General features: G+C 34.8%; 9 protein-coding genes and 3 long non-coding RNA genes across 16 annotated transcripts; 6 read left to right on the forward strand and 6 right to left on the reverse strand.

Annotated features, from left to right (window-relative positions):
• Positions 1-1,067: 1,067 nt before the first annotated feature.
• On the reverse strand, positions 1,068-5,567 carry LOC136811851 (ras-related protein Rab-20-like). Its single transcript, XM_067068482.1, has 3 exons — positions 5,433-5,567; positions 2,980-3,060; positions 1,068-2,493 (listed from the first exon to the last, which is right to left on the reverse strand). The coding sequence occupies exons 2-3, from the start codon at positions 3,057-3,059 to the stop codon at positions 1,890-1,892; spliced, it is 684 nt and encodes a 227-aa protein (XP_066924583.1). The 5' UTR covers position 3,060; positions 5,433-5,567; the 3' UTR covers positions 1,068-1,889.
• A 145-nt stretch (positions 5,568-5,712) lies between these two features.
• LOC136811850 (thioredoxin-like protein 1) lies at positions 5,713-6,964 on the forward strand. The gene has a single exon (XM_067068481.1). It carries the CDS (start codon positions 5,882-5,884, stop codon positions 6,752-6,754), a length of 873 nt encoding a protein of 290 aa, XP_066924582.1. The 5' UTR covers positions 5,713-5,881; the 3' UTR covers positions 6,755-6,964.
• A 1,034-nt stretch (positions 6,965-7,998) lies between these two features.
• LOC136811852 (uncharacterized) lies at positions 7,999-64,778 on the forward strand. 2 transcript variants are annotated; one of them, XR_010847282.1, is made up of 4 exons: positions 7,999-8,127; positions 24,328-24,423; positions 58,601-58,743; positions 64,686-64,778. It is a non-coding gene; the product is annotated as an uncharacterized lncRNA (long non-coding RNA). The 2 variants fall into 2 exon arrangements; XR_010847281.1 differs by having other exon boundaries at positions 24,328-24,408.
• LOC136811848 (death-associated protein kinase 3-like) lies at positions 15,020-48,036 on the reverse strand. Of its 4 annotated transcripts, none has more exons than XM_067068477.1 (9): positions 47,723-48,036; positions 28,699-28,813; positions 26,192-26,400; positions 25,740-25,870; positions 23,886-24,018; positions 19,342-19,576; positions 18,716-18,761; positions 18,313-18,381; positions 15,020-17,666 (listed from the first exon to the last, which is right to left on the reverse strand). In XM_067068477.1, exons 1-9 carry the CDS (start codon positions 47,766-47,768, stop codon positions 16,263-16,265), a joined length of 2,388 nt encoding a protein of 795 aa, XP_066924578.1. In that variant the 5' UTR covers positions 47,769-48,036; the 3' UTR covers positions 15,020-16,262. The 4 variants fall into 4 exon arrangements, with proteins under 4 accessions (XP_066924578.1, XP_066924581.1, XP_066924580.1 ...); XM_067068480.1 differs by lacking the exon at positions 47,723-48,036 and adding an exon at positions 40,698-40,795; XM_067068479.1 differs by lacking the exon at positions 47,723-48,036 and adding an exon at positions 39,521-39,649.
• Positions 64,779-66,822: 2,044 nt separating the features above from the next.
• On the forward strand, positions 66,823-85,466 carry LOC136811853 (uncharacterized). The gene is made up of 3 exons (XR_010847283.1): positions 66,823-66,912; positions 67,655-67,735; positions 85,204-85,466. It is a non-coding gene; the product is annotated as an uncharacterized lncRNA (long non-coding RNA).
• On the reverse strand, positions 77,803-80,638 carry LOC136811843 (alpha-1B adrenergic receptor-like). The gene is made up of 2 exons (XM_067068473.1): positions 80,393-80,638; positions 77,803-79,992 (listed from the first exon to the last, which is right to left on the reverse strand). The coding sequence occupies exon 2, from the start codon at positions 79,985-79,987 to the stop codon at positions 77,891-77,893; it is 2,097 nt and encodes a 698-aa protein (XP_066924574.1). The 5' UTR covers positions 79,988-79,992; positions 80,393-80,638; the 3' UTR covers positions 77,803-77,890.
• Positions 81,523-83,840, reverse strand: LOC136811837 (uncharacterized). Its single transcript, XM_067068465.1, has 3 exons — positions 83,704-83,840; positions 82,856-83,455; positions 81,523-81,851 (listed from the first exon to the last, which is right to left on the reverse strand). Exons 1-3 carry the CDS (start codon positions 83,741-83,743, stop codon positions 81,634-81,636), a joined length of 858 nt encoding a protein of 285 aa, XP_066924566.1. The 5' UTR covers positions 83,744-83,840; the 3' UTR covers positions 81,523-81,633.
• A 3,927-nt stretch (positions 85,467-89,393) lies between the features above and the next one.
• On the reverse strand, positions 89,394-93,944 carry LOC136811844 (thioredoxin-related transmembrane protein 1-like). The gene is made up of 8 exons (XM_067068474.1): positions 93,800-93,944; positions 93,425-93,546; positions 93,261-93,306; positions 92,447-92,575; positions 92,188-92,233; positions 91,853-91,954; positions 90,894-91,100; positions 89,394-90,053 (listed from the first exon to the last, which is right to left on the reverse strand). The coding sequence occupies exons 1-8, from the start codon at positions 93,913-93,915 to the stop codon at positions 90,036-90,038; spliced, it is 786 nt and encodes a 261-aa protein (XP_066924575.1). The 5' UTR covers positions 93,916-93,944; the 3' UTR covers positions 89,394-90,035.
• Positions 93,945-104,733: 10,789 nt separating this feature from the next.
• Positions 104,734-119,641, forward strand: LOC136811846 (uncharacterized). Its single transcript, XR_010847280.1, has 3 exons — positions 104,734-105,143; positions 117,051-117,154; positions 118,104-119,641. It is a non-coding gene; the product is annotated as an uncharacterized lncRNA (long non-coding RNA).
• LOC136811839 (uncharacterized) lies at positions 107,003-109,187 on the forward strand. The gene is made up of 6 exons (XM_067068467.1): positions 107,003-107,566; positions 107,671-107,942; positions 108,062-108,359; positions 108,496-108,616; positions 108,742-108,949; positions 109,097-109,187. Exons 1-6 carry the CDS (start codon positions 107,153-107,155, stop codon positions 109,185-109,187), a joined length of 1,404 nt encoding a protein of 467 aa, XP_066924568.1. The 5' UTR covers positions 107,003-107,152.
• On the reverse strand, positions 110,921-113,544 carry LOC136811845 (probable ATP-dependent DNA helicase RecS). Its single transcript, XM_067068475.1, has 2 exons — positions 112,920-113,544; positions 110,921-112,494 (listed from the first exon to the last, which is right to left on the reverse strand). The coding sequence occupies exons 1-2, from the start codon at positions 113,432-113,434 to the stop codon at positions 111,396-111,398; spliced, it is 1,614 nt and encodes a 537-aa protein (XP_066924576.1). The 5' UTR covers positions 113,435-113,544; the 3' UTR covers positions 110,921-111,395.
• A 239-nt stretch (positions 119,642-119,880) lies between the features above and the next one.
• On the forward strand, positions 119,881-130,461 carry LOC136811847 (uncharacterized). The gene is made up of 5 exons (XM_067068476.1): positions 119,881-120,086; positions 121,393-121,611; positions 122,049-122,532; positions 129,697-129,852; positions 130,065-130,461. The coding sequence occupies exons 2-5, from the start codon at positions 121,577-121,579 to the stop codon at positions 130,203-130,205; spliced, it is 816 nt and encodes a 271-aa protein (XP_066924577.1). The 5' UTR covers positions 119,881-120,086; positions 121,393-121,576; the 3' UTR covers positions 130,206-130,461.
• The last annotated feature ends 13,718 nt before the right edge of the window (positions 130,462-144,179 follow it).

Consider the following 144,179-nt stretch of genomic DNA (forward strand, 5'->3'; position numbering starts at 1 on the left):
AGTGGGCAGCGGTTTTCATACTCTGAGAAAATTATCGATACAAGGTTCCTAATCGTAACACGTAATTCTTTTTTAAATCTATCGATGGCTTTATGGGCAGCTTCCCCTAGAAGTTTGGAGTATTGTGCTTATGATGTGAAGTTTTTTTCAATTTTTCATGACAAGGCTATTTATTATATTTCAATATACTTGTTAAAAATGTAATGTCCTTTCATTCATCTTAATATTCTCACGAGTATACCCAAAATTAATCATCTTATTCCCAAAGCAACCTAACAGCTGCTTACTTCTGATGATAAATCAGAATAGGACAAAAGGCATTGACTCTCCATCTATCTTTATTACCTCCATGGTTGGACGTAGAACTTTTCTGGACGCACGTATAATAGTTTGGTTTTTCATTTGCAAATTTGATAATTTGTGTTTAAATATTCTTCTCTCTAAAATATAAAAATTAAATCGGTAGAAAAAAATATTTTAAATGCTATATAATATTGTGTCCAATATACAAATTAATAATTGCATAATTATCCAAACTAAAAGATTCTTTAAAAAATTAACGTTAGCTGTATATTTAGAAAATCGAAATAGTTATCTAAATTTTAAGTATCTAGTCGTATTCATAGTGTAATAGTTTTCACACTTATTTGGTGAAGAGTTCCGGCTATGTTTGTTGAAAAAGATTTCCATTATTCAAGCTTTTAAGATTTTGATAGCTTCGGAATGGTAAGCATCAATGAGAAAAACAGGTATTAATTCCAAAATATTTAAAAAGTTCACTGGGAAAAAGATTGTCAAATATGGGGAGTTTCTAAACGTCGACCAGAAATGACGACCACGACCAGCGACCAGATAAATTTGGGTTATCGAGTTTTTCTCTTTCTCCACCGTAGTGTCTTTCTTAATCATTTGAATATATATTGAAGAGTAAGCCCACCCCTGTCTCATCTATTTAGAGCCACGTGCCAAATACGTAAAACAACCATTTCGACGCTCTTGGAGCTTGATTATGGTGTCAATTTCTATCCTTTTGTATTATCAGCATCAAAATAATTAATGTACAAAACATTTTGAAAATGGTTTAAGAAGCTTTGTATTTCATCATCATATTGTTATCTCTGTCGAAATTAGTCATTTTGTCAGCATAAAGACAATAGAATAATTGATTAGATTCATATCTCTAAAACTGGCCTTCCCAATTTTTTCCTACTGACAACTTCTATATCTATTCATACTAAAGGCATCTCATTCTGCATAATTAAAATATTTGGTGTAACAAAGCTTACAGACATCATATTTAATGACCCTGTCAATATTTTTGTCAAATAGTGTCACTTTGTCAAGAAAATGACTGGTTACTTCAAAAGTCACTTTTTAGTATTCTGAGGACTTGATTTAAATATTTTCTATGGTGGAGAGAGCAGATAAACTCGATAATCCAAATTTATCTGGTCGCCGGTCGTGGTCGCTGGTCGTGGTCAACATTTCTGGTCGATGTTTAGAAACTCCCTCAAAAATGGGATGTCCCACAAGTTATATTCTATAATGGTACAATGAATGTGCGTAAAAACCCTGTTGTGAAAAATTCTTTAATTTAACTTTTTCTTTGTCAATAACAGCAAAACTCAAATGCAATGATAAACCATAGAACAACATCTTCTAATTGCTAGCAAGGTTTAAGTCCGCTATCCTTCACAAAAAAGGTCCTGTGTTATAGAACACGACTTTATACAATACAAGTATAAAATTTTTATTTGTGTATGGGAAAACTACTTGTAGCCGTGTTCTGACACACCCTGTATTTCTCAAATTCTCTACAAGAGAACATGGCAAAAAACTTCCTCTACAATAACTGAAGGATTCGCCTTTTTTACTGAAATAATCCCCTATTAACCAGAACGACAACATTTACTTTTCGTCTGCTCATGACATCCACTATCCTCTTTACTGTTTGGATCAAGACGTATCAATCCTGATGGTGAAGGAGTCCTTTGTGCAGCCCTGGCAGATGAAGGTAATATGGTCTCAAATATATATTCAAACACATCGTTCACGTTTTGATTTTGTTTGGAGCTCGTTTCAAATGAAGGTAACATACCCAAAGGGTGTCTCTTAGAGCTCCAGCGGTCACTAAATTCCAAAGCTTGTTGTGTACTCTCTTCAAAAGTCACTTCACGTGTATATGTTTTTCCGTTTAGTTTCTTATTCAATAAATCTAGTTTAGTGCCAACAAAAACCATTACACATTGGTTAGATACAGTCTCTAACAATCTGGAATGTCTTTGATCTAATTGAAGAAAACTTTTCTTATCATACATGTCATAACAAAGAAGTACAGCATTCGCATTTCGACAATAAAAGTTCGTCAATCCAGAATATTCTTCTTGCCCAGCAGTATCCCACAATGCAATATTATAACCGTTCCATTGTTTTAGGAAAAATGCAGCTCCTATTGTGTTTGGTCCTCCCTCATTGTAAGTACCTTCAATATACCTGACAAAAAAATTCAAAACCTATAGTAAAGGTATCATTAAATCATTTCTTTCAGCTTTGCAAAAAAAATTATTGAAAGGTTAGTCCTGGTTAGTCCAGATTTTTGAAATTTTAAAATTATTTTTTATGACTCATAAGAAAAGCGCAAAGATATTCCAATCAACTGCAAATATTTTATAAGGACCTCTGTGTCAAATTTCAAATACCATCTTTTCTCTCTATGTTTTTCTTTTATTGTTGTTCATATTTTTCTTTCTAACAAAATGAATTTCGAATGAATTTAAAACGTTCAAAAAAAATTTGACTTGAATTTTTCAATTAGTGAACGATAAACCAAATTATATTCAAAGTGAAAAATCGGATATCAAAATTATTCAATCTTGCTTTAATGATATTCATAATATATCAAGCTTGACTGAATAATTTTCGATATCAGATTTTTCTTGCCAAATATCTGCTTATACCATACAGCATAATAATAAATACCTTCGTATAAGGGAAGTCTTTCCTACACCACTTTCACCCAATATAACAACTTTACGATCAGCTTTCTTCTTTGTTGTCATTCTAGAGAAAGAATTATAATAATGATACCTTTTGCCTGTTTTTTTTTTTTTACAAAAATGCCTCTTTTTGAAGATTCCGAAGCATAGCAAAAATAAGTTCTGTTAATATCATTTTTTTAATCATCTTACATGATCCTTTCTTGATATAATATTATTGATTTGTTTCAGTCTGTTTACAAAAATATGGAGGACAAATTTGCCCTGCCCAGCAGTTTCCTTTAGAAGGCTTAGAAAGTATGCTTGCTGTATATAATTAATATGGCAAATGACTTGAAAAATTAAATTTGGCAGATGAGGAGCATGTTTGTCAGAAAACGCAATTTAAATAAAAAAACTGTTTTAATGCCTGAAATAGCAAATATTTTGGGCAATAAATGCAGTAATATAATTTTGGCGGGAAATTAATTTGGCAAATGAGGAGAAAAAATAAATTTGGTAGGAACGTAAATTGGTAGATTTTGACTGAATCTGTCAAAGCAAATGCGCCAAATTTTCTTCCCACCAAAATTTCTTCATATAAAGGTGTTTCTTTAAAAATGAGAAAGGGTTTTGTTGTGTTTCTTTTTCTCAATAAAAATTTTTTATTTTTAACTATTCTGCTAACTTTCTTGAGTAAACTCAAAAATTTAGTTTTCTTATTTGGAAAATCTGTAATTTTAATATGTTGGATTTGGAAGGGTTAAGTAAGAATATATGGAGGTTTTAACTCCATGATGAACTACCATGGAAAGAATCTACTGGTGAAAAATCTGAAATTGTCTAATTTTTTTGTAAAATCTTTGGTTTCTTTGTTTATCAGCTAATTTGAAGATACTCTTAGTAATTAGGCTGGTCAGTAGAAATTTCAAACTCATTTGCAAAATGTCAAACCTCCTTGCGAGAAGTTTACTTACTTTTGGATACTTTTCACCATACCATTAACTTTCCCTTAGCGCTTTCCACCCGAATCTATTTGGTTAAAGATCTTTTCAGATTTGGAAAGAAAAAACATTTATCTTGTTAAAATAATAACGTTGGTTAAAAATATTGTAAGTTTAAAGGAAATATTTTCAGTTTAAGTGCTTAGGCGGTCATCGAAAAAATGCTCTGTTCGCGTCGCAACAGGTGTTAAAAATGTATGCGGGCGGACGCTGCGGTCAAAAACATTCCTGTTTTTTTTTAATCACGCCAGAAACTCAGGGGCGGGTGGTAACGCGAGCAAAACAATTTTTCGATGGTCCTCAGAGCAATTGAGAAAAAAGCCAACTTTAAAAGAACAAATTGCTTTTCCCAGATTTTTTTCCGCATCTCCGCACCGGAAATCAGCGGAAAATTTGATGCGGGCGGGTGCCACGAATAGAGCAATTTTTCGATGACCGCCTTATTTTAACATCCTGAAATAATAGTTTGGAGTATATTCTTGAAGGAAACTGCCAGCCAGCCAGCAGCCAAAAAACAACTGCGTGTTATGGGTGGTTTCAAATTATGACCTTTGAACACTGTGACATCTCCAACCCAAAATGGCGCATCTGTTAAACAAAGTCAAAAAGTAGAAATCGCTCGCAAAAAATTGGCAATAATAAAATTTTTAAACAAAGGAAACGTCATCGACAGAAAAAGTCCGACAAATTTACCGACTCACACCGACTCAATTCTTCTCAATTTTCGAGAGTCGGTCGGGCGACGCGAAACGAAGATATTTGTGATTGCATCCTTATGCCGCAGGTGCAAGCCTCAACCTCCCTACGTACTGTACTATACTGCCGTGAAAAAGGGTAACTTGCATCATTGGAGGCTAACTTGCATAGCCTTCAAATGAAAGACCCAGCTGGTCATTAAAATACAAAAATAAATCAAAACAAAAATGGTAGAGTAGAGCTGCGAGCGGAGCTGCGTAGTTGTATTTTAATGACCAGCCAGGTCATTCATTTGAGGGCTATGCATGTTAGCCTCCACTGATGCAAGTTACCCTTTTTCACGGTAGGTTGTTGCTTGTTAATTTTTCGAAAATTTCTCCCCCTGGACTTCCAGCAAGTCTCTGCTCTGCTAACTGAATAAGAACATAGTCATTGTCAATATTATTATATCATTGTGTTTCATTTGTCTTCGTACATTGAGACGTAAAATTGTACGCTTTTTATTATGATGATGATAAGACCAGACGATCTCAATCTAACGGAATCGACGATCGAACCAGTCGAGCAACAATCGAACTAATCGAATATTACCCAGAATTATGACGTTCGATTGAGATTCGATTGCGTTCGACAATCGAATTTCAATCGGTCGATTTGGTTCGATCGTCTGGATAAGAACAGCCAAAAATAATATTTTGACCATTGAAGCCTTATTTTCTTTAAAAAACCTGTATTTTATAGAAAAAGCTTATCTTACCTCTTTCCTATATGCTGATTATTTTTGCTTTGTGAGCGATCTTCTTCTTGTTGAATCTTCCACTCCACTTTTGGGTTTTGGAAGATTGAAGTTTGTTTTTGATTTGTTTGATTTCAGCTCAAAAGTTGAGAAAGAATTTTTTCATCCAATCAACTTCCGAGAATACTTAAGATTATGTCATTATTTGTAGCTCGTTTCTGGTAGCTCACGGAGCGGCTAAACTTTTTTAATTCGTAGTATCTGACAAAATATGCTCTCAACAAGGAAGTGACAATTTCTCTACATTCAGGTACAGGTTTCAAAAGGATAGACAAAGTTGTGGCGCCTAGCTGACGAGACAATTTTTCTTGAAGAAAGTCAAAAGAAGCTTGAAGATTTTCTCATAAAAGGAAGGAATACTTCTTTTATTCTTTGAATAACATCTGCTAAAGATTTTAAGATTTTCAACTATGGCTGGAACAATTAAGAATGTCGATGATCATTCAACCTTTGAAACAGAACTTCAAAATGCTGGGGCAAAATTGGTTGTTGTTGATTTTCATGCAACCTGGTGTGGACCTTGCAGGCGCATTGCTCCAGTATTTAAAAGTCTTGCCTTGAATCACCCTAATGTTGTCTTTCTAAAAGTTGATGTAGATAAGAATGAAGTTACTGCTGCAAAGTACACTGTCCAGTCTATGCCAACTTTCATCTTTATCCGAGCCAAAGTCAAAATTGACGAAATGAAGGGTGCTGATCAAAACACTCTTGTGGAGAAAGTAAAGCAACATGCAGGGCCAGATGCTGCCGCAAATGATGGAAATGAAGATGTTAAAGGTTATGCAGATTTGAAACCATTCTTTCTTTCAGCAGGATGCAATTGCTTGAATGAAAGTGATGATCATACTCATGCAAATATTTTTGATGATAATGATACATATTTAGAGAGTGATTGTGATGAGCAGTTGATCTTAACAATTGAATTCAATCAAGCTGTAAAAGTCCACTCCCTCAAAATCAATGCTCCTAATGATGGGAAAGGCCCTAAACTAATTAAACTCTTTGTTAACCAACCAAGCTCTGTAGATTTTGACCAGGCTGAACGTATGGAAGGAGTTCAAAAGATTGATTTGACAGAAGATGATATTTCTGGAAGCAAAGTCATTCCTTTGAGATTTGTCAAATTTCAAAATGTTACAAATTTTGTTATTTTTGTAGCAAATAATCAAGGAGATGAAGAAACAACTGTTTTGAAATACTTGAAAATTATCGGAGCTCCACTAGGAGCAACAAACATGACTGAATTTAAACGGGTTGCTGGTAAAGCTGGTGAAAGCCACTAAAGACAGTCACAGTGAGACATAATGTCATTGTTATATTTTGTATTTTATATATGTAAGCTTTAAACAACATTTTGTTATTATTTTAGGGTTTTTTCAATTTAAAAATGTTCAATATTTCTTTTAGCTACCCAACAACCATTATTTTTTATTTTGGTATTTTTAGCATATATCTAAAAGCATTTAAAAAAAGATTTCTGCTTGCAAAAATAATTCTATAAATCTGTATACTTTTAATTCAGTTGGGTACCCTAGTATATCTCTAAAGGTTGATTCTCAAAATAATGATGCTTAACTTAACACTTTATCTTGATTTTGGCTGGAATTTTAAAACAACACCTTGAAAAATATTATTTTATCAAACAATGCACCCCATTGAATCTCCATTAACCCCATTAGTACTAGGGTTTTTTTTTTCTGTTCGGTGGGGAAACTAATGAATAATTGGGCAATACTTTTTATATCCATACAGGGGAGGGGGGTGAACAAACATTTCCAGAGGGTAATTCAAGCAGAATTTCCAGGGGGTCTAAGGAATGTTTCTTCATTTTTCCAGGGCGTCAAAAACTGATTTTAGTTCGTCCACCATCACTTTTAAGGCATGAAAATAAATTTTTTTTTCAGGAACTAAATTAGAGCAACTATCAAGCAATCTAACATAGAACTAAGATTTGAAAATCTGTGAAATATCTGCCAGAGACATCATTTGAATTTAGAAAATTTTATTAAAGCCTGTAATTTTGGGTTTGATGTAAGAAAATGATCATTATATTATCAATACTTTTCTTATAAAAATCGAAAGCTGTTATGTGGTATAATCTTGTTCACGCTAGCTGACACTAGTTATATAAGTATACCCAATCTTGAAGAACTACAATTTTTTACTTTCTATGAAAAATTCAGCTTTTTTCTCTCAGATATTTACATTGTATAGAAAGAGTCACTGACCCTTAGTGATTTACTATTCGTCCTGTTCAGAGGCAATTTCCCAAAAGGAAAATATTCTTTTGTATTTAGTGAAAATTCAGTTCGTGTTACCCTATTTTTGAAGGAAAATAGGTTTTTATTATGATATACACGTTTTCTTTTTATAAGAAGCTTAACTTAGCTCAAAGCCTGGATATTTCTTACTTTTTCAGAGAATTTCAGCCTCGAAATTCCTTTTAGTGCAGTTTAGCAATGTCAATCTTATATGCCTGTTGTATCTTTTAGTGAAAACTTAAGTAAAATTTATATACAACAAAGTTATTGGAATATTGATAGAAATCATATGAAGAAATCATCTGGCCCAGAGGTGGTTGTTATTTCCAATGGTCACCTAGAAAAAGAGGAAAATGGAATTCAGTGGAAGTCGCTCAAAATTTAAGATAGAAAAGGTAGAAAATGTTTTATTTTGTAATCAATTTTTGTTTTTGTTCTTCTGATTCTCCGAGAGAATAATACTTGATTTATTAAAGTTTTTAGACAGAATATGTCATCAATACTTTATGACCAGTATGTAACAAAATTACTGTAGAGTGTCACATATTACCAGAATACATTTTTGATTTTTAAGGCCTAGTTCGAGGCTCTCTCTCAAAAACAGTCTCAAAATCTTTTGGTTCCTCACAAGTCGTTTATTAGATGATGGCTGGGCATTGGTTCACTTGTAACGCAATTTTGATTGACAAAGTTTTTTATAATTAAACAAACTATGTAAAAACATAAGGCTTGGATGGCCAAAAAATTAAGGACAAATTAAGAACATTTTAAGGCTCTGCGGGCTGTAAAACAACCGATTCAACAGGAAAATTGGCAAAAAAACATGTTGAGAACGTTTTTGGACTTAAAACTCAGAAAAGTTATCATCTTCCGAAGGCTTTAAAAATGTTGGATATATCAAAACTTATCAGAGGGGATGCGGGCAGCCTACGAAAATATATATCAACCAAAAAGAATATAGAAAAAAGTGTTTTAAAAAGCTTTTGAAATCTTCGATGCATGTGTCTAATACCAGCGATTTTTTTGATAATATCCTTCTTAGCATCTCGTCCAAAAATTAACTTCTTCAATCAGTACTAGAAGTACTGTCCGAGTCACTTTTATTTTCTTCAATCACTAAAATTTTGATTGTATTTTCGAATGTTTCATCTTTGGCAATCGTTTCTCCATTCACTGCAATGACGATATTTTCATGACTACACGATCGGCTCTTGCGTCGCTCCTCTTGGCGTCGTTTGCGTTCCTGGTCCCTGATTAGTTTTCGTTCTAAATAATGTCCCATCTTTGTCTCGTTATTCATCTGAACTCTCATAATGTCTCACAGAAACTAATCAAAAAATGTGTAGATTTTGAAATGTATTCGTCCTTATTATACCACAATACACTAAACCAGGTCTGTTTTTTCTTCTCAGTTGTTATTTTCTCTTTTTACGTCCTACCTGGATCTTTAAAGTGATTTTTCCCTTCACTTTTTTATATTGTCAACTAGGAAAGCACTTCCTATCCTGTCCTTCCTACAGTTAGTCTGTTTATAGTTTTCTCAAACCAGCGTTATTTAAGTCGATTAATTTTCTCTCCCGTAAGCCGCTTAATTAGCAGCTTAGTCGCCTTATCGACAATCTTTTCTCAGACGTAAATCTATGTTTTCTCTTTCAAAGAAGCCTTCTGTTTTTCGATCAAATCCGAATTATGATATTAATTTTCATAACCTTATTTGATATAATGCTACTTATTAAAAACCCTGTGGCTACGAAAGTATTATAAGAGGCTGGACCTGGAGGCGGGTCAGTTTTGATAAGTCATTTTCCTTTCAAACATTCACAATCACTAATGCCGTCAGTTGACCTAGAGGAAAATTGATTCGATTATATATCAATATAATGATAAAAACAACAGACGTTATCTTAAATTTTCCGCAGGCTAACAAACATACGTAATAGATTTGTCAAGGTGAAACTTTTTACCTCTTGTCTTGAAACTTTAGCTCTAAAACTCTACATTCCCGAAATCATTTTTCCAAAATTTGCAAAGAATTCCCTTTTTTATCAGATATTATGATTTTTATTGTTGCTCTTTCCATCTTAGAGTTATGATTGGAAAGTTTCCCCTGGGAATTATATCGTTTAGCGGTACTGCAGTACAAAATATAGTGACTCGGAGTTAAATCACGTTAGACTCCCCATGATCTTTTGAATTTCGCATCTTTTTGATTTAAAACTGTACATACATTTCAGAGTTAAATTATTACACAGTGGAGTCTCTTTTATTACTCGAATGTCTCCTTAACTCGGACAACTTGGTCCCTTCAGTTAACAATGCCTTATAAACCTTACTCCATAACTGGAAATTTTCATAACTCGAACAGATTTGTGTTTTTCGAATTATGGAGACTCAAAAATTAACAGCAAAGTGATAATTATTACCGACCTTTTCAGCATGGAAATGTAAATTAAAGGCTCAGAATTCCTTAAGGTATTATCGGGTATAACTTCTAATTTACTCTCAATTTCTCTCCAAAGTAACCGATAAATATCATCTCTAATCAAGACACGTACTTTTGAACAAGTCACTTTCGTTTCTTCATTTTGTAGAACTCCGGTCACAGGGACTTTTATTAAGCCCTCTCTCTTTTTGATAACTTTATATCACGAAAGAATATGGCTTAATTCGGCTATTGCTATTGTTGATTCAAAAAACCAACCCAAACGGGACCTTGACTTGGTTCATAGGGTTTGGTCCCCCTTAGAGGGTTACCCAAAATTTTGACCATTCTGCCAATCTGATGATTTATAAACATAAGAGTCACTTTTGGTGACTTGGTCGCCCTTTAATAGAATTTGCGCCACACTTCTGATGACAGATTTAATCTAGCACTTTGTTTTTGTGTTTTACAATTTTCGAATTCTGGTAGTAAATGTAATTTCCAATATACTATTTTCATGAAAACCACTCAGGCCGCGCAACTTATGTAGGAAATATGTGTCTTTAAATCCTACATAGGAGACTGGACTCTAGCCTTTGGCTAAACTTTATTGGTTCTCCTCTGAATCCCTACTTGAGATTCCTTCTGTCTGTTTTAAAATTTCAGTCTTTGATCCCACCATGGAAACTAACTGATATTATTGATAGCTTTATTGATTGTCAAGGTCAGAGTCTGTTTTATCTATTAATTATTCAATTAACGTACTTGATAAACAAACTGTTTATCGTTGAGAAATTTAGCAATACTCTTTTACTGCGTTTACTACCTAGGAAGTCATATCTATTACTGGAGTGATTCATTTTGACATTCAAAATACTCCCAACAAAGTTCAACATTAGACACCACAGGGTGGAAATCTAGCACCACTTGGTTTAATCAATGAACTCTTAAAAGCGTCATTAAGTGCCTCATAGAGAGGATATCCCTTGATTTTTACCGCTAAGGGAAAAGTGCCTAAGGCCGAATGATATCATAGAAATGACTTCTTTTGTTTTAGATTTCTAAGTGGATCAAACTTGAACTTGATTTTTATACTTTGATCTTTTATATTCATGATATTCATGACGTAATGTTTTCTACAGAAACACCCCGGTTTTTTGCCAGTAGTGGCAAATTTAAGTTAGAGAAAAATTTCTTAGGAACTGGCGGCGTCCTTTATATTTGACAGAAATAGTCCGTGCCCCTGTTGAGGATATCGGTCTTTTCAAGTAAAAAATACGATATCCAGGGGTAAGAATCTTTATAAGAGAGGATATTCAGGGTGTTGAGCATATTTTTATCCAGGGGACAAATCAATGTCTTCAACAGTGAGGGTAAAATTTTTTTCTGGAAAAGCCCATTTATATTTGACAGATTTTTTGTATATCCCTATGGAATTCTGCCACATATCAAACCTTACCCCTTTGTAACGGAGATAGACCTCCTCAACATTGGATATACAGGATATACGTTTTTTTTCAGGAAAAGGTCATTGGACTTACGAATACCCGGATTGAATGACCTGGATTGTCAGTATCTGTCAGCAATTCAATACAACGACTTCAACTCTAACCCAATCAAATCCAGTTAACGAATTAATAGTTTGAAACTACTTATTTAATGGGGTCTGCCAAGGTAAGGCGGTAAAGGATTAGAATATACGTCTACACGTTTTTTTTCTAAGAACATCCAGAATTTTTAAAACCTTCGAATGTTCCTAACTTTTTAAGTTTTAAGCCTAAAAATGTTCTTAACACAATATTTTCGCCTTTTTTTAAGTATTTTTGTCCATTCTCTTAAGAAATCCGCTGTTTTAGAGTCCGTGACGCCTTAAAATGTTCTTTAACATATTCTTAATATTTTGGCGATCGAAGCCTTCTGTTCTTATATAGCTTGTTCTTATAAAAAACGTGTAATAGGAAGATAAGAGATATAATTTGAATATTCATTGATTCCAGTCAGTCAAGTCAAACTTTCCCAGGCCTTTCCTTCCGTTCTTATGAAAGAAATTTGATGAAATGTTATGCTATGGAATATTCTTTTAAATTTTATAGTCAATTAAGTGTTCCTCTCTTCCAGTTTTTCCATATGACACCACTCCGTCATATACCAAGCCCAACTTGAAAAATTGACTAAAAAAACGTCATAGTCGAAAAAATACCCTCAAACTTGGAAATTTCCCTATGATTTAAAACGTTCCACAGGTGTTTTAAAACTGGAGATAATATTTTTGGACCTACCTGGAGTTGAAGGTCCTATAAATTAACCCGTGTTCGTTAGTTCGTTAGTTACCAGCTTTTTTTTACCAGCTACCTGATTTTTTGCTCAAAGATGCACGACTATAAACCCTCAAATGTGACGGAGCGAGCCCGATATGTTTGAAAAACTTATTGAAAAATTGGATTATTAAATTTTTCTCTTTTTTTTTTTGCACTTTCAAGTCCATCATCGCTAAAAGTTGGCTCGAGCAGATTTTCGTTCTTAATTAAGAAGTTATTGAGCAAAATTGTCATTTTGAAAATTTCTAAGTTTGCAGTTTGGACTTTGCATCATCGAAAATCTTGAAATATTTTATAAAAATCATGAATTTAACATCCATCAGATCGTAAATTTAAGGGAAGACAAAAATATGTTCATAGCCCCTCCCCCTATTACCACTGGGCTTAATAATTTGATTTTAACATCACCTACGTTTTGGGGGCCCGAAACCTGCGTTTTGACAACCAGGGGTATACTGTAAAAACTTTATCAAACAAATTTATGCCCAAAACTCTCTAAATCACATTTCCAAACTATGGTCAAAATTTTGTATTCATATCTTAAAGAGATCTCGAGAAATCGCTAAAATTGCAAATTTTGAGGGACATTAGAAAAAAGCTACCTATCAGTGGCGGTGGGAAAATTTCTCTGGGGTGGCACAAGCAAATATGGCGCCCTTTTTAAATATATTTTCTTTTTGGCGCCCCTCTCTATACGCTCATTATGAACACAAAAAAGGGAGTGTGCGAGCGAAGCGAGCCAGAAAATTTTGAGTTTTTGAGGTGATGAGGGGCGCCATTTTTGTTTTTTTATTTGTCAATCTTTCGATATGGGCGCCTGAAAAATCCTTCTTGGCGTCCCTTATTTTTGGGCGCCCCTTCTCAAAAGGGCTCCGCTGGGGGGGGGGCTGGCCCCCCTGCTACCACGCCACTGCTACCTATCTTTAAGCGATTAAAAAATATTGTTGAAATTGAAATCTTTGAAAAAGGGCTTTCGGGAAACGAAGTAGAGAGGTTAAGCTTTAAATTTTTGTAAAACCTCGAAAACCCTTAAAATTCTTTTAGATTTGATCGATGTTTTGGGTGCCGTATATTGTACGTTATTGTAGTTGTTTAGTATAGATAGTACCTTTGATTAGCCTCTGAGAACTTCCCAAGTCTCTAATGTCTAGACTAGGCTGAGAAAATCACTAAGAGGAAACGGTTCAACGGTAAGTATACTCTGGATTAATACTTTATGATTTTTCAATTGAGAAGGGATTAATTAAACTCTCACATCGTAAAATAAAATGGATTAACCCTATTAGCCCCAGGGGGGGTAGAATCTACCACGCTGGAGTTCTTCTGTGAATATCTCTGAGAAAAATTTTTTTTAAACAACTTGAAACTTTCTGACTTTTAACAAAATCTTATTAAGAGTACTTGTGCAAAATTTTAGGGTCGTAGGTTGTTCAGATCAGGTTTTATGACTTTATTGTGAAACATGACATAAAACACGGCTAAAATCGCTTAAAACTCAAAATTTAAAAGTGTTGATAACTTCTGAACTATTTATTCAATAATTTTCAAATTTTGACACGTGATAGGCATTGACAATATAAATTTGAAAAATGGAAGAAAAAAAATTTGAAAATGATGACGTCATCATTTATGACGTCATCATTTATGACGTCATCAAATTTTGAAAATTTTGCTCATCTTCAGCATAGATTTTAAGATAAAGTCCTTATGAAAAATTCAAAACCGGCAATTATGTTAAAGGACAACCTTTTATCTTTCTGAATCTTCAAACAGAATCTAATTATCTTTATTGGTTCGATTGTAATAGACATTTTTGTAAACCATATATTTGGGATTTTTTCCGACAGGTGGAAATTTTGTGATGACGTCATCGGTTTTTGATTGACGTCATCAATTTTTTTTTTCTTCCTGTAAATTTGTTTCATGATGGAGAACATCTGTACCAAATTTCATGACTATAGCTCTTCTAGATAAAAAATAATCGAGGGTGGTAGATTCTACCCCCCCCCCCTGGGGATACCAAAGTCAAAAAAGCTTGGGGCCAATAGGGTTAAATAGCTGAGGGAAATTCTCAGAGGCTAAGGAATAAGAAACCTCAATTTAGTGGAGCTCGAATTTCAGGCCTAGATTTTATTTTGGGCTGTACATACGGTGATTTTTAAACTGATTGCCCCCCTCCCGGCACAAAATCTTTTTAAATCAGCATTTACAAATTGAAATTTCGTTTTTTCCCATATTTTTTGTATAACCAAATTTCACCCTATTTTAAATCTTACCTCTTAAAGGTTTTGTTTTTAAATAAGAGTGATATTATTTGCTTACTCATCAATTTTAATTGACAAGCTTTTTGATATCGAATTGACATGATATTAGCACAATATAACAATAGGTAGACACTGTCCTGATATGAAACATGTGTCTGATATGAAACGGAAACACTTATGTAAAGATAAAACCTTTAATGGACCTCTTCACTTGTAGAACAGTAGAACCCCGCCCCTGGCTTCCGAGATTAGTACCCAGACTTTTATGAATAGAATTTCGAAATCATGTGAAACGGAACATTATATCGTCACAAAATATATAATAACAATAAAACTAATCTATACGACGAAAAAAATAACCAAAATTTAAAAAACAGAAAAATTGTAGCAAAAACATTGAAAAAATAAAACTATATACATCACAATATAATATTGGTCTACAAACTTGCTTTAAAGAAACATTGAAACTCTGGAAGTGGAACTTTTTCAGGCTCATTTTTATAGGAACAGTATAAACAGTAAGCTTATCGGAATACAATCAAACACCTCTCTGAAATATCTTGAAGATGAATTTAGAGGGACTGGGTTACTTCGTCAGAATATAATTGCAGTTTTGTAAAACCCATCAAAATTTAAAATATTATATACTTACAAATTTTTTCTTTAAACTAAATGGTAAACTCTATAATCAAATCACTCTTTGTGTGCTCTATAATTTTGTTTTCACGAATACAAAAATATTTTGTATTTTCTACAATCAGCGCCGAAATATATTGGCAATTTTGGGACTTTCCACCGTTTTTCAGAATTTAAAAGCTCAGGCGAGAATTGCAATTTTAGTACTTTCAATTTGTTTCATTGGATTTGTTTATTTGGGAGGGATTGAGTGGCTTCCAGGCTATATTCTCAGCCATATTAGATAATTTTTGAGCTTTTAGATCTTGAGATACTAAGTATTAATGCTAAAACTAAGAGTTAAAACTCTACTTTCCAACCGTACTTTCAAGCACTTAAAAACAATTTGCGGTTTTCAAATTTTGTGGGATTTCCCCATTGTGCCAAATATTATGGCGGTGATCGTAGCAAATATCATGAAATTTATGTCACGATTTGAAGTTTCTCTTCGTACTTTGCTGTAAAACAGCATTTAGTTTAAAACCAGTCTCCATTACGTAAAATATGCAATAGTTACATCTGCATAAATTATCATGAATTAATATGTTTTGGTCGGTTATCATGAAAGCACGAAACCATCGTTTGGGTTTATTTGTGAAACTTTACCGCATTATTCAAAAGAAGATATCTGAGAGAAATCAGTAAATCAATGTTCAGTTCTATAATAACCACATTTTTGAGGCTGCAAATACCCTTGATTTTAAAATTCAATCGTTAAGGATTCCCTATTGAACTTAAGACTGAACTAAATTTGAATCAATTTAACTCAGATCCCTTTTAAATTGCGTAAAAAATCACATTTTTCGTCTCCATTTAAAATCAACTAACTTTTTCAACGTGATTTCCATCTATTATTTCTTATCATTCGTAGCAACGCTTTGTCCCGAAGTCCCTTCATCCGTTTTTTTCTTCGGTTTAGGAGACGGGGATTTTTTGGATAGACCTGTATATCCGTTTATCTGAATCATCTTTCCCGGTTTCAGCACGATCTTACGCGGGGTTTTCTTGTCCGTTTTAGCTTCCACTTCGCCGTTAATAGCTACAGTTACTTGTTCCTCGTTATTATTACTCTCTTGATCGCTCTTTCGTTCCTCCTGCATTTTCTTACGTGCGTCATCTCGTAATTTTTTACGCTCCTCTTCGCTTAATTTCTTCATCTTTTTCTCTTCTTCTTTTTGACGTTTTTTCTCGGCTTTTTCTTCTTCTTCTTTTCGTTTTTTCTCTGCTTTCTCCTGCTCTTTCTTTTTCTTTTCCTCTTCCTCTCTCTTCTTCTTCTCGAGCTTATCTACATCCTTCTTCTTAGTGCTATCTTTTCGTTTGAGCTTGTTACGGATACTGTCCATGCGTTTTAACTTTTTCTCGCCTCCATCGGCACTGTCCTTTGAAGCAGCTTGACTTTGCTTCTTTTCTTCGTTTTCCTTAGCTTTCGCTTCCTCCACTACTTTTCTCTCCTCTTCTTCTTTCTGTTTCTTTTGCGCTTCCTCGGCTTCCTTCCGTTTTTTCTCGGCCACTTCGGCTTCCTCTTTCTTCTTTTTCTCGGCCACTTCATGTTCTTTTCGTTTTTTCTCTTCTTCCTCTCGTTGTTTTCTTTCGGCTTCCTCTTTCCATTTTTTCTCGGCAGCCTCGGTTTCTTTTCTCTTCTTTTCAGCCGCTTCCTCGTCTTTTCGTTTCTTTTCGGCGGCCTCTTGTTCTTTTCGTTTCTTCTCGGCTTCCTCTTGTCGTTTTTTCTCAGCGGCCTCGGCTTCCTTTTGTTTCTTCTCGGTGGCCTCGGCTTCCTTTCGTTTTTTCTCGGCAGCCTCGGCTTCGTTTTGTTTCTTCTCGGCGGCCTCGACTTCCTTTCGCTTTTTCTCGGCAGCTTCCTCTTCTAGTCGTTTTTTCTCGGCAGCGGCTTTTCGTTCCTCTTCCTCCTTACGTTTCTTTTCAGCGGCTTCAACCTCTTTTCTCTTTTTTTCTTCTTCTTCCTCCTTTCGTTTTTTCTCGGCGGCCTCCTGCTCTTTCCGTTTCTTCTCGGCCTCAACTTGTCGTTTTTTCTCGGCAGCTTCTTCCTCTTTCCGTTTTTTCTCGGCAGCTTTTCGCTCTTCTTCCTCTTTCTTTTTCTTCTCAGCCTCTTCAGCTTCTCGTTCTTTGGCTTCTTGAATCCGAACGGCTGATAAAAAGTTTCCACGGCCTGCACCATGTGCTCCCGTTCCTTTGTTCCCGAACAATGAGAGACCACCAGCCAAACGGCTGACAGCTTTGATTGTGTTCATCGTGCGCTAAAATAAATAAGAAAACGTAAGTGAAAGCTCTTTTAGAAATTTTCGAGAATAAGTGAGGCAAGAGTAAGTATACTGCTTAAGTTTTATCTTTTTTGTTATTTTTTACATCTACCAGTTAAAACTACTTACATTTTTCGTTATTAGATACTCAAAATTATTTGAAATTTCTTAATTTTAATTTTTTAATGCCAGAAATATTTCAGAAATCATAAAAATAAGTTAATATTTTTCCAAAAAATGAAATTCTAACATTGCATAAAATCTATTCTAAAGGGCCTCAAAGTCCTAGAGATGCTAACCATAATATTGATAAACAAAACGCTGAAAACAATTATCTACGTAACCTACAGTTTAATCTCGGTATTTTGGGAATTCTAGTATGCTTGAGTTATAGAAAAATTTCAATAATAGAATTAGCGAAAGGCCAATGTAAAAATTTCCTCCTGTTTATTAAGGAAGAGAAAGTTTCGTTTATCTACTACTACATAGATTCCTCCTATAAGAGGGTAATTGTATATATTGTTTGATCAGTTGATTTCAGTAAGTTAACGTCCCTCGGTTTCAATTCTTTTGACCTTGATTGTTCACTGCAAGTTTACTACACAGGGAGTCGGTTAATCACTTTGATAGAAACAAAGGTTACCTGCCAACGTCGCCTTGCGATGAATTTCTTCAAATTTGAAGTGTCAATTTTCCTCTCACTTCCTTCGTTCTGCGAGAGAAAAAATTCAAGAACATTTCATTCAAGGTGAATAGTTACCAGTTTTTTTTATTTACTTAGACTCGGCTGATTTATTTTGTCGTAATTTTCAGGCTTAAATACTCTTAGAATATTCTCAATATATTACTTTAAAAAAGTCAGCCTTTTCCAAGCCGTTTATGAAATGTGATACTGTCATAGTTCTCAATTTGTACTCAAAGTCCTATAAACAAACATCTAAAACATTTGGTTGGCTGATCTGATTCAGCAATTTCAGAGGTTTGTATGACAAGATAATGACGGACAGACGGCCAGCTTTTGTTTCCAAGAACTACGAAAGACTTACCCTCAGCCATGAATGTTCAAGACATTCTGCCACGGTTAAACGTTGCCTAAAAATTGAGAAACATGCTTATATTATAATCGGAATCGAACGCTTACAGGTAAAGGTAGTTTAGTTAAGCAACCTTTTCTAACTCGAAAACCTGTTTTTATCCAATCAAATAGTGTTTTTCTGGTTTTTAGAAGGCAAAAAGTGAACAATTTCTTTCATCTCGCAAACATAGGTGACATTTTTTTCCCAAAATGTTGGCCCCTTACCTCAAACGGCTGGGCCCACGTTCGTTGGCACAACATTAATTAGAATAGTCAAAATGTTTATGAAAAGCTCACCGTGCAAATGAAAATCTGTCACGTTAGAAAAATAAGTCACAAAGTTTGAAAATATATTCTGGTACTGCTTTGGAAAAAAATTCGTCGCAGTTTGTTATTAGTTTGTACTAAATTTGTTGAAAAGATGACGTGTTAAGAAAATAAATCGTCCGTTACCGTCCACTGTGATAGACTAAATGACGCGATTAAGTGGTAGTGATCATTTTTTATGTTTTTCTTTCAAAATGGCGACCTTGTCAAGTGCTTTTAATCTACCGTTTCAAGGCTAGCCTAGCATAGTTAGGTTATCAAAAAACTTACGTTGGATCAAGGATCAACAGATCTTGAATGAACAATTTGACTTCATCAGAAAGGTTCTCAAAGATCTCATCTTCATCTTCAAAGTCGTATTCACCCGAGGATACATTCTCCATTGTTTCATTATCATCATCTCCCATGAAGGGTGAAAGACCACTCAATAAAACATATGTAATCACTCCCAATGACCACATATCTGCTGCAACTGTCACCGGATCGTACTTCAACACTTCAGGTGCTGCAAAGAGAAAAAGAAGAAAGAAAATATTGTTAGTAGTGGCTTGGTTGGTCGACCAACATTGGGGCAAACTGAGAGACAGTTTTCTAAAGTTGGTATTTTGGTGCCCTATCTTTAGATTATTTACGCCGGCGAAGCGATCACTTAAAAATATTTGGATATCAATTTATCTCTTTTGACTGTAGACCTAAAAGCGAAGGGGCGTCGAAATTAGCAATCAGATGCACCTTTTGGCGCCCCTGTCGTTCTTTAACAATACGATGGTCACCAAATACAGAACATGTTTTTTTGTGATAATGACACGTGAAAGCGAAACTAGAATTTGCTCGAGTAGATGGATATATACATGTACACAAATGAGTAACTTGATACTCAACGAAAACAAAAATTGAATTTCTTGGACGCTGACACGATAACAAGAGAAAATTTTGCTCTTGTGTGTGCGTATGCAGTGTAGAAGGTAGTCTGGAATTCACTCAAAAGTAGGAACAGTAGACGTAACATTTTATTGCAAATTAAGATGGATTCTGCTCATGCTGACGAACGTAACTTAGCTCACTGTGCAGATGGAAGGAGCACGATGAGAACCGACAACCGTGAAATGACGAAAATCAAGGAAGACCATGCAAAAGAAATCGAAAAAATCCAGTTCGAAAATAAGATAAAATTTCTTGAATCGGAAAATAACAATCGAATGAAGATCATGCAGCTTGAAAAGGACAATCAGTCTTTGACTTATCAACTTCAAATGTTGAAGCTTCAAACCTCTCATGAAGTAGATTCAAAAAAAATGGTTGCTGATCATGAGTTGGAGAAAAAACTGGTGGAAAAGGATAAGGAGATTGCAGCTAAGGAGATGAAAATCAAGGATATGGAGAAGGCAGCTCTGGTTAAAGATCGCGAACACCAAAAGAAGTTGCTGGAAATCAGAAATGAGATGATGATTGTTAAGGAAAAGGAGCATGAATCGAAGATTAAAGACTTGGAGCATTCCAATGAGGAAAAACTAGCACAAATGGAGAAAGAGAAGAGCCTTGAGATTCAAGCGTTTCGCACTGAGAATCAAATGACAAAAGCCTTAGGAGGAGCATCTTCAAAAGAGAACGATGTACGGAATGCAGTTCCTATCAAAGAAGAACAACTGTTATGGGGCATTGATAGGTTTATCAAGGGTGTTAAATCGAATTTAAACCTCTTTTCTTCCTACACAGAATGGTATGAGCGTATGTCGTCTGACTTGCTTACCCATAAAATACCCGAGTATGTTTCTATGGAGAGATATTGCTTCATCAGAAAAGAATACTCTGAAAAGCATGATTTACTGTATTTTTACAGTATAAGGAATACGTGCGACTTGCCTAAAGAATTTAATAACATATCCCTGACAACAGAAATTGAAGAAGAGGGTACGAAAATCTTTTTGTTACATCCAAACGAATTATCAAATAATACTTACAGAAAAAAGTGGGGTCAAACACCATCTTTTGAACACATAGAAGATTTTTATTTTGGAGAGAAAAACTCGCTTATTTTCCTCGTTGAGTTTCCAAAGAACTGAAACTCTAATTGATAAATGATTTGCTATATATGAACGAACTATGAATGCACGAGCTGTGGAGGTCTGAGTTATGGAGTTTCTGTCCCTTGACTTTCCCATATTTCAAACGATGGATTAGTAAATTCCAGTTATCGCTGATTGACATCATCAAATCAGTGTCAAATTTTCTGATTAGGTTTTGCAGAATACAGTCTATTTGGAAGAGCTCTTTTTCTCTGTAAAGTTGGGCCTGTTTGAAGAGTCGAGGGGATTCTTTAGATTGTGAAATAAATGATTGATAATAATAGATTATGAAATAAATGATATTTTAAAGGTTTTGTGTTTAGATAAGAGTTATATTGTTTGCTTACTGCTTATTTAATTCACAAGCTTTTTGGACCTACCCCGGTGGAGGTCCTATAAATTAACCTGTGTTTGTTCGTTCGTTCGTCCGTTCGTTCGTTCGTCTGTTACCAACTTTTATCAGGATTGAATCATAGGAATCTTTTGATTTTTGGTATAAAGGTGCAAAATGGTAGTGGGCAAAATGTGACGAAGCCCGATTTTCGAAAAAAAAGTTTTTTGGGCAAATTTGGGCCAAAAAACTGCTAAAAAATGGGTTTTTTAGACTTTGTGAAAAATTGGATCATTAATTTCTTCTGATTTTTTGCATGAAAGTAGGGTACCATCATAGATAAAAGATGGCTCAAGCAGATTTTCGCAAAAAAAATTTTTGGGTCAAAGAAAGCATGTTTATCTATAAGAATCACTATTAATAAGCATACATCAATGTTCTTAGTCAAATTGCTCAATTTTTTTATGAGATAGATGTTTTATTTTGCTCATGAGGGCTTACTTTTGAAGAATATGTGTGTTTAGACAGGAAATTTTGGTTGCTTGGCATGTTTTTATAAAAAAACTGGCCAAATTCGATATTTTTTTACAAGCACATTATCAATTACTTAGTTATTAGCTTTTCTCGAGATTGGCTCTTTCATTCTTTTATGATTTTTTGCACAAAGATGCATAACTATAAACCCTCGAATGTAACGGAGCCCGATTTCGAAAAAAAATTTTTGGGCAAATTTGAGCCAAAAAACGGCTAAAAAAAGAGTTTTTTTGACTTTGTGAAAAATTGGATCAGACGATATCGAAGTTTTTTTGCATAAAAGTAGGGTACCATCATAGATAAAAGATGGCTCAAGCAGATTTTTGCAAAAAAGATTTGGCTCAAAAAACGCATGTTTATGTATAAGAATCACTATTGATAAGCATACATCAATGTTCTTAGTCAAATTACTTGATTTTTTTATGAGATATATGTTTTTTTTGCTCACGAAGTCTTGAATATGAAAGAATATTTCAAGAGCATGAAATTTTGGTTTCTAAACGTTTTTTTTATAAGAAACAAACGACTAATTTTAATAGATCGTCACTATTTGTGTTCTGAATGATTGGTTAATGGTCACGTCACGTAGATATCAATTATAAATGTGTTAAATGCATAACCAGGTAGGTCCATAAAAGTATCACTTGTTCACATTGGATTGACACGGATGTGGAGCAAGATTGGTCAAAAAGAGGAAGAGAAAAACATTTTCTTGCTTAAATCAGCATAACATAACAATAGGCAGACACTGTCCCAATATAAAATATGTGTCTGATATGAAACGGGAACAGTTATACAAAAACAAAACCTTTAAAATTACATTTAAAATTAATAATAACTTAAAATTGTTAGAAAATGATTTTTTTCAAAGTTCTATGAATTGTAAAAGTAAACGATTCGTTAAATTAAAGTGTTCCATAAAATTTTCATCGTTTTTTTGTAGCTGTAATATTTTCAATAATTTCGACATATGACTTACATGACTATTTCGATGTTTTGTGTTCGGAGAATTACTATACTCTCCTTGCTCTCATTAAATTCATTTAAAGTCCGTTGAAAGTTCATTTAAAAAGACCGCAGAGAAAAATTAGGGTATTTTAAGTACAGAGAATTCGTCCTCGCAGTAAGCAAAACTTTCTCTCTGTTAAATTCCACTTAAACAGTCGAATAACCATAAAATGATTAAAGTTCAATTAGTAATTTTGAAATCGCTAATATGAGGTTTCTGAAGCAAAAAATCTTCCCAGAAACCAAAAGTCCATAAAAAGTTCGAAAATTCCGGTTAAATACATGCTAGCTAAAACCACGAAGAAACCACCCAAAATTTAAGAAATCTTTCTTAATCCAGCCATATCGATACTTTAATGCTGTTAATTCAGTTTTGCCCCTTATTTGAATCGCAAAATGATATTTTTAGGATTGCCAAAAACATAAAAGCAATATATTTCCCCCAAAACAATGCTTAAATATTTTGATTAAATTACCTTTGATAATAGTGTCGATTTTTCATTCAAATGTTGATTACTGTTTTGATGAATTTGGTCATTTTAGGTAGGTCAATATTTTCAGTTTTTTAAACATGACTTTTGATTGACTTAACCGATGTTAAAGTTTTGTATACCAAAAGCAATCCTTTATTGAATAAAAATCAGCGAAAAAAACCGTAAGCTCGTATTATCTTGTCAAAACTGTGTTTTTGGTGCACCCGGTAGGAAATACCCGTTTTTCAAAAAAAAAAATTTGCAGTTCACTGTCTCTCATATCGATATTTACGGGAATCCTAGAAATATACCTCTGAGGGTCGCAACTAAGCTTGGTCGATACCTTTAATGGCCTCATCCACCCTCCCCCGCCCGCCCCCGATTAAACTCAAAGTAACCTACCGATGAATTCAGGAGTGCCGCCCATTACTCGTTCGTCTCCATCTTTGTCCAATACTCTGGTCATTCCAAAATCGATCAATTTGATCTCCTCATAGCCTGGTTTTCCTCCACCCAAACATAAAATATTCTCCGGCTAAAAACGAAAATGGAAAGAGAATTTATGTAACCTGACGACATTACCTTTTAAAAGTCGTCCCAACCATTTATATAGTGTGCTCGAAAAAGACGAAATTGATTAAAAAAATCCTCAAAACTTATTATTTTTTGCTTTTTTAAATTTATTCACACTGTAAACTTTATCTCAAATCTTTAGCTCAAATTCGTGTCCAACTTAAATATAAATTGTTTAAAACCTTTCTGAATTCTTTACCTCAAGACCATCGATTTTTTTTAGAATTTGTCGGCAATTTGGAATTTGGATTTTTTTCGTTTCCTTTTTTAGGATTGCGTCAACTTTTCCATACTACATACCATTATATCGCCGTGAATAACGTTACAGCTAACTTTTAACCGAAGGTCAAAGGTATGGAGTTTATTGGTATGTTTTGTTTTTCAAATTATTATCCACATACCTGGCGGAACAATCGTAAAAGGCTGAAGACTCAAATGGAATAAAATTCACTAGGAATTGGGGAAAAAAATTCTAATTTTCTCCGCTTCCGCTGGGCCTGATTCATACATACTAGTTATCATTTGAGTTTGAAAGAAATACGGGATATATTTTACGAGTTCCGTAGTATTTTCGCGAAAAATATCTGAAATATCCGGAACGAGTAAAATATTTGATTATTTCACGAGAATGTATGCAATTAGTATCAGCACATTTCGCAATATTTTAGCTGAGTGTGGAAAAATTTTAACCAAAGCACATTTTTGGCGTTTACGGTAAAAAAACTCGGTATTTTTTTCAGTCAAAATTCGTATGGGAATATAAACAGACTAACAATCCTTAAAAGTAAATTATCATTTCACAACAGCTTTATGCAACCTTCCCGCAGTGACATGCACTGAGAATTGAATTGAATTGATAGTAAATAGTCTATACTATGTATGCCACATTCAGTAGGTAGGTACATAGTATTCTGACAGCGAAAAGGCTAGCACGCGAAGTAAAAATGCGATTCACATATAACAGAATTTCCACCAATCTCGAAAAGCTACCATCATCAATAACTCCAATATTTTTTACTTTCAAAAAGTCAACTTTCAAATCTGTTTTTTTTTTTGGTTAAGAAACTACTCTTGTCTCCCGAATAGACGTCCCCCCCGCTAATTGTTAAATGAAAAAAAATCCATCCCCCCGCTCTTATTAAGACCCCCCCCCCACTAATTAAATTCGAATAATTTAATATTTTATTACAGTGTAGATAGACCTTAATCTTGTTAAAATTTTCCTTTTTGTTGGTATTGGTTCTTATTTTACGTGTTCATTTGTTAAAGTTTCTTTATGGTTGTTGAAATTGATATCAGTTTAAAAAAATTCTGCGTTCAAATTACCCCCCCTCTTATTCCATCCCCCCTGCTTATTAGAATTAGAAAATTCCCCCCCCCTTATTAGAATTTATTTTCAGACCCCCCCCCCTGTCTATTCGGGAGACAAGAGTACATTATTGCCAAAATAAAATACCATATTACTTGTAAAAAAATGCTGCCCTTCATTTCAACCTCGAAAAAAGCCCTCCATTTTTACCGAAAACTAGCGACCTTCATTTAAACATCGAATAAGGGTCCCTTCTTGAAGAAAAAAGTATAAGAAGCCGTCAGACTTATATTGCAGTGACTTGGTATGTCATTTGATCACTCAACCACACCATTAGAACAATTTTCAGAAATCCATAATAAATATTCCAATACCTTGAGATCCAGATGTACCATGTTCTTTCTATGCATATGTTGTACACCATAAATGACTTGTTTCATATATCGGATGACTTGTCGCTCCGTCAAGTTATCATCCTCGACCACCTTCTCGAACAGTTCACCACCTGAACAAAAAGTATAATTAAACGGTTTGGCTTGTTGCCTTGTGTCGCATTCATAGGGTGCAGAGGGGTCTGAACTTTATAGGGGGGATATGTGTATACACCCCCTATTTTAAAAATTTTTCGATCCTGCGCTATTTAGTCCACTAGTCATTCCAAACCAAAAACATTGAAATTTCTATTAGAAATTATATAAAAAAATAGTTAAACAATGGCGCCGCAGGGGAAAATTTAGCTATCCTACACTTGTTTTTTTTAGTTGTCCCACACCAAATATCTAAATCAATATAAAATATGTTCGCCCCAGACCTCCCTACTTCATACCTGTGACCAGTTCCATGATGACGATCATGTCTTGTGTTGTTTCGTATGCGTCATAAAGTTGAATTAATCGCTTGTGATGCAACAAGTTCATCATTTCAATCTCGCGTAAAACTTCTTTCTTTGACGATGCCGATTTTCGGACGAATTTTGCGGCGAATATTCCGCCATCTGGCTTTCGTTTCACTTTGTATACCACTCCGAATTTTCCTCTGGAAACAAAATAAGAGGTTATATTTTAGTATTTTATGCACAGGCCTGCAAAAACATCTACCAACTCTTGCACTTAAAGTTTTATAGGGGATTGAGTTCCAGGGTTTGTCATGGTTCAACTACGTTAACATTTCAAAGTCATTACTACGCTCATAGATCATGCAGACATTTGCAGGCTCTATCTAGTCTACTATAATTCAATCCTCTTAGCAAGTTGGACTGATATGGGTTTACTTGATGGCAGTACATTTCTTTCTGAAATATATATTAAAATGTTATCATAGAGTTGAAGTAATGAAAATTATTGTTTCAATACTGACAGTTTCATGTCTTATTCAAGCAATCCTCAGTTGAAAAATGTAAATATTAAATCTAAGAAAAGTTTGAAAATCTCTCATGGATCAAAACACTACCCTCAACATAATCTCAGCAAAAGCTGAAACATCATCACACCCCAATTGCTCGACCGACAATACCAACAAATATGATACAAAACAACAAAACATTCAAACAAACAATTATACAAAGAAAAAGAAAATGGCAAGATGAAGACAAAGCCTAGAGTCAGGTGTGGTACCAAGAGTAAGCACTCTCTGGCGCCCGCGAGCCACCCGTCATCTTTACCAAAGAAGAAATAGTGTTGATCAGACACTATTTCGTACATAAAAAAACAGAGAAGAGGGATTAAAATAAAACAAATTGTAAACAAAAAAGTTTAAAATTTCTGACCATACAGTGAAGTACAGCAGAAAGAAAGAGAAAAAGTTGAAAGGTTGACCGAGAGCCCGGTTCGGAACCCCGTAACCGAGTAACGTACACATTGGAAACGAATTAGGAAATGAGACAAACTCAACAAACTTAGACATAAACTACAAATATACTGGACAGAGAAAAAGATACAACACATTGAAATATAAAACGACTCTATCGATTAAAAAGAAATGAAAATTAGTAAATTAGTAAAAAGAAACAGTGACAAATTTAGTATTAAATTGTTAAATATCATAATTTTCTGCCAGTGCTCTCAGATAACTGGTGAATAGAAAGGCCAAAGAATCAAATTAATTTGCATTCTACAATTTTCAAATGACGGAGCACAACAAGGGTAAGCGAATTAAGAGTGAAAAACTTTCATTCAGTTGATTGGAATGTTAAACTAAATAAAACTCGAACTTGAACCCAGTGTTTACGATTGGTTGAGTGACGTCCATCAGATAAATCAAAATATACACCACTGTCTCACAGCCCTGATGGAGTTTTTTCCTCAGTGGGGATAAAAATTCCTATTGAAGCCCCAACGGGAATAGAAAATCTATTGTTCCGAGATTAAAAAATCCAGTGGGGATGAACGTTCGAACATTCGAATTGGGATGAACTCAAAGTCAATTTCCCTGGGGCTGAAATTCCAGGGTATTTTCTTATCAAATTTTCCAGTGGGGCTGGGGTCCCAGCGGGTCTGTAACACAAGGGTATATAGCTCTGGTTATGAGATTTTATGAAAACTGTATGAAGCAAGGATAAAAGTTTCCTGGGGCAAAAAGGAAAACACACAGCTGTATGACAGACAGACAGACCTACATTTTTTTCTTTTCGAAGAGTTTTAAGGTCATCAAATTTATTGTAGTACGTTATTATACTCATTTAAACTCTTTCAAAGTCCATCACAAAAGATGAGATCCTTTAATTAGATTAAGAATTTTAATTCATTGATTCATACTGTATCGTTAAGCTTTACTTAATGAGAATTGATGGTAGTAATTAACTCGATCGTTGCGAACATTTATAACTCGTTGTCTATCGCTACTCAGTCATATGTCATCTCACTGACACTACTATGTAGAGGGTTTGCAAATTTTAAGCAAGTTACTTTGCAACCGCAGTCGGGAGTCAACCAGAAGGATCCTCTTCTGATAGCTATGCACCCAAAGGTAATGGAGGGTGCAACTCTCTTTCCCCCTAGATTGCTCAACTTCCCCTTGATCCTTAACGTTAATTGATGAACATTAAGCAGAGAGGCATTGGCATCAAGTACCATTTTAGAATCTTCGGTATGACCCGGCCAGGGATTGAACCCACGGTCTTGCACAGCGTAGCCGAATAACCCACCTTTGCACTACGGTTACAGCATTATTGACTTGACCGAGATGTTGGAAGATACTGCAAAGACTCAAAAGACGGACTTGAATCTTTGCAATATTTCAACGGGAACTAACATTCAATTTTATTAGTATAATCTTTTATTCTTCTTCTTCAAGCTTTCACTATCCAAGTCTACATAGAAAGGTTTAAATACATACTTTCCGAGTTCTTCGAGGTTTTTGAAAACAGTTGCATATGAGTTATCTGTCTTTACGTTGACTGGTGGTCTAGCTTCAAGTTCCAAGCAATCTCCTTCTTCAAGCTCTGCTACACCTAGAAAGTGAAAGAATTTTAAGGTTTAACAATACTGAATAATGTTTGATACTATGCCAAACTTCCTAAATTTTTTATGCTTGTAAAAGGGTGGTCATTCACATTATTTTAAAAAGGGCGTCATGAACACCGCAATAACGACGCAATTTTCTTGGATCGCCGTCAACCCCGAAAAGGAAAATTGCTAAAATCCAAATTTTGCTGGTTTTTTTGACACCGAAATACCCAGAGGTGGTTTTAGTCCATGTCGAACTTATCAGAAGAAGAGATTTTCATTGTCTTTAACGAGCGTTACACTCCTTCGCATGTTTCCAACGTACTTGCTCTATTGTCTTAAATCTGCCAGTGATATCATCAACGAAACTCCGACGCAAAATAACTGCATGGTCCACCTATATACCTTTGTTCGTTGTTGAATTTTTACATTTTTCTGACCTCGGAAACTTTTAGAGACACACGTTTTAACCTTTCAAGGTCATGGCATTTTAGCGATACCTTTGTTAGGTTGATGATGAACTGTTTTAATTGATAATATATTGAATATTATATTTAGCAGTTTTTCTGCCCTTTTAGGTCACTCAAAACGTCAAAATCACGTTCATCTAATGTCCATAGCGTGTGCTAGCCACTGACCTTTATATATCCCTGGACCAGGTTACTCAATCCCGGCCAACCAAAAATCTATGATCGGAATTTTTTTGAAATTGGTATATACCCTAATGGCGGCACCACTCAATAGCGATGAAAATGCATCAAGTAGATCTTTTCCTCGAATACTTTTTGATGATGTAGCGCCGTTAGACGTTAGTTTTTAACATTGCAATGGCTTCTTCTCGGGTACCAATTCCGCCAAAAAAACTCCGCTTAAAGATGGCTGATATAGCTTGGTACAGGGGTATATAAAGGTCAGTGGTGGTAGCGCGTTCAAGAGGGTATCAATCTAAGTGCATGCCTAGATCTTGTGGTATGATGTTGTAAGTTTGAAGTTAAGTTTGATCTCTCTAAAAAAAAATTCATTATTCATGTATGATGATGTTTATGAGATCAATCTGATACATGATCAGATCATCCAACCCTAATCCAAAAACACAAAACATTCTCGAAACACAACATTGTATAATTTTATTTTTTGTATCATTTCCTTAAAGTGATGATCACTTGCACAATATTTGTTAAGTTGTCTGTTATGACTGTAAATTGATTTTTCGATTAAAGGTAAATGCAACACAACCTACTCATAACCTCAGTCTCTGAATTTTCATACTTTTTCTTCCTCTAGTTCGGAGAAAAAAACGATTAAAAATTTGTTTTAAAGAGCATCCAAAATTTTAGAAGCCTTCAGATGTTCTTAGCTTTCTGAAGTTAAGCCTAAAAATGTTCTGAAAGTGTCTTACTTTCACCATTTTGAAAGTATTTTTGTGTCGTTTCCTAAAAGATTGAGTGTTCACAAAGCCTTAATGTTCTTAATATTTTAGCCATTCAAGCCTCATGTTCTTATAAAGTTTGTTCTTATGATATCAAAAACGTGTAAGTGATATTATGAGAAAGTATTCTAAACAGACTTATAAATTATTGGAGTGCCAAATCAAGGAAAAATTGATACTGTGTTGTGTTTCTTGTCGGGTTCAAGTAATACCTACACGTTTTTTGTAAGAACATCCAAAATCTTTGAAGCCTTCTGATGTTCTTAACATGTTCTCGTTTTGACCATTTTGTGAGAATTTTTGACCATTTTCCTGAGAAAAGGTGTTTTTGAGTCCACAGAGCCTTAAGATGTTCTTAACTTGTTCTTAACATTTTGGCCATCGAAGGCTTATGTTCTTACGTTATATAGTTGTTCTTATAAAAAAGACGTGTAAAACCCCCTCATCATCAGCCTTAGGACATCTCAAAATAAGGGCATCGAGACAGGGGTGTCAAAATCTAACAATGAAAAAAAATGGTTGCTTTCAAACATGCTCAGAAATGTTTGCCCAAATCTATGGCTAACGATGAACTCTTATAAAATTGTCTAGTTCATCATTTTATTTTCACCTAGCTATTCCTTATCCACTTCTGAAATCTGAGGCTAGGTTAGGCTTCTGCTCATCCTCTACCAAGAAAAGTTTCTTATATAGGGAGTATATCTATAGAGGTCTGCGATTCAGACTAAGGCTAGGTCGATTCTTAATTTTTTCAAATTTCAGTCTCGTGTTCTTATAACACTGTAAGCTAAAAGAAACACAGATTGTTCGCGTATAATAGACCTTTTCATAAATCAAGTCACGAACACCACTTGCCTCGTTTTGAAATTATTGCCATAGTGATTAACTCCCAGCAGATTTAATTAAAACTACTTTTTATTTATAAAAAAATCATTCAGTGTCTCAAGGGACATTATCACAATGGTAATTGTTTGAATACGAGGCAAGTGATGTTCGTGACGTAATTTATGAAAAGACCTATTTTAAGAAATATTTATAGTTTACCAAATAACTCGTCATCTTCACAAATTGGTGCCATCTTTCTTTTGAAAAGTGTCAAGTTTAGAATCAGTCAGCTAGCTTTATATCCAGGTCAGGAGAAATCGATAAACAATATTGTTATGTTGCTGTTATTTGTTTTTGTTTTATCCTGTCTTATGAGTATTCATCTAAATCCTTATGTTGTTAATAAATTACCCTTTATCAACAATATTCATAACTATTTAAGTGGTGTGTCTGGAAATATAATTCTTAATATTCCAAAATTTTGATCTAAATCAAAGCAAAACAATGGATAAAGTATCGATATCAATGATAATCCAAAAAATCTTCTTGTGCTTACAACCTGCTATAAACTGGTTGTTATTCTCTAAAATTTTGATCATTGAATCAAAATTTACACTCCTAATACCATTGGAGGTGCATTCAAAACTCACCAATACAAATAACTCCAGTAACACTGAACTCCAGTAAATCAAAACAAAAACTAAAATTCTTTTTAAATCAACGAGACACACACTCATCAAAACAACATCAATTAGATAAATGGAATGCCATAAATGCTTTTTATCTTTAATCAATCAAACGCTCTGATGTCCGTAATTAACACAATATTTTCAAGAACATCAATTTTCCTCTCTAAGTGCTGGAAATTTAAAGAGTCAATTGATATTGACCTCTTGAGTTAATTTAAACCACTTCATTCTTTCCACTATATTCAACCAAGAGAAACTGAACCTCTATGGTGAAGATTTTCAAAGATATCCTCAACTTAAAAGCCACTCTACTATCACCATATCCTTCAGGATGGATGCTACAATTTTGGCCATTGAACCTATTTGAGTATTGATTGCATTTTCCCATTAAACATACCATCAAAATAGTAAATACATCTCATACAACCCTATCCAATACCTAACTAAAAGACTACATAATCCTCGCTGACAAACATAAGAGAGAAGGGAGAAATTGATCAAAAAGAGAAAAAAAAATTGTTCTAAATCGAATACAGAACATTCTACAAAAATGGACAAAATAATGATCAATCGCTGCTAAGGACGGATTTTGAAAATGCAATCTTTTTTTTATAAGAATCAATTAAATTTTGAGAATTGGTCTTGTATTTTCATGCTTTAGTTTAAAGAACTTTCAACATAATTTACTCTGACAAAGTTTGAACTTTTGGAACTTCCTAGTTGATGACTTTATGACTAAATTTATTGGTATGAAAGATTTCGATAAGAATTGGTTTTCCTAATCTAGACAAATTACCATCTCTTTATTAAACTATAAGACGAGGTATAAGACATAGAAGCGACTTAGTTCTATTAAAAAAATAGATAGTTCTGTTTTAAGAGCGATTGAATCCTACTATTAACAATTCTTCACAGCACGACGGTACAGCTTATCTCTATTTCGACGTAAGAGCAATTCTATTCCTCCTCGAAAAATCTTTATTTGAGATAAAAAACATTCTCTATAAAGTCCATATTCTTTAATGATGTCAGCTCGTAAGGACCATATGTATCATGATATGCATGTAAGCAACGAACTCTAAATTAACACCTGGAATGAAAATCTCTATAGAAATTTCTAAAAGAATGAAAGACAGCTTTTGTCTTAAAAAATAGCCAGAGCTGAGGGATGTGTTGGTAATTGTTACTTTTACAAAATTATTTGTATACTTTCATTGTGCTATAGCCTTAATCTTGAAAATTCGTGTTTTTTGCCAAGCGTCTTTCCCCCGGGCGTGGGGTACTTAGGCAAATGGAGGGTACGGCATGTGCTGCCGTGGTACCTTTTTTGGATTTCCAAAGTCCCGCTAAGGGTCGTAAAATTGACAAAATTTTCCTTTGTTTTCTCCTTTTTAGTCCCGATAAGGGTCCGAGGGTCGAAAGTCGGGCGGCACCCCCCCCCCCCGTCAGCTCGTAACCCTAGTACCCCCACCCCCTTTCCCCAAATTCGAGGACGTCACATGGTCTGTTGAGAACTAAAGAGTCAAAATAGATCTACCTGATTTTCCTTACACTTGTTTAAATAGAATAGCCAGGAGGTATCTACACATACACGTATACTCTTTCGGTCAAACGTTTCTTTATGACGAGAGGTCAATGATGTATTCTGATTATGAAAACTGTCAAATTATTATCTGTCCTAGTACTTAAACAATAGCGAGTTTATGTATTCGAGATAAATCGAAGGAGACGGTATAAAGCAAATTGATATGCCACCAAAATCACCGTCCATATTACTTGACGACGGTAAAAACACCAAAATACCGTCGTCTGTTTATTTAGCTGAGAATAGAAGATATAGAGCCGAACATCGACTGTCGACTTTTTTTTGCCTCACTTTCACTTTCCGTCACCCTCGATATTCTCCGACACATAAACTCGGTATATCACTCGGTAATCACGAGGCCAGGGGAATGTGAAAACTGTGGTGGAGATATACAGTTGACGCTCTCTAATTCGACGTTCTACTATTCGATGGTTCCCTTATTCCATAAAATTTAAAGTCCCCGTCAACAAGAAACTCTTATAAACGACTTTTCTGCTATTCGATACTCATTCAATGAAAGCCCAATTCACCTTGAAGATCGAATTAGAGAGCGTCAACTGTATGCACGAAAAGCTTGTCGAAATAATTAATCAATGGTCCATGCTTACGAGAATCTCTCATCAATACTGACTAAAAGAATATATGGCAAGAATCTCAAAAGCCAAAAACATGTCTTATAAGACTCCAACATATCAAAAAGCTCAACTTAACAAAATGATGGTGATGCTATATCGAAAAAAAACATCGAAAAAACTTTGAAGGTATTCACACTACTATGCTGCTCTTTTATGAAGGACGAAAGACAATCCCTTACGAAAATACTTTTTAAGGGGACTTCTCGTCGAGTTGTTGGTCCATTGGACTTTCTTGTATATTGTTGTTGTGAGAAAGAAGGAACTTAATCAATTATTAAGTCAAATCCTCCCATCTAGTTATAGATTCTTTTTACTTGGATTCCCTCCAAATTAATAACAAAGTATAAGTGTCTACATTCTTAGAAACTAGACTAATCCAATTTTTCTTCCGTTCTCTGAACCTTCTGTTCAAGGGATTCATAAGCCGTGTCAATTTTCCCATCTTTCCAAAATTGCATTTTTTTCTAACTCCCCCCTCCCCCACTGACCCTCTTCTAACTGGTCAGACTACCCCAAACATTTTTTTGTCTCATGCAATTATTAAAAAAGATTTGAAATGAATTCTCCCAAACATATGGATTTTTACTTCTCTTTAATAAATGCTTCTTTTCTCTAAAATGAGCGTCAGGTTTTATCTCCTTTTAAAAAAAAAAAGTTCCAGCAAGGAACCATGAAGGAGGAACTGAGGCAGGGTTGGCATTGCAAGACCATTGCAAAAACTAGATTTTGTGCTCATAGTGCTTAACGAAGTACAGCTATTCTATTGGTTCGATCCAGAACAACATCATTTCAACAAACAGAATCGTTTCAATATGAGGTTAAAGCGGTTCATATTTCGCGTCAACATCAAAACAAAAATCCAAAAAGACGCAGCAAACCAGCTTCAGACTTCCCTTCTTATCAGGCTATCAAAATCTCCTAAGAACTTCATCTACATCTCTTTCTTCAGCTCTGTTCATGGGAATCGTGAATTGTGTCAATTTATCCATCCCCTGAGCCCTTTCAATCACAGGAGTGAAGAACTTCATTTTCAACAAGTAAAATCGCTTCTATGTTTACGGTTCCTATCGTTTCAACATCAGAACAAAAATCCAAAAAGAAAGTGACAACGTCATTCCAAGCTTTTGACTTTTTCTTTCCTTCTCATCAAAGCTAGCAAAATCTCCTAAGAGCATCAATCTCCATCTCTTACTTGAGTGAGGATCCAAGTCTAACACTCCTCGATTGAAGTATCTCTTTATCACTTCTTTTATAACTCATTTTTTCATTGCTTGGTGACCACAAGACGAAGTGTTGATCACTTGACACACTCATACCCCTCTTATCACCTTATTTCCTCATTTATCACCATGTTGGAATATTATGTTTTGATATTTTACTTGAAAAGAGTCTCAATCAACGAGAGAAGTCCTTTTGACTTCATAACGAATACCTCAAAATAAAAAGCTTTTTCATAAAAGTTTTACATCTCTAAGGGTCGGTTATCGGAGGTCTGTTCCGCATACACCCGACATTTTCCAACCCCCTAGGTAAAAAGGTTGAACATATTTTTCAATCTAAATGTTGATCCGTCCTTTTAAAATAAAAATATTACTCCTTTAAATAGTCTGAAATCCCTGGTAATTACTGCCATGGGTATTACTACCAATCATTATGTAGCCATTCGATTCGTCCCCTCTTTCGTTTTTTATAGACGTAAAGTAACTTTGCTAAAGAAGAAACGAGACATTTTGTCCATACACGTCTTTTTTTTTTAAGAAACTAGTTTTACCAAGCAGCCTCGATGTTTCTTAAGAAATTTGGCCTTTTGAGCCTTAAATGTTTCTTACATGTTTCTATACTTTTTGACATAATTAGCCTTGATTGGAAGGTTCTTATAAAAAACCGAATCAAAAAATGTTATTTTCTCATTCTCAGCCTCAGCATGTTTCTTAGATGTTTCTTAGTTTTTAGGCATTCTGAGCCTCATGTTTCTTAAAAGTGTGTTTCTTAAAAAAAAAAAGACGTGTATACTAACTGAAGATAAGTGCAACCCAGAAAAAAGGTCAATTCAAAATTCCTAAACTTTCAAACTGAAAATAGAAGGCGTCGTAATTGATTTCAAATTGAAGGTTGGCAATATACACGCTTTTTTTTTTATAAGAATAGTGTACTTTGGTTGAGGGTGAGCATTATTCTTATTTTTCTATTGTTCTAAACAATAGGCCTATTGTTTTAAACCCGAAATCTCACCCTGATATTCTTATAGAAGTTACTCTTATAAAAGAAAAAGCGTGTAAAGCTTGATTGATTTTCCTTGTTACAATCTACATTGTAATTCTGCAATCAATAAAAAAGAAAGTTCTTTTCAGTAAGGACAAAAATGTACGTGGTTGGCAGCTCAATTAAAGTAGATTTCTTTCACGTGTGAACTTAAGTTAACACAATTATAATCGAACCGCTTAGATTTCGATTTCTTTAAAGTGGGATTTTCCCCTATCAAAACAGTCGACATTTCATAACACCACGTCTCGATCTGTGCAATGGTCGACCTCCCACAACAGAAATACATGTTTTTTTTTATAAGCAAGTTTATGCCCCTTGGTCAGACTCGTGTATGCTTAAGTTCTCAAAGCATCCAGGCATAGCTTATGCTTATTATATGCTTAAGAATCATGCTTATGATTCACCCCCGAGCCAAGTTTTTAATGAAATTTCAGAAATTTTGTAAAAACTTGTTCAGATTTTGGGAGCAGTGGAATGTAGCTAGCTGTGGGATGTCTTATTTTTTACTTAACCTCTACCAAACCTTTTTAAACAGATAAAAATGACCACTTGAAAAATATTTTAGGCTGACATATATGCTCATGTTATGCTTAGGAATTCTGCAAATCTGAGCCTTAATATGCTTTAAAAAAAACATGTAATCGGGACAAGCTGGAGTTTTTACAAGCTCTTATTTGATTTGGTTGATCGTTAACCAGTAATAAAACAATTTTGTTACTTTTTCTAAAGAACGCGTCATCGCTCTATCACTTCAAATGACCAATTAGTTAAGTATCTTATAAAAACTCCAGCTCATCCCAAAAAATCATGATGAATGAAATTTTATTTTTCCAGGAAAACTTCTGTTAACCTCATCAGGAGAAGGCTTGATTCGCTGCTAAGCTTTTTAAAACCTTTGAAATATCCCTGTCATCGTTTAAAGTAAGGTATTTTAACCTCATTCAATTCATTTTCATTGGTATTCGGACATAGAGCTCGTACGTCGCGAGAATTTACATAGCCTATATTTTGGGGCGCCGATGTAACAAAAAAAAAAAGTTTACCGGCAGGAAATTCTAGCGTCTGAGAAACAAATCGAGTTAAGCAGGTTGAAAGGAATTCCCAGCAGACCTTTATGCTAGCTATTCTAAGTACCGAGATCAACTCCAAGCTTCAAAATGAAGAGCGTCACAATTGAAATAACTTCTAGTCTACTTTGCTCCGACAATCTCACTTCCTGATTTCAAATTATTCCATATTCCAATAGTTTCAAAACAAATCGCAAATTTTATTCCAAAAGGTTGCAAACAACCTCTAGCATTCTACGGGGCCATGCATTTTTCATTTGTCAACTTCCCACAGTATTTATTAATTTTGTAACTTGATCGCTCTATTGACATTTTAGATTTTGTCAAAACTTAAACTCGGTTCCTTTTTGGACACTTAGTTATTATTTGTATGTCAAGATGATGAATGCAAGCCTCCTGTATTTCCCCCTTAACATTATGTATGACTAAAGGAGGTCAAATTCAGGTTATTTTTTAAAGCTATTGATGAAATTCAGGCTTAGTTATATCCCTAAGGTCCATGGTAATGGGCACGGATAGAGCGCATGGAGATTAAAAACAAATGCGCTTGACTGTCAACTATATGATTTCAAATTTGGTCTGAGAGTGTGTAGACCGAACCTCTAGAACCCCGGACGAAGCTTTTTAAGTCTAATTTTCTCCAAATTTCCCTCTGGAAATGAATATACTTTTAAGAGACTTCTCTAAAAGCTGAAAGGCTGTTGGAAAGCAGTTATCTAAACCAGTTTATATTCTAACTTGGTCAAAACTATTTTTTCATAAATAACATTTGGCTTTTCGTCCAACTTAGCCCGCACACTCTTCTTAAAGATGAGCCTTCAAGAGATAGGGAACAGGTCTGAAGCATGGGTTTTAAAACAAACGATATGATTTCGAGAGATTTATAGTCAGCGTGATTCTCTGCATCGTTTTTATATAAGATAGAAGTAAGTTATCTATAATTTTGAAATGCTGTCACATTATCTATGATTGTTTTAAGTGGATTATTGTATAAGGGATCAGTGACAAACAGCCTTCTAATATTTGTCTACATAGCGGCTGTATTACTGAGGTTAAGCATACCAGGATAATCACGACGACGGACGAAAAATGTAATAGGCTAGTGAAAATACGAAATTTGATTGGTTGAAACTCGCTAGCCTGTTAAAGTGTTCGTTCGTCGTCGTGATTTTACCGATTTGCTTAACTTCACTATTATGTCCTCATATAAAAATACTACAGATATATCAAGCGTCTGCCTTTTTCGAGACACAAGAGCGCGGGAATATTCTTATAAAGAGTTAATTTAAAATAATAAATTGCCGCGGGAGAGTGGTTTGGAAACATGATAAGCCCAATAGGTCAGCTGACACAAAATAAAAATTTACTAGTCTTACAAGTTTACTAGTCGTAGTTTTATCCTGTGCGCAGCTTTATGCGAACTTTCGTTCTTGGACATGTACACGTTTTTTAAACATACATCTTGAATTTTTGAAGCCTTTGGATGTTCTCAATTTTTTGAGTTTTAAGTTTGAAAGTATTTTTAAAAAAGTTCTTATTTTCACCATATTTTTCTGAAATTTTTTTATTTTAGAGTCTGTAAAGAAATATGGTATTTTAAAGTCTGTATTCTTAAGTTTGACTATTGTTGTCTTTCATTCATTTAATTTAATCCATCACTCACTTTCCAACAGCCATAACGGTTTTAACCTCTCTTTAGCCTGAATAACAAACCTCTTTAAAACCACAGGCAATAGAGGAGCATGAAACCGTTAATGGCTGTCAGCAGCCTAACTTCTCTAATTTTTTACACGTGCGCCAATCAATCTAAATCCTCATTCTCAATTTTTCTTGCTTTAAATTCCTCAATAGACCTCTTCGGATGTAAAGTCAATGCTCTCTTGTTATAATCATAAGCCGTAAAATTACAACCAGGCAACCTTATTTAAGTTTTTAAGAATTACGCGAAATCGATTTTCAAGTTTTAAAAGTATTTTTGGAAATTTGCCAACTTGATAGTGAACCAACCACTAAGAGATCAAATAGATTAGTCAGGTGATATCAACAAAACCTTCCTGCTGGTTCTGATTAAAAGAGTTCAAAATATTTCTAATCGGAAATAAAAAATTCCGCTGTTAACAACTTGAGGGACCCCGAAGTCAACCAGCGGACCCCTATCGGAGTCTAAAACTAAAATCAATGTTTTGTTTAAAAAAGGAATTAAAGTATTGAGCGTACCTTCATTCATTTTTGGTTTATTTTCCATCTCACAGAAAATTCAAATCTATCAGCCTATATATTACTATTAAATTTACAATATAGCTGTGTATCTATTTCTTGTTACATTGTTTCTCGAATTTCGTTGAATCTAAAACGCCTCTGCCTGCCTCTGCCTCTTTTGTATGTGGAGTTTCAATTGATCGTAAGCCTGTAAGATTGTTTCATTTTTTGGCTAGATTATCTTATTAAAACCATTCAAAAAATTTCAGATAAAGAAATCCAAAAAGTTAAAGCACTTTAAAAGGAGAAAATACTATCGGTTAACGAAACGATATCACTTTGTGAAAAAAGTTATCCATACAAGGTTTGACATGATGTTTTCAAATCAAAATACTGGTGTGGGGGTCCACCGGGTCTGTGACACAGGGGTGTCAGTTACAAATCACCATTGTTGTAGGGTTTTGCCGGTTTTCCTTTTTCTTCCCTGATGTGAAACAGATGGCTGTCTAGTGAGAAATTTTTCAACTAGCTTTATAATGATGTAATATGAATGTTGTTTGTGTAGAAAGTGAGAAAAATGAAGAAGAAGGCCAAGTTTTGGAAGATCTTCTATATATTAATACGCTGCTAATTCGTTTGTGTTTACAACATTTTTGTAAAAATGGCGTTGAACCTTCATCTTTCCGTATCTTAAGCAGATTCTCTACCATTAGACTAACTTTGGAATGCCCAGATACGATGTTCTATACAGGAACTTCGGAGCTGGGCGAGTTAAAATCAACCTTCTTCCCATACATTTTCACTTTTTAGCTTTATTTTTTCATTTTGAAGAATTCTTATTCAGATGCTTATTAAAACCTTTTTGTTACATTGGCAGCTCTTTGACACTTTTTACGACAGCTATATTTTCTGTTAGAGTTTTTTATATGAGTAGGAATTCACTGGATTAGAACACGCAGCGTGCGACGCTGCGCATACGGCTAGTTTACTTAAAATCTTTGAAATAGACATAAATTTTCATGTGAATACACCTTTCAGGGTCGTTTTCATTCGATTTTCTCAAATTTGGCTAAATTTTCTCATAGAGTCCAATTTTAAGACCCTAATTTTTTGTCGGCACATATGGTAGTTTTCAGGTCAAGTGCCCCTTCCTAGGGAATATTGGTAATAAAGGCATTGAAAGTCACATTCTTACCGTCCTTGTTTGCCATTGTGAACCAGATTTTAACACTTCTCACAAATTCCAACAAACTTCACTATATTATTTTTTTGTTTCTCTGCTTCTTCTACTTAAGAAATCAACGAGAAAACCATGAATAAAATTTACTCCAAAAAGCAGACCTTACAGTGGACAATTTCTTCAACAAATTATTCTGAAAAGAAAACCAACAAAAAGCCGCTGGATCCGCTTCATTAAAGTCTGTATCGATATAATCTGCAGCGAAGACAGAAGATGCTGTAACTATTGACAGAATTTGAATTGAATAGTGGTTTTGGGCTTGTTGAAAAGATAATCGGGAGTGGCCAATAATAGAAAATAGAAAAAAAAGAAAAGGTTTTTAATAGATTTTTCACCCCTTTGAGAGACTTTCGAGGGTGTCAAAAAGGGACCCTTATGGCTCGCACATACCCGGCACCAATTTTGGCTAAGTCACCCTCAGATGACGTTTCTTCATCGTCTTGATTTCTTTTTCTTCAATTTTTATTGTTTATTTTTTTCTATTTAGCGATACTCCACTCTTGATTAACTTTTCAACGAACACAAAACCGCTAATTAATTCAAAGCCTATCAAAAGTCATAGCCTCCGCCGCAGATTATATCGAGACACACATCAAATAAAAAGCACCAGTTGCAATAATATCCCACCAAATAATAAACAACAATCTGTCTCAAATTTTAAGATTTCCATACAAAATATGACGAGAAATTTTTCAACGATCGTCAAAATATTTTTTTCTCATCTCATCTCTAGTCGTCCAACAAAAAGGAAGGATTAGCTGGTTTGGAGCGCGTTTGACAGTGTATCTCTTTTTGTTTCATTGAATTTTTGTTTATTGTTGATGCGTCCAATTATCTGAACAATTTTAAACTACAGCAAAAGGCTGGCAAGCGAGTAAAAAAATCGATTTAAACAACACACTGTTTGAAGGTTTTATTGTCTTTTTTTTCTAATCTGTTATTTTTTATTTTTTGTTTATAAGCATCTTTTGCTTTAAGAAAACTTATTAATACTATCAGTATTGATGATTGCTAATTCCGGTATTCCTGGGATGTATGACCGTTGTGGTTATGTTAGACAAGAATTATCCCACCTTTTGGATATTATACGTATAATAACCAGATTTTAACAAGTCATGTTTGGTTAAATATTTTTCACATTGATGAGTTCTGTTCACTGACCTTTATATACCCTGGACACTGTTACTCGAGAATAGGCGTAGCGAGATACCCTGCAAAATTTATAAGGGAATGCAGACGTTTATGACATATTCATTATCTTTTGATTAAACAAAGGCTATAATTACAGTGTCGTAAAAACCGCTCTCATCCATAAATTTTGCAGGGTATCTCGCTACGCCTATGCCGATCTCGCCTAAAGCAAAACCTTGATCGGAGTATTTTAAAAGTGTCACCCTAATTATAACACTACTAAAATTTTTACAATGGAATACTGCATTGGATACATAAATTGACCCACATCCATTTGGGTACCACTTTTATAAAAGCTTTGATCGAAGATGACGGATATAGCTTGATTCAGGGTATATAAATATCAGTGGTACTGTCATCAATAGATTCGCCCTATTTTCAACCCCCATGACCATGCTAAAATCTGCATGAAAAGTTTTGATACGGAAATTCTCACAATTTCACAAAACAGCACCCGAAGATTCAGCATGATCGATTTATTATGCTTATAAAAATGTCTTAATCGATTTATTTTGTTATTGTGACACACAAAGGAAAATCCCTATGATTTCTGATTTAAAATTTTTTATACAAAAAAGGGGCTTAGCGCAAATTGATAGGCGGGATAGAGAGAAACTGTTGCATGGTGAGTATTAAAAAGAAATAATTGACAAAAAGACATTAGTGACAAATAAAAAGCTTTGCTCCATTGATCCTGTCATTAATTGATGACACAGTAAGCAACACAAATTTAAGGCTGGCTTTTCTGCTGTTTCTTCTCTCCTAAACTGAAAAACCAATTTTTTTTCTATTTTTTAGCATTATTGTGAAAATGAATACAATGTTCCCAGCTAACACCCAACGTTGTTTCAACGTTCATCTAACGTAATATGGACATTTTGAACGTTAGACAAACGTTAGAACAACGTTTTGTGCCAGCTGGGTTAGCACGCAATATCTTGCCTCGGAATAACAAAAAGATAAGTTCAGTGGAACTTTGAATTACCTTAAAGGAAGAAATTTTGGGGGAAAGAAAATTTGGCGGATTTGGCGGATTTGGCCAGAATCCGCCAAATCAAGTTCCCGCCAAATTAAACTTTTTGAAAATATGATGGTGGTTTTGCATTTTTTTTGCTGTTTTTACGCCATTTTAAGGATAAATTTTTCAGCAAACGCCAAATTAAATTCCCGCCAAATTTAGTTTTTTCGTCCATCCGCCAAATTAAATTCCCTCTATAAAACCTTTTTGGCCATCCGCCAAATTAAATTCCCGCCAAAATTTCTTCCTTTAAGGTACATGTTTTTTTTTATAAGCATAACGCTTATAAGCATATGAAGGCTCAGATTTGCAGAATTCCTAAGCATAACATGAGCTTATATGTCAGCCTAAAATATTTTTCAAGTGGTCATTTTTATCTGTTTAAAAAGGTTTGGTAGAGGTCAAGTAAAAAATAAGACATTCCACGGCTATTAAAAACTTGGCTCAGGGTGAATCATAAGCATGATTCTTAAGCATATAATAAGCATAAACTATGCCTGGATGCTTTGAACACTTAAACATACATGAGCCTGACCAAGGGGCATACACTTGCTTATAAAAAAAAACATGTAGTGGACATCAGTTGATTCATCAGTGTTCATAACGTTTGTAGAATGCTTTAAGGGGTTCAGATGTCCGCTATTTACAGAGAACTCCCCCCCCCAGGAATTATGAATGAAAAAAATACATATGTAAGGGATTCTTAAGAATCAACCGAATGAGCTTGGTGAACCAATTGAATGCTAGATATAAGGTGTGTCTATTACCAATTTATCACATTCTCTGATAAAGATGAAATACCTTTAGAAGGTGCCACGTAAAGAATCAATAGTAGATTATAAACTATTATTAATTATTAAGAGGGTTATTTATGGGACTCTCCGTATACTTGTGTAAGTTTAGGACAAGGCAATTTGAAATCCTCTTATTAATTTGTCGTTAGACTTGGACTAGTCGTTTATCTTTTTTCCTTTTTCCAGAAAAATCAAGGAAACCCTAATATCCGCCCCATGTATTTTGATGACAAAAACTCCAGGAAATCAAGAGGGGGAATTTTTTTAAATATAGAAAATCTTAGGATTTTAGATTCCCTCCCGGTTAGTCCGGAAGTTATAATTGAAATAGAACAGAAAAAATCTCCAACCAGCTTCAAAGTTTGCATAATTAGTCGATGACGATCGAATTTTTTCTTATTTTTGATTAAATTTTGCTCTTTAAGGTTGAACTCTTGGCAAATACCCTTCCTGGCTGACTAATGTAAAGTAAAATTCTATAAAGAGCTTCCAATAACTGTTCGTACATGGGAACCCATGATAACGCTGCACATTTGAACTTTACATTTTGTTTTTAAATATTCCATAAAATTGCCACGAAGTATAACCCTCATTATATGTTATGAAAACTCAATCTCAATCAAGAAGAAAAAGTGTTTAGAATTCTAGAATATCGAGGTTATAAAGTTTTATACGTTCATACTTTAATATTCTGTTTCTAACATCTCTTCATCAAGAAAAGATGACTATCACCTTGAAACTTTATTTTAGAATTATCTCATCTATCTCGATACAGAAAAGTATCTTCTTATGAAGTAGGAATGCTTAGGGTTGTCTAAATACTACTAGTTCTGTGCACGCGAGACACAATTACCTTATCGGGGAAAACTTCGTCGGGGAAAAGTGACGAAATTTTGGACAAGTGACGAATATTTTCCCCGACGAAGTTTTCCCCGATAAGGTACTGTATTGTATAGTGACGACACTAAACGCGGAGAGCACGTAGTTCTCGTCGCGAGCTTAAAACAAGTGAAATAAATGCTACTTTACACTATGATGCCTGGCATATCAAATCTAACTCCTATATCAGTGTTATGAACCTGATTCATTTCACTTTGGTGAACTAATTAAAATGAGAATCACTTTGAAACTTTTCCAGAATCAAAGTTGGGAATCTTAAGTCCCCTACCTATATTATACTTTGAGATATCATCGCATAGTGCGATAGAGGTGCAATAGCTCTAGTAGCTCGGGAACCACTCATAACGTTTTGGCCCGGCGTAATTTGGCAGGCTTCATATTTTGGCTTTGCTTGAGGTGGTAGCAAATACATGCCACTAGATCCAGTCCCTTTTTGGAGAAAAACAAACAGAAAACCATGTACTAGACCAATTTCTTTCAAATTTTGGAGGTATTTTCATGTTTTTTTTATAGTTTCATAAACTTCGATGGATTTTAGCATATATTTTATTGTTATGTTGTTTTTTTATAATTTTTGAAAACGATAGTGAAAAATTTCAAGATGGCGATATCCTCTAGTCTACTTCACTGAGTCAATCAAAATCATCAAAAAGTTCAGTCAGAAGTAGACTCTAGTCTATAGCTCTAGGGGCTTGAAAATTTAGGTCGCACGTTTCCGATGATGATCATGTGATAATCGAGTTAAATTCAAGATAGACCTTTTCATAAATTACGTCACGAACAGTCGGGAACACTATATGGAAAAGGCAACTATTGCCTTAACGGGAAATATTTTCCGAACGGGAAGGTGGAAAACTTCCCGAAATGGCTAGACTTTCCAAATCGGGAAGTTCACCAGTTTCCCGATCGGGAAAGTGGCCTCTGAGCACTCCGGGAATGCCTGTGGAAAGTTTAAAACTTATCCCTCTTGTAAAGGAGGGAAAATAAATAATATTCACCAGGTAGTTAAGAAATCCACCGGGTAATCGCTTCTTAATTCTACTTTCCCCATTCCCAATTAAAAGCTTCCCTATTTGGAAACTTTTTCTCGATCGGGAAACAAAAATCTGCTTTGTTTACAAAAATTCAACTTCCCGTTCGGGAAAAATGAAAAGTTCTTGATCAAAACGGGAAACTACAAAGTGATGAAATTTTCAATCTGGGAACAGTTTCCATTTTGGGTTATTTTCACCTTCCCGTTCGGGAAATACTTCCCGTTAAGGCAATAGTTGCCTTTTTCATGCAGTAGTACTGACTGACGAACATCATTTGGTGATTGTGTCCCTTGAGACATTAAATTATTTTTTAAGGATAGAAAGTAGTTTTAATAAAATCTTATGGGAGTTAACCACCATGACAATAATCTCAAAACGAGGCAAGTGATTAACATAATTTATAAAAAGGTCTATTGTTTCGACTCACCTTTAAATATCATCATGGGAAATCAGAGGTGATCATCTTATCGTGCTTAATTGAAGGTAATTGTAAACCTATTCTTTTCTATTCTCTGCATTCTCTGCACGCATTTCTTCATGAGAGCAAACTATATATAAGAACGTAACGCTTCGGTTGCCAAAATATTAAGAATAAGTCAGAACATTTTAAGGATTTACAGACTCTGAAACATCCAGTTTCTAAGGAAATTGCACAATACTCACAAAATAAGAAATACGAACATTTTAAGAACATCTGAAAGTTCTTAAAAAACGTGTTTTCTTTGATTCTAATAATCAGCTGTTTATGATACCTTGTTGAGGTATTTCACGAAAATTCTTTTAATCATAAAGTAATTGTAGGCGATACAATCTTTCCTCACTTGTAATTTGATTACGAAAAGATTGTACGTCAATTGACGGATGAAGTTTTTGTGAAACTTTAAAGCAAAAGAAGAGGGATGCAAAGTTAATATTTTAATTTTTTCTTAAAGTTTTAAAGGTTTGAATAAATCTACTCAAAATTATCTTTCCAACGAGATTTTACCTCAATAGTTTTTCCCCCTGAGAGCTGTGTTTTAAAAATATCAGATTTCTGATGTAGATAGCCAACAAGAAAATATTTGATTTTAATGCCAAATTTTACGTTCTTGGGTAAACAGATTAAACATAAATTAAGAACAATTTAATTTTAGACCTCAAAAAATGTTTATAAAAAAAAGAACAACCGATGATCCACCCAATATTTAGTAAGTTTCGTATATGTACTAACACTCTTTTTTTTCAAAAAAAAAAAAGTTTCATGAGAAGAAAATATTTCAAGTTAAGAATAATTTAAGAATAATGTCAAGCCTGGGGCGGCATGTAATCTTTAAGCAATGAAGGATCAAATTAGTACAAATAGGGTATAAAATCTGAGATACCCCCGTTTTAAGAACATCTATAAGTAAGAACAAAATTTTAGGCTCAAAGTACCAAAAGATAAGAACAGTCGAGCCTCATCAAAATTTACTAATTCTTATATTAAAAAAATTGCATTCAATTTTTGTTCCATGTTTTATGTATGTTATTCCTCCTGAATAACAGGGGTTTTTGAAAAGTAGAATTGAAAATTCCATAAAAGACCATTTCATAAATTACGACACGAGCAACGCTTACTCGTCTTTAAATTAATGCTATGGTAATTGATTCCCAGAGAAGTTTACTCTATTTACAAAAGTGACACTTGAAGACTCAAGGGATTTAATCATCTTATTGTGATGGTTTGAAAATAAGGCACCCGTCCCACTCAAAATAAATTATAAAAATTGCTTCGGAGAACAGCGATCCATGAAGAGGAACTCAGTGCTGTTCACCGTTTGAATAATAATACATGTCTTTGAATATCTAGATTTTCCTTAGTTTACATTGAAAGAGGATGAGTACAGAGTTTAAAACGATTACCTTCATCGAAAACCTTCTAAAGAGTGATCAGCAACTTATAATCATACCATGCATTGGGTTGTACAAATGAATACTTAAACCTCACACTTCAGGGGGTCGGTTGAAGACTCATTGTGTAAGAAAATCTTCAAAAGGGACCGCAGTGTATAAAAAGATACTTACTTAATTCTCGTGTTAATAGTCCACGCCTGCGTCTGGCTGAGTCCATAATTATCTGGAATTGTGTATCAATTGTTAATTGTAAACATAAACAATAAAGGCTAATTTAACTTAATGATAACCACGGTTGCGTCCACCAGTACTACTTCAAATCAACACACCCCTCCAACAAAAATTCAATTTTCACTTAACAGCGATCCATGATTTTCTCTTGCGTTTTTTGCATAAAAATGTCAGCTTCTGTTGATATTATACAAAACAGAAAGGAGTAGTTTTTTTTAATAATTTCGCTAAGTCGAAAAGCAGTTATCTCTCCACTATGAACAATCATACTTTTATTAAAAAACACAAATTGATCTACGAGTTAAGATGATTAAAACAAAAAGAAGAAAATTAAATATGCTAGCAATCTGGTAATTACAAAAAAATCGCCTCCATGAAACTGATAATAACTCGATGGAATCCCAAAGGGCAGAGTGTCGTCTAAGAGATAAACTTTTTACGTAATACTTTTTGTATTTTGAATTTCATCAAGTAGAAAATCTACGATTTTCTAGGTATCTGATTTATTTTGTGGAGCCAGAAGCTAATCTACTCCTCACTAGCAGAAGCTACCCTAGAAATTACTTTGTTTGAGCAGCATCATGTGGATCAAGGATCCCTAACTTTAACTATCAGATAAAGATAATCTTTGTATCTCTTGAGGGAAAATATTTTTTGTATTTCTGAAGGAAAATGATTCTAGGCATTTTTGAAGGAAAAGGTTCTTTGCATTTTAAAAGGAAAGCATTTTTATGATCTTGAAGGAAAACATTGTCCGTAATATTTAAGGAAAACATTGTCCGTATTATTGAAGGAAAACTTTTTTTTGTATTTTTGAAGGGGGAAAGGTTCTTCAAACGTTTTTGTTTATTTGTTTTGAGAGTGTCAGCAAGGATAGGGATGTACGCTTTTTTTTATGAAAATATTCATGATGAGATTTGCCAAAAAATTAAGAATATGCTAATAATAACACCACCATGGAATTAGGCAACAAAACCTAAGGATGTCATTTACATATTGTCATTACGCCATATTTTGGGCGCTATATACTATTCAAAGTACCACCATTGAATATTATCCTAGCTGATATGAAGATATCTACAATCAGTGACAAAATACTTGGCACAAAAGGGAAATTCACCGCGGTGTTTTGAAACCACAATCGATTTGTAAGTGCTCTAAAGTAGGTTCGAAAGGTAGAGTTTTAACTCTGAGTTTCAACGCTAGACTTAAGACTTAGAACCTCTTAGGATCCGAGGATCCAAAAGTTCAAAAATGGTCCAGTAGGGCTTGAAATATAGCCTAGAAACCAATAAATCCCTCCCAGATCGAAATAATCGATGAAATCAAGTTGAAGGCCCGAAATTGACATTCTCGCTCGAACTTCAATTTTCGAAAAATGGTAAATTAGCCAAAAGTGCCAATATGTTATGGCACTGATTGTAGAGTCCGTTTGTTAGTAATCTACAAAAATTCCATATCAAAACAATGAGACGGCTGCAATGCATCACTTATGTTTGAATACACCGAAGATAACAATGAAAATTATGCTTCAATCACCGTTAGCCTTTGTCTCAGATGCTGACGAAGGATATAGAAAAATGTCGTTATAGAATCAGTCAATGGATTGTCAATATTGTTTTTAAATGAACCTTCAAACTTTCATTATTTTTTGCCCGAGTTTTTTACACTTTTTGTTGTAGGATCAAAGCCGAGCGAGAATTTTTGTCTGCATTAAATCTAACTTCACCATTTGTAAACAACCCGAAAAAGAGGTGTAACCCATTTTAAAGTGTCCGTGATTTTTTCATCATTTTTCGTTTGACCTTGACATCCGCATAAGATGCATTTCTGTTGGATGAGGTACTCAAACTTCTTGTCAATTTCCTGATAAAGCAATTCACCAAAGCGCTATATTTTGTTTTCTTTTGACGCCTCCTCACTGGCTTTGATGCCGAGTTTCGTCCAGTTTTGCCAGAAATGCAATGATATTTATCATTAATCAAGTTCGGAATATTATCCTGGAAAACGACATTACTAAGTGACGAAGTCCTTGTCATTAACCTTGGTCTTGAACCTTGTATAGTAACTCGCTTCTTGTTGAGTTTGTTAACTGATTTCTTGAATTTCAGAAAAACTTGTCCGTTGCGTTCACCAGTTTTGTACACAATACCAATAATAAAAACCAAGAATGCAGTGACTACCAAGAGGTACCAGGTACTCCATAATGGTCCAAAAGTTGCCAGTAGATTAACGATTGATACAGCCTCTAATAATTCTTGACCGAAGTGAGATGTTTTCTTCTTCTTTTGGTTCTTTTCGGATCTTCTGCTTCTTTCAAACCTTAAAATTGAAAAAAACAGACTATCTTCAAAAACTAGCCATGAAAGTGCAAGAAAACATTCGACACATTTGTACCCTGAGAGAACCCGAATGGTCCTAAGAGAGTGCATACTCAGCACCTAATACCTGATTCCTTCAAGCACCCCCACCCCACAACTGGCTATAGATTTAAAACTTCTTATGAATTAATTAAAACAACAGTAACCTGGTAGATTTTCTCAGCTTCAATGGCATCAGTATGGAATCATTATTAGAAAAATATTTTCAACCAAAGCAACCAAAAAGAGTTTTTCATATTTTTTATTTTTTATGATCTCCAAACCAAAATGTTATTTTCATGAAAATCTCCTGAAAAGATTTGCTGGTGTCTAAAAAAAAACACCTCAATTTTTTTGTTTAAAAAATAAAACGGTACTCTAATGAAACTTTAAAGAGGCTTAAACATTTTCTTTTTGAAAAAAAAATTTGGAAATAGCTTTCGTATTTTAATATTTCATGAAATGTTGGTCAGGGTAAAAAAGTTTTTACATGAAGTATGAAATAATTCACTCCGGAAACTTTTAAATTTCTAATTTTCCTATTGACGGTTCAAATCAATACAATTGAATATCCTGAAATATTCCAGAAAAGGAGATCTCTTTAGCACGACATTTTAAATCATCGGTCGGTCGGTCGGTCGGTCGGTCGGTCGGTCGGTCGGTCGGTCGGTCGGTCGGTCGGTCGGTCGGTCGGTCGGTCGGTCGGTCGGTCGGTCGGTCGGTCGGTCGGTCGGTCGGGAAACGTTCATCGGAGAAGAATTCGTAGGGAACCATTCGGTTACCGTTTTAAGTGGCTCAAGCATAAATTTTGAACCCAACTGCCTCAACTTTGGCTGAAGAGTACTTTAGGCGTACAAACTTTCGCGAAAAATTCTCAAAAAAAGTTGAAATCTATAAAACCTCGAAATCGTAATAAATATCGAATTTTCGGCATATTTTTATCCTTTAATGCCTTTTTAAAGTCGAAGAGCAACCGCCTTTATCAGATTTAAGGAATATTTTTCATTTTTGAGGCAATTTTCATTCGAAAATTCCCATTTTTATCCAACGATTCGCGAAAGTTTATACTCGCGAAAAACATTTTTTCATCAAATTCGCGAAAGTTAATGTCGTGCATTTCGCGATTTTTCGTCCTCGCGAAAGTTTCTGCTCGCGAAAGTTTGTACGCCTAAAGTAGCTCTTGGCTCCTTAGGAAGGTCTTTGTAAAATTATTTTGATTTCTCTTTTTGATTCAGAATCGAAAATAACTGAAAGCCAGCGAAAAATCGCTCAAAACTGAACGAAAATAAAGTTTTTTTTCGGGCAATTGAATAGACGATATCGGCTTTCTGAATTCTCCCCGAATGATTACCCATGATGCATTGTTAGGGTTTGGGTTATCGTCCGTGAATTTTTTTGCGCAATGCATCACGGGTAATCATTCGGGGAGAATTCGGTAAAGTCGATATCGTCTATTATATAAAGAAGCCTTGGGTAGCCTTGGATCGGGGACAAGCTGGAGTTTTTACAAGCTCTTATTTGATTTGGTTGGTCGTTATAAAGATGTAATAAAAGAATCTTGTTACTTTTTCTAGAGAACGCGTCATCTCTATCACTTTAAATGACCAATTAGTGAAGTATCTTGTAAAAACTCCAAGGCATCTCTTGGATTGGATCACGTATAACTACTACTAATAGGTCATAACCTGCGTTGGATATGATTTTGTCTTTTTGGAAAGTAGGACGTCATTTTGCAACAGTCCCAACATTTTTAATTGTATACCATTACACCCCCTCTCGTTTCAGTTGCGCAATAATTAGCTGAGACCAGCTTTAATAGTTTGGCAATATGCTTCCCTACTGATACATTAATTTTCGATGCACGGAGGTCATTAAAGGTAATCTTTACACAATTAGTAATTATTGCGTTAATTTGGGCACATGATGCAGTGTATATGCCAGCAATCTGGTAATTACAAAAAAAATCGCCTCCATGAAACTGATAATAACTCGATGGAATCCCAAAGGGCAGAGTGTCGTCTAAGAGATAAACTTTTTACGTAATACTTTTTGTATTTTATATTTATATAAGGATGAATTTCATTAAGTGGAAAAACTACGATTTTCTAGGTATCTGATTTATTTTGTGGAGCCAGAAGCTAATCTACTCCTCACTAGCAGAAGCTACCCTAGAAATTACTTTGTTTGGGCAGCATCATGTGGATCAAGGATCCCTAACTTTAACTATCAGATAAAGATAATCTTTGTATCTCTTGAGGGAAAATATTTTTTGTATTTCTGAAGGAAAATGATTCTAGGCATTTTTGAAGGAAAAGGTTCTTTGCATTTTAAAAGGAAAGCATTTTTATGATCTTGAAGGAAAACATTGTCCGTAATATTTAAGGAAAACATTCTCCGTATTATTGAAGGAAAACTTTTTTTTGTATTTTTGAAGGGAAAAGGTTCTTCAAACGTTTTTGTTTATTTGTTTTGAGAGTGTCAGCAAGGATAGGGATGTACGCTTTTTTTATGAAAATATTCATGATGAGATTTGCCAAAAAATTAAGAATATGCTAATAATAACACCACCATGGAATTAGGCAACAAAACCTAAGGATGTCATTTACATATTGTCATTACGCCATATTTTGGGCGCTATATACTATTCAAAGTACCACCATTGAATATTATCCTAGCTGATATGAAGATATCTACAATCAGTGACAAAATACTTGGCACAAAAGGGAAATTCACCGGGGTGTTTTGAAACCACAATCGATTTGTAAGTGCTCTAAAGTAGGTTCGAAAGGTAGAGTTTTAACTCTGAGTTTTAACGCTAGACTTAAGACTTAGAACCTCTTAGGATCCGAGGATCCAAAAGTTCAAAAATGGTCCAGTAGGGCTTGAAATATAGCCTAGAAACCAATAAATCCCTCCAGATCGAAATAATCGATGAAATCAAGTTGAAGGCCCGAAATTGACATTCTCGCTCGAACTTCAATTTTCGAAAAATGGTAAATTAGCCAAAAGTGCCAATATGTTATGGCACTGATTGTAGAGTCCGTTTGTTAGTAATCTACAAAAATTCCATATCAATGAGCCGGCTGCAATGCATCACTTATGTTTGAATACACCGAAGATAACAATGAAAATTATGCTTCAATCACTGTTAGCCTTTGTCTCAGATGCTGAAGAAGGATAGAGAACAATGTCGTTATAGAATCAGTCAATGGATTGTCAATATTGTTTTTAAATGAACCTTCAAACTTTCATTATTTTTTGCCCGAGTTTTTTACACTTTTTGTTGTAGGATCAAAGCCGAGCGAGAATTTTTGTCTGCATTAAATCTAACTTCACCATTTGTAAACAACCCGAAAAAGAGGTGTAACCCATTTTAAAGTGTCCGTGATTTTTTCATCATTTTTCGTTTGACCTTGACATCCACATAAGATGCATTTCTTGTCAATTTCCTGATAAAGCAATTCACCAAAGCCCTACATTTTGTTTTCTTTGTACGCCTCCTCACTGGCTTTGATGCCGAGTTTCGTCCAGTTTTACCAGAAATGCAATGGTACTTGTCATTAATCAAGTTCGGAATATTATCCTGGAAAACGACATTACTAAGTGACGAAGCCCTGGTCATTAACCTTGGTCTTGAACCTTGTATAGTAACTCGCTTCTTGTTGAGTTTGTTAACTGATTTCTTGAATTTCAGAAAAACTTGTCCGTTGCGTTCACCAGTTTTGTACACAATACCAATAATAAAAACCAAGAATGCAGTGACTACCAAGAGGTACCAGGTACTCCATAATGGTCCAAAAGTTGCCAGTAGAGTAACGATTGATACAGCCTCTAATAATTCTTGACCGAAGTGAGATGTTTTCTTCTTCTTTTGGTTCTTTTCGGATCTTCTGCTTCTTTCAAACCTTAAAATTGAAAAAAACAGACTATCTTCAAAAACTAGCCATGAAAGTGCAAGAAAACATTCGACACATTTGTACCCTGAGAGAACCCGAATGGTCCTAAGAGAGTACATACTCAGCACCTAATACCTGATTCCTTCAAGCACCCCCACCCCACAACTGGCTATAGATTTAAAACTTCTTATGAATTAATTAAAACAACAGTAACCTGGTAGATTTTCTCAGCTTCAATGGCATCAGTATGGAATCATTATTAGAAAAATATTTTCAACCAAAGCAACCAAAAAGAGTTTTTCATATTTTTTATTTTTTATGATCTCCAAACCAAAATGTTATTTTCATGAAAATGTCCTGTAAAGATTAGCTGGTGTCTAAAAAAAACACCTCAATTTTTTTGTTTAAAAAATAAAACGGTACTCTAATGAAAATTTAAAGAGGCTTAAACATTTTCTTTTTGAAAAAAAAAATTGGAAATAGCTTTCGTATTTTAATATTTCATGAAATGTTGGTCAGGGTAAAAAAGGTTTTTACATGAAGTATGAAATAATTCACTCCGGAAACTTTTAAATTTCTAATTTCTAATCAATACAATTGAATATCCTGAAATATTCCAGAAAAGGAGATCTCTTTAGCACGACATTTTAATACATCGGTCGGTCGGTCGGTCGGTCGGTCGGTCGGTCGGTCGGTCGGTCGGTCGGTCGGTCGGTCGGGAAACGTTCATCGGAGAAGAATTCGTCGGGAACCATTCGGTTACCGTTTTAAGTGGCTCAAGCATAAATTTTGAACCCAACTGCCTCAACTTTGGCTGAAGAGTAGCTCTTGGCTCCTTAGGAAGGTCTTTGTAGAATTATCTTGATTTCTCTTTTTGATTCAGAATCGAAAATAACTGAAAGCCAGCGAAAAATCGCTCAAAACTGAACGAAAATAAAGTTTTTTTTCGGGCAATTGAATTATATAAAGAAGCCTTGGGTAGCCTTGGATCGGGGACAAGCTGGAGTTTTTACAAGCTCTTATTTGATTTGGTTGGTCGTTATAAAGATGTAATAAAAGAATCTTGTTACTTTTTCTAAAGAACGCGTCATCTCTATCACTTTAAATGACCAATTAGTGAAGTATCTTGTAAAAACTCCAAGGCATCTCTTGGATTGGATCACGTATAACTACTACTAATAGGTCATAACCTGCGTTGGATATGATTTTGTCTTTTTGGAAAGTAGGACGTCATTTTGCAACAGTCCAAACATTTTTAATTGTATACCATTACACCCCCTCTCGTTTCAGTTGCGCAATAATTAGCTGAGACCAGCTTTAATAGTTTGGCAATATGCTTCCCTACTGATACATTAATTTTCGATGCACGGAGGTCATTAAAGGTAATCTTTACACAATTAGTAATTATTGCGTTAATTTGTGCACATGATGCAGAACTATTGCTACATTATGTATATTGCATCACTTTGTATCAGTGAATGAGTCATAATTAGGACGCTTTTATGCAGAATCAGGGCTTCAAAGGTGTAAGTATTGCGATGGCTGTCGTTAGACGACCCGATTCTTCGACACCTTGTAAATTGTACTTACACCTAAACAAATGAAGATTTCAATCATGGTCGTAATATTTTAGAAAAAAGTGAAATTCTCACGATTTTTCAAAACCAAAAACGATTTAGAATTTCTCTAAGTTTTTTTTAACTCTGAGTTTTAACACTAGAACTTCAAAAAGTTCAAAAATGGTCCAATGAGGCTCAGAATATAGCCTATAAGTCTATAAACCCGTGCCAAATTGAAATATCCGATTAAATTCAAGAGATGGCCCAAAATCGACATTCTCGCCCGAACTCCAAATGTCGAAAAACGAGGAAATAAGCTAAATTCTCAATAGATTTTGACTATGATTGTACCTCCTTGACAGGTAGACTCGAGTCAATTCTGGCTGAAATTTACTTTCCAATGACTAGAGGATTCTGCCATCATAAGAATTTTTCACTTTCGTTTTTGAAAAATTATACAAAAAAATCAAAATACACTTCCAAACAGACTTGATTGAGCGTGGTATTTATTTGCCCCGAGCGCAGGCAAAGCCAAAAAAAAGTCTGCCGTATACTACCGGGCCACTTAGCAGGGCCATCCAGTCTATTAAAAAGCCCCGGGATATTCGAGAGGATGCACTTTTAATCTGTTAAGTATCAAATATAATTGGATCAATAGAAACGAACCAGCACGACTTGATGTCTACTCTGTTTATTCCTTCATGAGGTGAAGCAATGGCAAAGTGCTCGTTTCACTTCATATGATCGGATATGCCTGTCGGCAAATCGCTGAAATCATCAAGTGCTACTTTGAGACCCTAGTGCAGTCTCTGCTTGATGCTCAGCAATTACAAGAAGGATCAAGGCTAAGTGGAGCAATCCAGGGTGAAAGAGTGGCGCCATCCCCTACCTTAGGGTAGATAGCTATCAAAAGAGGGGGATGAGCCTTCGGGTCGCCTCCGACTGCGGTCGCAGACTTACTTACTTCCTTTCTAAATCTGAAGTCTTACTATGACCCGACCGGGAATTGAACCCAATTGAATTAGTCTTCCAAGTTTAAACGCTGTCAACTTTTGGAGTCCAAACAACATCTACCTAAAGATTAATGGCGTCCATATAACGTTAAGTACACGCCTAAAGAACCTTCTCTACACTGTTAAAATTAAATTTTCCAGGTACTGCATAGTGATATTGGTGAATTTGACTTTAACGTTGAAAACCTTAGCTTTGGCCTCAGTATCCCTTCATAATTACAAAAAAAAACTGTGATGATATAATTTCATGCCAAACTTATATCTACCGACTCACAATTACTTCTCAGCCGTCTGACTACATGATTGGTATCTACCCCTAATCTAGGTCATAGGCAAATGGAAAGTTAAATTTGGATTTAACACAGGTTAAATCGTGGTTTAACTTTTATTTGATAAGCGCCACAGTAATGGAATGGCTGGGTGGCCGCCCTCTGCCAACCGAGTCTACTTTGCTAATAACCACGTGACGTCATGTTCATAATGGCTATCGCAAGTCCCTGTTCAAGTCGACGCTCTAACTGAAATCTGACAGGATGAAATATTTTTACCTCCCTCCCTCCCTGCAGTTATGGTTGTAGGCGATCCTCACTTATTTATACTAATATTGTATTTATCGGGACAAATTTTCCCCAAAACTTATTATTCGAGGATTAGCCATAATTTCATGCCAAACTTATATCTACCGACTCACACTTACTTCTCAGCCGTCTGACTACATGATTGGTATCAAACCCTAATCTAGGTCATAGGCAAATGGAAAGTTAAATTTGGATTTAACACAGGTTAAATCGTGGTTTAACTTTTATTTGATAAGCGCCACAGTAATGGAATGGCTGGGTGGCCGCCCTCTGCCAACCGAGTCTACTTTGCTAATAACCACGTGACGTCATGTTCATAATGGCTATCGCAAGTCCCTGTTCAAGTCGACGCTCTAACTGAAATCTGACAGGATGAAATATTTTTACCTCCCTCCCTCCCTGCAGTTATGGTTGTAGGCGATCCTCACTTATTTATACTAATATTGTATTTATCGGGACAAATTTTCCCCAAAACTTATTATTCGAGGATTAGCCATAATTTTATGCCAAACTTATATCTACCGACTCACACTTACTTCTCAGCCGTCTGACTACTTGATTGGTATCTACCCCTAATCTAGGTCATAGGCAAATGGAAAGTTAAATGTAATATTTCTATAGACATTAGATATTTCCTAAAATTTGGAATTATAGAAAAGTCATATTTTTATATTTACAAATGTCTATAGAAAAATCATATTTTCAAGATATTTCCAGGATTGAAAACTTTCGGTTTTTTTTATCTATCAATAACTTAATTTCGTTTCCCTTTTGGTTCGTGTGGGTGTCGTTTTTCGGTTGCATTTGAAGCTCTCACAGGAAGATTTTCATCGTTGTCTTGCTCAATGATGCACGCATCCATCCATTTGACGAAATTAGTAAATAAGGGAAGAATTTCCAGTTTCGCATCAATTCAAAAAAAAAAAGATTTACATTTTTAGGAAGGGCGTTTGTGACTTCGGATTGGTTGCACAAATTATGTTTTCAATCTTTTTTTAAATTCTTTTTACCGTTATAACTAACGTGGGAAGTTTGCCTGCCCCTGCCACTGAAAGTAGAAATTGCTTCTCTCTTTCGATGACGTCCTTTAGTTATTTGATTGAGATTAAATCTCGATTGTTTTCGTAATTGAGTTACTTAGGCAAAACGGGTGTCGGGTATGTGTGAGCCCTAAAAGGTCCCCTTTTTTAAACCGTTCAAAGTCTCTCGTAGGGGTTTCAAAAACCATAAAACAGCATTTGAATCTCTGACAGGGTCCCAAAATTACGAAATATTAAAAATTGACCCCATCACAGCGTCAAAAATCCTTGTAATTGGACCAAAGTCTGCAAATTTGGAAAATAGGGTCGTAAAAACGTCAGAAAAGGACACATTTATCCTCTCACAGGGTCGATTTTCGAACTTTATTTCAGATATACCCGTCATCCCACAAACCTGGTGATTGTCCAGAATCACACTTCATTCTCATCGCAGCTGGTGATTCCATGATGGCTGAAGTAGCATCATTGAGCAGCTACATCTTATGTTTAACTCCCTATGCTATCGTCATGATCAAGTAAGTAAGTAACCCTTACAGTGTAAATAAAAGCTAATCAACTTCTGGTCTTTAAGCCTTTAAGGGGGTAAGGTCATTTTGGCTTAGAGACCCTCGGAAGTCTATTTCTTAAGTTCCCTATTGACAAAAAGCTGATTCTACCATCTGGAAATGGCTTGAAGAGTAGACCTCCAAAATGGGGTAATTTGTTTCATTTGGGCGACTTGGTCCCTTGGAAATCGAAATTTTTATGCTGACGTCAGCATTTTTAAGAAGACTTTTGACGAAAAACAATACTTTTGAAATACGCATCTCCAAGAATAATATCGATTAGAGGTATAGTTTATAGTGTTTCAATGGCTAGTTCTTGAAATATTTGAGGAAAGGGTTCAAAAACGTGGAGTTTGTAACTGCTATTTTTTTGTCAGTATTATTGTCTATTATTTGTTGTTTAGTTAACCATGTAACCCATATTATATAAAGAAAAAAGTAGTATTCGATATTCTCATGCTTTAAAACACCAGGGTTTGGTGAAGCTATGAATGCCATCCTCAGAAGCTTTAGGCTTCCTCCGGTGGCAATTATTAATTTATTTGGTAAAGAAGGTCTAACTTTGTAAAATATACAATGCAGTAAAATACTGATGTGGACCTACTAAAATTGTAAAATAAAATATAAGATAGTTATGAAAATATAAATAAACTTATGATATTTATTGCATGATTATAATAAAATAAGTAATTGTATAAATATGTTAAAATCAATTAGTATTAACCCTATTCGTACTAGGGGGGGGGCTGTTTCTGTTCGGAAGTCAAACTATTGGTAATAGCTCCTGAAATAATAGTGCTTTTGCCGTGAAATTTTCTGTAAATTCCTAACTTTTATTTTGCTTCAAAAAAAAAAAAAATTTGACACCTAAATATTTTCACACCTTGAGCATGATGACATTTCTGACAGTAAGGTGTCACAAAAATTGACACTTTTCCAATACAAATTTATTTTTAATGTCAAATATATCGTTTAAACCGTAATTTATTGAATATTTAGGATAAAATAAGCATTTTAAACTCAGACAACTTTTTTCTAAAGCCTTTGTTAGAATACAATAGCTATTTATAAGAACAATGGAAAATTTCGGTTTTTGCTCACTTTGGGCATGTTGAGTGACGTCATCAAAAAAATTTTTTGTCAAAAGTTACCTTACGTGACAAGAATCTTTTGTGCCAAATTTCATCCAAAAAGACCCACTAGATCAAAAGTTAAGGGGTGGTACAGGAAAAGCCCCCCCCCCCCTAGTTCTGAACCGCCCCTAAAAGCCTAGTTTGAATAGGGTTAAAGTCTTTATAAAAAAGTCCTTTCTTTTTATCTGGCAGCAGCTTTCTACCAACTCTGATCTTCGTCATAGTACATACACTGTTGAGGTGAAAAATTGATTTGATATGGTCTCTAAGCCAGATGATGATCCGGAGCACAAATACCAAACACTGATCAAGGCCAGTGAAGAAGTCAGTCTCTCTCTCCCTAAGAAGCAAAACATCAAAAGAAAAATCTCTTTCTGACGCGCGCAAAGCACTCATAGGGGTGAAGAACAAACACCAAACTCGCCCTACAAGAAATACATCTACACTCCTTTCAAATGCTCAAAAGTGTGTGGATGATGCCTATCTCAATACTGATGCAATGTTTATTCAGGCAAAGACTTTGATTCAGGAAAATTCCACTTCAACTTTGCATATCTCCCATCAACATTCTGCTGCATGGAAGACAATTAACGAACTTACAGGTCGAAAGGACCACTCTTTCATCCACCTAAAAGGAGGCTTTTCCGAAAAAAGAAGCGGAAACAGTGTTCTGAGTAGGTAAGCATTCTGCTGAGTCAGGACAGTTGAAATTCTGGGAAGTCCGTTATAGATTTCTTGTAGCGTTGGATGGTTTCGTCAGTCCAGGTTTTGTAGCCTTTTTGAACCCGGGTGTTATATAACACCCGGGTTCAGACTTTTGAGCATAATTTTTGTCATTGTCCAAGTCTCGGAGCTGTAAAGAAGAATTGGTTTGACGAGACTTTTAAAAGTTTGGAGTTTGAGAAAATTTGACAAATTGGAGTTCCAGATCTTATTTAGTTTATTGCATGCCTTCTACGCGAGGTAAGGTACTGTAGTAGGTAAGCATTCTGGTTGGTATATACCATTCTCCTAAAAAGGCTACAAAGCCTGGACTGGGGAAACCATCCAACGCTACAAGAAATCTATAACGGACTTCCCAGAATTTCAACTGTCCTGACCAGCATAATGCTTACCTACTCAGAACACTGTTTCCGCTCGAAACAGGAAGTTACTTCTGATCTGTTACTCTGGTATCCTGCTGGCCCAAAGCATTAGAATTTCAAAAAGAAAAACAGGGCTTGAGTTAGGAGAATTGGAGACAGCGATGGCCGATCATGAGCTGTGGAGGGAGGGTTATTGTATGTTTCCGACCTAGGTCTTCAAAGAGCTAGATCGAAGGATAATGATGATGATGATGTGACTGAAAGATTCTCAAAAAGGTCACTGAGACAGGGGTGTTTGATATATAGATTCACAAAAGTACTCTCGGGTACCTAATAGCCGGGGGGGTTGGAATAAGCGGGGGGGTTGGAAAAAATCTCAAAACTTAATAAGCGGGGGGGTTGGAATAAAAATGTCCTGGGTGGAAATTTTTTGAAAAGGAGGCTAATACAGCTAAATTAGGACAAAAAAGGGAACTTTCAAAAACATTTTCCCAAAAATTAATAAGCGGGGGGGTTGGAATAAGAATGTCCTGGGTGGAAAATTTTCGAAAAATTAATTAGCGGGGGGGGGACGGCTATTAAGTACCCGAGAGTACTTACGAAAAATCGTTTTTATTGTGTGAAAAGTGGTGACAAGGAAGAATATAATCTTTAATTGCTTTTAACTTGAATTATATTTTTGGGATATTTTACTGAGTATAAATACAATTTTTATTAATTTCTAAAGTTTTGAAAATACATTTGAATAAATAATAAATATTATATACTACAATATAATTCTAATATATTAAAATCTTCTATTTTCATTAAATACAGTATATAAAAATGGAAGGAATGAGACTAAGGCCCCAATTTTTGAAGACCCCAAAAAAACCTTTTTTGGATGTAAGGTTTGACACAGACTTCAAAGAACTTTTAAAGAAATTTAAACCAATGACTTAAGTTCGATTGAAAGGATTTTTTAAAAGGGAATAAGAGTGCTTCAAATTTCATGATAAAGAAGGTCCAATAATGTTACTAAATGTATTAGAGCATAATTCATTATATGTTGTGCATGTCTCAACCATGTGTCGCTGCTTATATTCGTTCTTTCCATCTTTTAAATCGAATTTCGTTTTCACGCAAACTTTTTTCAATCCGTGAACACACTCACCATTGTTTTGCACAATCAAGATTTGGCACAACTCTCTACCACAATCTTTCTGGTCAAGCTCTTGTCCATTCTTCGCACCATCTATGGTGAGCGTATGTTTGGGTGAAAATTTTGAATCCCAATAGTTCTTTTTCCAACTCAATGTGACAATGTTATCAGTATGGTCCACATGAATTTTCTCTATATTGTGAGACTTGTAGCAATAGAATAGTAGGTTTTGTGGGATGACGTAATCACTACCTTCCCAGATGATCTCATCAGTCTTTGCATCTCTTACTCTATATTTGTATGCGGATAACAGCTTTTGTTTTGGTCCGTAAATATTCCAAGTTTTACAATAATGTTTGTTATCAAGAATGGTGCAATATTTATGATTTGTGACGTCACCGGTTGATTTTTCAACTGATTGTACGTACGCATCACGCGTGTATCCGATCCGTGTGTTGATGAACATCTCACGACCTGCACGAAGCACACAGTCGAAGCCGCTTTTTAGAGCGTCTTCTTTGCTTCTGATTGATTTCGATAAAGTCGTTCGTAAACAACAAACCAAACATAGCAGAAGTATTAGTTTGAATTGCATATTTTTCCGAGGTTTCTTGTTCGACCTATAACCGAGAAATGAATTTGTTTTAATTATTCGCTCGAACATCTCTCGTATATATGCAGATTCTCGGCCGTGGGTGTTGAGTGATCTATTGTATGACGCGATGACTTTGCATAATTTGAATAAATTAAAATACAAAAGTATTGTTCCGTCTTAGATTAACAGAGTTACTGACATTTCAAATAGTAGCGAGGGGAAGTAAAGGAAAAAGGGGATAGACCCTAAAAAGTTGAGTTTGTTTGTCTTTCGTATTTAAAGCGTTTTAATGATATTCCAAAATTTGATTGAATTTAGCTCAATCTTGTCATTTTTGCATTAATTATGCTAATTTACGTTGTAGCATAATTTATTCTTGTATATGGACAAATAATCATTTTTATCATTGTCATTCTGCAAGAGGAAATTCATTAGCTATGAAAATGTAACGGTTTCGAGCTGAGTAATTTGTCATAGTGATAAAAGGTAAATAAATACAAAACACATCCTTGTCCTTCTATTACTGCATAATACAAAACTTTATACATTGATTCAAAAATGATATCTCGGGCACTTCATTTTTGCTACGACCATCATCTGCTTAGAGGCACTCTCAACGAATGATTAATTGGATCAAATTATCTCTACATCGTAATCTTACATATTACTATGAGAAACTATGGAACAGTAGGTTTTTTCTAAAACATCCTCCCTTATCGCCCCCGTCTATTGATATTGTTCTTAATCGATTTTCTAGTACTACTTAAAACTATGCTTTTTAACTTATGTATATTGGACGGAGGATCGAGACAAAAACCATTAGATGCTAGTAATTTTTAACTTTCTTTTTAACTTATGTATTTAAAATGCAGAGTTCTTTCAGCAAGTGGGCTGCTTGTTTCATACCTAACCATAGCAATGCCCTCCCCTCACAATTCAAGCTTTCTTTATAAGCCTTATAAGAATATGTGAATCTAAAGTCAGCCTCGTCAAAATTTCTATGGTCTAAACGTTATTGAAATATAGTCAACCATCTTCTTTATTCAGGGACTTAAAAGGCTAAAATGATGATAATTTTTGCAAGCAAAGACTCTGCGATTGTTCTCGATAAGTTCTTAGACCAAAATTTTAGCCTTGATGTTCTCATAAAGTTGTTCTTATAAAAGAAGAGCGTGCTGAATCTTATACCATTATTGCTAAAATCAGGTAAACAAGCTGAAGTAATAATAATTCACCAGCAGTTGTTGAAATCTTGGGTATTGGCTTCTGACACACCTACTCACCTCACTCCAACGCCCTGGAAAGCTCAATAAATGAATGTTGTGTGAAACTAACCCTTTGCGCTATTGATTCCTTCTCAATAGGGGTCAAATATTAAATCTCGGAGAGTGTATCTTATAGCCATGTTCCGTACATGGAAATCAATACGTTCTCCGTCGCTTTAAACTTTGAACTCCTTGAGATTTTCTACTGCAAGCTATGTGTTTGCGTGTATTTCTATTTAGTTATGCTCAGAAAGAATAGGAACTCTAAAATAAGGTTTTTCTCCAAGCTCCCTGTAACTAGATGACGCAATAAATGTTTATAGTAATTATTTTTATCATCTGTTAAGAAAATTGATATAACGACAGTGTCGTTTAAATTCTTTGAAAAATGCCTCAGACACATAATGACGTTTGTGTAACGACATCGAGATTGTCGACACCTTATCTATCACTACAACACAGTATCAAGAAAAAAGGTCGATACAATAATATTTTATTCCTGTATATTAGAGATGAAAGAATAATTCAAAGTTTTACTTCTAAAATACGGGCTAGGGGGGCATATGAGTCATGTAGCGTCACGTCCACACCCTATTACCCTGCCCTAAATTTCATTTTCTCTTCCATTCAGCCACTCAGAGCAAGATCAAGTTCCTTAATGATGACATACCCTTTAGATTTTTTTCATTTTAGGTAATCATGCAGTTCTTGTCATTCAACTTTGTTGTTTTGTCAAAAGACCTATTGCGGAAGATGTGGTTTGTTGTAACTGAAGAAGCTCTTAAGGTATTGGTATCCTTCCTGACTGTTTATTTGTTTATCTTACAAAGGATATGACTTCAACACTTCAGTTTGTTTGTACTGGTTACACAAACGAAATAGTAATACCTCTTAATTAGGCAAACGACTCACAGTACAAATGATAAAAGCATTCCTCCAAAATTCGACTTATGTAGCCATTTTTTACATGTACCAAATCAAACCCTACTGGCACTATTAAGGCCTTGAATGTCATTATAACACCCCTGTCTCACTGCCCCGGTGGAACTTTTTTTCTCACTTGGGAATGGGGATAGAAATTCCTTTGTTCCAAAGAAATTCAGTGGCAATGGTTTTGAAGTGCTATTTCTAAGTGGGGCTGAAATTCTAAGGTATTTTCCACCGGGGACGAGATTTTTGTCAATCTTTCCAGTGGGGCTGGGCTCCCAGCGGGTCTGTGACACAGTGGTATATTATGAATTATCTCTCAACTAGAGATTTTTAAATAAACAAATTCGTATTTTTTCCCAAATCTTTGCCAATTGACATTACTAGTTAACACAAAACGTCAAAATAACATTCATTTAACGTCAATCTAACATCCAAATCACGTACATTGTGGATGTTGAAATAAAGCTATGTTTTACCTGGCATTTTAATTATTCGAGTCATTATGCTCCACTCGTTTCTACAATTTTAGATTACAAGTTTAGATTAGTGAGTGGTCTGCTATTGATAACGAATTCAGTTTTACAAAGTATTGTCTCCAACTGCTCATAAGTCAAAAGGGAACGTTTAAGAGATTTTTTCAAGGCTAGCTTGATAGAACGTACTAGTCTCTGAAATCTAACCTTTAAGTGCGAGCTACTTGGATTCAACTACATAGATCTAGAGTCATAGAAAAAGCTAGTTGAGGAATTCTATAGAATGTGTTTTTCTTCTATAAGGTCAGAAGAGTTCATACGAGAAAAAAAAACACAGAAATCAATCTCCTTGTGCTGTAAATATGTATGTACGTATCAAAAGGATATTGACTGGTCTTCCTGTCTAGAATGTTATTTGCTTTCTGACGAGTTTTTTTATTTACTTTATTAGTATGTTCGTTGATATATGCACCTTTTCGACCGTAGCTGCCAATTGCTGCGCGAGCATTTTTTTAGCCGCTTTACCACCCTTAAACCGACCCAATCTTTTTTTTCGCACCTAAAGACAATATAAAAAAGTGTACAAAAAGGATTGGATCGAGTTTAGGGTGGTAAGTCAAATAATAAAGTGGCACGTCGAAAACGTGTATTCGCTGCCTTTCAATGCGTATACATCCCAGAAATGATAACCCGAAGAAAAAAAATGAATTGAATCGATTTCATCGGGATTTTGAATTCTTTCTAGCTCAAAATTTCAGAGTCTAGGGAAATCGTTTGATCTTGCTTTTAGTGAGAATGAGGGCTAAATTTATTTTCATGCCGATTTTCCAGTGGCGAGTTGGGGGAGGGGACTTTTTTTGTATAAATTTGACCGAGTTGATATATAAATGAGAATACACCTTTCTTTTTAAAGAGAACTTCCAAAATTTTTGAAGCCTTTGGATATTCTTAACTTTTTCAGTTTTAAACCGTAAAACGTTCTTAAAATTTTCTCATTTCACCATATTTTGTGAATATTTTTGTGCGATTTCCTGTTAGAAATTTGGTCTTTTAGAGTCAGCTAAGTCTTAAAATGTTCTTAATATATTGTTCATCGAAGCTTTGTGTTCTTATATAGTTTGTTCTCATGAAGAACATGTGGTTAGCCCTGAATTGCCCTGAGTCAATTAAAGGGTCATTAAATGCACATTGTTGACGAAATCTTACTAGCTCTGAATATCAGATTGGTCTTTTCCCCTCTCAGATTAACTAAAATCTAACGTCATTAAAAAGAAAGGGAAAGTGCCTTTTTTCTTAAAGTGATTTCCCTTGTAATTTGAGGTAAATGTAGCCGTTTAACCCACTCTCAATAAACGTAATCAGAGCGTTTGTTAATGACTGACGCAATTACTACACTTTCAAATTCTTCCTTTTTAATTCACAGAAAAATTACCTGAAAAGCCACATGAATGAGGTCAAGACGCAAAAATACACCACAAATAACTATGAGAAGCAAGGACAGTGAAGTTTACTTTCAGGTATTTGCACCATTCTCACATATTAAGATTTATATTTTTTGATCATTAAAATCCTAAAGATGCAAGATTTCAAATGGCTCAGTAAAATCTTATTAAGTGACGCGACACCTGTCAAATCTAGTCTAAATAATTAGTGTGATGGCTTGACTTTAAGGCAAGGGAGAAAATTATTAAAAAATATATCCAGCGTTATCCATGAGGGAATTCAAGTTAAAAAGGTAGATGAGAAAACCCTATCTTTGCCTGGTTTTAGCTAAAATCTGATATTTTTGCAAAGAGTATGGACGCTCCTTCTCTTTCGGTGTTTTGTAATTTGGGGGCTAAAGAGTCTACACAGGGCTACTAATTAATGTTCAAAAATCTTGGTCTGGTCTGTAATTTATACTGTGTACAAATTATGTCATGATTTCTACAAATTATGTCATAATTTCATACTCGAATATTTAAAAGAAGATCAGAGTCCGCATGATATGGGCATGGTCAGAATTAACATAATTAATGAATTATAAAGATTAAACATATAATTTATGACGCATATATTACGTAGGCTTTCGCTATTTATTTTTTAAGCTCTTCTCTAGGAAACAGGGTAGTTCTCAGAAATTTCAATTATTTGTTTTCTCCTTCCAAATTAAAAGGTTTTCCTCAGTGGGAGTGGTTTTTCGGATATAGGATTAAAGTAAAATAGAGATCATAGTGTCAAAAACCCTACCCTTAATTTTTGCTGATTTTCATTTTCTAGGGGTGAAAGGTCGTAAATCTGGGTAATCTTGGTCTAATGACGTCATTTATTCTAGAAGAATCGACGTTGACTGTAATTTATGTAAGTAGGTTATTTTTTGCATGTAACTGCAATATAGGAAAAGTGCCTAGATTATCTCAATGACTTGTAGTATAGTGATTGGACTACGTTTAATTAACTAGAGATAATTAACCATTCATTTAAAATTAACATGGAATTAATTACTACTACGAGATTTCTTTAATGAATGAGTTCATTGAAAGAATTTCGTAAACAAAAACAGAAACAGAAACACAAGTTATTGTCTATGAATAAAATCGTCATAAAAACTTTCCAGAAAATGATGCGACGTCATCGGTTCTAGCTGGAATGAAACAATTCCATATGCATTCTTTTAAGAACAAACAATATAAGAACATAAGGCCTCGATGACCAAAATAATAAGAGCAAGCTATGAACATTTTGAGGCTTTAAATTCCCTTTCTTAGGAAAATACACAAAAATACTCAGGAAAATGAGAACATTGAAAGCGATATTTTTAGGGTTGAAATTCAAAAAGTTAAGAACATCTGAAGACGTTCTTGTAAAAAAACTGTATTTGAAAACACCAGATTGTCATATCATTTCAAGGAGAAATATTTAAAACAAGGGTCTATCAAATGAATGCGAGCAAAAAGCACGACAGAAGCTTCTTGAATCTGATACGGCGAATTAGAATCAAAAGCCAAATGTCTGTCAAATCAAAAAAAAACTCAAGTCTGTCTGTTATGTGGACGCTGTATTTATTACTTTTGCATACGCTTTCTTCTTCGTTTTCTTCAGTTTTTTTAAATCTTCTGAAAAATAACTAGAAGCATATCAGCCTCCTCAGAAGCCTCCTCCTATAGAAGTCGAAGTGGTTTAAAAATTTCTCTGTCAACATTAATCACTATCAACCATAACCCTCTCGCTCTAAAATAGCTCAACCGAAATCAAATGATGGCATAGTAAGCAACAAACTCCATAAATCAAGCTAAAGCGTATACATTCTCAAAGATTGATGAGTGGGTTGTTTTATGGGTTGTTGTTGTTGTTTTGATCATTCTAATGAATTGCATGATGGGAATGGGCGTTTCTCATTTTCGATTTGTCAATACGGAAGCAGCAATCATTATAATCGATACGCATAACTGTTTAAAAATGTGAATACTGATCGGATCAACCGTTAGTCAGTAGCGTTCTCAGGGGTGTCGGAAAATTTGTGTAGAAGAGCGCAATTTTGTTACGAAGTTATTATCTTTTAATGTTATGTATAGATAGTTACTTTATCATAAAAATCTGCTCTCACTACACAATTTCTGTAAGTCTGATTTTGGAAGGTTTCTTGTAATTTAAACAGCTCTTTTCACCAGAGAGCCTGTATACAAAGGTGCCAAAGTAGCAGCATAAGAGGTATAAAGTCAAAAGGTATAAAGACCTGGCGGTGTTACTTCCAGAGAAATCTTACCCTTGGGGTACCTAAGGCACTCCCCAATAGTCGCATGAGGTTCCGCCCCTTAACGTAAATGTTTTTTAGGTTTTTTCGAAGCATTTCGATATAGAAAATGAGATGGGGCATGGTCAGATGGTCCCACTTGCTCCATAACTGACCTTGCTTGCTAAGATTCCATGCCCAAAACTATACTTCTTCAACTCTTTCAGTCTACTCCCACTGATAAAAGAAGCTCTACTGAATCACTGAGACAGGGATCTTTAAGCTTAGGACTTTCACAAAGGTTTATTTTGGAGTTTAGTATACATTAAAGTGATAAAACTGATTCCCAAGAAGACCGACCGATGATCGTAAGCATAAACTTACTAAGAGATGAATCCCTTTTCATACATATTTCCAGCTCGTATCATGCTCAAATAAGAATAAGAGCTAATTTTTCTTAATCACTTTAAAATTGAATCGTTCATTTAATGACGTATAATTTCTTTATTACAACCTACGTAAAATAGTTGGCAGATACATGTAGGGAGATATTTATACTTATGAATTGTAAAAAACTTTTTCGAAGAAATACAATCTAGCATACCCGCGATTTATAATTTTCCAAGATTCAGAATATAGGTACGTCAACTCTTGTCAAAGCCAAATTCCTGATCCAAAGGCTCTCAAATGCTATGAAAAATTCTCTTTTACAAAGCTCTCAAACAATGCAACTTCGTTGGTAAAACTCCAAATCAAAATGAAGAAACATATCGTAAATTTTCAGTTTTTATGAAAAATATACATGATTGCTCACTATTGCGCATGATCAGATAAGATGAACACGTGTCATTCTTTGTGGCTGGTATGATACCTCATTCTTATTGTCTGTCCGAAATTCTATGAAATCTGAAGTTCAAAAGTGCATTTAAAGGTGAAATGATTAAAGCATAAAAGTCACCAAAAAGTTTTAAAGCAGTATTCATGAAAACATATGACCGAAACTGAAAAAGAAAATAATTGAACATGAATCATGCGTACTAAAATATACATTGGTGACGTCATCAGAATTAGAGCAATATGGCACCACACCATGACGCTTGTTTTAGCACTATTTTAAAGTGGCTTCTTGATTCTTCACAATTTCACCATGTTGATATTTTTGGTCTCGAACATTCTGTAAAGAACAGCTGTTTTTGTCGTAATTTGTTGTAAAGATCAATGACCCTAACAAATCCCAAAAATACTGATAACTGGGATAAAAAAGTAATGTACAGATTATGAAGTGATTACCAGAATTAGCCAATTATAAAGTCATATAAATGATGATCTTTTAATTGATAATTTAATGAAAATTTACCTCTTTTCAAAAGATTAGATAAGCAAGAACTGATTGTAGTAGATTTATTTTTAAACTAAAGTTTTAACCATTTTGACTATCATAAATCATTTTGACTAATGTAGTCACATGATGATCACAAACTCCAATTCATGATATTCATGACGTTAAGTTTTCTACGGAAAGACCCCGGTTTTAGCCAGTAGTGGCAAATCTTATACAAGTTTTGTCTAGTTTAAATTTGTCACTACTGGCTAAAACCGGGGAATTTCCGTAGAAGACATTATCATGAATTTACTAGTTCGTTAAAATCGCTTTTCAAATCAATTTTGGAAGAATGAAATTCAAAGGAATAATCAGTTGATGATAAAATTTAAGCCTGCATAATCTCTTGTTCTAAGATCCTGAGTAAATCGTCTTTGAAATCTTTCTCCAGGAATTTTCAAAATTCGACTAGTCCGGAAATCAAAAATTGTAACTTATTTAAAAAAAGAAAAAGCAAAACGAATTACCTACGGGCCAAAGATCTCAAATTGACTACAGTTTTTCAAAAAAACGAATCATTCTAATTTAATTAAGATAAAATTCATTCCTGGAACTAATTTCTTTGTTTTCAATTTTGTTTTGAAGGTTAGAGTTCAATTGCATAAAGCACTAGCTTTTTCCGACATGATGCAAAAATGATTTAGTACCATAACTCATGGGAGAAACTTTGGTCATGTCATTTTGTTACAGATGAGCTTGTGACGAGAAAACAACACCCAGTAAATGTTGGTTAGCAGAAAAAAACAGCTTCCTTTGTTAGACTTGAATTTTAACTTTGAGGCAGAAATGTAATTTTAGCTCCAAATGTTCATTCATTCAAATTGATCATTTTTCATGTTTGTAAAAAAGTCAAGTCTAAAAAAGGAAGAATACGTTAGGAAGATTTCACCCTCAATTTTGACAATTTCTTAAGAATACTTGGCCCTCATCCAAAGTACACTATTCTTATAAAAAAAGCGTGTATGCACTCTAAAGGGCGTATTGTTAAGAGAATCTACCCAGGTTGACGTCAGCACTTTCATCTTTTTCATCCTGACTTTAGATGAGTAATAAATCAGCTTTCCAGCGTGGTGATTGGCTGAAATTCATGATATTCATGACGTAATGTTTTCTACGGAAATACCCCGGTTTTAGCCAGTAGTAGCAACTTTGAACTAGACAAAATAAGTTGTATAAAATTTGCCACTACTGGCAAAAACCGGGATCTTTCCGTAGAAAACATTATGTCATGAGTATCATAAATAAAATAATCGTTCTAAAATGAACGGACGATAGCAAATATAAACATTAGAGCCTACTCACTTCCGTTCTCGTTTTCAAGTAAAATGCTAAAATTCAGTAAAAATTTAAGTTATGAATGTTTTAGCTGAACAACCTTGTCAGATCGTCACATTCGCCATATTCCCTAAAAGCAGAGCGTAGATGATCTGTTGATTTGATGCCATTACCACTAATTCACTGAAACTGCTCATTTCTTTAGGTGTTTCTCATTGGACGTGGAAATTGCGGGAATGAAAATCAGTGTATAATCTAAATCGTGTATACAGACTAGGAGGATAAATTGTCCAACTTTAGCAATCACCGAAAGGTATCGTTCGTTCTCATATGCGAATTTCAAAAGCCCCCGTTTTCCACGCAGAATAATTAGTCAATAATCTATCAGACGATTGACTCAGATTTTCCCAAATAAGGCTATATTCGATTTAAGTTTGTTTTCGTTGATGACATAAATAATATGAGTTTATATACTCATTTCTTATATAGTATTGAAATCATAGATAAATCATCATAATTAAACCCTCCTCAAAACTGAAAGTAAAAGGAACAGAATGAATTTATCTCAAAATAAATTATCAAGTAAAAAGCCTTCTAAGGATTCCTCTGTACCCCTACTGTATTTTAAAGCTATCTTTAGCTTTTAGTCTGTGGGATCAGGTATTATTCTTAGCCTCAATATTTGTTTCTTAAGTAACCTTTTAAATGACTAAGGAGAACAACTATTTGGTATGAGTAACGGCAACCACGCTCAAAATCTCCGAGGGGGTACTAGGTTTACATGATGGATGGGGGGTTTCCGACCGGCTTTCAACACTCGGACTCTAACGGGACTAAAAAGGAAGAAAATTGGAAAATACGTGATTTTTACGACCCTTATTAGGACCATTTGCGCGGAATATCAGAATCTGCTTGGACATTACAACTTTAGTTGAGCTTAGATTTTGATAATGTCTATTTGTTCTTCTGTCTTTCTGTCTATCACTTTAAAACTTTCGAACAGGCTGGAGACTTCTAAATGATCCGATTTGAAATTTTGCACACTTTAGCTTCGGGAAAGTGTTTTCATTCTTGCCAATTTTTCATTTTTGGCGGGGTAAGAGTTTTTGAGTCAAAACGAGTAAAAAGTCGACTAAAAAGTCGGATTCGACTGAAATTTTGTCTTCTTTTGTTTGCCCTGTCAGCATCCCTATGGTTTCCGTGAGCATCAATTTTTAGCTTTCTCTTACCTTCGGGTAGCTTTTTAATTTTTTCCATTTTTTCTTTCAAAACTTTCACTTTTGGAGTATCAACGGAATGGGTAGGTAAAAACTCCGGAGGGCACTCGATTTCTAAACGACGGCATGTGCCGCCAGAAATATGGCTTTAACAATCGGACCCTTATAGTGCAGCCCTTGAGCAGCATAAAGGTACCCTTGCAGTGCATTTTACCGAAAGTTTCTGACCCTTACAGTGTAGTTGATTGCATATCTTATTTTGCTGAAGCCACTTGAAAATGAGTCTTAAATGTCGATACATTGTGTCAAAACTAAAAAGATACATCAGATTTTTACTATCAGTAAAACTGCAATTCAGCAGTCCCCAAACACAACCTTTCAGTGTATCCAGCTAAAAGAAGAACCTTAAGTACACTCTAACAAAAGTACACCCTTACAGTGCATTTGGAGGGTCTCGAAAAACCTACCCTTAAGGGCGGCATATGTCGTGGATTGGAACATATGAGTGCCCCCCCCCCGGGGTTAAAACAAAACTTACTTATTGATTTTCCGTGACAACCAATGAAAAGATCGGAATGATCTTTTATATGTATATGCGCGGGTTATCAAAAAATTTAAGTCTGAGACATTAAGAAGCGAAAAATATGTACTTACTTGACTTGACTTTCGAATTGGAACTTCGTCAGAGATCCAGAAGTGAGAGATTGATATTCCTCGTTGAGGCTGTCGATGTCTTTTATAACGATGTAGAAGTTTTCAGCGGATGTCATCCGAGGTTCAATAACATGGTTTTATATAATATTTGCCGTCTTATCTTGTTTTGCGGGTTACATTGTCATAAAATGTACTTTTTTAAGAATTGGGGGAGTTTTTAGCTGAGCCTGCTGTAAAATCTTGAAATTTTAGGGAATCAGTGTTAGAACTAGGTGAAAAAACGTGAAATACGTGGTTTTCACTTTCGTCACGAAAGGAAAGAATTCACACACCAATGTAAACGAGAATATAAGGTGTGTGATATCTGTGGTCAGTGGTACCTTTTTACTTTCTATTTTAAAAGAAAATACTTTAAAAAAACTTATGATGATGCAATGTTTCAAAATAACAAGAGTTCACTACGAAAAGAATCTGTACTTTTTAGGACTCGTTTTTACACTAGAAGATAAATTTCTGACTTTTCCTGTTCATGGTTTTTATAGGAGATTCAACTTTCTTTAAGAACAAAGCATTACAATAGTCTAAAAAGTGGAACTGTAGTGAGAATTGCGTAAGGTTTAGACAAAAGTTACCAAAACCAAAATGGATTAACGAAAAATATCGAAATTATAAATTTCAAAAAGATCTTTAGGCTTTTTAACTTATTCAAAATAGTTTTTAAGAACAACCAAAAGCTTCAAAGCGGATTTGTTGTTCTCATAGAAAACGTTTACAAACTAAACAAGTTTTCTTTTCTCGATAAATATTGTCAGGTCAACGATTTACTCATGCTACAACCGGGAAAGTACCAGAATTTATCCATTTGTATCTTTTCGTGAGGGTGTTTTTCCCATTTCATGAAAGATAATCTTATCATTTGGGGAAAACTTCCTAAAACATTTTGAAAAGCATTACTAGGTTTTGATCCAAACACAACCTAAATTTAAAATATATTCATATGACATCATTGTGGACAGTCATATGCATTGCTGTTCAGTTGCCGATATCCTTTCAAGGTCACCCCCCCTCAAAGCATTAACTTTCACTATATTGAAGTTTGATTTAAGGGATTTCCGAGTAATCGATTTGAAAAGGTTTTAGATACACCGCAATTGATATAGTATTGCCTTTTAGAAATATAAAAGTCACAGAGAAAAATTCCAATGGGTTGATTACACGTGTAAAAGGATCGCCATTTATGCAAGATGTTGCAATCCTTTAATAATAAGTAAAGTTTACTCTATCTGGGGGAGTTAGTCTGACATAACCAAATAACATTCTTTCGAAAACCTATGATTATATTTTAAGTTTTATTGGCTCTGGTCAAAATTATTTATATGCAATGTACTATGTCCGAAAACAAAAAAAACAATATACGTCTGGTGATGTACTAAACCATTGTATCAGATTCCACCCCGGTGGATAGCATAGTGAAGAAAATTGCCAAAAATGGCCATATTTTAACCCCCTGGGGATAATGAGTGAACCCGGTCAAAAATGTCTGAAAATCTTCTCCCATAGGTTTGTATTAAAAAAAAACAAAAAAAATTCACTGGAGTGTATAAATGTAAAACTAACTAGTGTGGCGATCCAGAAATGGCTTCTCCGTAATTAAGAGATAGAAACGGGGAGTAAGAATATGTCCGCAAAATAGTAATGTTGACTCTCTATAATTCTTTTTGAAAGGTTTTATTGGCCAATGCTTTTGTGCGGTAAACAATGGAATAGTTTAGTAAGCGCGTATGTAAGGCGGTATTTAGAAGAAAAATTGCGCTAGTAAAGTTTGAAAACAGCTGAGACAATCAATTCTATACTCTGATTCGCAAATCTCTATTGGAACTTAAAACCCTTTTCGCTTGAGGTAAACTCCTAATTTTGGTTCAGCATTTGATCATATGGAATCCAGTACGCTTAGAAGTTTTCTGCTTCAAGCATGTCCTAACTCTCGCAATAAATCAAATAATTTCAACACGATTTTATACTATGGGGGCGTTTTTTTTGACATCATTAAGTAGCCTTCTAATTCAAGGAGCGAAATTATAAGTACTTTCGACCATATATCAATTTTAACATATTAGTAATATATCTTAGTTCATAGATTTGTAAGGATTACTCTCTGCTTAGTCAAGTCCTCTTATGAGTGAAGGTGAGTCAATTTTACTTACTGGTTTATTTGTTCACTTATAGTGCTTTTGAGTTGTTTTGTTATTGAATCTCTTTAACTCATACCTTTGATAATGACACAGCGGTTTTGCATTATGATGGATATCCTGCATAGTTCCGTATATCTAAAATTTATTTAAATAACCCTTTTCTACAGGCGGCGGAAATCAATTTCAACAAATTTAAGAGTCCGAGAGCATGGGGTTTGCGGAAATCCGGCGGATCCTACTGTGGAGTTTAATGCAAAGTTTGCGCTCTAATAAGAATAGCGAGAATTTAATATGGCAGATGGCGGGAAGAATTTAATTCGACGGGAATTTCATTTGGCGGATTTTGACCAAATCTGCCAAATCTGCCAGATTTTCTTTCCGCTACAATTTCTTCTCTTGTTTAGGTAAAAATCGAGTAAAAATCTGATAAAGTGACAAAAATCAATTCATTTTAAAAAAAGATTTCGACTAGGATTCAAAAGCGCCACTGGCTCACAAATAAGTGTTTTAAAGGGATAATCAGATGGTTTGAGATATTTTGCCTATAGATAGCTTCTTGGATTTTAGGAAAAATTTCTAAATTTTTTGGTGTACTTATTTTCCTAACTAAAGTTATACCACTTTGAAATTTTGAACTTTTGCTTGAAAACAATAGAAAAATGTGTGAAAAGTCCCTGAAAGGTCCCATTTTTCGAGATTTCAAATTGGCATAACTTGAGTTAAGAAAATAAATACACCGAAAAATTTAGAGGTTTTTCCTAAAATCCTAGAAGCTATCTGCAGGCAAAATATCTCAAACCATCTGATTATCCCTTTAAGGTTAACATATTTAATCCTTTCAAGAACGACGACGGATATATCCGTCAGGTAGGGTGAAGCCCTCTTGTAACACCCACTTTGAATTTGAAACTTCAATTTTCACTCAAATTTCAAGAACTGTATTTGGTATTTTGGTTCGACAGTGAAAAGTTTGAATTTTTTTTCAAATTCAGCGAGATTATGGAGTCAAAAAAATTGGAAAAACCAAAAGATTTATAAAAATCGACTTTAGCTAAAAACGGCCCGGTCCCTAAGGGTTAAGTTTACGTGTTGTTTACATGTTCTTTCGAAGATGAAAAAGAAAAAGATTAAAAATAGATCAAAGCTGTATTGAAGATATTTTGAATACTCAATTGATGAAACATTGATGTCATGGTTTGTTTTGATCACAAAAACTTCCCCTTTTGTCCCATCCACTCATCAAAACATGTCTCTATGGCCAATTAGCTTAAAATGTTCTTCTGAATAGCATAAAACATCCCTGTCTCGGTAATCTGGACACCCCTTCTCACAGACTCACTGGGACCCCTTCCGACTGGAAAAATTGGCCAAAATATCGTCCCCGGTGGAAAATTATCATCACCGCTCCACACTGGAAATAATCAAATAAACCAATCCTCACTGCAAAATATCATGCTATTTTTACCATCCCCAATGAATTATCAATCCCCATCGTGTTTCAGTCCGTTATTTTCATCCCCTGGCTGAAAAATCCCACCGGGTCTGTGAGAAGGGGGTGTATTTGGTTAGAGATTTTTAGCCAGTAGCAATGAAATGGTGACATTGAGGCCCCCCTCGGAAACATGTTTCCTGGAGATTCCCCCTAGTCTTTTCAGATTCATCATACAAATTGCCGAAAAATACCTTATGCTTTGACCAATACTGGAAAGGAAGTGTGTACTACTGAAAAATCAAATCAAAAGCAGAATTGGAGTTTTAAAAAATCGCAAAACATTAGTTTTAAATATAGATTTGTTAAAAAATTTGGTTTTGATTTAAAAAAGTTTTGAATCGTGTATTTATCAAAGCATTTTCATGCAAAATTTTATGTTGTATCTTCTTGGGATGGTGTGGAGATATGAGAGGATTTTATCACACATCCCTTCACAAACCGCACGAAATTGCAAAAGTTTCTTCCGACAAAAGTAAATTTCATGCTTTATTATTTCTAGATATAACTTTTTATCAAAATAATTTATAATTCTTATACAATGCTGCACAATGATATAAAAAAAGATAATAAAATCAGCAAATACTGATTTGATGGTCACAGTTTTCAAGCACCACTGAATTTTCACAAATATTTATATTGTTCTCAGAACATTTCTTCTTGTTAGTTTCATCGAAATCATTTTTAAATCGGACCAGTGTTTTCAAAAATGGAAAATCTTCCTCTTTCGAATTTTCAACATTTAAGAGTGAAGAGTTACAAATTTTAGTACTTTGAACTAGTTCATACTCATTTGCATCTTGATCTGATAACAACGGTGTCTCGCTGTTTTGATGTTCTCCGGAAAAGTCATCTATTTGGTGTAAAATTTCATCATTAAGCATAAAAACAGTTTTGCAGATATTATTGGTAGGGCATTTTTTATTTTCCATAGCAGTTATACTTTGAGGACACTGTGAAAGGTTTTGATCATCAAGCATGAAAACGGTCTCTTTATTCACGGCAGAACCATACCCAGAATCGAGATTCTGTATATCACCACATGGATTTAGGTTCTCCATCAAACCTGTCTGTTCTTCACATTCATCTTGATTTTCTTCCTCATCTTCATTTTCTTCCAAGATGATTTTTGGAGTATCCTGATGTCCTGGTGATGGTAGCTCGTCAAAAAATCTGATCTTATAAATGGGATAACCATCTTCAGTTTTCTCTGGTGTTCGTGGTGTATTCAAATTAAATGAACTGTTCGAATCTCGACTATCTCGATGTGTTGCTAGGTAACTTGTTGGTACTTCCAAATTCGATCTATAAGTACTCATTGACTTTCGACACCCGCTTCCTCTCCTCTGATAACTTAAGATGGTGATGCCCAACATCTTCTTCAGGGTCGATTTAAATTCACGATGAAGGACGCCGTAAATAAAAGGATCGATTGTCGAATGTAACGTGGTCAAGAAATGCAACAGGGCGTACACACCGAATGGTATTGTCTGTATAATACCACCAGCTTGCAAGAATATGATTAAAATGATTGGCAACCAGCAAGCAACAAAGCTACCGTATAAAAGTAATAAGACTCTTGTTGCTCTCGTTTCCAGCTTCTTATTAATGAAAGATGCTGATTGCTGTATGATGAAACTAATCTTACCACTACTGCTTCGACGGTGTTTTTTATAAGAGCTTCCATTACTACTGGTGGAAGCTGTGTCTTTGCTATGTAGATTACAAGTTTTCTTGGGGATTCTCTTTGATTCGAGTCGTATAGTTTTAGTATGCTTGTTAGAGATATAGTATAGATGACAATACAGCACGGTCATCACTGAACAGGGTAGGAAGAAAACTACAACGTATAATACATATGTTGTGATTTGATTTAAATGTCGATATTGGCATTGGTTGTTTTCAATCATGATTCCATCGAACGTATTATGCTCTGCATCTACGTTAGATATGATACCAAAAGTGATTGCAATGATCCATATAAGTCCAACTACTAGTTTAGCAGCAACTGGGTTGACGATTTTACGGTAATCGTATGGATGAATTATAGTGATGTATCGAGAAATTGTTAAAGCGAATATACTGAGAATTGACGCACTGAAGAAAACGTGATCTGTTATCAGGTAAAGTCGGCATACGTTTAACGTTGAGCAAAATAAGAAGTTATGAAGAGCATAGTCTATCTTGATTGGTACGATGAACAAGATTAATAATAAGTCTGTTACTGCAAGTGAAACTACGAAATGGTTTTCTATATTGGCTTGCAATTTCTTCGATTTACAGAAAGCAGCAAGTACTAGTGAATTTCCAATGATACCAAGTATGAAGATGATAAGCCATATAATGATGTAGAAATTGAACTCAAGTTGAATACGCTGCCGACAGACGTTTGCTGGAAATTGAACAGCTTGTGGTTGTCTATATATAGTTTCTAGGCTATTCGAAGTACCGTTACAGTTGAATATGTTTTGGTGTTTATGGCGATCGATCCAAAACACTTTGATGACTTTTTTAATGTATTCTTCTTTTGAGCCGTAATCTGTATGTTCTTGACAATGATATGTAAGATTGTGTAGATGATGAACATTGCCGAATTTTCCAGTGCTCAAGGCGTTTGAAAGACAACAGAAAAACGTGACGTTGATTGCAGGAACTGGCGAAGTTAACGACATTGTACCTAAGAACGAGAGATGAAGGGGATATGTTCACGCGACTGGCCCCTGATGAGGGCTACAACTTTTGTTTAATCCTTACTTGAAAAAAATTTTAGGATTTGTTTTCGCCAAGCTCTTCGGTAGGTAGAAGATTTAGTTAAAATTCAGAATTTTTTTGAAACACTCATTTGAAAGGAAATGGTATGTTAAAGGGCTATCATAATGGAAGATCACGAACTAAGCCGGCAGGGGCTCATAGTAAAACAATTGTTCTATTTTTTCCAAAGAGAAAAGAGGATATCTCTCTTCATAACTGATAACGGGATATCTTGATCGCAGAGTACAAAAAAAATAATGAAAAAGGATATAAAGAAAATTATTTGAAAATTAAACAGAATTTTTATATTACGAAATGGGACAAACCTCTGTGGATGAAGTTTCCGCGTCAACTCGAATAAATCGATTTCGGTTTTCTCTGTGAATGAATATAAAACATTTAATATTCAAAATTTATCTTTAAATTAAAAAAATCGACTTTGTTCCACAGCACATGGTCAATATAAAATCTATTGTAAATCATTTCCTTCGCGACTTACTTAAGACCGAAGTCAAAACAAAAATGTAAACTTATTAAATTTTGTATCAATCGAAAAATATTCTATCATGTTTTTCAAAGTCTGTACTTTCTCAGTCATTGAAAGAGGGAAGAAAATCTTGCTGCAGTTTCATTAATGATTGATGCCACCTAATTTGCTTTTAAATTTAAATTCTGTGATGAATGGAGTATATAAAAAAATCAGAGAATATATTGAAGAGCATTCATAAGTTTGAATTGAATATACAGTATTTCGCTGCTTTTACAAATTGAAAGTTTAAAATATTTGACAAGTTTTTTTTCAAACTTCACTTATTTTTAGAAATTTTGACCTTGTGAGAATTCTTTCTATTAAATTCAATATAAAAAGCACACTTGAAAGTCCGATCGATATAATATATTCTCAATTAATGATTCAAGAAAAAATCTAAATATAAAAATTTCAGATTTATTTTTAGGTCCTCTGCCACGGTAACCATTAACAGTAATGACATTTAAAAAATAAATCTTTCAATTTAAAAAATCAGAAAAGAGGCTAAATCTAGGCTTTATTTTATATGATCTCCCATGGAAACTGTCGTTAAAACATGATCACGAGATTAAAGAAAAGTGTGAACCTAAGCCACCCGAGTCCACTCAATATTACCTTTTTCCTTCAGAGGTGATATATTGAAATGTTATAGCTTGATCACCTTTTTTAGTTAGCCCGAGCTTGATTCATTCATAAACTTTGTTTTAACTACCTTAAGGGAAGAAATTTTGGCGGGAAGAAGATTTGGCGGATCCAAATTAAGTTCCCGCCAAATTAAATTTTTTCGGCCATTCGCCAAATTAGATTCCCGCCAAAATTTCTTCCCATAGATATTGAGCAGTGTGGGCAGATGAACTGAAATTGGGGATGGGGGCTTAATATCACTTTAAAACCTTGCCTGTACATCACCATGGAGAGATTTTGAAATTTGTCAAATTCATATATTTACAACAATAAAAAACTAGAAATCCGATGAAACTAAACTCTAAAAAAAAACAATAAAAAACATCCTTCCAGATAAATTTTCTTCCAAAACTTTCAAAGAATCTGTGAAAGCACGTGTTCCGCTTTGTTCTTATGGTTTGTTCTACAACACTCACACGTCAAACATCCTCCCACCAGTACTTCTAATCCTTCCATTGCACCTCCTGTGTAGCCTGGTACAGGGAAATTCTTTTGTATAAAGATGGCAACCACGACTGTGAAAGATACGATAATACCAATGATAACACCAGCAATCATTCCGTGATGTGATTCTAAAGACAAGAATTTGTTATATGGAGTTAATGATAATTACATATACACACAGCTGTCTCATAGCCCCGATGGAACTTTTTCCTCAGTGAAAAAAAATTCCTGTTGAAATCTCAATGGGGATAGAAATTCTATTGTTCAAAGGGTAAAAAATCCGGTGGGGATTGTTTTGGATTGCAATTTTTAGACATGGAATATTATGAATGCAGACGAAATCACAGGGTTTTTTCCCACCGGGGACGAAATTTTTACCAAACTTTCCAGTTGGGCTGGGGTTCCAGTGGGTTTGTGACACAGGGGGTATATACCCGCTGCTCTGTAACATAAAACGCCCGATGGGACCTTCTATCTACTTCAAAAGAATTTCTTCTAGATAACCAGAATATAATCAAACTCACATGCCCACCCTAACATCAAATTTGTGACCTGATTTCCTGCCTCGCATTTGATTTCTTGGATCGCTGGCAATGCTAATTTGAGATCCCATTTCATCACAAAGGTCAAATCACAATGGCATTCATTCAACTAGGCCTTTCATTGTTTTAATGGGTAGACACAGGGAACTTGAAAAAGTTTACATCCCAACTTTTCTCTGTTCAACAAAATCTTTTCAACAATTTTTTCACTAAGTCGTCAATGACCAACGTTTCAACAATTCGTGTTAAAAGTCTGAGTCAGTTTACTTTTGATTGTGGTACTACTGTCCAATATTAAATTTGAAAGGGAACTTATGATTAAAAGAACTTCCTAATACACCTTTTCGATCGTAGTCGCGTGGTTAGGCGCGTGTCACTCTATTATTTAATTTACAATCCAACTCGATCCAATCCTTATTTAACACTTTTTTCTACTGTCTTTAGGTGCGAAAAATAGACTGGGACGATTTTAGAGTGGATAAAATGGACAAAAAAATACCTGCGCGATAATTGGCGGCTACGGTTGAAAAGGTGTATAGTGCATATTTGTGTCTAAGTAAAGGAACGCTCGAATAATCTTAAGATTTTACCTGCATACGTCGTTGTGGATGTTTTTAGAACTGTTGTCCTTATCAGTTTTGTTGCTTTTGTTATTGTTGGCTGTGAAGTCGATTCTATAGCCTTTTTAGTAGTTTCTCTTGTTTTTTCAGTCTGTGTCACTGTAGTATTATATCCTGACTGCGTCGTTGTTTTGACTTCCGTCGTTACTGTCGGTGTCGTAATTTTTTCTTGAGATGAGTTTGTTAGACGAGTGTAGTTGATTGGTACAGTTGTTAAATTTGCTGGTGGATATGTTGTTCGAGTGTCGTTCTGTGTTATTGTCACTGGCGTTGTTAGATTTGTTTGAGACAAATTCGTTGCACGAGGATTGTTGATCGGCGACGTCGTTTTAATCGTTGATGTTGGTTGAGTGTCGTTCAGCGATACAGTTGTGATGTTTTCATGCGGATGTAACGGTGTTTGTCTTGTGAGGTTTCTTTGCAAAGGTTTTGGTGAAGAAGTTGTTTGGTCGTTGGTATCGTCTAATCGTGTAGTTGTGATGTTATCTTTGGTTAGACTTGACGTTACATTCCTTGGTTGTGCTTGCGTCGTTAAATTATTTGTGCATTCAATGTCTTCAAGCAATGTCACTACAAAGTAGCAAATATAAGAAATTAAAGTTATAAATTGACTTATTACAATCTACAATCTGTATGATACATTGCAGATATATAAATGGTACATTGCCGAGATCTCGAACACAATTTTTTGAGAAAGATTATAACCAATTTATCGATTTGCCTTGGTCAGGTCGATATTTCTTCCTCACCAAAAACCTTATTCAGTACCTAGATACCATCCATTAGTGAATCAGATCAATAAAAAGATAAAACTTTACCGAGAAGGAATAACTCCAACAAGAAAATCTTGAAATCCATCTTTTATCATAAATAAATTTTTTTTTAAACTTGTTGTTTTTCTTATTACATCTTTTTATCAGCTACAATTCAACTACAAAAAACACAAACACCAAATACAATACACGTTTTTTTTTTTTATTAGAACCTAGTTTATAAGAACATATAGGCTGAAAATCGTCGAAAAATTAAGAACATCTTAAGAACATGCCCAGCCTCACTTTGGACAAAAATGACAAGAAACTACAATTTTTTTTCTCTTTTTAAGCAGTTTTAACCGAATTTAGGGGTGGATCTTCAAAAGTCGAGAGTCAAATATTGTCCAAATTTTGCCAAATTTAAGTGCTCTTAATTTTGTATCATATTGTCGATTTATAGTAGTCTGAAAAATTAAGAACGCATTTAAGAACATTTTAGGCTGAAAATGGCTAAAAGAAATAAGCACATCCAGGCTGAGCCAAATTTTAGGTGTTCTAATAAAAAAAAAAACGTGTATCCAGCTTGCAGTATTTTGGTCAGACTTCATTAGTTGCTTTAGAAATCAAATTATCATCGAATAGTAAATTATAGTAATATAATAGTTTCCATTAATTGTAACCAATTATCTTAATGAGCTCTACAATATTAATGATTTGTTGTCTCATACTCGCCAGTCGTCCTATGCAAGTGACGTCAGTGAAATGGCCCTTAAAATTCTCAACATATTCTTAACATTTTGGCAATCAAAGCCTTATGCTATTATATAGTTTGTTCTTATAAAAAACTTGTAATTTCATGTTGGGTTGCCAAAGGTGCAAGTTGTACACTATTGTTTATGGTGTCGAATGTCGTGGTTATTCAATGAAAATTTACCCCGTCATGGGCCCTAAAACAGTATATTTTCTTCGTTTATTTTGATAAAAAAAAATTATCAAAATTTATTGATCCAAGCATAACACGTAAAAGTCCAGTAGTGTTAGTGCTCCACATGGAAAAAAATTCCCAAGAGAAAAACTGTAAATAAGTTGTGATTAGGATACTGAACTTGTAGAGAGAAAAAGTCAAATTTTCGATCAGAAAATATCAATGCCCTATCGAACTGGTAGTTTGTTATCTTTTTGGAGAGCTATACCAAATTTCATCTTATTGGGGATCTTGTCCAGGTTTCAGTGAAGTTTCCACTAATTCTACCAGACTATGAAGATATTTTAAAGACTCGTCAATAAAGGAAGAAACTTATAGTAGAAAGAAGATAATTTTAGGCGGCAATTGTGGAAAATTCAAGACTCGAAAAACTTTTTTTCTCCATCTTGGTTCTTTTCCTTACAAATTCAACCTTACGGCTCAACACAATACCCTCTTTGACTAACCTGGTACACTTCACTGCCGATAACGAGAGTAACAAATATATAGAACAAAAGAAGGTACTTGTTGACCTAAGCTTTGAACTTGCCATAAGGATCTTAATCGAAAGGCCTAGAAAATAATTCTTATTCTTTCAGATCCCGAGTATGCAACAGACGGAAAGTTCGACACCACACGTGGTTTCCCGAATACATTTCCAGTCCTCTCTTTACCAAACGCGGTCACGCATTAACTTTTCCAAGTGGAGAATGAGAACAAAGGTAGCAACAAGAAACTAACCACGCTTTTCATGACTTTTGGTCAGTTCTTGGATCACTATTTGACAGAGAGATTATCCACTTGAACCATGTGGTCAAACGTAAGTGAGTTGAGGCAAAAAAAGAATGAAGAAACGCAAAACACTGAAGGTGACAATAATATTTTCATGAGGAGAAAAAAACAGAGAAAAAGCCGATCCTCTAATTTATCTCTCTATTAGATATGGTTTTAATATATGGTTTCTTTTTTAGTCGTGACTCTGAAAATTCATGACATTGCCATGTACAGGAGCCGCAATTTCAAAACTCGATCTGTCGTCTTGGAGAGAATCAAAAAAAGACGAGGAATGTGAATTAGCAGGAACCTCCAGAGCTATTCCTCTACTTGAAGAGAGGATCTACAAAAAAAGATCGCACTCATCAACAGAGAAAACACCATTCGAAAGATGTCTTGTTATCTTGTTGGTTTGTTACGGAGAGAGCGTCAACGAGAAGACGAGGAAGACCTTATGGAAGATCTGGAATTACCGGGGAAGGACTTCTTACAACCGTCGCCATTACGACAAAAGCTGTGATGAAAATAAAGATGGCTACCCGTCGAGATATCATCCACATGCAGCGCCAAAACGACATTATTCCCATTCATTCAAAGAAAAGCCTTTTCCAACGGTTTAAAGATTACATAACATCAACAGAAGATTTTGACGACGGCAATGACCGATCGAACGAGAACTTTTTCGTGCTTTTTCGTAAAGAAGAAAACGACATTATGAAAAGTTAAGATATTTAGTTTTCTTAGGGATCCTTACATACCATAAGACTGTCCAAAATTTTTGCACCTAATAAATACTAGTATTATCCCATGTAGTATGATGAATTATTATATATATATATATATATGGATCAAAAGGAGCGTATTCGGATTTAGGTGATGAAAATGATGAAAATGATGAGTTGTAGTTATAGTATGAAACGGCAATGGACGACTGATTCAGATAAAAACACGTCTAGCTTAAGGCTGATATCTCTTATCTCCATTTAGACAAGGAGCAAAATCGCAATATTATCTTGAATAAGTGAAATGTATGTTAAACTGTAACGTGCTAAAGCACTGGGCTCAACTTCAGTGTACGTGTGAAAGTGGAAGGCCCAATTGTAAACACTTTTTTAAAACAGGGCGATGGGCTCTCATGATAATAGAAGGCCGTTGCAAACCCAGGGTGATAGGCGCTCGTGATTAAGGAAGGTCAAATTGTAAACCCAGGGTAATGGTTACTCGGGATAAGAGAAAGCTCAATTGTAAACCCAGGGTGATAGGCGTTCGGGATAAGAGGAGGCCCAGTTGTAAACCCAGAGTGATGGGCACTCAGAATTAGGGAAAGCTTGCTTGTAAGCCCAGAGTGATGGATACTCGGGATAAGGTAGCTAAATTGCAAACGCGGGGTAAAAAAAGCCTTCTTTGATGGGCACTCAGGAAAGGGAAGGTTCAATTATAAAACCCAGAGCGATGAGTACTCAGAAGGATTAGAGAAAGCTCAGTCGTAGGTAAATTTAGAATAAAGATTTTTTTTCCTTGTGTAGAGCAACCTTTTATTTTGGAACCTAGATAAATTGACGTCAAATATTTTTCAACATGATTGAAAATTTCTATTTTTGTATTTTTAGCATTTAAAAAAATATTTGACGTCAATTATTTTGACTTTTATGACGTTAAATAAGCGCAAAATCCCGGTAAAATGGGGATAACTCGCGAAAAAAAGCGAAATTCCAAAAATGAAAAAAACTAACCCTAAGTTTTAACATAAGGAGGGCGTGTGCCAAATTTTAGCTCTTTAAACCGATTATTCCGCTCTCTACGCTGCTAATATCAAAGACAAAAGTCTCTATAGTATGTGGCCCCTAAAACGTCCATCAAATTTAAAATTTCTCTCAAATCTAGAGGAAAAGAGGTTTTACAATCGCTTAAAGATAGGTAGCTTTTTCCTAATGGCCCCCAAAACGGAGGTTTACAATTTTAGCGATTTCTCGAGATATCTTTAAGATATGAATACAAAATTTTGACCATAGCTTGGAAATGTGATTTAGAGGGTTTTGGGCATAAATTTGTTTAATAAAATTTTTACGGTATACCCCTGGTTGTCAAAACGCAGGCTTGGGGCCCCCAAAACGTAGGTGCAGTTAAAATCAAATTATGAAGGCCAGAGGTAATAGGGGAAGAAACTATGAACATATTTGTGTTTTCCCCTAAATTTACGACCCGATGGATGTAAAATTTATGATTTTTATAAAATATTTCAAGATTTTCGATATTGCAAAGCCCAAACTGAAAATTTAGAAATTTTCAAAATGACAATTTTGATTTAACAACGTCTTAATCAAGTTTCTGAAAACCAATTTTTTTTGAAAATAGTTCCATTCATGTATGGAATATGCTGTGAAAATTTTAGAAAAACAGCTTAATTGAAATATTAAAGCTTTAAAGGTATTTTTCTCCTTTGTTTTGCAAAAAAATGACAGAACTTGCCGTTTTTGCTGATTGAGCGAAAATTTTTATATATAATATTAATTTTTTGTTATAAGCTATTAACTCAAGCTGATAAGAATGGAATTCAAGATTTTTTGCTGTTTCTCATATTTAGAATTTTCGTTTTTATCAATGCTGATTCTAGGGCCCCAAAGTACTGATTGGCCTTTAAGATGCTATATCTTTTACCCATCCTCTAAAGTCACAGATTTATCTGCATTTTCTGAACGGCATCAGGTGTAGAAAGTTTCCTATACCCCATTTTCATAACTTATTTTCAATATCCAAGGAGCTAGAGTGAGTTATATGCAATTTTTATCTAATTGTGGTGTTGAAATAATTCCTTTAGACGCAAATATGTTATTTTGAATCTGTCTCAAACCATCATAAAACATGCTCATTTCTAAGTATAACCTTCATTCCCGTTTTGGGGGCCGTCTCCGTTTTGGGGGCCATATACTGTATTCATATTTAAGGTAAGTCTCTAGGTACTTTATTATATCAACCATTGGACTTTCTTAATTCTTATTTTATGACCCTGAAAATATCAAAGCATTAAAAAATTTGCCGGTTTTTTTAGGGCACGCTGAAAATCGTCGTAGAAAAATTTTCTTCCGTAATCAGCGCAAGTCCTGATTTTTTTAAATAAGAGGATAAATTAATGATCCGTTATATTCCTACTTCTATTTGATGATCTTGCAATTAATGTATTCTACGAGTTTTTGAACTTTTCTGGGCGATAATTCAGCTCTTTGGGCCGCTATAAATTCTAAATTCAGGGCAAAAAAGCAAGTCCCAAGGTAGCAAAGTTTCGCTACAAAAAAATTAAGATTAGTGATATATTGCAAATATATCAGTGATTTCTGTACCTAACTCGAGATATTAACCCTTAAAAACAGTGTTTTTCAGCCAGAAACAGCTGTTATGTCCAGTTTTTGCGCTATTGGAAGCTCAATATCTCGAGTAAGAGACTGAAATCACCTATACTCGCAATATATCACTAATCTTAATTTTCTGAGAGCTTTCCAAAAATATACAACAGGTCTCCGTTTTCTCAAGCTAAAATTTTCATTAATTTTTCGCCCTTTGATTTTTGCCTGAGACCGTCGTATTTGTCCGAAAATCACACCAAAGTGTCCGAAAAAAAATTGGCACCCAAGTTATTTTGATTCCCCAACCCCTTAGCTTTCCAAAAATGTATAACAAGTGCTTTGACTAAAAATATCGAGCGACCTAAAAAAAAAACGATTCGAAATTCCCCCCTACTAAAACTTCCGGGAAATAAAGTAAAGATGTTAAAGTTTTTCATGCAGCAAAATTTTTGTAAAACCTCTTTTCCTCTAGATTTGAAAGAAATCTTAAATTTGATCGTCGTTTTGGGGGCCACATACTGTAAATTTAAATGAAATTTTTAAGAGGATAATATGTTTTTTGAAATGCAACGTGGACCTAATACGTACAGGACGTTACGACGTTGGCTTGTTTGTTCTAGGCTGCTGGCACATAACAAGGGGCCTCGCAATGCATTTAAAAATGAGAAAAAATCTCGGGATAGAGTCAATTCATATCTTTGAAGAATAATAACATTTCCTAGTAAAATTTCAAAAAAAAAAATACTATTTAAAAAAGGAAAAAATGCATCGTATAGTAATATCTAGCTTGTCAGGAAAATGACAGAAAATAAAAACAACGACGAAAGACGCCTAAGTCTTCGTCGTTAAAGTGGATCTTAGCTTATTTAAAAAAGTAGCCACCTCATTCAACAAAATCACAAACAGAACCAAGAAATCTCTAGATCCTTAACTGTAACAGTTTGAAATATTGAGAAATGTAACACTTTGAAATTGTAATCATTTTTTAATGAAAAGCACGTTAACCTACAAATTGTTCTTAAAAATGACGCTCAGTCTACTAATCTAATGTAATAACTGAAAATAAATTACCTAAAAACAATTCCCTTGTACAAATTGATAACGGTTCTTTTGACGAAAATTTATATAAATTGAAAAACAAAAGATGCGAGGGAAAATAATTTTGCTACATGGAGAATATAAATAGCGCTATATGAAATATTTTGAAAAAATTAGCTATCCTAAGTAAAGTCTTTTGACAGTAAAACATCACTGGCTTTGACGGATGGTGAAAATTCAAACCACTTGCTGCACCACAAACAACATTCTCACAGCGTTCAATCTTCCTTCTTTACCTGAAGTGTGAAAGAAATGAAATGAAAATGAATCATTCATTCCATTTTAGGTCCATACAGGGGGGTGGACGAACATTTCCAGGGGGTGACTTGAGCAGAATTTCCAGGGGATCTGAAAGAGTGTTATGTTGTTTCTCCAGGGAGTGAAAAATTATTTTAAAATTTCCAAGGGGCAAAAGACTGATTTTCGTTCGTCCACCGTCACTTTAAGGGATGAAAATAAATTTTCCAAGGGATTTTTTGTAAAATCTTTCCATTTTCAATGGGGTATCTACGCATTTCCAAGAAATCTTTTTTTGACTTGAAAAGGTTCGTCCAGCCCCTTGTATGGAAATTTAATGGGATGGCCCAATGACTTATGACAAAATGAAGCAGGCAAAAGTATAAATTTTAGTTTGGTTTTAAGAAGACACAGCTAAGAAACAAGAAGTGCGTAGAAAAACTAAATCATGTCGGTCATGATTTTATTTCACTGATTGATGCTAAAGACCATCTATTGGGCTCTTCCAGAAAAATTCGTTCATGGGGAGAGATCTACTCCTGGACATTTCGATTTTTCACCCCCTGGACACGCGTTTTACCTCTGAACAAGCATAAAATCTACCCCCTGGACACTAAAATTACCCATGGACATTGCAAATTCACCCCATGGACATAGCAGTTTTTCAGGATTTTTCGATACCCCTGGACAATATATCTTCCACCCCCTATGAACGTTTTTTTTCTGGAAGAGCCCATTCTTAAAATAAACTACTACAGAAAGCATTGGGTCGAAAAAACTACACATTACTCTTAAAGTGATATAGATAGATAGGTGCCAAATTAGTCAATCTCACTTACTTTTCGCTTTCGAAGGTTTTTCTTCTCTGTAGACTTTGAAGTTTCTTCTTCTTCTTCATTTTCTTCTTCAGCTTCACGAATTTCTTCCACTTTTTCTTCGCTTTCACCTTCATCCCTCTTTCCATCAATTTCTTCGACGGACATTTGTTGACCTTCGTACATGTCTGGTTGTGGTCCCATCCACCAATCAATAAACAGAACTAATCCCTGAAAGAAAAAAAAAACAAATTACCGTCAGTCTTTTCATAGCGAAGTGCCTCAATAAAAAACAAGAATTCCAAGAATAAAAAAAAGTCTTTCAAGTGTTCTGACGCAAATTAGATTTTTTTGCTATTACTGGAGCTTTGAAAGAGAATTTCAAAACTTTAATGCAGTGGCGTATTTAGGAATTTTGCCAAGTAGGTCAAAAATTTGAGTCGAGTGGAGTTCTTGGAGAGGTTTGATTTTCCTTTCATCTCGCGTTTATAATCTTTCAATAGTTATTTTATCCGAGATTCGCTTTTGTATCACACTTGTACTTTAGCTAACACTATTCCCGTTTCACAATTTTTCATACTTTTAAATTTCTTGGAACTATGTCACTTGACCTACTTGACCTACTCTAAATACGCCTCTGTTTAATGTATGGATTCCGAAAACTGAAGATTCAAAACATTCGAAAAACTCGAAAAATGATTATCTACCAGGTCAGGAACCGCAATCAAATAGGTTGAATTTTCTAATTTAGTCATGTGATCAATATCGATAGGTAATTTACAGTCGTTTAGCTAACTCAGACTACTTTAGGCGTACAATTTTTCACAAGCAGAGACTTTCACGATTTTTACCCTTTTTAGTACATAACTTTAAATAAGGAAGTTTATATTCTTGAAAGTAAAAAGTCACGAATAGATACCTCTTAAGGCATACACTGCTTTACAAATCTCTATATCTTTAGACTGAATAAAAATTAACCTTACAATTCCCAAGAGAAGACCAATAACAATAACAGCTAAACCGAACAAAAGCATGGATGCCCAACCAGGTAAACCATAATCAGTTCTCAAACTTTCGTGGAAATTCTGAAAATGAAATCATAAAATTAAAACTGAGTAAATATCGGAATTCTACATTCTATAATGATTATGTCCGTTGATCAAATTTCGAAAGATAATTTTTGTTTTTATGGTCAAGCCAGTGAAATGGATTGAGCATAAACTGGAAGAATTCAACACACGAGGGTTTATCCTGTTTGCAAAAAAAGAAAACAGATGATTAAAGAGAAAGATATTCTATGCTATTTTCTAAAAGTTACCTTTAGGTTCATTGAAAATGAGAAAAGTTGACTGACTCCAGTCATCCTGAAAAGATAAAAATAGTTCATCGACATTTTAATACTTTTTGACAAAAAAGTAAAACACAAAGTTAAAATATAACTACCAATTTGTAAACTAAAAAAATGTCATAATATTCAAAGCCTTGATAACAAGAATAGTAAAAAATCTCTTTAAGAGGAAATAAGATTTTTGAAGAATCAATTAATCAGTGTTTCGCAAAGGAAAGAGATTAATTACACGTAGGAATCAGGGGAAAGCCAAGAAGTCATTGGTTTAAGTGTCTTCCATTTTTCTTCGATAATAAAATCTTGGAAATCTTTTAAACTTCTTGATGACTTGTACTGACGAAAGATCCCATCCTTGACACTGAAAGAAAAAGTTTTATTAATAAGATTTTTAAAAAATCTTCCAAAAAAGACTCAATAAAAAACTCAAGTAAAGCTACAAAAAAAGAGTTCATAGTTTTCTGGGGGAGGGAATCAAAGCAGCAAGCTGAAAGTTTTAAGTCCCAAGCTAAAGGGTTAACCCCTTTTATAATAAATATTTGAAAATCTTTTTCACGCTCCCAAGATAAATATCGACTTACTTATTTAGAACTGTTGGCCGGGGGGGGGGTACTAGGGCAAAATGGGTTACAGGGATGCGCCGCTGGTCAGGGTACCTATTTTAACCTCTACGAGTCCCAGGTAGGGTCGCAAAAATACCAAAATAGAAAATCAGTCCCTCGTAGGGTGCCTTTTTTGGAAAATTTGGGAGAAAGTAGAAAACTTTGAGAACATTTTGGAATTTTAGTCCCATTCAGGGTCACTTTTTTCGCAAATTTCGGCAAAATTTTTGAAAAAACGAGTCCCACGTAGGATCTATTTTTCGAACCTCAGCGGAGCACCTTCGTCAGTCGGCAAGAGAAGTACCCCCCCCCCCGGGACTGTTGGTCTCGCTGTTCCAGACACCAATTACCAAACCCTTACTCGGGGAGATAAAGCTACATGGAAGATAATTTCAGAACTTTCAATATATATAATAAAAAAGTTCAAGACATTTATTTACTTACTGGTAAATAGTTGGTAAAGAAGTCACCATAAATCTGCCATTAAGCTCTAAAAGATATAGAAAAAAGAAATACATTTTACAGATGATAATAAACATCAGATAATCAGAATTTTGTTACAAAGTGTGACTAAAATAACAATTATTAGAATCTGACTTTAAAGATACCTGCTTCTTCTGTGACATCTACATCACCCACAGATAATGATGTCATGTCTTTTGCTGCCCATGTGTCTAGCTCTTTCCAAGTGTGTGTCATTCCTCGACAAGCTGGACACCATGGAGCATAACTAAATTAAAATAAATATGTCAAATTGAAACACATCTTGTTAATCATGGATAAAATATGTCGGATATGTTTCAATGCTGTGCTGAGCGGAAAATAACAATGCAATGGGAAATGGAGTATATACATAATAAATTTTCAAATTTGTGCTAATGTTTCAACAATTTGAATAATTATATTTCTTTATTTTAAAACATATAACCTACAAAAACAATTTTTTTAGGTTTGAATTCAGTTTAAAAGTTTAGTTTACTCACAATTTGACCAACCATTCTCCTTGAAGAATTCCTCTCCAGTTTTCATTCGTGATTCTTTTGGCAGTTGCATCAGCGGTCCCAATGACCATTAAGGCAATAAAAACAAGCACTTTCATAGTATAAATCTTTGTTTTTTTTTAAACCTGTCAAATTTTGAGAAACAATATTGATATAACTATAATATAAGAGCTTAAATAATCATTGACAAGGACTCTTAATTCTTAAAACACCGCACTATGACTTCTGATATTTTAGTGAACTAAGAACTTCTGTTTGCCAAGCTTGAGTTACTCAACAGACATCCAGAATAAAATCATTAAAACATAGTCTTTTGCTAAATTCATGTATAAATGACTGAAATCTGGAAATAAGCTATACCTTCACAGAACTAATTTTTGTGGGAATAAGTTTTCACGGAAGTAATTTTCACGGAACTAATACTTTCACGTTTTTTGGCTGTCTTAATTTTTACTAAACATTCCCAAAAACTCCTAGGAATATGAAAGAATTTCAGCAAAGAGTAGTAGTCAACCGCAAAAATTAATTCTGCAAAATGTGTCAATTTGGTACCCTCACATCGCGAAAATAAGTTCCCTGAAAATTAGTTCCGGCGAAAAATAGACTGTATTTTCCATGGCTTGTTACTTGCAAAGATGGAAGCTTATGGCTTTGGCATGAATTCTATCAGACTCATCAGAGACAACCTACTAGGAGAAAAAGGTTGGAATTAGAAGAAGTTTCAGCACTTGGCACATAACATCACAGAAAGCGCTTCACAGGGGTCTATTTTGATAAAGCCCCAGAAATGAAAAAGATCACTTTTGCATTGTTTAACAAACAACTGGGTGCAAGAGGGTTAAAATGAAATTGCAATGCTGCTTACTCTTAGGTGCCAAATAAACGGTCCCCCCCGCTTGTTAATTTTTCGATTTTTTTCCAACCCCCCCGGACCTTATTAGGACCCCCCCGTTTATTAATTATTGAAAAAATTCCTAGCTTCAAAAAGGAAAATTCCTTGTTTTACTCTAAAAAGCCTAAATTTAGTCTATTTTGACCCTTTTTAGGGTTTTTAAAGGTCCATTTTCCAACCCCCCCCCGGTAATTAGGTCCCCCCCGTTTATTTAATTTCAAAATTTTTTCCAACCCCCCCCATTTATTCGAACCCCCCCGTTTATTTGGCACCTAAGAGTAACTTAAAACAAAAAGCTAGCTGAGTGAACATATAACATAACGTAAATCATAATGACATAATTCAGTTAGGGAAATCCCTCAATTGCGGTAGTAATTTTTACTGCAATTGCGGTATAGAAGTAACTTTTACATTTTTCATATACCGCAATTGCAGTATATTCAAGAAACAGAATTAAAGATTTAAGGAGAAAACAGGCAATTTTTGTACCATAATAAATTGATCATATCTTTTTAACGCACAGACAAGATGTTTTTTCCGTAGATCATATTCTTTGAATAAAGAAAAGCTTTCTTTTCGTATGATTTTTTACAGTCAATGTTTGTTCATCTTTGTCGACCAGCACTATATGTAGCCGTTATAAGCTACTCGTAACATATGTGACTTCCCAAGCGATTTAAAGTACCTGAAAATCAGACCGGTCTTGGTCCGGCATTACGAGCGGTCTAGTAGCGGTCAAATTTCCGTTTTAGATCGGCCTCCAGACCTTCTAGAAATGTGATCTATAACGGTCCTGGCCGCTTCTAGACACTCGTGGCCGCTTCTAGACACTCGTGGCCGCTCGTTAGACCGGTCCTGACCGCTCGTTGGACCGGTCCAGGCCGTTCATTAGACCGGTACAGGCCGCTAGTTAGGGATTTTTAGTAACGATTACATCAAAAAATGCTTGCAACGTTAAGAATCATTTTCAGAAGCTCATTTTGGACTCAAACGAAGCGTATAACTTAGTAGAATAAGACTCAGTCAAACGCAGATGTTTTTTTTATTTTGATGACGTCATAAAAATTGAAATTCCAATAACTTTTGATAGAATCATCAAAATAATTTCATATTTTGACCAAAGATGCATTATTATTAATGTTTTCAGAGATAGAAAAATATTTTATTGAAATTTGATGACGTCATCACTTTTTGTCCAAAAAAATGAAATCCTGAAAAAAAAATGCTGACGTCATCATCGAAAACAAGCAAAAACATTGCTACTTCCCAAAGCAGGAGACCAAAACAAATTATCTTACAAGATTATGGCGCCCTTTTGGATCTATTGTTATGGCCATCTAAAATGGTGGAAAGACTTGCAGAAAGACAGAGGCGCCCGCTGCTTCAAGGGTGGCAACGCCAAAATGCCCATGATATGATCTTCCAACAGAAGGCGAGTTTAGATGCTGCGCGAGTTACATCATGCACTCCACCGCAGCGCACAACGAACGGTGTTTCAGTGAATATCAATAACTATAAGAACATCTTATGTGCTTAAACTTCAGTAAACTTTGAGTGCTTTATTGAAGATGAAGAAGAAGGTAAAAATATAAAAAATGCGCTGGATAATTTTCATCCTGACAGTTTGGTCAATAGACCTTTTTGCCTTTCTATCCACCATCTTGAATTGTATGCAAAAATAGAGGAATGAAAAAGCGGTGGTTGGATTTAAATGGAAAATATGCAAAACATATGCAAGTTTACACAAAGGCAGCAAGCTAAAATATGTTCCGTTCGCGTCATGAAACATCTTCAAATCCAGTCGGTCGGTCGGGTTTTTAAAATCTAGTAAATCTCGAAGAATCAAGTCGGCAATCAACTATCAACAATGATTTGCCAAATTAAATGTGCGCACGCATGTGTGAACCTTAAAAGCGGACCTTATTTTCGGCTCTCGGGGGTATTGGCCCTACTGCGTCGCCAAATTTAAACTTGAAAATTTCAATAAAGGTACATGAAAAACTCAAATGGGACTCAATGTGGGTTAAGTAAACAAAACTCGTAGCGAATGATGATTCAAAGAAGTGCTTAGCTATCAAAAACTTTTTCCAACATTTTTCCGACTTGTCCGACTCGGGATTAATGTTTTGAAGGTGAGTCGGTCGGACGACGCAAACGGAACATATTTTAGCTTGCCACCAAAGATTTAAAAGACAACAACAAAGCATCTTATAAATAAATATTATAATCATTTGAACAATAAAAGATGGAATTTCTTAATCCAAAAAGAAGTATTTACAGAACAACAAAAGCCTTTTAGAAGTTTGTTCTTAAAGACATTACATATTCTGTTTTCATGCCATTAAAAAATTCCACCTTGACGAAGTCCAATTTGGAAAGTAAGGCATGTACGCCGGATATCTCCGGCGCAGACTTTAGATTTCATAGGCTTACACAAAGGCTACGCCAAGAAATCTCTGGCGTAAATATTCTCTTCTTTCCTGACTGGGACGAAGTACACACATCAAACTTTCAAGACAAGCAAATTGAAAGCTAATCATGACATCACACATTCAGCGGGTTCAGATCAATGTTTTGATTTGATCGTTTGGCAGTTCTTTTCCCAGGAGAATAATTTACCTTCAGCCGAATAAGGATTATTTTTGTACCTTCGCGGGTGATTTTTCAGCTTGAGTTTATGTCTAATGTTATGGTTTTTTGAAGTGCTCGTTCTAAGAGATGAGCGAATTTGATTATTTCTATTTTTCAATAGAAGCAAATTTAATCTTTCTTCTACAAGATTACATGCATGTACATATAAGTTTTATATTAACATTTTCTTTCTGCATAAAGTTTTGCATAACTTTATAAGGGAATTTCACCACTGCAGTTCGGCCACCATAATTTTTACATACAATAGACCTTTTTTCAAAGAGGATGTCCTGTTGAATAATTATGTAGTCCAGCCATAAAAACAATGATAGAGCCATGTATAATTACCCAGGCGGTGTCAATCGAACTGTTCGATTATCAAACTAATCGAACTTAATCGAACCCTATCGAACCGGGAAAACTTTCGTAAAGTTTGATGACTGTTCGATTATATGATTATAGTTTGATCGCAGTTTGATGAATACGATTGAGCTTCGATCAGTTCGATTAAGATCGATGAAATTCGATTGGTTCGATTAAATCGATTTATACCTTGCCGCCCAATTTTTTATTTATATTCCGAGGGCGTATTGGCGGCCGCCCACGGGCCATTCTTGCGGGCCATAGAAGCATTCGGTGCCTGTGTTTTGATTAAACAACCTCGTAATTTATTTTCTGAAAGGTAAAGAAAAGTAGAATCAATCCGACACAACCATCGAACCACATCGAACTTAAATCGAACTCATCGAACATCAATCGAACAAAGAAAACTCATCGAACTAAATCGAACTTATCAAGAAATTTTCGTAAAGTTCGATAGCTGTTCGATCGGGTTCGGTAATCTTCGATTTTCTTCGATAAAGTTCGATGGTTCGATAACAAAAATCGGTTCTATAGGGTTCGGTTGACACCGTCTGGAATTACTGTATCATGCATATTGTAATAATTATGCATGGTTTTATCATTGTTTTTCTGCTGGACTACATAATTATTCAACAGGGTGGCCTCTTTGAAAAAAGGCAGCCATGTTAATAATTATGTACTCCAGCATAAAAACAATGATACAGCCATGCATAATTACTGTATCATGCAGTATAGAGCTAACTCTTCATACAAAAATTACGGGAAACGCATGTTTGGACTTTGTACCCTATGCTGCACTCAAGCACTTAAGCCAAAGTCCCGCAAAGGCGGGACAAAAATCAGTTTTTTGAAGTTTGCAAAAAAACGCCACATAGAAGATCTTTCAAATTCAGTATGTGAATAGAGCAGTAAAAAATACAACTTTTCTATTTCTCCTTTTTTTTGCAAAAAGTTCTAGGAATGAAAATAAAGGGATAATGATGATTGAATACTATCCATTGATGTCCCGCGGCACTATCGTAAAGCTAGAATCGCTTCGCGTACTCTTCGCTTGAGAAAATGATTGACAGATTGAAGTTTTCACCCGCGCAGGAGTTCGCGGAGCGGTCTCGGCTCAATCTTCGGACCGCGCTAAAAATGGTAGACTGAGCTGTGATAGATCATTTCGATGGAAGTTGTTGGAATGTTTACAAGGCTCTTGACAGAAAATCATTTGTTTTATTGTCAATGATGACAGTGCGGTTATTAATTTTGTTAGATCTGACAAATTGATGTTTGTAAGTGCACTTTATAGTTTTGATTCCCATTGAAGAATCATATTCTGGTTTTCATGTTATTAGATGCTGTTTTAGAGCTTTAGGTCTACACTGTCATGCATATTTTAAAAATTATATGCATGGCTGTATCATTGTTTTTATATGCTGGAGTACATAATTATTCAACATGGCTACCTCTTTAAAAAAAGGTCTATATGGCAGATGGAAAGGCGAAAAGGTCTATGATTGCTGAAAGTTTGAAAAAGTTTTTCCGATGCAAAAAAAAATTTCAGCCTTACACAGTATGCTTATGCTCAAATTCAAATAAGATTGAACACATAGCCTGAACAAGCTGGTAATTCTAGATAGAACTGTTCAATGACACAGGGTTGCCCACAACACCTTGAGGAAAAAAGAGCTTATAAACGTGCTAAACAAACAAATAGACAAGAAGACTGGAACAAATGCACAGCACACACAGGTAGCGACTCCAGAAGTCATGCAACTTTCGTTGACGTCAAACCAAATGTTTCATTTTTCCGTGAACTTTGAACCCTTGGAACTTTACTTCTATGTATGCTAAAGCGTTCCGGTTTTTACTAAATGAAAGCCCGTGATCTTAGCTTTCCAGCGGTATATAACACTGTGGACACGGGCTAGACGGCAAATTGGTAAAATGCCGAACGTTTTGCAACATTTTGAAAATTGTTTGCCGACGGGAGAAAAAAAATTAGCAACTATCGAAGAACAAATGTGTCTGGAAACGGAGGAAAATGTATTTGGAGGCTGAAACTTTGTATGTTTATCAGAAAAAGGGTGAGGAATTCAAAAATCACTATCGCTAATTCTAGTTCTTTCATTTTCATGTAGTTTTTTTAACTTTTTTGCTTCTTTAACATGTGAATGTCCCAAAAAAAAGTTTTTATTTCTGCCGAAATGGATTTTCTTTTCATTTGGGGTTTCTCCTTTCAGAAAAACTTATTCTTTACTCATAAGTTTTTGTTCCTCCATTTCCAGAGGCCCCTTGAAAATGGGTCCTACCACCTTTTTTGACTCATTTCAACCTTTTCCAAGCTATTTTCTTCAAAAACAAAAATAAAACAATGCAATTTCTTCTTTTTTCAAAAATAAATATATCTTTCGTTATTTTGATAAATATACTAAATATTTTACAAATATTTTTATATAATAATATTTTAACACCATCAAAGAATTCTTCCTCCAAATTTGAGGTCTCTAGCTACACTAGAAAAAGAGATATGCAAAATTTAAGAAGCATGACTGGAAAATTTCTTTTTTTTCTTTTTTGACACATTTTTCGAATTTTTCCAAGCTATTTTCCTAACCTTTTTTTTGACATTTTTAGTCAAAATTTTATTTATTTATTTATTTATTTACAGTAATATATTTCCCAGGTCTATCGACCTCTATGAAATAATCATGCTTAACATTTTACAATTTATGGAGATCTTTTTCCCATACTCTGCAAGCAATTTTTCTTTGAAGTTGGCGACAGATGTTGCAGCTACAACATCAACTCCAATACCATTCCATATGTCAATACTTCTGTAGAACAACAAATTTGTTTGATACCCTCTGACACCATCATTTGCAAAGTTTCTTTGTAGTTCGTAATCGTGCTGACGTTTCGGGCGTTCGCGAAGGACAAACTTTTGACAGGCCGATGATTTATCATAAACGTGAAGATGTTTATATACTTCAACCATATCGCCAATTTTACGTCTGATTTTCAGTGTCGGAAGGTTAATCTTACGGAGACGGTATTCGTAAGATTTGTTCTTGTACCCGCTAACCAGTCTCGTGGCCCTTCGCTGAACACTCTCGATGGCATCGATGTGTTTGATGAGTCGTGGAGACCAAACGGCTTGAGCGTACTCAAGATGAGGTCGGACGAATGCTATAAAAAGAGTGCGGAGCATTTCTGGTGAAAGAAAGTCAAAACTTCTGCTGATCAGACCAACGATTGAGTTAGCTTTCTTGATTTTACCAAAGATGTGTTCTTCAAAATTCAGTTCCCCAACGATAATCACTCCGAGATCTTTTTCTTGATCCACATGCTCCAGGATTAACCCGTCTATGTTGTATGGATGGGCATGTTTGATGTTCCAAAATTTTCCTAGTGTTAGCACGTGGCATTTATCTGGGTGGAATCTGAGTAGCCAGTCCTTTGACCATCTTTCCATTGCATCGATATCATGTTGCAAGCGAATGGCATCTTCAGCACTATTTATCTCCTCAACAAGCTTAGTGTCGTCTGCAAAGAGGTACATATCAGAGCTTGTAACCTCAGGTAGATCGTTGATATATAACACAAAAAGTAATGGACCAAGAACACTTCCCTGTGGGACACCGCTGAGTACTTTACCTTCCTTGGATAGTTTACCATTTACCTTGACATACTGATATCGATCCGACAGAAAGGATTTGATCCAGTCTAACGTGAATCCTTTGATACCGTATGCGTCGAGTTTATTGAGTAATCTGCGGTGTGGAACTGTATCGAAGGCCTTGGCAAAGTCGAAATAGATAACATCTACCACTTTACTTTCTGATATTGAGTCTGAACATTTATCAAGGTAACTCAATAATTGTGTGACTGTTGATCTTTTCCCCAAGAATCCGTGTTGCTTGTCAGAAAGTAACTTTTTGTCAACTAGGAACTTCATTATTTGATCTTTAACAATTCTTTCCATCAATCTACAAGCAATAGAAGTCAAGCTAACTGGCCTGTAATTTTCTGCCAAGTTCTTTTTTCCTTTCTTATAGATCGGGGATACGTGCGCAATTTTCCAATCATCCGGTAGTGTACTTTCTGCGAAGGATTTGGACATAACAATGTATAGGGGGACAGCAATATAGAAAGCTAACGCCTTCAACATAGCAGGATGTATCTCATCTGGTCCCAGTGACTTGTTAGGGTTCAAGCCTTTCAGTTCTTTTCGGACCATTTCAATGGTGAGATCGAAAGTTACACATGAGTCTGTACGTGATGCAAACTCTGGTAGTGGTCCAGCAGGCTCTTGTGTAAAAACACTACAAAATTGATCCTGTAGTACGTCTGCTTTATCTTCATCCCTATAACAGAGTGATGAGTTATCCTTCGGGTCAAGAAGGAGAGGAGAAATTCCCGGTTTTGTTTTCATGGAGCTGCGAATATGTTTCCAGAATTTCTTTGGACTTTTCTTCGCTTGATCACAGATTTGTTCTTCTAGCCTCCTTCTTGTCTGTGCTATTTTTCTACTTACAAGGTTTCTTGTTGTCACATATTCAGCTCTACTTCTCTGTTCTGTTGATGTGCCAATCGACCTTATCCATTTGCTAACCCATTCAGAATTTTCAAGATCTCCTTTCATCGCTTCGTAGTCTGCTTTATTGTAATTGTATTTCGCACCTACAGGCTCGGTTTCAAAATAACATTCAAATGTGAATGAGAGAACACTATGATCGCTTTTGTCAAGGGGGGCTAGATAGGTTAGATTATTGACTTGGTGTTCTTCGTTTGTCAGGATTAGATCGATAAGGGAAGGTGTGTCCGTCCCTCTAGCTCGGGTGGGTTCATCAACGTGTTGGTAGAAAAAGGCGTCTCTTAGAGCGTCCAGGAATTTTTCATCTTCCTTTGTTTCGTCGTGAGGAGTGGACCAGTTTTTCCAGTTGATGTCTTTGTAGTTGAAATCACCGACGATACATTTGTGAGTATATTTGTTGTTGAACGCAATTTCCTTTAAGAGAAGGTTCAATGTAATGTTATTCCTGGCTGATGTGTTCGTATTAGTAGGACTCCTATACATACATGCAAAGAGTAAACAGTTTGATCCTTCTAACTTGATCTCTAGCATGCATACTTCTTGAAAATCATGGGTAGGTCTCACTTCAAGAACAAGGTTTTTTATTGACTTGTGTATAAGGATGACAATTCCACGACCGACTTTATTCAAGGAATTCGTTTCATAAGGCTCAGAGTAATCTTTGACGATATAGTCCTGAATCAAGCGCTCTTTTTTCCATTTTTTTGGTTTTACTTCGCATATTGCTATAATATGGGGCTTTTCATTTAAAACTAGCTGGTCTAGTTCTCGTTTCTTCTTTTTCGTAAGCTGGTCTGCGTTTGTATACATAATGTTTAATTTTTGTCGTGTTTGTTTTTGTTTTTGCTTCTTATTTTCTACTTTATTTGTCAATGGTTTCTTAGTTAATTTTGGCGATTGTTGGCCATTATCTTCTTGAGGCGGAACCCGTTTTTTGCGGAACCTATTACTCTCCAAATTCCATCTTTTTCAGTCTGGTTCTTCGTTTTTGCGTCAGTTGCCTTTTCTTTATACTTCTTTCTTTGGTCTGAAGTTAGATCCTTGCAAACGCTCACACCCTTGTACATCTCTATCCCTTTCAATGCTGGAAGATTTCCAAACACACTATCCTTTTCCTCCTCACTGTTTAGAGTAACAATGAGTGGGCGCTTTTTCCCATCAGTTGATTTGCCAATTCTTGAGATACGTTTTATAACTACTTTGACATGGAGCTTTTCAATGAGTGATGTTACCCATGTCTCATCTTTCTTAGGAGCATCATTTGTTGTTGTCTCTTCAACGCCGTGGATAATCAAGTTTTTTGACCGTCTGATTTGATCTCTTTCTTCCGCTGCCTCCTCATCACGGACTTCTTTGATAACAGTCTTGATATCATTGTTCGGAGTGGTGGTCTCACAATTGGTAGAGACAACAGCAGCAGCGTATGATCTTTTACACTCTTCTTTAAGAGTTGACAGAATTTCCGTCCGGAAATCTTCTAGCTTCTTTTCTAGTTTGTTTTCGACGTATTCTACGGTGTGCAAGGCTGGATCATTAGAGAGTTTAGTTTTTAACTCTGTAAGCTCTTGTTTCTGAGATTCGACAATTTCAAGACGATGTTGTTCTGTTGTTTTCAGTTTCTTGATCGTTTTTTCGTTTTCTTTGATAGTTTCTTTGAGTTTCGCTAATTCTGCGGCGGTTTTTAGTGACGGTTGTGTTGCAGCAGAGGTAACGAGATTCGAAAGGTCTTTAGAAACTGTAACGCAGTTTGGACAGACGTATTTACAGCTGGTTCTTCTGTCATCTTTAAAGCATTGTAGCATATATGGTGGTAATCTAGTACAAAGAAAATGTACTAGTCTGTTGCACTTTGAACATGCCAAACTGTCTTGATTACGATCGTCTACACATGAGGCGGTGGTGCAAAGAGGATTTGGAGTTATCTTTTGTCTTGTGGACGTCATTGTAGATGTTTTAATGAGAATGCAGTTTTCGATGGTTGGATGTTGGCTGGTTTAAGTTGGTTTTAGTAGCGATTTTCCATGATTTTCTTAGAAAAATGCAAATTTGTTGAATTTGACTATCGCTGTTAGATTGTGACTGCTCTCAATTGACGTCAAATAAAAAAAAAAAAAAAAAAAAAAATGAAAAAATTCGATTTTTGACACTAAAATTTGAATATCTTTACAACCACTAATCCTCTGGAGGCCTATGACCCCTCATTTTCTTTCTTTTTTAAAGCTCTACAAGATAGGATAGATTTTGAAAAAAAAATTAAAACTTGAAAAATCTTCTGGAGTTGCTAACACAGGTTTGGTTCAAGATGCTAGCGCAACTATAGTAAAAGTTTGGAAAGTTTTGGAAGCACTCAAAAAGTTTGTCAATATCCATGTACTGTTTGATTTAAAAAAATACCCTTAACCTTTCAGATGTGAATAAGACAGTATAAGAAAATCATGGTATTTTTTTTACCTCATTTCAGTCTGGTCCGCTCAGTCATTGCTTTTGAATCTACCATTTTCGAGAGGTGCCCTTTTCGATTATGCGCAGCACTAAGAGCGATTTTCCCACATAATTTCCCACATAATTATAGCATGACTATTGCGCATGTCAAAGACTAATTTATATCAATAGTTATTTTGAAAAATATGTGCGCGGGAGATAATTTTTTAAAGCACATGGTGGTGGCAAGGTTTAGCACTGGTGGGATATTTCTTTGTCAAGTAAGGTAGACAGGTAGATTATCAAGCATGCTGACATTATAGCCAAACTACTACTGCTCTGCTGTCTATCAATTCTTTCCTTACTCTGTTTTCTCTCCTCTCCATTCGCTGTTTCTGGCCAGTGAAGCGACGATTTTGATTGCTCCAAAAAATAAGGTATATTTTCTTTTCCTTTTTTTACATCTTCATCACTTTTATTTTCACTGACAGCTGAAAATATTACTTATTTGTGTTACCTGTGTTTGTTAGCAGATGAAATTTAAGGGAATTATTGCAAACCAGCGAAATCATCATGGATTTTGTTTTCTCCTTTTGGGTGTTTTTGCTGCTGGGGTTAGATATTCTTTAAAGATTTATAGTTGGGCAGTCAGGACGTTTTGCAGGCTAGTTCTGAAGCTCCAAAACAGCATTTAATAAACATGAAAACTATGAAGTATGCACTTAAAAACATCAATTTGTCCGCATGCATTTTGTATTCAATTTTCAATATCCCTTTATTGGACCTACCTAAGGTAGTCCTTTAAATTAACCCTTGTCCGTTCGTTCGTTCGTTCGTCCGTCCGTCCGTTCGTTCGTTCGTCTGTTGCCAGCTTTTCTCGGGATTGGCTCATTAGTTTTTTCTAATTTTTTGCACAATGATGCAAAATGGCAATGCCCAAAATGTGACGGAGCCCGATTTTCAAAAAAAAAAATTTTCCGGCCGAAAATGGCGGAAATATGCCGGAAAAACTGGTTTTTCGGCATTTTCTCGAGATTTCATCATTAGTTTTTTCTGATTTTTTGCTCAAAGATGCGTATTAACAATGCCCAAAACATGGCCTAGACCGATTTTTGAGAAAAAATTTTTTCCGGCCGAAAATGCCGGAAATATGCCGGAAATCGCCGTTTTTCTGGATTTTCATTGGACTTATCCATATAATTGGTTGTTTTTTTCATTCAAAAAGATTATTAATAGCAATGCCCACCATCAAGCATGTTTCAATTTTCAATAAAATTGATTTTTGAAGCCGGAACTTTCTAAAAATCGCCGGAACAGCCGATTTTCGCCGGAAAAACGGTATTTCTTGAATTTCTTGAGCTGTACTTTATATTTTTTCATGAAATTTTGCACACTGATGCAAAATGTCAATACCTAAATTGTGACGGAGCCCGATTTTCGAAAAAATTCATTCCGGAAAAACTGTTTTTTTGGCATTTTCTCGAGATTTCATCATATTTATTTTTTCCTAGCCAGGAAACACTGTCTAACCTTTTTCTTTTTTCCTACAACATCCAAAAGAGAAAATGATTAGCCAGGTCCATTTGAACATTTCAAATTTTTCAACTGTCACTTTCATTTTACACCTCACTGATTTTAACAAATTAATTAGGGGATAATTTGTAATAATTCGCATAATTATAATGGCAGATTCAAGATGGCTAAACTTCATAACAAACATTGAGTGAAAACTCAAAAAGAAAAAGCTGTAAATTTAAACACTGAAAAAAAACTCTCTTTTTTTACAGATTAGATTCTATACCCTATTATTGAAAGAATAAAGCAAAAAAACATTCTGTAATAGCGAAATCAATGAAGAAAACATTGTATATAAACTGTTAATACATATGCCGGAGGTCTGATAGTACATAACAGCCAACAAAATACAAAAATCCAAGTCATTTTCAAGCAAACAGCACCACTTCTGCTTCTCCCGGCAGCCATTTTTCTTGTGTTCCAATTTCAATTTTCGAAACTTATGTTTACATACCCTAGGCCTTTTTCACTAAAGATATAATCTATATATATTAGCACTATCAAGTTTGAACAAGGTTATGCTAATACAAGCAATGGCCAAAAGTTGAGACGAGACGTGAAAAAGCAAATAGAGACATTGTTGAAGGAACGTCTAGTTTGTTTTGGAAAAAAATGCCCTTATCTAGACCTAAACCTACAGTTTCTATGTTGCTTTCTAATCATTATATTTATTTTACAACCTTATTAAAAAAATTATCCTTTGAAAATTCCATCGATTCAAAAATTGCACTCCGAAAAGTTAAAATAAATCGTAAATGCTGAAACAATTAATTACATCATTTTCGCGCGCATATCCTTTGAATTATCACTTTCGATCTCAAAACCACAACAAAAACAACGCACGTGAGTTATATGAGACTGCGGTCACGTAATGGCTTCCAATTCAAATGATAATCAGTTTAATTATATAGAACGACCTAGTACGTCGAAAGAATACTGCAGACTGTGTTCTGAAGAGTACAAAGTTTACAACGCGGAATCTAAAGAGTGCCGGTTTAATTTATTCGCCACGAAAAAATCCAAAAAGAAAAAAGAGAAAGACAACGCTACACTGAGAGACAGACTAAGAGCTGTGAATTTGATTGTTGAAGAGGATCCTGACTTGTCGGAGTCGATTTGCCGATCATGCGTATCAAATTTGAAAAAGATTGAAGAGGCGAAGAAAATAACAGAAAAATGGGTCGGACTCGGACTGAAAAGGAAACTCCCAGAGGTGGATGAAGAGAATGAACAGCAGATTGCTGGCGCGAAAAAAATCAAGATCGCTAATGATTGTAATGAGAAGGTGAGTTTTTAACCATTTCTATATTTTTATGCATTATAGCCCATTACTTACCTTACCTTAACTTTTTGGTCCTAGATCAAACTCTAGACATTCTATAATTTCAGATGGAAGTTATTGATCTAGCTGACTTAGACGATATCTCGCACGCATGCTTTACGGAATTTCCCAACGCTGTAAAAGAGCTGGAGGCACCCACCGTCGAAAGTATTGTCAATTTTAGCGATGCAGAATCTTGCAAAGCAGTCGATGCCCTATGTCCGGTTCTATCTAGTGCTTTGAAAGGTGCGATGGGTGGAAAAGATCGAAAACCAGACGGAGAATCCTCAGTTGACCATGCAATCAGAACTTTATGCTACGGCGCCATTTTCAAATCACGGTTAGTAATAAAATATTAATACGTAAAGAATTGATTGTATTATATCTGTGCCTGGGTTCGACTGACCTTGATATCTGACCTTGGGCATCGCTAGAAGTTTATTCAAATTTTCTTTTAAGGTATCCCAAGAATTCAAACGTTGTTGCTTCGAGAAATGACCAAATGTTAGTATCGGCGGGTGCTAGCAAACGTTCTTTTGGGTGGTTCAACAAAATGGGTCTTTCTAATTGTTACAATACTGCTTTGGAGCGTAACGGAGATATGGGGGAAAATTTCGATTCTGAAGTCCTTGGTTGGAAAAAGGAGATCGAAGATGACTACAAGGCAATTTTGGCATTAAAGAAAGATAATGACGCAACGTTCGAGGAGGCAAAACAGCTACGGAGATTGACAAATCCGGCTGCTGCACTATTTAAGGTTTTTAATTACTTTTTATACCATCATAAATATCCCAGTCAAAGCTACGGTGAAAATTGTTCTAGTTCTAATGATAAATTTAAAACAATACGTTGATTGGTTTCTGCTAAAACCGAAACACTCAATTTTCTTTTAGATTGTTGGAGACAACTTGGACTTTGAGAAAAGGGCAAGACACCAAGGAAAGAACAGACGTAATGAAAGCATCCATTGGTTTCACTACATGGCTATATTACACAGGGTTCATCCCTCTAAAGGTAACGACTATTATTTTCGAAATCTGCATCAAAAAATTTTTGTTTTCTTCAGAATTGATGATCAATAAGAAAGGACTAATTTAATGGGATAAAAACTTCACTTTAATTTCGCTTTTTACATTTAGCCAATCGAACACTACAAGAGTATCGCAATATGCCTATATTCCCTGGATTGAAAACGCAAGAAGTGCTTTCAAGCACCTACAAGATCCTGATAGCCCGAAGCATTGTTAACTTCATCCCTGCATTCAAGTTTCTACGGAAAAACGTCTGCTGGCATATACCTCACGCATTTTCAAAGAAATGTCAGAAAATCTCGCGTTGTAAGTATTGGTATAAGCCCTAAAATCTTACATACCTTACTTAAAAACATAAATTGACGAGGAGGATATGAGTCGTGACATCTATGTAGAAATCTTTTATACTATGGTAAATACCGTCACAAAGTTTAATTAAAAAAGATAAACATTTATTATTCAGGTACCTCTTGGACTTTCGTTTCACGCTGAAAACTCTACAACCGAAATTATTCAAATTATACGGGAAATTCAAGACAAATATGTTCCAATGATGGACGTTGACACTGACGAAGATGATGGAAATAAGCGGGACTAATCATCGAATCACTATTGTTCGGAGGAGACCAGCTTACAGAGAGAGAGGATCATTAACGCTCAACAAGGCTTTGTCGATTGTCGAAACGATTATTGAGATGCTGCAAGGGTTGAAACCAGCTTATGAAGACTGGCATTTGAAGCGAACCCTATACGAGGTAAGACTGAAAAACAAACAATATTTAGGTGTGCCTTATATATTGATAATAACTAAACCTTCTATGATAATTTTTATAATATCAAAATGAATCAAAAATACCAATGACATAAAAAAAATAATCGTTTACTTCCATCAGGTTAAGGAAACAATATTTCGCCAAAGAGAATCAGGGGCCCAACATGGTACCACCGAATGGTCGATGAATGTAACGAATTCAACAAATGCCAAAAAAGGAGCTAAAGACGATTTCAACGCATTCAAAGAGTTTAGCGATGTCGAAACAGATGCATTAATTGTAGCTGCAACGATGACTCATTTTAATATGCAAAAAATCGAGGGTAAGTTGAAAGTTGTTCAAAGGATTTTATTTAATTCAGTTTTCATACCAATGATGAAATTTATAAGTTTTCTGAAGAATTCTCTTATCTTTTGAAAATTTTAATGATTAATTTTTTTTCACCTTACAGATGATCCTATTCCTGGCGATGTCAAAAATGGTGGTAACGATGCAAGATATGCTTGGCTACAAAAGAATGTGGAAGAAATTTTCAGAAGGTCAGCACTTTAGCATAAAGACTATATTATTACAGCGTGAAGTAATAGTAAACAAAGTTGGTTTATATTCTACAAGTTTAACCCTTTTTTACCAAGATTTATTTTTGTATTTTCAGATTCACAGTGATGTATAATGTTGAGATCAAAGAAAATGCTAAAGTCGAGGATAATCCATTCAAGATGAAACTGTACTTTTGTTCGAAATGCGAAAAACACAACCAAACAAAACCGTACAAGACAAAAACGGGCGAGCAGCCACGAAAGTTGCTAAGCACCAAATGACAGGTAATAAAAATAGATATCCTGTCTAAAGTTTAGTATAAATAATCTTTGAAGCTCTATCGAAAATGTGCTAAAATAAAAAAGTTACAATAGAATCTGATTAACAGAAAATGGTTAGCAGAAAATATCACTCAAATACAATAATATTTGAAAAAAATATATAGAAATAATTTCTTCAATTTCTAGAAATGCTATGGAGTCAACTAACGAACCTACTGAGGAGGAAGAGAAGGAAACTATCAATCACAAATTGAGTTATCAGAAAGCATTGTTTACTTACAATTTGTTGTTGAGGTCAATAAATGATGCAATCAAAGAGGGGGATGGAGAAAGGCTGTTTGAGCATTATCGAGTTGCAGTCCTTTATTTCAAGTGTTATGGAAGAAGTAAATATGCCTACACAGTTTTAAAATCATTCTTTCGTATTAAGATGGAGCCATCTGCTGCTCTGAGCCTTATTTGGGAACGTTTCATCAACAAACATGGAATGAAGGGGTACAATATTAGTATGGATTTACACATGGAACACTTGAACAATTATTTAAAGGAGCTACTTCGTGACCTCCGTGGCAATGTCAACAGAGAAAATGCTGAAAGAGTATCAAAGTCATTGAAAAATCTTAAAAGCATCGTGGAAAAATTTGAAAACGAGTCAAAAATCAAACAACAAAATTTCATCATCAAAAACAAAGCAAAGACTCTTAAAGATGTTCAAAATCTCGTTGCTCAATTCATGAAGCAGAATATCTTTGCCGAAAGCAATGAGAAAAGTCACAGTTATGAATCGTTCCCTGATTTCAACAGTGACACACTTTCAAAGCTAGATATTGACAAACTTCTTCAGTGGGCAAAATCAAAAAAGGAAGACTTCAAACTGTTATATTCTTAAATTTCATAGCATTTTTTTTGTAACTCAATGCTTTTGTTGTTTGATCTTGAAAAGAAAAATTAGAAATGAGTATATTCATAAAATATAACAATGTTCCTTCAATGTTCAAGCTCAAAATCTATATCAATATCAGATAGGTTTTCAAAATCAGAAAAAACATATTTTTCCTCCTCGTTGACACTGTTTTGATCTGTTTCAGGTTCCTTTACAGCTTCCTTTTCAGGACAAGAAACGAAATAGTCTGATATTATTGAGTAAATCATTATCGCAATGTGTTCATCAACTATAGTCATGTGATCCATCAAGTAGTCTGGTGATGTTACGTACGTAGTTGATATTCTCTAATATATCAGTGATCACTGGTCTAGTTAAGCCAGTTATCGAAGAAGAAGGTAAGTTTATATGGGGGTCACTTTGAAAATAATTATGATGGTATTCCAATAACAAAGCTTCAATAGCACTTTTATCCTCCAGTGTAGCATTTCGAACTGGTTCAATAACATGGGCAGTACCAAACACGCATTCCTTTTCAAAATCATGATTATTGGGATGATCGGAAGATTGATGACAGACTGAGCAACATGAATAGGCTGGAGCTAGCGAAACAATAGGGCTGCTATTTTCGTTGAATGGTGAAAACAATGCAGTGCGTAAACAGGTGGTTAATTTGGTGTAATTTTTCATTTTTGGGTTGATGTCCTTGTCACAACCTTTGTATGTGTATAATATGGCATGACAATCCGATTCATCATTCCGTCCTGCCCGCCCAATCTGCTGGCAGTAATCAACAAGTGAAAAAGCAGGCCCAAAATGACAAACATACTTTAATCTTTTTGCATTGATACCACACCCGATTGTGCTTGTTGCAATTATGACACGAGGTAATGTATCATCTACAGAAGTAAGCGAAGCAAGGTACTTCTCTTTGTTGTGTGGTGATGTGTCTGCATGAAACATGCCAACAAGAAAATTATCATAATGCTTTTCCCGATTTTTGTAGATTCCTAATCCAAGTTTGGATAGAAACTGCCCAAATAACCAAGAAACCAGTTTCTGAGATCGACAATATATCAACACTTTTGGAGTGCTTTCACTGTTTTGACTGATAATGTTGAGCAGCCAATTAAAGCACGATATTGATTTGCTCCCAGCATCTACGATTGATAGTCTAATATTCTTTCTATCAGGAGAAGAATGAATATACCTTACATATTTAGACAGACTGCATGCACCACGCAAAATTTCAGTGAAGTCCATTTCAATTGTTGCACTAAGGGCCAGAACGGGAACTTTCTCTGAACAAAATGATCGAATCTCTCCGATGCGAGAAAAGGCTTCTCTGAATACGCTTTCTGTAGAAGATGAAGCAGGAACACCCCTGAAAAAAAAGAGTAAAAAACTTCTCAATACAGTAAGGGTAAATTTTGGTGAGCCTCTATGCTTAGCAAAACGAATTTTTTGAGCCTCATGCTTATGCTATGCTTATGACATACATTTTGCAAGTTTTTTGTAATTTGGGAGATTAAAAATGCCTTCAAATCTTAGACTGAGGCTTAGCATATGTTTAAGTTTTTTCTAATATTTGAGCCTGAATATGCTTATTTAGTGTTATGCTTATTAAAAAAATGTGTTTATTACACATATATATATATCATGATCGAGCCTGGGAATGTCACAAATTGAAATTTTGATTTAAAAAATACATGGAACATATATGCAGGATCAAAGATTTTTTTGTTTCAATTTGCTAGCAAATAAAAAGGCCTTGGTTTAGGCATTTTCATAGAAATAAAAATTACTTACCACGAAATTTTATGGGCCTCATCAACAACAACACAAACAACGTTCTTTCGAAGAAATGACGTGGTGAGAAAATCTTTCACTGAGGACAAAAGCCATTTTTCAGGAATTCCAAATAAGATGTTGTACCCATTCATTTTAAGTGTTTCAACGTCTGAACATTTGTCAAGGCTGCATGCCTTGATGTTGAGATATGAACCAAGTTCTTCAGCTTCAGCAATTTGATTCCGTATCAGATTTTGTAAAGGCGAAACCACAAGAACAATTGGGTGCTTCGAACTGTTGGGAAGGGCCCGGAAGATTGAAGGAAGTAGCTGATAAATCATACTTTTTCCATATGCGGTAGGAAGGATAGCAAGAGTATCTTTACCAGCAACAACATTTTCGATGCAGTCCATCTGCTTTCTCTTCAACGAGAAATTTGAATCAACTTTCTTAATTGCATCAGTTGCAATTTTTTCTAGAGAAGATTGTTCAGTCATTTGTGACTTAAAAGCATCAACTTGTGCAGCAGCCATTTTCTAATGTGATGTTGTTATAAAAATAACAGTTTGTTTTGTGTATGTTGTTATAAAAATAACAGTTTGTTTCGTGTCTAATGTTTTTTTTAAATAACAGGTTTTTTGTGTATCAAAAGTAAAACCAAGAGTATGAAGTGAAATCCAGTCTGCCGTTGTGAGAGATTATAAATTTGTTACTATTCATATTATTAATATTTGCTAAAGAAGAAGTAAAAAAACAAAATATTATTTGCCAAAAAATTGAAAATAGTTTTCTAAGATTACCACAACCAACTTTCCCAGCCTTGTTTATGTTTATAAAAAGTGCGCCATTATGAGATTCAAAATTATTCAAAATTAATATTCGCGGTTCAATGGTTACACTCACTAAAACTAAAATTGCGGAAAGCAACTTTTTCTTAAATAGTAAACACGACCGCGCATTCTATGTTCACCTTCTTGAACATTCAAATAGACCCGTCTATCTGGTGAACAAGGAATTCGAGTTTTTTCGAGATTTCCGCAGTGAAGCGATAGACGGGATTCCGGTCTAATTTTTTCCCTACAACCCTTCTCCCCCCCATCAACAATCAATGATGAATTTATTGTGTTGTGTATTTTTGCTAAATGCTATATTTTCTGACTGATTTTGTTCATTTTTCTTTTCGCATTGCTATCAATGCTAACTAACTTTCATCATCAGGTAGGTCCATTCAGCATGTTGCTTGTTTTCATTTTTAGAACTTTTGTAAAAAAAAGGAAAAATTACTGCTCTATTCACATATTAGATAGACCTTTTTGGACCTACCTCGGAGTTCCTATAAATTAACCGATGTCCGTCCGTTTGTTTGTTCGTTCGTCCATCTGTTACCAGCTTTTCTCAGGATTGGCTCATTAGTTTTTTCTGATTTTTGGCATTTTCCGGCCGAAAATGCCAGAAATATCCCAGAAAAACTGGATTTTTGGCATTTTCTCAAAATTTTATCATTAGTTTTTTCTGATTTTTTGCTCAAAGATGCGTATTAACAATGCCCAAAACATGGCTGAGTCCAATTTTTGAGAAAAATTTTTTTCCGGCGGAAAATGCCAGATATATGCCAGAAATAGCCATTTTTATGGATTTTCATTGGACTTTTTCCTTATAATTGGTTGTTTTTTCATTCAAAAACACTATTAATAGCAATGCCCACCATCAAGCATCATGTTTCAATTTTCAATAAAATTGATTTTTGAAGCCGGCCGGAACTATTTAAAAATCGCCGGAACAACCTATTTTCACCGGAAAGACAGTATTTCTTGAAATTCTTGAGCTGTACTTTATATTTTTTTATGAAATTTTGCACACTGATGCAAAATGACAATACCTAAAATGTGACGGACCCTGATTTTCAAAAACATTTTTTTCCGGCCGAAAATGCCAGAAATATGCCGGAAAAAAGGTTTTTTTGACATTTTCTCGAATTTTCATTCTTAGTTTTTTCTGATTTTTTGCTCAAAGATGCGTATGAGCAATGCCCAAAACATAGTTGAGTCCGCTTTCTGAGAAAATTTTTGTTTCGGCCGATAATACCGGAAATATGCCGAAAATGGCCGTTTTTGCAGATTTTTATTGGACCTTTTCCTTACATTTTTGTTTTTTCACACAAAAATATTATTGATAACAATGCCCTCCATCAAACATGATTCAATTGTCAATAAAACTGATCTTTGCAACCGGAACTTTCATTTCTATTTCCCTACTCCCCTTCCCTCTCCCCCGTCAACAATCAATGATGAAATTTAATGTATTTGCATTTTCGCTAAACAGTATATTATCTTCTGACTGATTGTTTTCATTTTTCTCTTTTTTGCTATCTAACTTTCATCGTTAGGTAGGTCCATTCAGCATGTTGCTTGTTGACTTTTGATGTCATTTATATTCAAGCAGCCATTTTTCATACTTTTTGCAAACTTCAAAAAACTGATTTTTTGTCCCATTACTGCAGGACTTTAAAGCTGACTTTAAAGTGCTTATGTGCGGCATTGGGTACAAAGTGTCCAAATTTGTGTTTCCTGTAATTTTTATATGAAGAGTTAGGGCTAAACTGTTTTGCACTAGGCCGACCCTAAAAAAAAAAAGTTTCCGGTTCACCGGCCGGGTGAAAATCTTTTTCGTCGTCACCCGGCCGCATTTTTTTTCATAAGAACCAAATAGATAACAGAGGAAACTTTCTTCTTAAAAACCTTTACTCATTTAAACTCCCAGCTGGCACACAACGTTGTTTCGACGTTTATATAACGTTAAAAAGACGTTATGAATGTTAGATGGACGTTGAAACAATGTTGTGTGCCAGCTGGGCTGTTACATCGTTGCTTTATAACACTTACACTCTTCAAAAAGGTTTGTTTGTTTAGCATGCTTTCTGGATATTAAAGATCAAATAAATAGTGTTATGCATATTTAAATGAGTGAAGAAAATATTTGTTTGTCTAGGCAGGTCTAGGAGGCTTTTGAACGTTGAAAAGGAAAATATTAGAGGCTTTCAACGTTAAAGATCAAATAATAATGTTATGCATATTAAATATTAGAATGAAAGGTTTGTTGATTCTTAGAAAAAAAGATCACAAAGTAAACACAACTGATAAACTCATTCAACACTCAGCTTTTTGTAATTAATAACAACACATTTCTTTCAGTGAAAGAGAAAAAAAGGGGACAGAATGTGTGGCAATATACTTTCTTTAAAACTACAGTAACAGCCAGAGAGATGAATTTTTTTCTTCCTAATTTTTTTAATTAGAAAGGACCAAAAAAAAAATTATCCCGGCCGCCCGCATGACATGACATTTTTTTTCGTCACCCGGTGGACCGGAAACGAAAAATTTTTTAGGGTCGACCCTACCAAGGGAAGAAGTTTTGGCGGAAAGAAATTTTGGTGAGTTTGGCTAATTGCCTAAAAATTATGCCAAATTAACCAAAAAAATTTTCCACCATGTTTAAATTCAAAGGTCATTTGCCAAAATAAATTTTCGCCAAATTTGAAATTAATTCTTCCAAATTGCACCAAAATGCTTGTGATGATACAAATAGGTTTTGGCTTGATTTCACGACCTAGTTGTTGAGCTGAATAGAAAAAAGAGTAGAATTAGTGAGAGTTTGCGAGATTGGAGGATGATGAGTTGATTGGGTCTAGAGATTAAGGAGGCACATCAGGAAAAGAACTTAGCTAAATAAAAAGCTTGAAATCAGGGGGAGTTATGAACAAGGGAAGGCAAAATTTAAACAATTGAAATGATTATACAAAATAAGGGTAGTGCTCATTTTTACAAAAAGAATCAAAATTTTTAACGTCTTCAAACACTTTCCTAAACTAATTCTTACTTTATTCATTGAGCATTTGATCCCAGTCTGGAAAGGAGGGAAATGTTACGCCGGAGCTGCCCCAACTTAGCTGGGAAAAAGTTGAAGGCAGCAGATATCAAACCTCAAATCTACCGGACGGCGCACAAGCTTCAATTTCCAGACTGGATTTGATCTAATCAATTAAATTCAATAAATGACCAATAAATTTTAAGTTTTATCTTTTTTAAATTTTTTCTTTCCAAAATCTTACTTACTTCAAAGAGAGAAATGAGCACATATTCTTACATTTAGGATGGCCTCAGTATCAACAGAAAGCAAATCTTCTAACAGAGAGATCAAGCCTATGACATATGAAGAGAAAAGAAAACTGAGTCTTGACATAAACAAATTGCCAGGTAAATAGTTATTATTTTATATTAATTATACATAATTTATCATTGTGCATGTTGACCTATCTTCTTTTTAATAGCTCTGCAATGTTGAATTCATATCCCCTGCACTTTTTTATTTTTAAGCATAGCCAGGCCGAGATTTGGGCTTAAAAACATGTAACTCAATGAAAATAATTCCATGTAACTCAATGAAAATAATTTCATGGGGAAACCCAAACTTTACTTAAGATTGCTTGGGACTTTATCTGAACTGTTTAATAATGGTCATAATAATAGCTAATAGTTTTTTCATTGAAATTTTGCAAGAGTTGTTTATCGAAAAACAATTTGTTTTTTCGTACAACTCTACTCTCGGGTGCATAATAAACGTACAGACCAAAATAAACGTACAGGGGGAAATAAAATTGGAATTAATAAACGTACAGGCTGAAAAATACTTACAGGTGAGAAATCAGAGCTAAAATAAATAAATGTACAGGCTAAAATAAATGTACAGGGAAAAATCTACCAATTTTTCAAAAGTAGAACATCCAGGTCGAAACTCGAATTTATAGCAAAACGTTCCAATTTACTCGTGTAACATTCGAAATCTCCCACAATACATTCAAATGTAATTAACGGCCTTTCTACACGTCTTACTTGAACAAAAAATAATAATTTTTTTCCAGTATGAATCGGGCGATATTGGGTCAAAATAAATAAACGTACAGGAGGGAATAAACGTACAGGCGGGAAAATTCTTCAAAATGAATAAACGTACAGGTCCTTACTAATAAGGTGCGTACAGACAGGAAATTTGACGTGAAAAAAATAAACGTACATGTATGTTTATCAGGCACCCAAGAGTATCTTCAATAGTTGGAAAAATACTTAAATTGCTCAGTGTATTTCCAGAGTATTTACAAATTATAAAAGACTTGAATAATTTAAATTGTTTTGAATTTTCATTCAGGTACTAAGCTTGGAAACGTTGTTCACATTATACAGACAATGGAACCTTCTTCGAAGGATACTGGACAGGATGAAATTGAGATTGACTTTGAAAAGTTGAGACCTGAAACTCTGCATGAATTGAGAAATTATATTGATAAAACTTTAAATGATATTTATTTTTAATGATATTCATAGCTCAAGCTCGTGTTAGTAGCTCAAAGTTGGTAAGAGTTAATTATTCTTAAGTGTTATGATTTTCTTTGACTAGCTTTGAGATAAATTTTGTCTTGTATTCTTTTTTGATACATAAATAAAAAAAGAAAAATGGCTTTTTCACTTCTTGTCCAAAGATGTGAAGGCATTGAAACAAGATTTTTCAACAATCTTAAAGAAGATTTATCAAGGAAAATCATTTGAATTTGAGTACTAATATGCTTTATTGTCGTGTACTTTTTGGTCAATCAGGAACTGTATTTTTATCACAAATTATTTTTGTTCTTTGGATTTTAAAGTTCATATTTCTTGTTTTGCGTAAAAAATGTTTTTGAACTTTTGTTTTGTCAATAATTTGCCTTAAAGCTCTTACCAAACGACCAATTTATTCTCATCCGACCAGCAGCTAGCCTTTTAAATGGGAAGATTAGAAACGTTATTTCTAAAAGTAATGTTGCATCCTCTTCATTATTGTTATAGAGTTCGACTTCTGGCATACAGTTTTTAATGACACTTGTTCATAATATTGTTTATTTCACTTGTTTAACATTAAAGATAATTTTACAAGAATTATAGTTGTATATATAAAGGAGGGATTGTTGTACTATTTAGGTGAGTTCATTAGAAAAACAAAAAACCATTAATTTTATAAATTTAATTTTTTTACTCTGCTAGGAAAACAGCAGCAATTAGTAGCTTTTGATTGTCTTTTGTAAATCAAACTACAAGAGACACTTTGCTTTGGGATTCTATTAGAAAATGAATACAGTGCTAGTAATAGTCAAAATGGTACAGTTTTTCTTTATGACTTTGAAGTCTATTAGTGTTAGTAGGGGGAAATTTGTTCGTTTTTTTGAAGTCACTCAATTTTTTTAGTCAAAGCAAGTTATACATTTTTTTATAGATTTTTGTCTGAAAATCGCACGAAAGTGTCCGGAAAAAAAATTGGCACCCAAGTTATTTTGATTCCTGTTGATTCCCCTACCCCTTAGCTTTCCAAAAGTGTATAACAAGTGCTTTGACTAAAAAAATCGAGTGATTTTCCGACAAATCGACAAATTTCCCCCTACTATGTTGGGAACAAAATTTTAATTTAGGCATGCTTTTCCTCTAGAATGAAAATGTTCAATGTTTGGTCATTTTTCAAACTTCCACAATGAGTTTTTGAAAAACTAAATCATTATCTTATAATCTCAGTTTTGAAGCCATACTCTTTCATTAATTATCAGGGCTCCTTTGGTAGTATATTGAAAAGATATATGGTTTTACTGGTTATATTGAGTATAAAGAGTGTAATCATATCAAAGAAATTATGCAAAGAAATAGCTCGAAAAAACAATTTAACGATTCTGACTCAATTGATGTATTGGTTAATTTTGAAGAAAGGTTTAATTTTGTCTAATGAAACTTAACAATGTCTTTTGTCAAGTTTCTTGACAGATAGTTTATACTTTTAAAAATTTTGAGTTTTTCCATGTTAGTGTGCAATAACACCACAAAACACAATAGATAGACATATTATACATCATACCCAAAAAAGCGTGCTGTAACTGTATTCTGTATTGTATATTTTTCATAGAAAAAGATCAAATACAATAAATTCCAAAAAGAAATGGCAAGGACCAAACAAACTGCCAGGAAAAGCACAGGTGGTAAATGTCCTCGAAAGAAACTTGCACGTCGCAAAGATATCAAACTATGGAAAAATAATGGGAATACAGTTAACGATGGTGCTACCAACTCAAAGACTGAGGGAGTTGATCAAGAAGATTGTGAAAATCCATATCCTGTAAGTAGAATTTTAAATATGTCTCTTTTTACATATTGCTACACTAAATGTACAGAAAATTCGACTTTATCGTCACCAACTGATTTTCCGAATCCTACACAGACATTCTCGGTATCACCACAAAATTGTTCATTGTCTGGGCTCCCAAAAAGTTATACGTCACAGAAGTTACCAAATTGTGAACTGATCACACAATCTGCTTAGAAAACAATCAGAACGCTTCAAGTGGAGGTGTTGTAATACTCATCCGTAAATTATGGCAAGATCCCTGGCGGACATGAAGATCATTATGGAAAGAATCATAAACCATATTCGATGGTTAATCTATAGTTACAATAAAGGCATACAATCCAAACATCTTCCCACAGGTTGTCCTATTTTTTGACTTTCGCAAATCATTTGATATCATCTATCGTAGTAAAATCCTAAAGATTCTGGCAGCGTACGGTACACTGTCTATTGAACTGATTGAACTGACGTTACATAGACACACCAGCCAAAGTTGTATCTCTAGATGGTGGGACAGAATATTTTAACATGTTACAAGATGTTACACTGGCACCTTATCTCTTTATTATAATACCAGACTATGTATGTAATGCGATAAGTGATATGGAAAATAACAATGGTTTCACTATCGAGGAAGAGAGTCGACCAATACCTGAAGTCCAAGTCACTGATCTTGACTTTGCAAGATGATATTGCTCTTACCACGAGCTTGATAAATGAAACTCAGAAATTCCTAATGGTGTAGAATCTGCTTGCATCCGCATCCCAAGTGCTAATTTCCAACCAGCCAATCAGATATTTTCTCTCAATTAGGAGAGAAAATAAAATTTTAACTTTAAATACCTTGACCCAGGCCCACTCTCACAAAATCAATACAGAAATGATCGATGGAACATACACTAGTGTACTTCGCACAGCTTTGAAAGTGTCTTGGCAAGATCATGTTCTGGGTATCACTTATGAAAAGAGAAAGCCGAATGCGTCTTGTAGTTCTCCTTTCGAAACTCGCTGTTTACAACTAGAATAAAATACAAGATAAGTGACTAGTCAGCTATTAATTGGATAGAAATAACTGGAAAGAAGATCATGGGGTCCGGTCTGGCGCCCAACCTAGGTAGGTAGAACAGGTAGGGGGTAAACTTCTACTCAAATGTCAAGGGAGGTATTCTCCCTGTTGTCCTAAAAAATCTACAGTGTGTGAAAATACATGTGCGGACCATTTCCGGCACTTCGTTAGGGAGGGCCTAATTTCTAACCTGTTATGCTGTTTATTCATATTAGATTTGTTTTCTTACAGGTCGAAGAACTTACCAATTTACTGGCAGAAATCAAAGACGAACCAGGTAGCTTTGCTACAGACGGCATTCTCAAACAGTCACCACTTCCTGGCCTCAACATTGAGGAGTTGGACCTGTTTGCCTGCCACTTTGTGCTGATTCAGCAAAAAGAATAATTGAAGTTGCTCGACAAGCTCCTTTTGGATGGGTGAAAAAACTGTTGTCGATGAAAATATCAGGTTAGTTTATTTGATCACTTGATAAGTATTAGAATTTTAATGTAAATCTGAATTGGCAAAGAAACGAAGTGCATTTAAAAAAAAACTGAGTATTATGTTTTGTGTTGTTTCAAGGTGCCAGATTCCCAGATTTTGGTATTAACTTATAAAGCATTAGTATTTTGGACAGTTATATTCTTAATTTGGTTAAGTAACCTGATATGGAAAATCATATTATTTTGCTCTATGAAAATCATGCTGTTTTCAACAGGAAAAAAGAGTTTTTTAAGGTTTTTGTGGAAAAGGGTATAGTCAAACCAAAAATTCAGAGAAAAATTTTGATACCGTTATAATTATACTGACACATAATTGCTCCCAGTGTACATACAGATGACATGGATATGGGAAAATATTTTTCCGCTTTATGCCGCTATTGACTACAGAATATTATTTTTTAGAAAAAGTTGGGAAATTGATCCTAAACGCATCACTCTGAAAAATCCAAGATTCCAGTCAGCCTTGAAAGCATTGGTGTTGAAAGTACAACAAGAGCTCGGATGTGGAAATAACAACATCAGAGCTGATCTCTACAAACTTCTATTGTACGAGGTAGGAGGACATTTCAAACCACACAAAGATTCGGAGAAACAGGACGGGATGTTTGCTACACTTATCGTTCAATTGCCCTCAATTTTCAGTGGGAATCAACTGATTGTTCGGCACGGTGGTAAAACACATACAGTTGATTTTGGTTGTGATGATGCTGAATTCTCAATCCTGTATGCAGCGCATTATGCAGATTGCGAACATGAAGTGACTCCACTAATAGAAGGACATCGGCTAGCATTGATTTATAATTTGGTTTGGACAGCTCCTTCTGAGCCACCAAATCTGGATCAAAATGCTAAAATGGTTCAAAAGCTTTCAACACTTTTGAAAGAGGTAAAATTATATTTTTCATTCTATTTTAAATCATTATTGTGATTCGCAGATTTGATTTGATTATTGCAAGTAAAGGAACAGTCGGTCAAGTGCACTAAAAAGGGTATGATTTTAACCGAATTTTGACGTGCTTTAAGTAGTTCAAAAGGTATGTACTAAAGTTCCTCCGGCCACACCTTTATAGCAACCACTAAGCGCCCTCCTAACACCCAATAGCGCCTTCCACGCTCCACTGAACAGCAACTAAACAATTGCTGTCCAGCCCTCCTGAACTTTAATGTTATCTCGGCAGTGATCGGCGGCGAACCGGCTCAGGACATAGGGTTGTAAATATCATTGCCACCGCAACGACCGCAGCGAGTGAGGAGGCAGTTATAGCTTCAGGCGCAGTCAGGCGTAAGGAATATTGGACTGGAATCTCGCATTTTTGCGCGTTTTGTTTCGTTTTGTTTTGTTTTGTCGCGCAAGCCTACCCGTAGTTAGTCTCTTCCGTAAATGTTCGGTTTTTTTTCCAGGACGGCAGTTGCTAGCCTAAAAACCTTTTCTTTATAATAGCAGGCGCTGCGGGCATTTTACTCAGCTTTCGACAGTAGATTCTATTCCGCTTGTAGAATTTTGCCCGATTGGTCAACATGCAGGAAATGGAATGGAGAAGTTTCTGGAAGTTTTTTTTAAATTCAAGCTCTCTCCTCCTGCAGTCAAAATACTTATACGCATTTACTTTTGACTTTCGGATTAAACAAGATATATACATATACCAATCAGTGAATTTGCTGACAGTCAAATTACAATCTGTCTCCTGTCTTAGACATTCAGGAGATTGATTCATTTTTCGACCCAAACAGTTTGTCCCCAATAATGAACAATGATTAAAATGATAATAGTAGAAATGATTGAATATGGACAAAAGTGATTATTGTTGGTGGTTGAATTGGCAACGAAATTCCACTGTAACTAAATTTATTCGACAATCGTCATTCAACATACTCCACTCCCAACAAGAATGCTTAAAGATCCTGTGTTATGGTACTTCGACAGTAAGTACAAATATTTTTTGCTTTGTGTACTTTTATAAGACTTGGTTTTATTAATCTTTTAATGTTTAACCTGTGTTCTTGTTGATACTTACCAGGCAATATTTGGGAAATTATTATCAAAGATTGAAAGAAACTTTTGTGAACTATTTTTGAGGAAATTTCAGTACACTCACCATATCATCCAATTTCATGTTTCTTATTTTCCCTTTAAGCTTTTTATGAATGAGGATTCGTTTACCTTGACAACGTAATATTACCTCGTTACTGCTACTATTACCACGTTACGTCATGATTTTCCATTCTTCTACACGATATTGCTGTTACAACTGCAAGATAACTGGCATATCTTTTTAATGTAAACAATTTTGTCCATGAGATCCCTAATCATGCCGTTGGAAAAAGTCCTGAATGTACGCTATTTCCTGTTAATACCTGCTTCCTGCTCATCAATATTGCCTCGTTACTGATACTATTACCACGTTACGTCCTATCATAGCATTTCTTATGCTGTTTGGTTCTACTATGTTTCATTTATATTTCAAATTGGTTGAAATAAATATAATTGCATGTCTTTTGACTGGTTTAGTATCTGTAATTGTCTGTAATTGATTCTACCTGGACACTTTTCCTAATGAATGTTTTAAGATTCGTATTTTATTCTTTGTAAAAAGTAATTCACATTTTTAGAAAAAAAATATGTTTCATTTATGTTAGCTTATTCATTGATATCTCTAAGAAAATGCTGAGAAGAATCATTCTAACTATTCCAAATCATTTCCAAACTTTTGCTATAAATCATTAAAAAGCCTTAATTAGCATTAATTAGTTTTTACAAGCATTTGTACTAGCGGGTGGCAGTTAGTGAAAGGATGACAGTCATTGCTTCACGCTAGGATATTGGACACGCATCTCGAATTTTTGCGCGCGCGTTTTTTTTGTGTTTGTTAGTATCGTATGTTCCGGCTGAAATGATATCCCGTAAAGTTGGCTTCCCGGTAAAGTTTCATAGCTTTTCCCTTTGAGCATGCGCGGCGGACGCTTTTCCTTGCTTTAACTATTAACTTTCGGTAATTAGTTCTTACAAAATAAACAATGGATGGCGAAGAAGATGAGCATATTTATTTTTCTTATAAGCATCTACTTTATAAGAATCAAATCAATAACTCTTTATTGAAGGTAATACATCTTTCGGTAATTAGTTCTTACAAAGTAAACAATGGATGGCGAAGAAGATGAGCATATTTATTTTTCTTATAAGCATCTACTTTATAAGAATCAAATCAATAACTCTTTATTGAAGGTAATATATCTTTCGTAGAATCTAAGTGACCAACAAGTATTTTTCTCATGATATATTTCGAGAACTATTTCTCATTTTCAGATATTACCTCTAAAACAAAATATAAAAACAGTTTAAAAAAACAGTAAAATTCATACAAGTTAAAAACATTCATTCCGTAAAAACCTTTTCCACAATCAACAAAAACGTAATGCCTACAAGTAAGAGAAATCAAAAATTCAAAATCATTAAAGCGAAACGAAAAAATTAAAAAGCTATCTAAGAACAATTAAATTAATTTTTCTTTTTATGATGAATCATACCGGAGATGGCTGATCTTTTGTATCTCATTGGCGACAAGGCAAGAAAGTTCATCATCAAGCCTGTATCCGTAGCTTTAGTATACCAAGTGGATGAGAGTTTGCACCCTTCACGGTGGATCAACATGTCGAGGAATGGAATGTTACCATTGTGTTCACGTTCAACCGTAAATTTTAATGAAACATTCAAAGAGTTAATATTTTCGAGCTTTATGGGGGCACTGTTTTTCTCAATGTCCATAAGGATATCATCAACGTACCGTTCATAGATGACTGCTTCCCCCTTGATTGTCGGGTCATATTTGCTAAGCCAACCGTTAGCCAGCATCGGAGCGGGCGGGCTACCCATTGCTAACCCATTCGTTTGTTGGTAATAGCCATCGTGGGTGAGCATCAAAACGTCACAATTGCAATTTGAAGCATTTCTCTAAATGTTTCCTTATCTACAGGAGGTTTCGCGTATCTACCTGAGTAAAGTATATCGGTACAATCATCGATGGCTTCATTAACAGGAACATTGGTATAAAGAGATACAATATCAAAGCTGACGATTTTATGACCATCGGGCAGATCGATTTCACTGAGACGAGAAGAAATGCTCTCAGACGATGTGTTGATGTTGCATTCTGGAACCACTGAAAGCCAATCCGCTGTCTTTTTGGCAATCTTATAATATGCTGAACCAGGCATCGATAAAACTGGACGCAAAGGAATATCGTTCTTGTGTACTTTAGCCAAACCATACAATCTTGGTGGTTGGCTACCTGTCGATCTCAGTTTATTGTGTAGTTCGGCGTTGATTTTCTTATTTTCCAACAGATCGTTCAGGAAATTCACCACTCTTTCCTCTTCTTTCAAAACTGGGTTTTTTGCATTCTTTCGTGGTGGTTCCCACTTTTTGAATTGGGGTAGGCTGATAATGGCATCTAATTTAGAGTTATACTGTTCAACTTTCATGATGCAGATACCTATTCCCTTATCGAATGGAATAGCCAGTAGCCGATTGTCCTTCAAGTACTTTTTAGTAGCCTGTATGTTCCGACTACTTTTTTGCTTTTTGCAAGTTTTGATGTAGTTCAATGTTTTTATGTTTATATCCGTGATCAAATCGTCACTGACATCCCGATTCTTACAGAATTCGATAAAGCTGTCTAACTCTGTCAACACGTCGTTTTGATTCATTTTTTCGAGAACTGCGTTCTTTGGTCCAAGTGAAAGCGTTTCCATGACGAATTTTGGAGGGTCCTTCTCCGTTGTAGCAAATGACAGTGTTTTTCACATTGAAAAGAGGGCATTCTTGTTCAAGCGAAAGGTTTTGTAGTTTTTTACCATGTTTGGATTTAAGATTTCGGCATTCTGTTTGCATTACGTATCGTAGGTGTAGAATAATCGAAGGTATACATTCACGGGGTAGATTTTGTTTCAAATTTGAACGAATTGTAGCTACTTACTCACGCGTCGATGTATGATCTTTGTTAGCCTTGATCAATTCCTTTCTCAAAAGTCTAATTTGAAATTCGTGAACTGATCGGTCATCAAAGCAGCCATTTTCAGGAATACGAAATTTTAAAAACCGTGGAATAATATTTGCTTTAAGACAATTCTGTAGGAATTTAATAGGAAGACTGTGGCTCTCTGCTTTACGTAAGATCTTGAGATACTTCAGGAACCATTTCCAACAGCCATTTCGTTGCAATTTGTCTCTTAGCAATGTATAAGGTTCAAACATTGTGGCATCAATTTTTAGTAAAATGTAAGTGACCAACAAGTATTTTTCTCATGATATATTTCGAGAACTATTTCTCATCTTCAAATATCTTTCGGTAATTAGTTCTTACAAAGTAAACAATGGATGGCGAAGAAGATAAGCATATTTATTTTTCTTATAAGCATCTACTTTATAAGAATCAAATCAATAACTCTTTATTGAAGGTAATATATCTTTCGGTAGTTAGTTCTTACAAAGTAAACAATGGATGGCGAAGAAGATGAGCATATTTATTTTTCTTATAAGTATCTACTTTATAAGAATCAAATCAATAACTCTTTATTGAGGGTTATATACCTTTCGACAATTAGTTCTTACAAAATAAACAATGGATGGCGAAGAAGATGAGCATATCTATTTTTCTTATAAGCATCTTCTTTATAAGAATCAAATCAATAACTCTTTATTGAGGGTTATATACCTTTCGACAATTAGTTCTTACAAAATAAACAATGGATGGCGAAGAAGATGAGCATATCTATTTTTCTTATAAGCGTCTACTTTATAAGACTCTGTTAAAATAAGGAAACTTTTAGTTGCGATTTTGCAAATCTTGTACTGTAAGCTAAGGTTTCAATTCTTATTTATCAACCTAAAATTTTTCAACCAGTCAAAATCAAAATGCGTAATCCGTAACTTACTCGATATCGACAGTCTCTCCAATGCATTGCTTGTACTTCTTTAGAAAAGATTAACGAAAGATTCTATGATTATTAGAATTAATGAATTAAAAAAGGTATATCTATTTCTTTTTTAGCTTTTTTCGGAGATTCGAAGACATTTATTTCATCTCAAAACTCATCATACAATTGGCGAAATTTTCGACTTTAAGTCGTCTTGTTGGACCTACCCCGGTGGGGTGGAGGTCCTATAAATTAACCCATGTTCGTTCGTTCGGTAGTTAGTGTGTTAGTTACCAGCTTTTCTCGAGATTTGCTCATTAGTTTTTTCTGATTTTTGGCACAAAGGTGCATGACCATAAACCCTCGAATGTGACGGAGCCCGATTTTCGAAAAAAAAAATTTTTGGGCAAATTTGGGCCAAAAAACGGCTTAAAAACGGGTTTTTTGGACTTTGTGAAAAATTAGATCATTAATTTTTTCTGATTTTTAGCATGGAAGTAGGGTACAATCTTAGTTAAAGGATGGCTCAACCAGATTTTCACAAAAAAATTTTTTTGGCCCAAAAATCGCATTTTTATCTATAAGAACCACTTTTAATAAGAATACATCAATGTTCTTAGCCATATTATTATTATTATTATTTCTATTATTATTTTTACGATGAAAATGTCACGGTGGAGGGTAATGGTTAATCTATATCTATAAGAATCACTATTTATGAGCATATATCAATGTTATTAGCCAAATTGTTTTTTTATTATTATTTTTTCTAATAGAAGAAAGTGTCACGGTAGAGTGCGACGGTTTGACTTTTCTGGAAACCTTATTTATTAAGCTGTGCATTTTTCTGATAGTGGTTTTTATAAAGAAAAGCGCTTAATTGCTTTTTTATTTCGTTTTCAAAAATCTTTTTCACTAATAGTTTCTCTCAATAGATATGCTTTCATTTTCTTTATTTTTTTGTATTTTGACCAGTTATGTCTTATGTGTTTCATTGTTTCAATGTTCACTGATTAGTTAGATAACCAGGTAGGTCCATAAAAGTATCGCTTGTTAAGCTTTGTTTTAAATACTTGACCTTTATGAGAGCTGTGGCAGTTAGTGCAAACTATGACCTAGTTTTATTTATAGTTGGCATTGTAGAGAGTTGTTATTGTCAAATAATCCGAAGTGTATGATAACTGCATAGTCTCACATCACTGTCTGTAGAAAAGTTTAGCTTCTGCTCCCCTTAGTCTAGCAAGCTAGACGACTAATTTATACATAGTAGAAATAAAGCAAAAAGTAATGAATGGAACAATTTTAGTCGTCTAGAAACCTTTGTGCACTAACTCCAAACAAAAGAAAAGTGTCAATATTGCAATTATAATTTTTTCCTGCTCAAAATAATTCTTGAGAAAAAAAATATGTGTGGATTTGTGTATTGAAAGTTTTTCATTTGAGTTGATTTCGTTTTGAGAGTTTGTTGTTGCTTGATAAATTGTTTTCTCGCTACGCAAGTTTCTGCGTAGCTAGCCCCTGTATCTATAAGGCTGGAACACCGGATTCTTCCAGTCGTTTATACAAACTAAATCCCGTATTATCATTATTATTATTATTAGTATTGGTATTATTAGTATTACACGCATTATAAACGACTCCAGTCTAGCTCCCCTAGGTTCTAAATCCGTCCCTTTCGACCCTCACTCACCCACTGGGTCTTATTTGAGAGGTTTGATCATCCCCTTAGATAGGCTCCAGTACAGGTAATTCTTAGAGGTAAGATTAGATATGATTCTAAACGATGCTATCTTCTGTTATTGTCCGCTGAGGGGATAGCAAAACGCGGGGAAATTTATTATGTGCGGAGCTTGCAGCCTAATTAGCGTACACGGAAAGCACTAGCGGCGGTAGAGAAATAAAATAATTTAAATCTTAAATTTGAATCCTCAACCTTTCACTGGCTGGTAAAATTAAAGATTTGCGCCGCGTTTTAAAGAATCATAAATTGAATCTATTACTTGATTTGTCATCGTATTTTACTTCTTCGCGAAAGTAAATTCCCAAAATTTCGCGATTTTTTTGCCTCGTGAAAGTTTCTTCCCTTAAATTAAGTTAAATTGAGTTATTTCGGATCTCCATGCATTAATCTTCATAGGTCGAACGTGAACATGACAATGTCTACGGTTGGTCATTAGAGCATCAATACAGCACAAGTTCCCTTGCAAATGGTATGGCTGCTCTCAAGGGGAAAGATCGACAAATTGCAAGATCTTTATCCGCTGCAAGTGAAGAAATGAACCCCAATGAACAGGTAATTGGAGTGTTTTTACTTTGTTACAAAACTTTTGTATTTTATTGAAAATGTTCTCCTTTTTCGAGCTTACTTGTCTGAAATAATCAGTTCGAAAAAATATTTTTTTCCTTCGACAGCACAAAAAAAATTCTCAAGACATTTTTTTTATTCGGCCCAAGGTCGGTTGCAATACTTTTGAAAAAGTGCTGATGACTTTTTATGTTTCATAGACGTCTTTCTATTTGATGAAATTGGAACGTCATCTGAACGAATCTGGTGATCACTGCGGTGGTGGTTATTATGGTCGCTCTGATTACAGTGATGGAGAATTCGAAGGTTGGTATACGAATATTGTCTTCACGTTTGGTTGATGAATCTAAAGATCTATACGACAAGAAGCTCTTTCCGCTGTATTCGCCAAGTAACACTTAGTAGCGCTAATGATTTATGAGGGTGCTGGCGAACTGATTATTTCAAGGATATTTCTTTTTGATGATGGTATCGCAATTACAAACGTCGGAGTACTCTTTTGAAAAAGTGTTTTGAGGCGATAAATGTAACGTCAAAATAGGTTCAAAGATTATATAAAACGGTTCGTCATCCAAAAACCTCAGAGCAACACCGTTACCGAATACTGCTTCTAAATACTTCCCGACCCCTTTATAGAGAGAAATCGCAATGAGAACATCAACATAAACCTAAGAGAGTGATTCTTACCAGCAATGTTGCAGTTAAACCAACATTTCATATTCTTACTCTGAATGTGATGGTGATTTCATTTGGCGTGTGAGAGGAAGTCCCAGAACAGATACCTTAATGTAGATGTTTTTATACTCTTCCATATCATAGAATTCTATATTACACAACAAGTAACAATGTTTACAACAAAGGATTTCTATCATATATAAAGTCGTTATCTAGGGAATCTGTATTCATTTCTTGGTGCCTAGGGAATTTTCTATGCAGGACGATTCTTACTTTGATTTCGTTAATATCGCATTGCGATGTACAATGAAGGAACACCAATTGAGTCTCTTTTATGTTCCTTATTGAACAGTTTGAGAAATCATGCCCTGGAGAATTCCATTTAATTCCTTCTTGTTCTTGTTGCAGAGAATGAATTGTTTAATTTGAATTGAACAGATCTAGTTTTAACAATGATCCTTTTTATTCTTTTTTTGCGGGATCAAAAGTGTTCTTATACGTAAAAGAACAGTTTCACTTTACCGCGGAGAACTGTTTGTCCTTTGTATGGAAGGAACATATTATCCCTTGAGAGAAGGGGAACAATAAAGTTCATATGTTCATTTGAAAATAGAAGGAATGAACTGTTGTTTCATTAGTGAGAATTTTATGTAGTTTTTTATAGGAACATTTTATCTTGTTGTTAGCTATATTTGTTCTTATTTAAACAGTATAAGTTAATGATCAATTTGTTACAAAATGATTCAAATGGATTGTTCATGAAAAATGAACAAATAGACAACATTAAAAATATAATGTTCTATTTTAAATCTGAATGATTTGTATATTTAAAGAGAACAAAAGATAAACTTATTCACAAAATGAAATGGACAATTAACAGCACTTATGTGTGCATTTTGGCGGGCAAAATACAAATACCCCCTCGTAAGAATATAACCAATCAAACATCAAGTTTCTTAAAGAATGCATTCAAAAAAATAACAAAAATAACAAAAGGACCCCCGTAAAGAATATATATATTATTTTAGAAAGGTATAAAAGAGAAACTATGAACATTGAATATTATAAGGAGGGCCATAATGGCCCGCCGGAGGGTGCTCTTCGTAGACTGGCACTCGGTCAATGGATCAGCCAATGGAAAAGAAGACTGTCATTCAAGGAGAATGATAAAGGTAAATTACCTGCCCAGCTAATTGTGTTTACATTCAGACTTTGAAAGCAAGAGAGGTTTGAGAAAACACATAGATAACAAGCATCCTTGGTATTACTATTTTGATGACCAGCCAGAAGTTAAAAGGGAAGAAATAGAACTTAACCAGCCAAATATCCAAAAGAAAGCTTCTACAAGCTCTAAACCTTACTACTCAATCGATGAAGGGATCGGTAAATCGTTTTATAAATGGCTAACTACTACTTGTGGAGGAGGTAAAAACGACAGAGAAGCCAAACAAGCGGCCAAACGTGCTTTGAAATTTTTGATGAATAGCACTGGGGATAACGAATCCCAAACACCTTTATCTTATGAACTGATCGACTGCTGTTTAGGGTCAACAACAATTATACTGAAATTTTTAACTGTTTTAGAGGAAGAATGGAAATTATCTTCTTCAGGAGCATTGAATTATGTAAAAGCTATATCAGATTTAATGGATTATAGAAAATCATTTGGAGTCAATGATAACAAATTGAGGTGTTTTACAATAACAGAAGTTTATTTGAGGAGAGCAAAGGGAAAATTTGAGAAAGAAGAAACGTCTTGACGGTACAAGAAACTTTAACTTAGAAACACTTATCGGTCGTGATAGCTGGGCCAGCTTAGAGGAAATGGAAGCAGTAATACCTTATCATATCTTCAATTTTAAAGAGATTGTCAACAAATGCAAAGTACAAAAGCCTCTGCCAAACAAGATAGAACTTACATTCTGCACTCGTTTTATTACAACCTTTTTATTTCTTCGTGTAAAATGTAGTAGACCAATGACATTTCAATATTTGACTTTACAAATGATCGAAAAAGCTAAACAGACTGATGGTTTTATTGACCAAAGAGAATTCAAAACGACAGGAAAAAATATCTCTTTGATACACTAATTTTAACTGAAGAAGTATTTACTATATTAGATACATACATAGACTTTATTCGACCACTCATGAAACCGACTTGTGATTACTTATTAGTATCAACGACAGGAAATCAGTATCAATCTCTAACGACAGCAATGACAATACTTGTTCATCAAGCCATAGGAAAGTATATCCATCCAACAAGATACAGACAAATAGTCGAAACAACAAGTGCTGATAGATTATCTCGTTCAGAACAGGAAATAATATCAGAAGACCAAAAGCATAGCTCTGATGTTGCAAAGGTACACTACAAAAAGAAACAATCGAGAATAGTCGCTACACAGGGACAGAAATGCATGGAGAAAATGCTAGGCACGGCTCGCAAGGATCACCAAGTGGCGATTTCAGGGGTATTTAAAGATTTAGCTGCATTATCAAAGAGTCCATTGGTTACAAAACAAGCTAGTCTAGATGTCGACGGCGTACAATGTTGTTCAAAATCAACAAGCAACAATATGGCTATCCCAATTGAGTCAGATGATGAAGCATTTGAGCCCAGTAGTATCGAATCTCAATGCACAGAAGTGAACAGCATTATGCAACGCGTTCAATCAATGTGTTCATCCAAAGCTATTGCAAGTCAAAATCTAAATAATTCGGCAGACATAGAAATGGAAATCATCAGCTCGACAGAATCATCTACACCAATCAGATCTGGGAAAGAAAAAGCCTACAATACACGAAAGATAACTCAAAGTGTTGAAGTAAAAAAGGAGATTGCTATACGGGAAACAGCAAGAAGATCTTCCAGAAATGTAAAATTTTCACAAAAAGAAGATGAAGAACTTTTAAAGGGATTACACAAGCATGGAGAGAAGAACTGGGCAGCTATCATAAAAGATGAAACTTTTGACTTTCATCCATCGAGAACTCGTGATTCTATAAGAGTACGAGCAGATTCTGCAGCATTTAAGAAACTTATAAAAATTGAATTTAATTGTAATCAAAAAGGGTTTTTTATTAATATGAACTAAATTTTAAAATGTAATTGTTTATTTAAAAATTTAAATGCAATTCTAATAGCACACATCAAAATATATTATGTCTCTTATTTCTTTCTTTTGTTTTACATTATAAACTATCTGTTCCTATAATGCAATAAATTAACTGTCACCCTTTAATGATTACTTGTCAATATAGCTTCTAATGAGACTTACTTTAAAATCTCAAATACTTTGGTTCAGAACAGAATAATGAAAATGAAAAGTTTGAATTTAAATCTTAAAAATGTCTTTCTTGTTACCCGTTGTCACCCGTTGTTACCCGTTGTTACCCTTGTCACACTTTTTACAAAACTTTCGAAAAAGTCAAAAAATATTCTAAGTCCAAATTTAATTTGAGTCTTGTTACCCGTTGTCACCCGTTGTCACCCGTTGTTACCCTTGTCACACTTTTTACAAAACTTTCGAAAAAGTCAAAAAATATTCTAAGTCCAAATTTGAGTCTTGTTACCCGTTGTCACCCGTTGTCACCCGTTGTTACCCTTGTCACACTTTTTACAAAACTTTCAAAAAAGTTGAAAAAATATTAAGTCCAATTTGAGTCTTGTTACCGTTGTCACCCGTTGTCACCCGTTGTTACCCTGTCCACTTTTTACAAAACTTTCGAAAAGTTGAAAAATATTCTAAGTCCAATTTTGAGTCTTGTCACCCGTTGTCACCTGTTGTCACCCGTTGTTACCCTTGTCACACTTTTTACAAAACTTTCGAAAAAGTCAAAAAATATTCTAAGTCCAATTTTGAGTCTTGTCACCCGTTGTCACCTGTTGTCACCCGTTGTTACCCTTGTCACACTTTTTACAAAACTTTCGAAAAAGTCAAAAAATATTCTAAGTCCAAATTTGAGTCTTGTTACCCGTTGTCACCCGTTGTCACCCGTTGTTACCCTTGTCACACTTTTTACAAAACTTTCGAAAAAGTCAAAAATATCTAAGTCCAATTTGAGTCTTGTTACCCGTTGTCACCCGTTGTCACCCGTTGATAACGTTTGTAGAATGCTTTAAGGGGTTCAGATGTCCGCTATTTACAGAGAACTCCCCCCCCCAGGAAAATAAAAAAATACATATGTAAGGGTTCTTAAGAATCAACCGAATGAGCTTGGTGAACCAATTGAATGCTAGATATAAGGTGTGTCTATACCAATTTATCACATTCTCTGATAAAGATGAAAACCTTTAGAAGGTGCCACGTAAAGATCAATAGTAGATTATAAACTATTATTAATTATTAAGAGGGTTATTTATGGGACTCTCCGTATACTTGTGTAAGTTTAGGACAAGGCAATTTGAATCCTCTTATTAATTTGTCGTTAGACTTGGACTAGTCGTTTATCTTTTTTCCTTTTTCCAGAAAAATCAAGGAAACCCTAATATCCGCCCCATGTATTTGATGACAAAAACTCCAGGAAATCAAGAGGGGGAATTTTTTTAATATAGAAAATCTTAGGATTTTAGATTCCCTCCCGGTTAGTCCGGAAGTTATAATTGAAATAGACACAAAAAATCTCCAACCAGCTTCAAAGTTTGCATAATTAGTCGATGACGATCGAATTTTTTCTTATTTTTGATTAAATTTTGCTCTTTAAGGTTGAACTCTTGGCAAATACCCATCCTGGCTGACTAATGTAAAGTAAAATTCTATAAAGAGCTTCCAATAACTGTTCGTACATGGGAACCCATGATGACGCTGCACATTTGAACTTTACATTTTGTTTTTAAATATTCCATAAAATTGCCACGAAGTATATGTTATGAAAACTCAATCTCAACCAAGAAGAAAAAGTATTTAGAATAGAATCTAGAATATCGAGGTTATAAAGTTTATATTTCAGTTACTTATAATCGAGGTTATAAAGATTCATGTTCTTAACATCTCTTCATCAAGAAAAGATGACTATCACCTTGAAACTTTATTTTAGAAGATCTCATCTATCTCGATACAGAATGCGCTTCTATCTCTTCAAAATAAATATATCTTGAAGTAGGAATGCTTAGGGTTGTCGAAATACTACTAGTTCTGTGCACGCGAGACACAATTACCTTATCGGGGAAAACTTCGTCGGGGAAAAGTGACGAAATTTTGGACAAGTGACGAATATTTTCCCCGACGAAGTTTTCCCCGATAAGGTACTGTATTGTATAGTGACGACACTAAACGCGGAGAGCACGTAGTCCTCGTCGCGAGCTTAAAACAAGTGAAATAAATGCTACTTTACACTATGATGCCTGGCATATCAAATCTAACTCCTATATCAGTGTTATGAACCCGATTTATTTCACTTTGGTGAACTAATTAAAATGAGAATCACTTTGAAACTTTTCCAGAATCAAAGTTGGGAATTTTAAGTCCCCTACCCATATTATACTTTGAGATATCATCGCATAGTGCGATAGAGGTGCAATAGCTCTAGTAGCTCGGGAACCACTCATAACTTTTTGGCCCGGCGTAATTTGGCAGGCTTCATATTTTGGCTTTGCTTGAGGTGGTGGCAAATACATGCCACTAGATCCAGTCCCTTTTTGGAGAAAAACAAACAGAAAACCATGTACAATAGACCAATTTCTTTCAAATTTTGGAGGTATTTTCATGTTTTTTTTATAGTTTCGTAAACTTCGATGGATTTTAGCATATATTTTATTGTTATGTTGTTTTTTTATAATTTTTGAAAACGATAGTGAAAAATTTCAAGATGGCGATATCCTCTAGTCTACTTCACTGAGTCCATCAAAATCATCAAAAAGTTCAGTCAGAAGTAGACTCTAGTCTATAGCTCTAGGGGCTTGAAAATTTAGGTCGCACGTTTCCGATGATGATCATGTGATAATCGAGTTAAATTCAAGATAGACCTTTTCATAAATTACGTCACGAACAGTCGGGAACACTATATGGAAAAGGCAACTATTGCCTTAACGGGAAATATTTTCCGAACGGGAAGGTGGAAAACTTCCCGAAATGGCTAGACTTTCCAAATCGGGAAGTTCACCAGTTTCCCGATCGGGAAAGTGGCCTCTGAGCACTCCGGGAATGCCTGTGGAAAGTTTAAAACTTATCCCTCTTGTAAAGGAGGGAAAATAAATAATATTCACCAGGTAGTTAAGAAATCCACCGGGTAATCGCTTCTTAATTCTACTTTCCCCATTCCCAATTAAAAGCTTCCCTATTTGGAAACTTTTTCTCGATCGGGAAACAAAAATCTGCTTTGTTTACAAAAATTCAACTTCCCGTTCGGGAAAAATGAAAAGTTCTTGATCAAAACGGGAAACTACAAAGTGATGAAATTTTCAATCTGGGAACAGTTTCCATTTTGGGTTATTTTCACCTTCCCGTTCGGGAAATACTTCCCGTTAAGGCAATAGTTGCCTTTTTCATGCAGTGGTACTGACTGACGAACATCATTTGGTGATTGTGTCCCTTGAGACATTAAATGATTTTTTTAAGGATAGAAAGTAGTTTTAATAAAATCCATTGTTTCAACTCACCTTTAAATATCATCATGGGAAATCAGAGGTGATCATCTTATCGTGCTTAATTGAAGGTAATTGTATATATTCTTTTACTCTCTGATACGCATTTCTTCATGAGAGCAAACTATATATAAGAACGTAACGCTTCGGTTGCCAAAATATTAAGAATAAGTCAGAACATTTTGAGGATTTACAGACTCTGAAACATCCAGTTTCTAAGGAAATTGCACAATACTCACAAAATAAGAAATACGAACATTTTAAGAACATCTGAAAGTTCTTAAAAAACGTGTTTTCTTTGATTCTAATAATCAGCTGTTTATGATACCTTGTGGTTGAGGTATTTCACGAAAATTCTTTTAATCATAAAGTAATTGTAGGCGATACAATCTTTCCTCACTTGTAATTTGATTACGAAAAGATTGTACGTCAATTGACGGATGAAGTTTTTGTGAAACTTTAAAGCAAAAGAAGAGGGATGCAAAGTTAATATTTTCATTTTTTCTTAAAGTTTTAAGATTTTACCTCAATAGTTTTCCCCCCTGAGAGCTGTGTTTTAAAAATATCAGATTTCTGATGTAGATAGCCAACAAGAAAATATTTGATTTTAATGCCAAATTTTACGTTCTTGGGTAAACAGATTAAACATAAATTAAGAACATGTTTATAAAAAAAAGAACAACCGATGATCCACCCAATATTTAGTAAGTTTCATATATGTACTAACACTCTTTTTTTTCAAAAAAAAAAAGTTTCATGAGAAGAAAATATTTCAAGTTAAGAATAATTTAAGAATAATGTCAAGCCTGGGACGGCATGTAATCTTTAAGCAATTAAGGATCAAATTAGTACAAATAGGGTATAAAATCTGAGACACCCCCGTTTTAAGAACATATATAAGTAAGAACAAAATTTTAGGCTCAAAGTACCAAAAGATAAGAACAGTCGAGCCTCATCAAAATTTACTAATTCTTATATTAAAAAAATTGCATTCAATTTTTGTTCTATGTTTTATGTATGTAATTCCTCCTGAATAACAGGGGTTTTTCCTGTACTAACATTGATAACATTGTAGAATTGAAAATTCCATAAAAGACCATTTCATAAATTACGACACAAGCAACGCTTACTCGTCTTTAAATTAATGCTATGGTAATTGATTCCCAGAGAAGTTTACTCTATTTACAAAAGTGACACTTGAAGACTCAAGGGGTTTAATCATCTTATTGTGATGGTTTGAAAATAAGGCACCCGTCCCACTCAAAATAAATTATGAAAATTGCCTCGGAGAACAGCGATCCATGAAGAGGAACTCAGTGCTGTTCACCGTTTGAATAATAATACATGTCTTTGAATATCTAGATTTTCCTTAGTTTACATTGAAAGAGGATGAGTACAGAGTTTAAAACGATTACCTTCATCAAAAACCTTCTAAAGAGTGATCAGCAACTTATAATCATACCATGCATTGGGTTGTACAAATGAATACTTAAACCTCACACTTCAGGGGGTCGGTTGAAGACTCATTGTGTAAGAAAATCTTCAAAAGGGACCGCAGTGTATAAAAAGATACTTACTTAATTCTCGTGTTAATAGTCCACGCCTGCGTCTGGCTGAGTCCATAATTATCTGGAATTGTGTATCAATTGTTAATTGTAAACATAAACAATAAAGGCTAATTTAACTTAATGATAACCACGATTGCGTCCACCAGTACTACTTCAAATCAACACACCCCTCCAACAAAAATTCAATTTTCACTTAACAGCGATCCATGATTTTCTCTTGCGTTTTTTTTGCATAAAAATGTCAGCTTCTGTTGATATTATACAAAACAGAAAGGAGTAGTTTTTTTTTAATAATTTCGCTAAGTCGAAAAGCAGTTATCTCTCCACTATGAACAATCATACTTTTATTAAAAAACACAAATTGATCTACGAGTTAAGATGATTAAAACAAAAAAAGAAGAAAATTAAATATGCCAGCAATCTGGTAATTACAAAAAAAATCGCCTCCATGAAACTGATAATAACTCGATGGAATCCCAAAGGGCAGAGTGTCGTCTAAGAGATAAACTTTTTACGTAATACTTTTTGTATTTTATATTTATACTAGCCGTCCCGGCGTCGTCCGAGACGACTTCTTACTCCTTTTAATACGCTCGCTTCGCTCGCTTTTCTATTTTTCAGAAACTTGTAGGGATTTGTATACAAATGTACTTATTTTGCGAGAAGAAATGTTCTTAAATTTAGGCCTTTTTCGTAAAAATTGATGTTTAAAATTTTTAAGGTGACACTAAAATTAATGCACATTAAAAAATATGGTGAAAGTATTTTTATTTGAATTTTGATTTTTCTTCTCCTTATTAAATTGTATAAATTTTCTCCAAAGACCACAGTGCTTTACGGTGGAATATAAAGAGTGCCTTTTTTCAATACCTCTTAACAGAGTCAACAATTATTTAACAATTAAACTCAATGCGTAAGTAAAAGCGTTTTCATTTTGCTATCTCAATAGAACAAAAAATAGCAAACATTGATTAAAAAATTTCATAATTGAATTGGGAATAAGTCATCATCACTTTTCTCATATTGTCAAGTCCATTAAATTGAAATGTTTTTATCAGAGTATCAAATAGAAGGGAAATGTCATCGGAGCTTTATTAATCTCAAGGGTAATCATAAATATGATGTCTTTTTGAAAACTCAAATTTTATCTTCGACGTATTCCCATGTGAATCAAAATTATTTCATAACCGACATAAACTTTTTTTTTTAAACTATAAATTATGCTGATAGTGCTATTGCACAGTCAGTTGTGTTTCTCCATTCTCCATCAAGGAGAAATGTGCTCTCTTGAATGGAAGTGCACTTGGCGAATAGAATTGAATATACAATCAAAAAGGCGCGAAAAAAATTGCCGTGTATTTAAAAATCGCTAGCGAAAAAGCCTCATGCGAGAATGGGAGAGTTCCGATTTAAGCGTATTATAATATAGATAATAAGGATGAATTTCATTAAGTGGAAAAACTACGATTTTCTATGTATCTGATTTATTTTGTGGAGCCAGAAGCTAATCTACTCCTCACTAGCAGAAGCTACCCTAGAAATTACTTTGTTTGGGCAGCATCATGTGGATCAAGGATCCCTAACTTTAACTATCAGATAAAGATAATCTTTGTATCTCTTGAGGGAAAAATATTTTTGTATTTCTGAAGGAAAATGATTCTAGGCATTTTTGAAGGAAAAGGTTCTTTGCATTTTAAAAGGAAAGCATTTTTATGATCTTGAAGGGAAAACATTGTCCGTAATATTTAAGGAAAACATTTCCGTATTATTGAAGGAAAACTTTTTTTTGTATTTTTGAAGGGGGAAGGTTCTTCAAACGTTTTTGTTTATTTGTTTTGAGAGTGTCAGCAAGGATAGGGATGTACGCTTTTTTTTATGAAAATATTCATGATGAGATTTGCCAAAAAATTAAGAATATGCTAATAATAACACCACCATGGAATTAGGCAACAAAACCTAAGGATGTCATTTACATATTGTCATTACGCCATATTTTGGGCGCTATATACTATTCAAAGTACCACCATTGAATATTATCCTAGCTGATGTGAAGATATCTACAATCAGTGACAAAATACTTGGCACAAAAGGGAAATTCACCGGGTGTTTTGAAACCACAATCGATTTGTAAGTGCTCTAAAGTAGGTTCGAAAGGTAGAGTTTTAACTCTGAGTTTTAACGCTAGACTTAAGACTTAGAACCTCTTAGGATCCGAGGATCCAAAAGTTCAAAAATGGTCCAGTAGGGCTTGAAATATAGCCTAGAAAGCAATAAATCCCTCCCAGATCGAAATAATCGATGAAATCAAGTTGAAGGCCTGAAATTGACATTCTCGCTCGAACTTCAATTTTCGAAAAATGGTAAATTAGCCAAAAGTGCCAATATATTATGGCACTGATTGTAGAGTCCGTTTGTTAGTAATCTACAAAAATTCCATATCAATGAGCCGGCTGCAATGCATCACTTATGTTTGAATACACCGAAGATAACAATGAAAATTATGCTTCAATCACTGTTAGCCTTTGTCTCAGATGCTGAAGAAGGATAGAGAAAAATGTCGTCATGGAATCAGTCAATGGATTGTCAATATTGTTTTTAAATGAACCTTCAAACTTTCACTATTTTTTGCCCGAGTTTTTTACACTTTTTGTTGTAGGATCAAAGCCGAGCGAGAATTTTTGTCTGCATTAAATCTAACTTCACCATTTGTAAACAACCCGAAAAAGAGGTGTAACCCATTTTAAAGTGTCCGTGATTTTTTCATCATTTTTCGTTTGACCTTGACATCCGCATAAGATGCATTTCTGTTGGATGAGGTACTCAAACTTCTTGTCAATTTCCTGATAAAGCAATTCACCAAAGCGCTACATTTTGTTTCCTTTTTACGCCTCCTCACTGGCTTTGATGCCGAGTTTCGTCCAGTTTTGCCAGAAATGCAATGGTACTTGTCATTAATCAAGTTCGGAATATTATCCTGGAAAACGACATTACTAAGTGACGAAGTCCTGGTCATTAACCTTGGTCTTGAACCTTGTATAGTAACTCGCTTCTTGTTGAGTTTGTTAACTGATTTCTTGAATTTCAGAAAAACTTGTCCGTTGCGTTCACCAGTTTTGTACACAATACCAATAATAAAAACCAAGAATGCAGTGACTACCAAGAAGTACCAGGTACTCCATAATGGTCCAAAAGTTGCCAGTAGAGTAACGATTGATACAGCCTCTAATAATTCTTGACCGAAGTGAGATGTTTTCTTCTTCTTTTGGTTCTTTTCGGATCTTCTGCTTCTTTCAAACCTTAAAATTGAAAAAAACAGACTATCTTCAAAAACTAGTCATGAAAGTGCAAGAAAACATTCGACACATTTGTACCCTGAGAGAACCCGAATGGTCCTAAGAGAGTGCATACTCAGCACCTAATACCTGATTCCTTCAAGCACCCCCACCCCACAACTGGCTATAGATTTAAAACTTCTTATGAATTAATTAAAACAACAGTAACCTGGTAGATTTTCTCAGCTTCAATGGCATCAGTATGGAATCATTATTAGAAAAATATTTTCAACCAAAGCAACCAAAAAGAGTTTTTCATATTTTTTATTTTTTATGATCTCCAAACCAAAATGTTATTTTCACGAAAATCTCCTGAAAAGATTTGCTGGTGTCTAAAAAAAAAACACCTCAATTTTTTTGTTTAAAAAATAAAACGGTACTCTAATGAAACTTTAAAGAGGCTTAAACATTTTCTTTTTGAAAAAAAAATTTGGAAATAGCTTTCGTATTTTAATATTTCATGAAATGTTGGTCAGGGTAAAAAAGTTCAAAATAATTCACTCCGGGAACTTTTAAATTTCTAATTTTCCTATCGACGGTTGAAATCAATACAATTGAATATCCTGAAATATTCCAGAAAAGGAGATCTCTTTAGCACGACATTTTAAATCGTCGGTCGGTCGGTCGGTCGGTCGGTCGGTCGGTCGGTCGGTCGGTCGGTCGGTCGGTCGGTCGGTCGGTCGGTCGGTCGGTCGGTCGGGAAACGTTCATCGGAGAAGAATTCGTCGGGAACCATTCGGTTACCGTTTTAAGTGGCTCAAGCATAAATTTTGAACCCAACTGCCTCAACTTTGGCCGAAGAGTATCTCTTGGCTCCCTAGGAAGGTCTTTGTAGAATTATCTTGATTTCTCTATTTGATTCAGAATCGAAAATAACTGAAAGCCAGCGAAAAATCGCTCAAAACTGAATGAAAATAAAGTTTTTTTTCGGGCAATTGAATTATATAAAGAAGCCTTGGGTAGCCTTGGATCGGGGACAAGCTGGAGTTTTTACAAGCTCTTATTTGATTTGGTTGGTCGTTATAAAAAAGATGTAATAAAAAGAATCTTGTTACTTTTTCTAAAGAACGCGTCATCTCTATCACTTTAAATGACCAATTAGTGAAGTATCTTGTAAAAACTCCAAGGCATCTCTTGGATTGGATCACGTATAACTACTACTAATAGGTCATAACCTGCGTTGGATATGATTTTGTCTTTTTGGAAAGTAGGACGTCATTTTGCAACAGTCCCAACATTTTTAATTGTATACCATTACACCCCCTCTCGTTTCAGTTGCGCAATAATTAGCTGAGACCAGCTTTAATAGTTTGGCAATATGCTTCCCTACTGATACATTAATTTTCGATGCACGGAGGTCATTAAAGGTAATCTTTACACAATTAGTAATTATTGCGTTAATTTGTGCACATGATGCAGAACTATTGCTACATTATGTATATTGCATCACTTTGTATCAGTGAATGATTCATAATTTGGACGCTTTTATGCAGAATCAGGGCTTCAAAGGTGTAAGTATTGCGATGGCTGTCGTTAGACGACCCGATTCTTCGACACCTTGGAAATTTTACCTAATTACACCTAAACAAATGAAGATTACAATCGTGGTCGTAATATTTTAGAAAAAAGTGAAATCCTCACGATTTTTCAAAACCAAATACGATTTAGAATTTCTCTAAGTTTTTTTAACTCTGAATTTAACGCTAGAACTTCAAAAAGTTCAAAAATGGTCCAATGAGGCTCAGAATATAGCCTGGAAGTCTATAAACCCGAGCCAAATTGAAATATCCGATTAAATTCAAGAGATGGCCCAAAATCGACATTCTCGCCCGAACTCCAAATTTCAAAAAACGAGGAAATAAGCTAAATTCTCAATAGATTTTGACTATGATTGTACCTCCTTGACATGTAGACTCGAGTCAATTCTGGCTGAAATTTACTTTCCAATGACTAGAGGATTCTGCCATCATAAGAATTTTTCACTTTCGTTTTTGAAAAATTATACAAAAAAATCAAAATACACTTCCAAACAGACTTGATTTAGCGTGGTATTTATTTGCCCCGAGCGCAGGCAAAGCCAAAAAAAAGTCTGCCGTATACTACCGGGCCACTTAGCAGGGCCATCCAGTCTATTAAAAAGTCCTGGGCTAT

The sequence above is a fragment of the Clytia hemisphaerica genome, unplaced genomic scaffold (genome assembly GCF_902728285.1).
Source record: "Clytia hemisphaerica strain Z4C2 unplaced genomic scaffold, Clytia hemisphaerica genome assembly, whole genome shotgun sequence".
Taxonomy (NCBI): domain Eukaryota; kingdom Metazoa; phylum Cnidaria; class Hydrozoa; order Leptothecata; family Clytiidae; genus Clytia; species Clytia hemisphaerica.

What these genes read in the sequence shown, in the direction of transcription:
- LOC136811845 (XM_067068475.1), bottom strand. Translation starts at nt 113,434, where the DNA reads ATGGCTGCTGCACAAGTTGATGCTTTTAAGTCACAAATGACTGAACAA. An exon ending in GAGGCCCATAAAATTTCGTG is followed by an intron (nt 112,495 to 112,919) that starts GTAAGTAATTTT and finishes CTTTTTTTTCAG; the next exon opens with GGGTGTTCCTGCTTCATCTT.
- LOC136811851 (XM_067068482.1), bottom strand. Translation starts at nt 3,059, where the DNA reads ATGACAACAAAGAAGAAAGCTGATCGTAAAGTTGTTATATTGGGTGAA. An exon ending in AAGACTTCCCTTATACGAAG is followed by an intron (nt 2,494 to 2,979) that starts GTATTTATTATT and finishes TTTTTTTGTCAG; the next exon opens with GTATATTGAAGGTACTTACA.
- LOC136811850 (XM_067068481.1), top strand. Translation starts at nt 5,882, where the DNA reads ATGGCTGGAACAATTAAGAATGTCGATGATCATTCAACCTTTGAAACA.
- LOC136811844 (XM_067068474.1), bottom strand. Translation starts at nt 93,915, where the DNA reads ATGAAAGTGCTTGTTTTTATTGCCTTAATGGTCATTGGGACCGCTGAT. An exon ending in GGAGAATGGTTGGTCAAATT is followed by an intron (nt 93,547 to 93,799) that starts GTGAGTAAACTA and finishes ATTTTAATTTAG; the next exon opens with TTATGCTCCATGGTGTCCAG. An exon ending in AGATGTCACAGAAGAAGCAG is followed by an intron (nt 93,307 to 93,424) that starts GTATCTTTAAAG and finishes TATATCTTTTAG; the next exon opens with AGCTTAATGGCAGATTTATG.
- LOC136811843 (XM_067068473.1), bottom strand. Translation starts at nt 79,987, where the DNA reads ATGTCGTTAACTTCGCCAGTTCCTGCAATCAACGTCACGTTTTTCTGT.
- LOC136811839 (XM_067068467.1), top strand. Translation starts at nt 107,153, where the DNA reads ATGGCTTCCAATTCAAATGATAATCAGTTTAATTATATAGAACGACCT. An exon ending in CTAATGATTGTAATGAGAAG is followed by an intron (nt 107,567 to 107,670) that starts GTGAGTTTTTAA and finishes CTATAATTTCAG; the next exon opens with ATGGAAGTTATTGATCTAGC. An exon ending in CAGGGTTCATCCCTCTAAAG is followed by an intron (nt 108,617 to 108,741) that starts GTAACGACTATT and finishes TTTTACATTTAG; the next exon opens with CCAATCGAACACTACAAGAG.
- LOC136811848 (XM_067068477.1), bottom strand. Translation starts at nt 47,768, where the DNA reads ATGGACTCAGCCAGACGCAGGCGTGGACTATTAACACGAGAATTAA. An exon ending in ACTATTAACACGAGAATTAA is followed by an intron (nt 28,814 to 47,722) that starts GTAAGTATCTTT and finishes TTCACTTTCTAG; the next exon opens with GTGTAGCAGAGCTTGAAGAA. An exon ending in TCGCAAGGCGACGTTGGCAG is followed by an intron (nt 17,667 to 18,312) that starts GTAACCTTTGTT and finishes TATTTATTTTAG; the next exon opens with CGCACGATGAACACAATCAA.
- LOC136811837 (XM_067068465.1), bottom strand. Translation starts at nt 83,743, where the DNA reads ATGGATTTCAAGATTTTCTTGTTGGAGTTATTCCTTCTCG. An exon ending in GTTGGAGTTATTCCTTCTCG is followed by an intron (nt 83,456 to 83,703) that starts GTAAAGTTTTAT and finishes GCTACTTTGTAG; the next exon opens with TGACATTGCTTGAAGACATT. An exon ending in ATCCACAACGACGTATGCAG is followed by an intron (nt 81,852 to 82,855) that starts GTAAAATCTTAA and finishes TCTTGTCTTTAG; the next exon opens with AATCACATCACGGAATGATT.
- LOC136811847 (XM_067068476.1), top strand. Translation starts at nt 121,577, where the DNA reads ATGGGTGAAAAAACTGTTGTCGATGAAAATATCAG. An exon ending in GTTGTCGATGAAAATATCAG is followed by an intron (nt 121,612 to 122,048) that starts GTTAGTTTATTT and finishes ATTATTTTTTAG; the next exon opens with AAAAAGTTGGGAAATTGATC. An exon ending in TTTCAACACTTTTGAAAGAG is followed by an intron (nt 122,533 to 129,696) that starts GTAAAATTATAT and finishes TAATCTTCATAG; the next exon opens with GTCGAACGTGAACATGACAA.